We start from the raw sequence: 144179 nt of genomic DNA on the forward strand, positions 1-144179 counted from the left end.
TCTGTGCACGAGGCACTCCCCCAGAACTAAAATATAAACAGCAAACCACTGGCAATACAACGTTGTGGAAGCCTCTGCATCCCCAACAACTGCCTTCCGGGGGGTAGCAAGTGAGGCCTAACCTGGGAACACTTCCACTCTGAAAACTCGGCTTTGTGGGTTCCCATTCGGTACTGAATGCGCGAGGTAACTGTGAGCCTAAAACGCCCACATGCAGCTGTTCATATATCTGAGAAGGCCAAGGCCACCTGTGGTAGACTTTGTTTAAAGTGGGGGGCTGTATATCCTGCCCGGAGCACCCTGTTGCCAGGCACTGTAGCTCTATCAAGATATTGTATATGGGTAAGATTAGAGATGATGATTTACATTATGTTTACCTGCAATTCTCTTTAGGTTAAGTGCTGGTATATTAGACTATTTAAATCATTTTTTCCCCTAGATAACCATGGATACAATTATCCTGGATTTATCCAATCCATTAATAAAAACTGTTGTGGTGGGGTTAGAAATTCATACCAAGATGGCACACATTTTCTAGCATACCCCTTGCTCCACCTCAGGCAGGATCTTCTGCCTCCAAGAATAGGCCCAGCTACCTGACTTCTGACTTACAGTTTTTGAAGGTGGTGTTCAAACCATCCAATTATGTATTTATTTGTTCATCATTTACCACCCAGAGACAAATGGATTCAGTCTATATACAAACAGGTGATGAAATCTTCTCTCAAAAGCATCTGCAGTGCTTTTGAGAGAATCATTGCAATTCACCCCACCAGGTTATAAAATGCAACAGCCCACCCAGAACACTTCATACTCTATGGCAATTACAATTTCCACGAGTCCCCAACTTCACTGATACTCCTGAGTTCATCTGAATCTTAAAGAAGCAATGCAATACCTATAATCACCTCCAGGACTCCTTACCACAGGCGAAGGGTCAGGAACAGCACCAAGGCATAGGAGAATGCACAAGTGATCCCTGGCAGTGCCTGAAGGTACAACCTCTTCTCATGCACCTGTTCCCTTCAAAATAATGGAGACAACAAGACGTCACTTGCCTCCATTCCCTGTTTCTTCTTATCCCCTCAACCCCACCCACCAGGAGCTCCATCATGCATACAGAAACCCAGAAGGAGGAGTGTGATTGCCCAGCAGTCACTGTGTTAGTGAGGACTCCTGTGATTCTCAGGTTGATGGAAAGGAAATGGGTCAGAAGAAACTTCCAGCTCTAGGTCTCCAGTAGATTAATGCTCAAAAGAAAAACTGTTCATGTTCATCTCTTCGTCTGACCATTCTCCAGAGTTATGGGCCATCCCTAGTGGTTCTGAATTCCATCCCAGCTAGGGCTTATCAGTTGCCAGGAAGAAAGATCTGACAAAATACATTCCAGGTAAAGATATATCACAAGCTATCACCAATGTCAGATAATTAGGAAAACTGAAATTAGCTCATTCTTGTTTGCTTATTTACCTAAGAGTTCACATTAGCTCAAATGATTTAGATAATATCAATGTTTGTCTTAATTCATGAATTATTAAAACCTTAGATTGAGTCAGTAAATTTGTAGGAATATTTTAATCTGGTATTGTTTGCAATCAGAGCAGATACAATGGAAAGACATTTCATGATCATGCATTTTTAATAAAGGTGCTGTTTATCACAATAATATTGAAAATATCCCCCCCAAATAAAATGGGCTTTGTCATGTTAGCTAAATTAAAATACCTGTTTTTTTAACAGAAAATATTCTGACTCTGAATTCTTATTCCTGCATTAGAAGGCAACTCTAATAGAAATCATCTTGCTGAACAGATGGATCCCTGATGAAATGCATGCAAATATCACAGTCAATTCAATACTGAAAATGACATCTTAATAAGGGACTTTTGTTGTTAAATAAGAGTTGGCTGCTTTTCACATCAGTAAAAAAGAGAAAAACAACACAGGTTGCTAACCATAAGAGAAAGTAATAACTGATTTATCTTCCACTGATTGCATTATGCAAGGTAATTACTAATTGGTATCTTCATCACTTTGCTAATGCAAAAAAGATATTTATTATTTAAAAATTCTTGTAGTATCCTTTGCTGCACAGATGTGCACAATTCTGTTGGGTATATACCTTGGGTGGAATGGGGTCATTGGGTACGTGTACGTGCACCTTTAGTAGAAAGTAGCAAACAATTTTTCATAACAGTTACGTTAGTTTATACTTTGCCAGCAGTACATGAGAGTTCTAGTTGCACCACATCCTCATCTGTCTTTTTACCTGGTATTGTCTCTCATTTAGTCATTCCCTAATGACCATTAAGCCTGAGCCCTTTTTAAAGGTTTAATGGTCATTTTAATATAATTCTTAGTGAACGGCCTTTTTTGCTTCCTCTTGGATTGTCTGAATAGCCCCAGGACAACACACAAACTGGAACAAATGGTCATCCTACACATTCTGAGTTAACATAGGTTTTTAAATTCAAACCCAGTTCAAATTCATTAGGCTTAAAATAAATTTTAGTTTTTTTTTTTTTTTTAACTTTTTAATTAAAAATCTTAACTTGTTTTTCAGTAGAAGAACTTGCCTCACCAAACACCTAAAGTACATTGACAGTGTGTGGCTTTGGAGAATGACCGGCACGAGAACTGCGGCACGGCCAAATGTGGTGCCAGGTGGGCAGATTCGCCACGTTTAAACCTGTGGTGGGTTCCGAACCAGTACGAGAGGCCCAAACTTCCTAAAAATACAAGAGATAGGTATGGGAAAAATGATCTGATGAACTACTTGAGAAAAGAGATGATAATATCAAGGGTTGTTCTTGAATAAATACCGATTATCTCTAAACATCTCAACAAGGCAGAGGGTAACTACAGCACTTGTGTTTGATGGAGTTGAGCATGCACTTTGGGGACCAGAACTGAACTGATTGGGAGGCTGAGCTCTGCTGACACAGGATTCCTGGATCCTTCCATCCTTCTTTTTCTCTGATTATGCATGAGGCAAATATACCAAGATAATCAGTCAGAAGAGATACTAACTCCTTAACTTGCTCAGGAATATTCACATTCCCCTCTCTCCCATAGGCATTCTTTAATTTTAGATTCCTGCATGTACTTGACAATTGTATGTTTTGTATGTGTGTAGGATTTTTTTGTTTTTGCAAAAATACTACTACGCTATACATCGAAAAAGCTTTGACCAATTTGTACATGCCTTAACAGTATGCTGGTTAGCCTGTGTCCCTGAACTTTGATGCCGCTGCCATTTTAGTATCTTAGTTGCCAATCTGGTAGATAAACAAGAGTATTATTCTATTTTATTTTGAATTTCTTTTATTATGAGTGTCATAGAGCAACTTTCTAATATTTATTGGTCCACTTTCATTCTTTTCTGTGTTCTATGTACTTTTTCTATTTTTCTATTTTTATTTTTTATTGGAATCTCTATACTGGTTTATAAATTCCTTTTCAATCAAAGAAATTAGTATTCATGTAGGTAAAATGTTAGCTATATGTATTACATATTAGTTTCTGTTTATCATGTTTTTGATGCTATTTATACCTTATATTTCATGTAGTAAAATGCATATTTTTCATTTATGCCATCTGAACCCATATGTGTTTTTTTTTTTTTTTTATGGCTGTATTTTTCTTTTCTCTCCTTCCTTTGGGCAGGTTGAACCTCTCTGTAAGAGAATTAATCATTTCAGGATCTCAAGAACATCTTACTCTACTTTATCATCTTGTCAACTATCCATTTTTAGATTGCCACTCAATAAATATTAACTGAGATTCTACTCTATGCCTAGGCCTGGAAATCAGAAAGGTGAGAAGCCACTAGCTGAACCATAAATACACAGTCAAATGCAATTTCTGTCGCACCAGTAGCCCTACCCCTGCACGAATTCTGCGAAAAAGTCCTCCTTAGTGGAACATTTCCTTCCCACTAGGCTTAAGAAGTACACTATTAAGTTTGCCTCATAAGATATTTATAAATCTTTTTTTAAAATTATTTTGATGTCATATTTGTTGAGTCAGGAGTGGTGCTATATTTTTATTGGTGCACAGGTTAATCAGCCGTAGTGGGACAATAACTTTTAGGTGACTGTCATTTTAGGTAGATGGCAGAACTGAGTTAGAAGGCCACAGTCAGCCCCAAGTGAAGTTAAGAAATCTCATCTTAACCTGGGCAGACACATATTTGCTAAACTGCAGTGGGTTCTATGATAAAAAGAAATGAAGGGATTTTGGATATTAGGGGATTTTTAGCACCTTTTACCATGGTCCGTTCATGTGGTCTGGGTTTCTATTTCTTTCTCTCCACAGGAAAGACTCACTCACCTTTACCCAAGGGAAGCAAGTTAGAGAACAATCCAATAACTGTGTTCAGTTCAAAATTTAGAACTCGCAAGATGCAAAGTTCTTTCCCCGAGTCAACAAGTGGCCGAGTCAACAAGTGGCTTTTAAAAAAAAGTCATTTAGTGACCTATAAATTAGTAGATAATGTAACTGCCTCTCCTCTCCTGCTCCCAATGCACTGTGACATAATGGGGAAACAGATCCAGGATACCTGCAATAAAAATTCCTAGGGAGGATTGGGAAACATACAGGGTCACCTGTCTATAGCAATGCTGAAATCTTGCTGGGTAGAAATTGCACAGACTCTCTCCTCTTACAGGGGATTAAGTTTCCTAATGAAATCCTGGCTCTGCTCTTTGGGAAACTCTCTTGTTCATTGTCCTTTCTTTCTCCTTGCTTTGCCCTTGGGGAAATTCTGCCTCATCCATAATCCCCTGGGATACATCTAAAGGGCACGGGGAGCATACCCACTCTTCCAATTTAGCCGTGATTGTAGACAAGGAATGATAGATTTTGAGCTGAATGCAGCACAGGTTTTCCAACTCTCTGCCGATGCAGAGTTTGTGGTCTCAGAGTTGCTTTAGGACCAAATAATCACAAGCTTTTTGCAGACTAGGCTTGTGAGTTCTTTGGCAATATAACTTGCCCCAAAACATAGTTGGCTCCTGATCTATTGGCTTCCAGGCAGCTCTATGTGAAAAATATCACAGCCAAAAGCTTGATCTGAATATCATTCTTCCCCCACAACACTCCCCTTCAATTAATAGCAGCTACGCTGGGTGAGAAAACACCACCTTACATCTGATTTTGTATCTGAATTGGTTTACAGTTTTGGTTGAGAATACTTAAGGGAAGGCTCTTAAGCAAGAGGTGAGTGACAGCTTTGTCTACTGTTATTCTGTTTACAGAAACAGTTGCTTTTTCCAAATTACTAATCCCTCGATCCATTTAGATTGCAGGTACCTGCTGAGAAAAGGGAACGCTGAATTCCCTTTTATCTCTGCTTTAAACTAATTCTCATCTGACTTCATCTCTCTTCTTGTACACGGCGAAAAGGAGTGAGGAACAACCAACACACACGGCTGGATAGCCAATACACACTGTTGCACATGACTTTCTCAGTTACCACTGGTAACAATTTTGTTTAATGTTTTGCCATAAAAAAGGATTACTGCGTCCCATCTGCAGTATTTCTTTACTCCTTTTAGCCAGGCAGCCATTAAGGCAAGGCCACATATGTTAGAAATCTTTATGGTAAACCCCCTCCTTTATAAAAGTTGGGATACAGGTTAAATGGCTCAAAAGAGACCCCCAAATAAGACATAAAGTTCTCTCCTTTTATATATCAGTCTTAAAATGAGGGGATGAGTGCATTGCTCTGCCATCTGCCATCTGTGCTGCCATGTGGGGCCTGTGGTTAGTGCCCTCGAGCCCAAACTCCTCCTGCTCCATCATGTCCCAGCCCCTGGGAAAGGCCTGGAAAAGGGGCCACCCCTCAAGGACCTCTGTTGGCCTGACATTCACCGGAATGTAGTTAATGATCACAGCTGGAAGCCAGGAGGCCAGACAGGAGGGTCCGTTCCTGAAAGGGAAAAGGGGAGGATGGCTAATGAAAACCAATTAGCACATACATTTTGGTGTTCTTCTGTCTTGTGTTGATTTCACATCCTGGGGGGAATAGCAAGCATATTCAGAATTAAAATTTTTGGTTCCCAAGTTACAGTCTGTAATCACATTTTTCAATCCAAATTTCATATCTTTTGAGTGTTCAGGCTAGTTATCAGCAACAAGTCACTCTTGTATACAAACTATTTTTTATTTGCCATACATGCTGCTTTTTTTCTTTACCTCTTGTTACACTCAGTTTTTTTTTTCAGAGCAAAAGGGAATTTCTCTCTAAATTTCTACCTTTTTTTCTGAAATGTGCAATACAATCTAAATACATCTTACTGATGTATTTGATGGCAGGAAAATATTTACAGTAAATGGAAAAAAGTGCTGAGTCTCACTTCATGATTACAAGTGAATACATAAATGTTTAACTAATAATATTCCATAAGATGTGGGTTTTTAAAATTTTTCTCTTGCAGTTTTTCCTACATTCTGCATACGTATTTTTCATCACCTTCTTTTTTTTTTTTTTTTCACTCCTTCTTTTGTATCTATATGAAACCTCCTGGAGCACAAAGTACTTCCAACAAGCAATAATTTCTGGTATTCGGTTTTCTTTCTCAACATTATTTAAAAATTTGTACCAGTCAATTCTTGTGTTTTTCCCAACTTTTCTTTCCCAAGGTTTCTATGAGTACTTGAACATTTAAACTTATAACCCCTCCCTCAGCACAACCGCGGTTTGATATGCCTATCTGGGGTTTTGTTCAGGCGGTTTTGCCGTCTTCACCGTATCATGCACGTTCTGAGCCTATGCCAGCCTCTTACTTCCCTCTTCCTTCTGTTCTCAGTTGGCCCAACCTGGGGAAGCTGCTCAGTTTTGCTTCCCTGGCCTCCTGCAGCTGTGCTGCTGTCCCCGGCAGTCCCACTCACCCGTGAAGGCCATCTGACAGGTGAGCAGGCAGAGTGCAGGTTGAGCCACTAAGGACACTGCAATTAGAAAGCAGTGAAGTGACTTACCAAGGATACGCAGCCACCTAGCAATTCCTGCGGTGTGCCTCGTGCTGCGCCGGGGCTAAAACCGACCACACTGCTTCCAGACAGCGCAAACGCGGCCCGCGGCAGCAGCGCTCTGCCGGTTACACTGAGGGATGCCCAGGAGGCGTCTGAGTCTACAGGACTTACCTGAACAGTTTTCTCTCCCGGGGGAAAACCTGCCGAGACAATTGAATGAAATCACACCCTTTTCTTTTGCGTCTCCCGTTATCATCATCTTAAAAACCAAAACCAAGAAGTTCAAAAATGCATTTTTTTTTTTGTAAATCCACGAGCTACAATTTTTAGGGACATAAAATTTTAACACACTGCAGTGTACCTATCATCCTTCTCGGGAAGTAGGACATAATTTCTATACTTTCTTAACCAAAAATTGGGGAGTCATGGTTCTGTGACCATTTTTGTGAGCACCGTCTTCTGTGCTTGTGCATCTTGGTGCTAGAATATATAGTGATTTGCTCATATCATTATATCATTTACAAACTTCCTTGGGAAATATTTCCAGTGTGTGGTAGCCACCTCCTGCCCTAGGGAATGTCATCATGCGAATATAAAAAAGGGAGTTATTTGGATTCTACAGGGTTAGTTAGGCATTTTATATATATATATCTATTTCTCTGCTTTGAGTAACTGGTGACCTCCTGGGGCCCTGACAAAGGAAAGAATAAAATGCAGACACAGATGAGCAGATAATTCAAGGATTCTAAGAGATGTTCTCTTCGGTGCCCTCACAAAAGTTCACGTAAAATACTATTTGGCCTTACAGAAATATGACCTTTCTTTTTGAAGCATCTTTATATTGAGAAGTCAGAACCTCAAAATAATGATTCTTCTAGTTGAAACCTGGGTTGGGTATTATGTGCCATTAAAAGCATGTTGGCTAAGGTGCACTGGTAGTTCAGTGATAGACTGCTTGTCTTCCATGCGGGAGATACCGGTTTGATTCCTGGACCATGCACCTCCCCGCCCAAAAGAAAAAGGCACGCTGGCTAACCCTCACTGCTGACCTGCTGCAAATATTATTCTAGCAATGCTCCTACTGGATTTTCAAATACTTAAAATCCACAGATATCCTGTGACTGAGAATAGAAAAATGTCACTTTCAAAAACAAAACCCAAAGTTATCTTATTAGATTGTTTGAAATATTTTGTTTTTGGTTAAATTAACCTGAAATATACTACATACTCTCTTATCCCCCAGTTGTCTCACACATATATGTATTTTTATTTTTATTTTGAAATAATTTTAAACTTAGAGGACAGTTGCAAAAATAATACAAACCTCATACAAAGAACTCCAACATAACCCAATCCCCTAAATATCCAGATCCATCAATTTTAACATTTTGCTCCCTTTGCCTTTCTCTCTCTCTCTCAATCATCCATTTTATCAACACTTAAAAGCAGACTGCACATAATGTATTTCTTGAACTCATAATATCTCTATGTACATTGCCTAGGAATAAGGATAATCACCTGCACTTATGAACATCAAGAAATTTAACACAGATAGAAAGCTCACATTCTACATTGCATTTTTCTTATGTCCCAAGAATGTCCTTTTGAGCCTTTTCTCCTCCATTCTTAGACCCAATTCAGTATCATGTAATGCATTTAATTATCATTATCTCTTTATTTTCTCTTTCTTTTTTTAAATTGTGGAAACACATATAAACAAGTGTTCTCATCCCAACACCTTCCAAGCACACCATACAGTAGAAAGAATCGCATCCACAATGCCATGGTATCCTCACTATCATCCATTACTAGAACTTTCCCTTCATTCCAAACAGAAACCCTGTACTTATTTTTCATTAACTCCCCATTACCTCTGTCCCCAACCCTGTAACCTGAACTTTACTTTATCTCCTTGAGTTTGAACTTCCTCTGAAAAATTTTTTGTCATTACCACATAGCTTAAATTTAATATCCTAAATCCACAGCAATCTTTTTTGCTTCGATTCCTCAGTAGTGTATACATAGTATGTTCCTCCATCTCTTCCTCTAGGTAGTTCTTGTCACAAATGACATATTCATACATTATGAACCCAAAACTATTGATTTATCATTACATTTTATGAATTTGCCTTTTAAATCTTGTAGGAAGCAAAAAGTAGAATTACAATTCAACAATACAACAGCACTGGTATTTGTATTTCACCTCCGCCCCGACCCCCACATAATTTTGTCTTTCAAGGAGTGTCACTGTAGTTGTGTGCAGTGATCGCCTACGTGAGCCCAGCATGAGTGGTTCCTTTCCGCCAGGTTTATAAGATGTCAGGGTGCAACAAGAGCAGCAATTTTACACGATCAGGATCAGGAAGGAAATAAAATGTTGACTAGATTTTTTCCCCAGTCACAATTGCTTTTTATTTTCTATTATAAAAATGGAGGGTCTACTTTGAAGGTGGAGTTAAAGGAAGAATGGGAACATCTACCAGCTTCCAGGATATCAGATTTCACTCCTCGTGTGAACAGCTAGAGGCCTACCTGTACTGTGCACCTTTCACTTGGGTAGCAGGCGTGGAGCAACGGACCTCAGGGATGGTGTGTCCTGAGAACATGTCATGTAAAGGTCATGTCACCTCACATGCAAGAGGGACTTTACAGTTTGATTGACTATGGTCCTGTGATGGGGAGAGTGTCCTCAATGACCCAGGTGGATGCAGGTAATCAGGAGGGTTCACATAAGTGAAGGAGGAGGTGGAGGAGCCAGAGTCAGGAAAGGGGATGTGATGAGGGGAGCAGAAGCCAGACAGAGAGCGAAACATTTTTGAAGATGCTTTGAAGATAGATGAGGGATCAAGAGCCAAGAAATGCAAGTGGCAACTAGAAGTTCAAAAAGGCAAGGGAAGGGTTTCTTTACAGAGCATCCAGAAGCAATGATATCCTGCTGACCCATTTTAGACTTCTGAGCTCCAGAACAGTAAGATGATAAATTTGTGTTGTTGTAAGCCACTAAATGTGTGGCAATTTCTTACAGCAGCAATAGGAAACTAATACATCCAGAATCCAACAGCATTGATTTTAAGCACAGAATCTCAAAATTGTAGTGTTTAAAAAACATTTAAAAGTATTAATGTTTACACATATTTATATCCATATATTAGGTACAGGGTTTCAGGATGATAAGGGTATGACAAATGCAGCTAATTAATTAAGAGTCTTCTTTGGCCCTTTATGTGGGGTTGCTTACTGGATCCCTTTAAGAGGGAACCATTTTGGAAAAAGCTTTAGAGCCACCAGAACCAACAGAGCCCATGCACCCAGAGACCTTTGGCAATGAAGAAGGAAAAGCATTCAACAAAATCCAGCACCACTTCATGATAAAACATTCAGAAAAGGAAGAATAAAGGAAACTTTCTCAGTATGAAAAAGACCATTCATGAAAAACCCATAGATAACATACTCAACAGTGAAAGACTCAGTTTTCCCCCAAGATCAGGAACAAGACAAAGATATCCACTTTGTTTTTTTGGTGCATGGGCCTAAATCAAGCATGGGTCCCCCCATAGCATGCAAGAATTCTACCATGGTGCCCACATTGACCACTGCTATGGTATTTGAAGCTCTTACCAGAGCAATTAGTCAAGTAAAAGAACTAAAAGACATTCAAATTGGAAAGGAAGAAGTAAAACATGATCTTATATATAGAAAAGGCAAAGAAATCAACAACAACCAAAAAAAAAACTATTAGAGCTAATAAATTAATGCAGGAGAGTAGCAGGACACAGGGTGAACACACAAAAATTATGTTCCTATACATTATCAATAAACAATCCAAAGAGAAAATTAAGAAAACAATTCCATTTACATTAGTATCTAAAAAAATAATATATCTAGAATTAAGTTTAACTAAGGAAACATAAGATTTGTATACTGAAAACTCCAAAACACTGTTGAAAGAAATTAAAGGAGACCTTCATAAATGGCAAGACATCCCATGTTCATGGATTGGAAGAGTTAACATTATTAATATGTCAGTATTACCCAAAACAATTGAATTTTAAATTCAATCCTTATTAAATTTGATATGCAGTACAACCCAAAAGTGGAAAGCTGATGTCCCTGAAGGACGGTGGTGAGGGGAAATCCTCCCAGTGGGCAGAACTTCGAGCACTGCACCTGGTTGTCCATTTTGCTTGGAAGGAGAACTCGCCAGAAGTGCATTTGTATACTGACTCATGGGCTATTGCTAATGGTTTGGCTGCATGGTCAGGAACTTGGAAAGAGCATGATTGGAAAATTGGTGACAAAGAGGTCTGGTGAAGAGTTATGTGGATAGACCTTTCTGAGTGGGCTAAAAACATGAAGATCTTTGAGTCCCATGTGAATGTGCACCAGAGGGTGACTTCAGCAGAAGAAGGTTTTAATAATCAAGTGGATAAGATGAACTGTTCTGTGGATACCAATTAGCCTCTTTCCCCAGCAACTCCTATCATTGCCCAATGGGCTCATGAACAAAGTGGTCATGGTGGTAGGGATGGAGGTTATGCATGGGCTCAGCAACATGGACTTCCACTTACCAAGGCTGACCTGGCTACAGCCACTGCTGAGTGCCCAATCTGCCAGCAGCAGAGACCCACACTTAGCCCCTGATATGGCACCATTCCCCGAGGTGATCAGCTGGCTACCTGGTGGCAGGTTGATTATATTGGACCACTTCCATCATAGAAGGGGCAATGATTTGTTCTAACTGGCTTAGACACATACTCTGGATATGGGTTTGCTTTCTCTGCATACAATGCTTCTGCCAAAACTACCATCCGTGGACTTACAAAATGCCTTATCCATTATCATGGTAATCCACACAGTACTACTTCTGATTAAGGAGGACACTTGACGGCAAATGAAGTGAGGGAATGGGCACATGCTCATGGAATTCTCTGGTCTTACCATGTTCCTCATTATCCAGAAGCAGTTGGATTGATAGAATGGTGGAATGGCCTTTTGAAAACTCAATTATGGTGCCAATTGATGGCAACTCCTTGCAGGGCTGGGATGATGTTCTCTAGGAAGCTGTGTATGCTCTGCATGGTGCTGTTTCTCCCACAGCCAGAATCCATGGGTCCAGGAACCAAGGGGTGAAAATGGGAGTGGCACCACTCACTATTATCTCTAGCGATTCACTAGGAAAATTTTTGCTTCCTGTTCCCAAGACCTTGAGCTCTGCTGGTCTACAGGTCTTAGTTCCAGAAGGGGGAGTGCTTCTACCAGGAGAAACAATGATTCCATTGAACTGGAATCTAAGACTGCAACCTGGTTACTTTGGCTACTCATGTCCCTGAATCAACAAGCCAAGAAGGGGACTACATTACTGGCTGGGGTGATTGACCCTGACTATCAGAGGGAAATAGGACTGTAGCTACACAACAGAGATAAAGAAGAGTTTTCCTGGAACATAGGAGATCTCCCTAGGGCATCTTTTAGTACTACCATGCCCTGTGATTAAAATAAATGGAAAACTGCAACAACCCAATCCAGGCAGGACTACCAATGAGTCTGAAAATTCAGGAATTAAGGTTTGGGTCACCCCACCAGGCAAAGAACCATGGCCAGTTGAAGTGCTTGCTGACATAAAAGGAATGTGATAATGGGTAGTGGAAGAAGGTAGGGGTAAATATGAACTACAACCATATGATCAGTTACATAAACAAGGACTGTAATGCTGTTTTGCTCATGTTACAGTATTTAAGTTGTAAGATATCAAGTTTAAGAGTGATTATTACCCAAGGACTTGCACTCTATCCTGGGGTGATTAAATGCATTTCTGGTCGTACACAGGACAGTTGAGTATTGTTAGGTGAGAAAAAAATGTATCTGTTATTTTTTCCTATTTAGAGATTAAGTATGGTTTAAGATGATGCATATAGCTGCCCCTGGGGGAGCTTCCTGAAACAAGAAGCCAGAAGAGAGCTAGTATATGTCACCATGTGCCCTCCCAGCTGAGAGAGAAACCCAAAACTTCATCGGCCTTACTTGAGTGAAGAGACCTCTTGTTGGTGTCTTAATTTGGACATTTTCACAGCCTTGGAACTGTAAAATTGCAACTTAAATTCACCTTTTAAAAAAAGCCATTCAATTTCTGGTATATTGCATTCCAGCAGCTTTTGCAAACTAGAACAATGCATATGGTTTATAATAGTTACATGTTCTTGTTGAATTGACCCTTTATTGACATATAAGGTCCTTCTTTGTCTCTTGTAATAGTTTTTGACTTAAAGTCTTTTCGTTTCATATTAATATAACCACTCCCATGCCCTTTGATTGGTATTGGCATGACATTTTTCCACGCTTTCACTTTAAACCTTTGTGTCTATGTCTCCAAGACGGATCTCTTGTAAACAACATATAGTCGTGTCATGTTTATTTTTCCATTCTGCCAATCTCTACTTTGTGATTGGACAATTTAAATCATTTACATTTAAGGACATTTCTGGTAAGGCAAGATTTTCTTCTGCCATTTTACTAATTGTTCTGGGTCTTCCATTCCTCCATTACTACCTACTTTTTGTTTAGGTAACCTTTTATAATGAGGCATTTTGAATCACTTATCCTTTCCTTTTGTGTAGATTTTTTCTTTATAGTTACCATGGGGATTACACTTAGCATACTAAATCTAGCACAATTTAGTTTGCATTGATTCCAACTTGACATCAATAGCCTGCACATACATAGTATCTTTATTCCTCCATCCCTCTTCTATGTTGTTCCCATAAAAATTAGATCTCTATGCATTGTAAGCCCACTAACAAAGACTTATGCCTTAAAATTGTATGCCTTATAACAAGTAGAAGACAGAATTACAAATGAAAAATGAATAATACTGGCCTTTATTTTTACCCATGTTGTTATTTACACTGAAGATCTTTATCTCTTTACCCAGCATTGCAAATTTTCTAGTTTTCATTTCTTCCTCATTTTTGAAGAGCAACTTTGTCAGGTGTCTTATTCTCAAGTGACAGTTTTTTTTTTTTTTTTTTTCTTTCAGCACTTTAAATATGTCCTCCATTGCCTTCTGGCTTCCGTGGTTCCTATGGAGAAACTGAATGTGAATTTTATTTAGGATCCCTTATATGTGATATGTTGCTTTTCCTTGCTGTTTTTTTAAGATTCTGCCTTTGTCAATGGCATTGGACAATTTGATCACAATGTATTTCAGTGTAGATCTGTTTGGATTATTCCTACTTGGTGTTTGTTGAGTTTTTTTGATTTTTATACTCATATGTTTAATCAGATTTGGGAATTTTTCTGCCATTATTTCTTTAAATATTTTATCTGGGCCTTTATCTCTGTCTTCTACTTGGAACCCTATGATCTGTACTTGGTACACTTGGTGGCATCTCAGGTTCTTCAGAGCTCTATCAATTTTCTTCATTATTTTTTTATTTCCTCTACAACCTGTCTTCTCTTGAACCCCTTTCATGAGTTTTTCACTTCAGTTATTGTACTTTTGAGTTCCAGTATTTCCATATGATTTTGTTTATAATTTCTATCTCATTTTTGAAATTCTCATTTTGGTTATATATTATTTTCTGACTTCATTTAGCTCTTTGTCTATCTTTTCATTTAGTTTATTGATCCTATTTATGAGAGTTGTTCTGAGATCTATGATTACTAATTTCAGAGTCTTCACTTCCTCCAGAATATTTTCTGTCAAATTCTTTTTTCCCATGATGGGGCTATACTTGTCTGTCTCCTTGTGTGTTTAGTAATTTTTTTGTTGAGAACTGGACATTCTGAGTATTAGGTTGTGGTCACTGAAAATCTAATAGTCTCACTCTTTAGTTCATCAGACTAAGAACAAAAAGTAGAAAAGAAAAGAAGAAAAAGAAAGGGCAGAAAAATGAGAAAAACAAAAGACAGAAAGAAAGAGAGAGAGGGAAAAACACTAACAAACAAAACAGCCACAAGAGAAAACAAGGAAAATAACTGTGGCATGCACTGCATCTCCAAGCCTCTTGTTATGGGTTGGTGGGAAGCCAAAAGCTGCTGCTTTTAGGGCCAAAACCTAGATCAGCAGCTTCCCTACTGTTTCACCAGAGATCTGCCAACCCCAAAATATAAAACAAAGGGGGAAAAAAAAAACAAAAAATGAAAAAGAAAATAAGATGCATTAGCTCTTTCTATCTATCCTTGTATACATTAGTGTAAGACAAGATTATGCTTCTGAGGGAAACTGAGGCTGACGTCTGCTCTGAGCCCCCTGGAATCTGCCAGACTGAACCACACAAGGAAGAAAGGAGAAAGAAGAAAAAGTGTACTACATGTTTAAGTCCTAGAAGAGGCTGGTGTGAAACCAGGAGCCTTTGTGAAGAGAGCTGAAACCTAAGCCAGAGTCTGTTTTGTGCCTGCAGGGATCAGGAGGGAGGAAGAAAAAATATGAAAGCCAAAGAAGGTGCACTAGCTCTTTATCTCCAGGTGGACGTGGCTCCGGAGGGGAAACTGTGGTGGGGGCTGACCTTGACTCTCAGAGGTGGCTTTCCCTGCCAGCCCCGGACCCAGGCAGTTTCTCTAGGAATCTGTACCCTGTTCCAGGAGCTGCTTCTGCAGCTACTGCCCTGGGGCTGAGCAGTAGGAGTGTGTCATTGGTTCCTACAGAACTCCTGGCAGGTTCTTGCTTCCTCTGTCACTCCTGCATTGTTCTAAATATCTATTCTGGTTCCAGGGTTACCAACTTGTTAATTCCAGTCTCTTTTTCCAGCTCTTTCATTTTTTCTAGTGGAGGGAGCAGTTTGTAAAACTTCCTACTTTGCCATTTTGTGTCCACACTCTTCTACTACCTTTCTGACCTCATCTCCCACAATTTACCTTCTCAATCCTCCTCAGCCACATTGGCCTTGCAATTCCATGTAAAAAATCATGGACCTCCCACTTTTTCTCTCTCTGCCTGAATGCTCTGTTTTTCCCACCCAGAGATAAGCCAAGGGCTTCCTCACTCTTCCCTCAGCTCTGTTCCCAAAAGTCACCTTCTTGGAAAGGACTTCCCTGTCCACTCTAAAGTACAGTCCCTCATCTCACGATCCCTTTCCCCGTCACCTGCCTTATTTTTCTTCATAACACTAGTTGTTATTTGACATAACACATATTTGCATATTTGCTTACACTCCATCTGCACCTGGTAGTCCAGCTCTGCTGGGGCAGACCTTACCTACCCCGCGGTACCCCAGCACCAGCATAGCCCAGGGAGCATTTCTATAATCCATACTTGTTTGCATTTGATTGGACATCAGATTTAGAAAATGGTATAAAATGCTTCTAGACTATGAACACAGCCACATTTGACCTGTTAGAAGCTCTGCTACTGTCTTCCTATCTAAGATACAACAAAATGTGATGGTATTTCTCAGTGTTTTCAGGAACCAGCAGTCTTTCCTTGCTGACATAGTAAGTAGTGCCCTCTATTGTGCTATTGGGATGTAGACACTCTGCCGTTTTCTAAATTGACTTTTGTTTTAATCAGACAACACTGTTTTAATGAACTGGGAGAGGCATATAAATAGATAACTTGCAGCCTTAACTCTTTCAAATAAAGATCTATTCCCAGAGTAAATAGAAAGTTAATCTCCTGCTGCTTACTTTTGTAGATATTTAAAAACAAAATATCCACTGCCTCAAATTTAAGACAAGGTAGAAAATAGGACATTTAAGTCAAAGGGGTGTTATACCAGTTATTAAAAACTGTGCTTGAAAGAAAAAAAAGTTTTTGCTGAGCCTGCATGTGAAAGTAATATAAGAATGTACCCTGGCTAGTGAGGCTGGTCTAGACCTGCAGAGAGCAGTACTCAATTCTAAAAAGGCTCTAAAGGTCTCAAGCCTTGCTGCTTATTATAATCACCAGGGAGCTTTTAAAGACAGTGGCCACATCAGGACACCAAATTCAGAAGAAACTGGTCTGCAGATAGGACTCTGTTATGGGTGATTATGAAAAGTCTTGAGGTGATTCTAATGTACAGTACTGGAATCATCCAAACTAGGAACACTGGGGAACATGTGAAGGAACTGTCATTGTTAAGCTGCTCCCTCTATCAATCAGGATAACTAGGTCAAGCTATAGTAATGAACACCAACAAACTGTGGTGGCTTAAACAATGCCACACATCTCTGCCCATCAGTGGAGGGCTCTGTCCACATCATCCTCAACAGGTGGATAGAGGACCCAATTAAGAAATTCCAGGGTGGCTGGTCCTACAGCAGGGAGAAGAGAAAGTAGGAAGATCTTGCACCAGCAATATTCTGGTCTGGAAGTGACCTATCATTTCTTAACTCAACTCATTGGCTAGAACCAATCCCAGGACCCCTCCCATCCACATAGGATGAAGAAAATGTCCCCTTCCATGCATGCCAAAGGAGAGGAGCACTGGATACCATGAACGAAATGCAGCGTGCCCCTGCTTCCCCCTTGCCTTATCGCTAGCAGTAACAATACTACTTTAGGATTTTAATCATTAACAATCCTTTCCCTTAAGACCAAGCCCAAAAGCATTTCTTATGTTCTCTAATCTTATAACTCTCAAATTTCTACTGCCCAGTTTGTAATCCTCTATAATGTCTCATGGCAAAAGTGATTTAATAAGCAAGATTTTACAGGTGTGCTGCATGATAACATCAAACATCTGCAATGCTAATATTTAAAGTGAAAACTTGTTTAAAATAAACTCTAGAGTTTTGCCATTCTTTTTTTCTTTTTTTTAAGTAATATTGTATGTGAAGTCAGCCTGGAGACATGAGTGCTGAGCAAAGCAAATACTTGAAGAAGCTGGAGAACTTGCCCCATATGGTTTCTTGCACTCTGGCCTCTCACCGCCCACCACCCTAGAATATTGATGTAGGGGAAAGGGAGCTGCTTCATACTCAGGGGGAGCAGGGGTGGACTTGGTGACCTCCAAATTCATCTTCAAGGACAGCTCACATTCTAAGGCAGACTTCCGATGGATTTAGCATGTGGCTAAACATATTCGTATGCTATCTGGAAAAATAAAAGTCTAGGAGAAATCAGTATGATTAATGTATATCCCTTATCTAGAGGTAATTTGCATATATTTTTGATTAGGTCCTTAAGTTAAAAAGACAATTGAACAATAGGGAAAAACGTTCTCAGGACAAGTGGAAAAGGATATGACTTCAAAACCTGTAGCTATTTCTATTAATCCAGATTGGGGTAAGGTCCAAGGATGGAGTCTGCTTTTCTTTGGAATTTTTTTTGGAATTATCTTTGGAATATTTCAGTGCACTCTGCCCTAGTCTAGAAAAAGGAAGTTGAGATAAGTAAGGTATAAAAGATACTTGCTGTGGGCAGAGGATATGTTTGCTAAGTACACTATGGTAGGATTTTTCCCTTGATTTGGATTATGTCTTTGGATGTTGCACACCTCAGGGGGCTGTGCGTGTGATCGTGTGCTCGTACTGTGGGAAAGTACTGCTTGGGAAGGTTGTGGGCAGGGAAAAGGTGGCACTGGTGAATAAGAAGGGGGAGGTGTGGCTCTATTCCTCACACCCGCCCCCGACATCATGTGGAGCAGTGAAGGGCACTCTGCAGGCCCTGCTGTGTAAGGGAGGGAAACTCCCCAAAGGCTGCGGAGGTGAGCATAGGAGGGTGAGCAGCAAGGAGAGGCTGCTCGGAACAGGGAAACCCACCAAAAAAAACCTCTGTGCTTTCTATTTTTTCTTCATCCCTTGTACTGTGACATGGTTGTATTTAGCATCAGTTTATTCTAACCCTGCCAACACCTAAGCACCCACCCCCCACACTCTTAACATTGTAATCCTCTCAGTATCTCTGACCCTCAGTAAAGACACTGAGGATGGGCCAAGTGGACTCACGGCATAAAGGAGGGCAGCGGTGCCTTGAAAGGGGCATGAGGGCTAAGGGCTCCTGTGGCCACGGCCCACCCCCTACGGCGGGGCAGTGGCAGCTGTGGAGCAGATGGCCACACAGTGTGTTGGGGACACAGGCTTAGGCAAAGGGAAACCATCAGCAGATGACCGTTCACTGACAGAGGACAGGGGGCCCCATGGGCTGCCGCACGGGGAGTGGAGGTGAGAGGGAGGCCTGGTTGCTGGGGGTTTGATTGACCAGTAACGACAGGAGGGCCGCCCCGGAGAACTGCCCTGGTGAGCCCCTGGGCTGCCCGTTCCTTGTCTTGCTCTTTAGACTGACACCTGGCAGGGCTGCCCGCTGGCACAGGACGCGGCAGCGGGAGCCTGCGTGTGCGAATCCCCCGAAGCGCGTGGAAGGGCTGTGGCCGGAGGAGCGCCACGCAGACGAGGCCCCCGGCGGGGGCAGGGGTGGGGTACAGCCGTGCTCACCAGGGAGACTCCACCCCCACCCCCGCTGTCCTTCCTGACAACTGCTGTTTGGTTTTAGAGTCAGGCTACTTCAGTCCTCGGAAATGAATTGGGAAATGTTCTCTCATCTAATATTATCTGGAAAAGTTCGTACAGAGTTGGTTTTATTTCTCTCCTAGACGTACAGAAGATGTTTGGTTCAGACTTTTAACTGTCAGATTTTCAGCTAAAAATTCAATTTCTTAAAAAAAAAAAAAAACTAATGATCTTATAAAACAAATAAGCCGCAGGTAAGACTTACAACCTAATGGCTAAGTTACATGGGTTCCTTGTTCCTTGGTCTTTTGCTTATAGTCAATGCCCTCAAATCTGTTTCTGCATTTGCAATTCCTGAGATGTGCTACTTCTTACTAAAACATTTACTTCTGGTTAGTGGTATTTATCTTTCTGCATTTGGTTTCTTAGATTGCACTAAAATATAATTTGATTTCTGGTAGCAAATTCACCCAAGTGTGGTCTCTTATTTGGGTGAGGAAAGGTCCGTACAACACTAATTGCTGAGGACTAAGTACACTAATTGTTTTGGTTTTCTACATCAAAAATGTACTAAGAAAACCAAAGAGAAGAAAGAAATCTAATTTTCTGTGTTAAAAATTAATAAGCATTAGCTCCATTAAAGAAAAGCAGAAAAAGTAATTGTGAAACTTTTGTTTATTAATCAGGCAGTATGAAACTCCACTTCAAATACAAAAGACCAACTTCTATGAGGAATTACATATAACTTGAGCTTTTAAGACTTAGAACAATGGCCCTTTGTGCTGGTCTGAATCTGTGGCGGACCCCAGAAAAGCCATGCCCTTCGATCCTCATTCAATATTGCTGGGTGGGAGCATTTTGATTGTTTCCATGAATATGTGACCCACCCAATTGGGGGTGGTAATTTTTGATTAGATGATTTCCTTGGAGGTGTGTCTCCATCCACTGAAGGTGGAGTTGCTTGCAGGAATCCTTTAAAAAGAGGAAACATTTTGGAGTCCCTTTCTGGTAGAGCCACGAGAAAGCCGGCAGCCACTGCCATGTTCGCCATGTGCCCTTCCAGCTGAGAGAGAAACGTTGAACGTAGTTGGCCTTCTTGAACCAAGGTATCTTTCCCTGGATGGATGTCTTTGTTTGGACATTTCTATAGACTTGCTTTAATTGGGACATTTTCTTAGCCTTAAAACTGTAAACTAGCAACTTATTAAATTGCCCTTGTTAAAAGCCATTCTGTTTCTGGTATATTGCATTCCAGCAGCCAGCAAACTAGAACAACCTTCTTTATCCCCCAAACATTCATCACTTTAGAAGTAAACTTTTTTCGCTTCCTACGCATTTTATATGTGATGCAGATGTTTCAAGCCATATTAGCTTGGGTATGAGCTCACCCTCTAATTTCTACACATTGTCTTGGTCCCCTCTCCCCACCACTGGTTCACTAAGTTCCTGTGACCAGGCCCAGTGCTGACTGAGGCTGGGCATTGGAGCTCGTGGCAACTTCCTCCCGGTATCGCTTGTGTTGCTGACACTGTTGTCTCTTTTATCATCCTTGTCTCCGAGTTCCTGGGCTTGGGATTTGGAAAAGCAGGTTTTCACAGTTTAAAGCAGCAGCCCTGCTCAAGATGCAGTTTCTTCCGGGCCACTTGTGAAGTAGGAGAAAACCTTATTGAGTCTCCCTGCTTCTCCATTCTTCAGTACTTATATCAGATATCGTCCCGTTGCCAGGCCTGTGTTCCTGCTATTCCTTCTGCCCTGGTACAGCCACAGGCTCGCCTTTCACCTCTGTCTGTTTTCTGTTAACTATTACCTACGTGTCCTGGCCGTCCGTGTCCTGGCCGTCCGTGACCACCCTGCAAAACTGCATACTGTCTCACCCTCTCCTTTCCCTATATCTTTTTTATCCATAAAACGTATCTCCCGATATATTTTATAATATCTCTACTTACTGATTTTGCTTCTGTTGGCCTCCTCCCTGGAATGTGCCATGACAGCTGAGCGTTTGTCTGTTTTGTTTGTGTTGGACCCACAATGCCTAGAACAGTGCCTGCCACCAAGAGATAACTGTTGAACATTTATTCAATGAATGAACAGTCCTTGGACATGTAGCTTCTTACTCTCTTCTTCCACCCAAGCCCCAGGTCCTACACAAGGCCATTCAACCTTTTGTGCGTAATAGACCTGGACCCGTTTCCCTATACCAGGACCCAACCTGCAACCAGGGACACTGTTCACTTCCCTCGGAAGGAGGCTTCCTAAGTTCTCTGTTCTGCCTCTCCCTTCCGTGGAGAGTGGCTTCCCCTCCTTGACCACCCAACCTCCCTGAACCCGCCACCAAAGCTGGTGTCCACTTTACTGGAGCTCCAGATTCTCTCCCAACCCCTCTGTTTTGGGAGCTCATCTTCATATATACTAAATGATATTTAAAGCCTTTCAGATAATTATCTAACCATGAAAAGTCATTTAACCTTCAAATTAATACTGTTAACTAATTCATGTATCGTATTTCAATAAAATATCACAAGACAAAGCCTTTTCAAAGAGTGATGTATTTTAATGATGAGAGACAGCATCAGTGAAGGAGATTTTCTGTACATTTTTTTTTATATTAAGCATATGTGCTGCTGAATATATATAAGTGGGTAACAATAAAACATTTAAAAATGAGAACTGTGTTTTCAAAGGTTTTAAAAAGGACAGAAAGCATATAAAGTTTCTATAGAAAATAACCTTTAGATATAAATGATATCAAAGCTCACCTTGACTATAGGAAAACAACCACTTTTTAAAGCTGTCAACATAAACCAACTGCAAATGCAAAATTCGCTGAATGCAATACAAAGATAAGAGAGTAACTTCAAAGGCATTAAGGCTTTCTTCTCTGGCACATTAAAGAAATGAATTATACAATTTCCTACCTGACAAAATCTCCGAGATTGCATATAACTTTTCAATTTTAAGAGACCATATGAAAAGATGTAAATCAGTTTCCAGAAGAGCATTGATATTCAAGTTTTTTAAGGCTATTTAATGCATTAGTGCAAGAAAATCTCAGTTTCAACAGAATTTCAAACCAATATTAACCAATTAAAAATAGTCTTATGGCTGAGATTACTTTTCTAAAACCAAAGAAACAAGCAAACCACCCCCCTCCCCATTCAACTGTGAAGTGGCTCCCCCAGTTTCTTCCTGTGAAGTTCCACTTTACCACCTGCTGGAATCCCAGGCCAGGAACCAGCCTGTAAATGTGGGTGGCTCATGGCCCTGTTTTACGATGACAATTGGTGTCCTCTTGTCTCTTCCAGAAGGGTCTGTCTCAAGGTACATTTTGGCTAAAAAGAGTTGCAGAGACGTACTAAATTCAGTAAGGTTTGATATAAACTGATTATGGAATAAAAATTCTTCCAGTAATGTAATTTATCAAATTTTCATCACCACCAAGTAACCAGATACTATTCCACATGTGCAATTTCATATTGATTTCTCTCCACCCCCATGGAAAATGTGTGAGGATCTGTCATTATTGCTGAGAGAGTCCCAAGCTTTAAGAATATCTTTACAGCATAATTATCCGTGTCCTTCTTAACAACAAAATTGTGCAATTGTGCTAAAAAGAATATTACTTAAAAGGAAATGTAAAAGTCTAGATTAGTACAGTTATGGAGGCTTATTATTCCTATAATAAAACGAGGTTTGGGTGGATTTAGATCTTTCAGAATAAACTGATATAATTATATTCTAAATTAAGTAGCAAAGCCATTTTGGGGCTTTCTTTGATAAGTTTATTTTTCTTGTTAACATTCTGAAATTCTTCAGTTTTAAAAAAATTCCATTACTCTTTAGTTTTGAGGCTAAAAGCTAAGATGCCTCTCCCTTTTGACATGCACTTTTGGAGAAGGTAATGAGAAGGAGTGCTGCGGCACTCACAATAGCCTCCAGGGCTTCTGCTCACTTGTCCACCGGGTCGCACTTACCAGACTTTAGAGACTCTGTTCGCTCCACATCATTGGCATCTTTGCCAATCCAAATGAATATCTGAAAAACAAAATAATAATGGCATGCGCTGCCTTCAGCATGTGGATTCTGTGCTAGGCCCCATGCAAAGTGCTTCACACACCGCTTATTTAATCTTCACAACAGCCCCAGAAGTTAGAGGTGTCCAAAAGAAGGTGCAGAGAAATTCAATCATTTGCAAAGTTCACACTCAATTATGATTCAGGAGACATTTTAGACTTAAGGCCAGCCAGTTTAAACTCCAGATTTCAAGCCCCAATATTTTATGTTTCTATGGTATTTTATAGTTTTCACAAAAACAGCATGGTGGTTATTTGGGGAACCCTCTGGGGTGTGGAGAGACCATTGCCTCCATTTCCTAGTTGCAGATGTTGGGCTGGGAAGCACACACCTGGGCACGGTGCTTGTCCATGGCCACCCATCTCCCCAAGAGCCTGAGAAAGGCCGAAAGGTTATCCTTCTATAGTATTAGGCTTCTTTAACACTTTGATGATAGGGCTATGGGTGTTTAGTATTAAAATATCAAAGTGTCTTTTAAAACTGATAAAATTATATATTTGTTATGTGTCTTTTAATTGTCAAAAGTATGGGTTGAGCATATTACTGCTGAAAAATTCTCCCAGATTAGCTTATATTCATAGCACTTTAAAATCACTTGACAGCAGCACAATTTGGTTAAATTAAATTTTGACTGCTTTCTAACTCATACTGAAAGTGCTAAAATTTTTGCTTGCAGGGCAGAGAACAAACCATGACAGCATGGTAATGTATAATTTTTAAAAATGAAACACAGTACAGGAAATAGTATCTATGACTACTGAATTTCATAGATTTAACTTCAAATGAGAATAATTAAATCCTCCTGCAAATGGAAATACTGTAATTTTTATTCTATAATTCTTGAACAGACAAAGGTGTCTTATTGCCCTATATTAACCCTCATATCCAGAAGTACATGATCTATCCACTTGGCTATGTGATGACAGATTGAAAAGCTAAAGTGGAATAATATGAACGACTTAACAGAAACAGAGCTAAAGGTAACAATCTTGACTCTAAAACTGGGCCTATTTCAGGTAAGTGTCTCACAGTTGTTCTATATAATTATGTTCCTAACACATTTAAAATTTCCTTTCGGTGTTTTTAGTTTATGTAGAGGGTAAAAAACAAAACAAAACTATCAGATGTTGCATGCCAAATCACTGTTAATTTTCTACAAAAGAAGATAAATATAAGAGTAACATTTTAACGTGTAAGGATTAAAAATCATCCCATAGATTAAAAATCATCTTCTGTAGGGGAGGGTGTGCTGGTTTGAAATTATGTATGTACTCTAGAAAAGCCATGTTTTAATCCTAATCCCATTTTGTAAAGGCAGCTGTTTCTTCTAATCCCTATTCAATGCTGTATGTTTGAAACTGTAATTAGATCATCTCCCTGGAGATGTGATTTAATCAAGAGTGGTTGTTAAACTGGATTAGGTGATGACATGTCTCCACCCATTTGGGTGGGTCTATGATTAGTTTCTGAACTCCAATAAAAGAGGAAACATTTTGGAGAGCGAGAGATTCAGAGAGAGCAGAGAATGCTGCAACCCCATGAAGCAGAGTTCACAAGCCAGTGACCTGCGGAGATGAAGAAGGAAATGTCTCCCGGGGAAGCTTCATGAAACAGGAAGCCAGGAGAGAAAACTAGCAGATGACGCCATGTTCAGCATGTGCCCTTTTAGCTGAGAGAGAAGCCCTGACTGTGTTTGCCATGTGCCTTCTCACTTGAGAGAGAAACCCTGAACTTCATAGGCCTTCTTGAACCAAGGTATCTTTCCCTGGATGGATGCCTTCGATTGGACATTTCTATAGACTTGTTTTAATTGGGACATTTTCTCGGCCTTAGAACTGTAAACTAGCAACTTATTAAATTCCCCTTTTTAAAAGCCATTCCGTTTCCGGTATATTGCATTCTGGCAGCTAGCAAACTAGAACAGTGGGGTTTTCCCTATGATTTCCTGGCACATTTCAAGAGGAATCCTGAAGATTATAGTCTCTTCCATGGAATTGTACCCTTATGTCACGTAATGCATTTATTAGTTAAATGTATGAATGTAAAAGTAAATGAGGATTGTGAGGCATGCAACTAGGTGAAGGAAACTTGAGTACAGTATATTGAATGAAATGTCAGAAACAAAAAGACAAATACTGTCATGCCTCACCCATATGGACTAATTATAATACATAAACTCGGAGAATTTAAATTGAGAGCATGGTTTATCAGGTTGGGTATACTGTGACGGGTCCTAGATTGTAAGCTCTTACAGCAGTCACATGTATTCAGGAGTTGTAACTGTTATTTCTAAGTTCTGAGATAGTGAGCTATTTGTGTATAATCTGGTTGTTCCCTGAAATTTTGGGTATTTATGTGACACCTGAAACTCAGAGTTAGAGCTCTGAAGCTATGAAAGTCAACATTACCCCATACAGCAACTGTTAAAAAAACTGAAAAAGTGATCAGACTTCCATTAGAGATAGGAATGAAGCTGATCTGTATAGGACTAAGGTAGGGCAGGACACAGTGGCTTAGCAGGCAGAGTTCTTGCCTGCCATGCCGGAGACCCGGGTTCGATTCCCAGTGCCTGCCCGTGCAAAAAAAAAAAAAAAAAAGTATATATATGTATATAGGACTAAGGTAAATTGAAATACAGGGTAAAGGATGAAGTGATCCATATTTTTTAAAACTTCAACTTCTGTGTGATATGAAAGGTGCAAAATTTATATTTTGGGTAGCATATTGCCTAATTTAACTTGTATGGTTGGTTTATTCAAACACCATAATAACATGGAACCTTGAATAAGGCGTGAGATCTTGTTGGTTTGTTTACGTTAGTGTGATGTCCTGCTATATACCAGAGTAATTTGGGCAGAGAATAAAGAAGTGTTTATCCTCTGGAGGAAATATTAAACTTCCCCATCTGGGGAATTCTTCTCTGGAGGAAATATTAAACTTTCCATTTGGGGAATTCCTGATATTCTTGCAAATGGTGGGGACAACCAAATCAAGAGGCTGAAACTCGATTCTTAGGGTTTGCCCCTATGAAATTTATTCCTGCAGAGGGGAAGCTAAGCCTACTTATAATTATGCCTAGGAATCATCCCAAGAGAACCTCTTGTTGCTTAGATGTTGTCTTTCTAAGCCAACTTGGCAGGTGAACTCACTGACCTTCCTCCTATGTGGGACATGACTCCCAGAGGTATAAAACTCCCTGGCAATGTGGGATATGACTCCTGGGGATGAGACAGGACCAAGTATTATGGGATTGAGAAAGTCTTCTGGACCAAAAGGGAGAAGAGAGAAATGAGACAAAATAAAGTTTCAGTGCCTGAGAGATTTCAAACAGAGTCAAAAGATTATCCTGGAGGTTATTCTCATGCATAATATAGATACCCCTTTTTAGTTTATGGTGTATTGGAGTGGCTGGAGGGAAGTACCCAAAACCGTTGCACTGTGTTCCAGTAGCCTTGATTCTTGAAGATGATTGTATGGCTATGTAGTTTTACAATGTGACTGTGTGGATGTGAAAACCCTGTATCTGATGCTCCTTTTATCCAGGGTATGGACAAATGAGTTAAAAGTAGGGATAAAGAATAAATAAATAATGGGGGGGGGGATAAAGAGTGAAAATTCAGTAGACTGAAATACTGGTGGTCAATGAGAGAGAGGGGTAAAGGGTATGGGATGTTTGATTTCTTCTTTTTATTTCTTTTTCTGGAGTGATGCAAATATTCTAAAAATAATCATGGTGATGAATACACAACTATGTGGTGATATTGTGAGCCACTGATTGTATACTATGGATGGACTGTATGTGTGTAAAATATTGCAATAAAAATATTTTTCGAAAGAATAATTGAGGGTGGGCCATGGTGGCTCAGCAGGCAAGAATGCTTGCTTACCATGCCAGAGGACCCAGGTTCGATTCCCGGTGCCTGCCCATGTTAAAAAAAAAAAAAAAGAATAATTGAGGAATGGAACTTCTGGGGAAGATGGCGAGTAGGGAGCTCCAGGACTTTAGCAACTATTCGATAGGAACTGTCTGAAACAACTATTGTAACACCCCAGAAGTCAGAAGAACACTGTTTAATATCCAGGAAAGAGTGGGTGGAGGAGGCTGATAAGTTATGGTAAAGAACTATAAACCGCTCTCTGCGTGGTGGCTACCGGTGCCTCTCACCCACATCATGGCAGTCCACCACAGGGTCCAGTCCCTCTAGCTGCTGTTAACAGAAAGGACATAAAAATCCTCTTCTTCAAAAACAGGCATGCATGGCTGATCATTGATCATGACTCATGATTAGCGAATCTGGATCACTGGGTCCCAGCTCTGAGGCCTCACCATGGATTCAATTCACCATGGATTCAACTCACCATGGACAAAGGCTAGTTTCAACTCACCAAGCACAAAGACTCTGACACCCTGGGGTTGTGGCAACCCCACCTTGACAAAGGCAGCAGCAACCACAGTTTCAACCTTCTATGGACAGGGGCAGAGGCAGTGGAGATTTAAAGACACAGCACTTCCTCAGAGCTATGGGGGAAGTTTAGCTGAAGGGCTGCATTTGCTGGACAGACCAGGAACGCACAGTTTTGGGGAGTTGTCAGAAAATATTTTGGTCATCCTCTCCAGGGGCCTTCTGAGCTGGTCTGTGCTCCTTTCAAGGGTCTTTGGTTCTGTCTTGGGTAGGAAAGACGGGCTTAGGAAAGCTTTCTCCAGAGTAACTCTCTTCCAGAATTTGCCCTCCAGACAAAAGCAGAATGAGACAGTAAAAGGAATGCAAAAACCAATAGAGGCAGATAGTCTGGGACAAAGGCCTACAGGCTTCAAACACTTGGCAGAAGAAGGCCTATCTCCTGGGAAGTAGAAGGGACAACCAAACCCCTATAAACAGAGGAACTCCAAAGCAACTGACAAGCAGAAGTCCAGAACTTTACATCCAAAGCACAAGCAACAAAAGAAAAAATAGATAAATGGGACCTCATCAAAATGTGAAACTTTTGTTCCTTAAAGGATTTTATCATGAAAATAAAATGACAACCTATAAAATGGGAGAAAACATATGGAAACCACATATCTGACAAAGGATTAACATCCAGAATATATAAAGACATCCTTCAATTTAACAACAAAAAGACAAACAACCCAATGAAAAAAATGGGCAACAGACATCTCTCCAAAGAAGAAATACAAATAGGCAGAAAGCACAGGAAAAGATGCTCAATATCATTAGCCATCATGGAAATGCAAATTAAAACCACAATGAGATGCCAAGTTATACTCATTAGAATGGCTCCTATTACAAAAAAGGAAAGTAACACATATTGGAGAGGATAGGGAGAAAGAGGAACATTCATTCATTGCTGGTGTGAATGTAAAATGGGACAGCTCCTCTGAAAGACAGTTTGGCAGTTCCTCGGAAAACTAAATTCTTTTTGCCACTGGACCTGGCAATCCTACTACTAGGTACCAAAAGAATTGAAAGCAGGTTCTTGAACAGATATTTGTGTTCATAGCAGCATTATTCACAAACACCAACAGATGGAAGAGCCTAAGAGCCCATCAACTGATGCCAGATAAATACAATGTAGTATATGCACACAATGGAACATTCTTCAGCCATATAAAAGGAGTGAAGTCCTGATACATGTGACACCCTGGTTGAATCCTGAAGACTTTATGTTGAGTGAAATAAGCCAGATGCAAAAGGACAAATATTGCATGAGCTCACTGATTTGAAACAATTACTATAAGCAAACTCATAGGGTCAGAATCTAGAATATAGATTACCAGGGGATGGGGTGGGGTTAGGGAGTAAGCAATTAAGGCTTGATATATACAGGCTTCTTATATGGAAGGACAGAATGTTCTGGTAATGATGGTGGTGATGGTAGCACACTGTGTACACGGCTGACAGCATGATATATATATATGTGAGTCTGATTGGGGGGGAAATGTTGGGATGCATATGTGGTGACAAAATAAAAATTAAAAATAAAATCCATGAAGCTACACTGCACCATGAGCCCTAAGTTAAACCATGAGCTTTAATTAATGGTACAGGATTGGGAATGTGCTCTCAGCAATTCTGACAAATGCCCTACACCAATGCAGAGGGTTGGTGGTGTGGGGTACTATATATATTTTATGCATCATTATTATGTAAACCCAAACTTCTCTAATAAAAAAAGAATAAATAAGGAGCAAATTTTACAAATGAATGAAAAATAGATTTTTTTTTGTCCAAAATAATAGAGCCTAAGATAGTAACTGTGGAATTATTTCCACATTAAGAAATGGACTTGCCACACGTGTCAGTTTTATTTTCTGCTAAACTATGCTGGTGCTGCTCAATACAACCTAAGTCCCTAGACACATTTATTATTAGAGTGTACATCCTTTCAGAGCATGTTCATTCAGTTGCCAACCATAAGGATATCCTCTGGTTATGGACAAGACAGACTTTTACCTGTTCCCATGCATCTAGTAACATGACGTCATCTTCTGCTAAATCTTCCTGGGTAAATTCTCCTGGAACCTCCTCAATCTGAAAGGAATGAAAGTGTTTTATGATTAAACAACAAAGCAGTAATTTTTCCAATATTTTAGAAACAAATACTTTGTATTATTTGAGTAGCTAAGATAAAATTTGGTAGCCAGTTCTTCTTTTTGAAGTGATAGAGATTTAAATGATCATTTATCTGTTTAATCAAGTACCAAAAACTGATGGCTTGAAGGTTACTTTATTTGGCCAGCACAGTATTATTTATTTATTTAAAATAAATTCGGAATTCGAATGCCTTTGGGTGGGACACACACTGTCAATCTGACCATAATTCTCTTTACTACAAGTTCCTTATGATACATTACTTCACACATTTATGTGGCCTGCCTAGTCTCTAAAAACACTTGAGTTTATGGCTCGGGTTTTAAATTCTCATACATTTTCTAAGTTATTATTTTAATAAAATCAATAGGCCAAGAACATTTTCATAAATCAAGAATTTTCAGTAAAATGCCCCTATATTATATCTAACTATAAAATGGCAATATTTTCATTTTAAATAGGTTAAAATGTGTTCTATACAGTTAACAATAAAGGATAATGGGGAATGTTAACTTAATTCACTCAACACCTGTAGGCACTTGTTACCATAATCTCAAAATTTTTAGAGAATTCTGGATGGCACCCCCCTGATCCTCAGGAAAGTATGGTAGATGGGGCTGGGGTCCCCGTTCTCACTTGCGACCTGCAGTGTAGCTGAATGGGTAGAGGCTGACAGTGGCCTTGGCCTCGCAACTTGCTGTGACTGTGTCATATTAGTAAGTGTGACCAGCAGAGCCTCCTGAGCTCCTGAGCAACTCCACGGGAAAACCAGGTGAACCAACCTGTGGCCCGAGGCAGGCCCTCCTCGCAGCACCAGGCACAGCATCCCATGGCCTCTGAGTATGACCATGTATGTTTGCTGTTGCTATCTGATACGAATTTTTAAGATTACCATGCAGAAAAAAGATCTCACCATTTAAAGAAGGCAAAGAATTTGATTTTATCTTTTGAAACACCATCTACCAATAACTTAAGGACTTAAAAAACAAACAAATATACTTTACTCTGTGTCAGACACTGTTCTAATGCTTTATATCTAATAACTAATTTAATATTTACAACAACCTTATGAAGTAGGTACTATGGATATGCCCATTTTACAGATGAGAAAACTACAGCATAGATAGGATAAGTAACCAGCATAAGGTCACAAAGCCAGCAAGTAACACTGCCAGCATTAGAACATAAGAGATTGGTTCTAAACGCCATGTTTTTTTCATTTGTTTTTTAGGGAAAATCTAATCAAGAATTGCTTTATTATACAAAAAAATATATACAAACTATAAGGCACTAAGAAATGTAATATATCTAAGTCATAGCAATAGGTAGCAATTCAAATCCAGGGTCAAGAGAATGTTGGAAGATGACGGGAGAGTGTACCCCCACGTCAGAAAGGGCAGGGGTGCCTAGCTCCAACAGCTCCCTTTGAGGCAGGTGCAATTCGGTGCCGTTCAGGCAGGTCACAATTCTCAAAATCTAGGAGTGGAAGGAAAGAATTTTTCTATTTTTGGACAGATGTCATCTGAGGTAGGAGCAGAGCTTTTTGTTTTAACAATCTTCTTAGTCATGTTTTTGGCAGAGAAGGTTGGCTGTTTTCATTTGAGAAGTCCAGTAGTCTTTGTTGACTTTTCCGTGGCTCTGCTGGCAGCTCCAGAAGCCTTTCTGGCAGCTCCAGGTAAAGCTGGGGGAGCACCGGATGCTTTGCTAGCACCATCAACGCTTTGACCAAGGCCCGGCCTGCCCGGCCTTAGGAGCCACGGGCACCTGGTGCTCCAGTTCCCTTATCCACAACGACCAGAGAAGCATCTGGATTAGTCTCAGCCTCAACCGCCAAACTCACCCCTAAAAGCTGTGTTTTTAACCAACAGCTCTGCTGCCTGTAGGAATCTACATGTCAAACCCTACTTTCTGATAGTGATTATAAGATTATATTGATACTAATATTTCTTTGTTAGTATCAGCCTTTTTCTTTAAACTGTAAAGGGGAGCTACCAAAGGGGTTCTAAATATCAAAACAACAAAACAAGCAGTTATAGAGAGAAAGCGAATTCCTGTTAAGGCAATGAAATATGCATGACTAAAAAAGAAAAAGAAAAAAAAAAAGGAGAGGAAGAAGGCTAGGTTTTTTAAACCTGACTGGAAACAAAGCCTAGCTACTTAATTTTAAAAATATCTTCAGTGGAAACAAACATCAATTTACAACAATATTAGCAAGTAGCACTAATATATTATAGAAGCATATGCTGAGAAAGAACTTGTGTGGATTCAGTATCAAATTAACAGTCAAAACACTAAAGTAACAGATTTTTCTCTGATGATAAGTTTATAAAATAAAGCAAATATAAGGCTTCCTGAGAAGTAGGTGAGCAAATTTATCAAGGTGGTATTCAGCAGTCATTTGTCACAATCCACTCTTTAAAAAATCTTTTACATTTATGTCAAATCACTTATTAGTGTGACGTGTGGTTTGCATAAGAACAGCTTCTTCTTCAAAGCATTTTATTTCTAGTAATCAACGTAGTTTGCATATTACTTAAAGGAATTATGTAGAGCTTATATTCACGAGGAGGTATTGATGAAATCTGCAGATCAAAATTTATATATCTTGGATGCATGGATGGCTCAGTGGTAGAATGCTCGCCTTCCGTGAGGGAGACCCAGGTTCGGTTCCTGGACTATACACCGCCCACCCCCCCCCCCCCAAATAAGTAAATTGTATATAGAAAAGACAATTTTTCTTCAAATGAAAAAATATACACAAAGGAAGGCCTAGCATGTCAAACAGAGAATGCAGCCTTTTTCTGGTATAATTGGGTAAGGGGCTGTAGCTGAGGATGATATTTCAGAGCTCAGCATAAAATCAGCTTTGTACATAGTATTATTTCTGTCTGGAATTGAAAGGCTGTGAATGACTATAAAAAGACACATTCCTGCTGATTTCAATTAGTTTGCAGGTGTGTCTATTGCTTTCTACATTTTTGCCCAATGATCATAATATTTGTATATCATTTACTCAGTTAAAGAGAGAAAGGTTTTAGTTCCTTGTGAAACTGAAGTGTAAAATTTGCCTAGTTTGATTGGACACAAGCATTGCTGCCCATACAAAGTGTCAAATTATTAAATTAGCAGCTCCAACCACTGACATATTCATACAGTGTCTCCTATCTGCTGGCATAAGTGCAAAGTAGATCATGATTAGTAGCTATTTTTTTAAGAGCAGCTTGATTTATATAGCACTTTACAGTACTCTTAGTGCTGTCACATGCGTTAAGTCACTGACGGTTCCAGCTACATGTACAGAGCAAAGGCTACCACCAATGGTTTGCAGATAAATTAAAACTGAGAATCAAAGGAAGAACACAGCCGGAGAGTGACAGAGCCAACACTGGATATGCCTCTTCCAGGGTTGCTTAGATTCTACCCCACTGTCTCTCAAGATACTTACTACGAATCTTCCGGTTTTGTTAGAGCAGCCAAAAAGTCGAGGTGGGTGTTCTCCAGCCTGGATTTCTAGCAGTGGGGAGGTCTGGTAGTCCTTTTTCCCTCCAAGGGAGCTCCAAAACTCCTCTTTGGAAAACACACCAAGTTATCAAACACATTTGCAAGAGAATATGGTTGGCTTTGCTTTACACTGACATTAATACATTAATTTTTCTTGACATTAGTATTACTTAAGAAGTTACTGAAATATTACAGGTACCATCACCCACTTTTGCACTAAGGGGGGATTCTTACCCCCTGTAACATAAAATGATATTACTGTTGAATAAAATTAAGCACGTGATGAGCACACAATCAACTCCAGGTTCTGGGTAGCAACAGTACACACCTGGTTCCTTGCCTTCTTGAATCTTTGTGGTTTTGCACCTGAGGACACTTGCCACATACTCTGCTCCTTTCTGCTCCTCCTGGCTAGCACCTCTTCCTATCCAGATGTAGCCACTGTTTTGTCGCAGTGTCAGGACGAAAACATCATTAGAATTCAATGAATTTGCATCAGCATCAACCTAGAGTATAAAGAAAAATAACAGTGATTCATATCCACGGTGTCCTGCACCCCCAACAAGCCTGAGAAGCGGGGGCAGTGACAAACCATCAGAGCACTTTGACCTGATCCCAGGAAATTAATTTGGAACAGCATTGGCATACCATCATGGCATCTGAATCATCAGAGTAGTAATGCTTTGGTCTGTGTTACTTCAATGCTCAAATGCTCACAGATAAGGAAGAAGAAGATACATATGTAGATGCAGATAAGGTGGTGAGATTTGAGGGGAGAAGAGGTGATTATTTTGTGATTATGTTTTCCGTGAACTCTGAATCGGAGTTATGGGAAGTCAATGGGGGGTGTTGGAGATGTGGGGAGAGAAGAAGATGTGAGGGTGAGGGGGGTGAAGGATGAGGAGGGTTCATGCACTGGATGCGAGACTGGAAAACTGCTGGAATGTGCACACTGGAGTTAAAGAGCCAGATGACAGGAGGTGGTGTCAGAGATTAGATGTTTGGAATAGAGATTTCTGAGGTGCTATAGTTATTGCCAATAGCAAGATGGAGGATAGGATCATAGGAGTGTCCTGTATTCAAAGAAAACACTGTTGGAAGAGAGCAAGCCAAGGAACATGGAGGTCAGAGTCATGGAGACAGTGAGGTAGTGGTGAAGCCATCAAAGAATAGAGGAAACGGTCACTGAGCAGAAGACAGCAAACAGGGCTGGCAGGGGGGTGGGGGGAGGCTGCTGGAAGAGAAACGTCAGGCAAGGGTGAGCAAGGAAGATGGCCCACCTCTTCGTGGCTCTGGGAAGTGGCCTTAGGTAAAACACTGCCTCCACTTGAGGGGGCTGAGTGGGAATCTGTGATCTTAAGGGAAAGCCATAGATTAAGAAGACGAAGTGGGGCACTTAGAGGAGTTGAGATGGAGGGAAAATGATGCCTGACTGGGTTTTAAGGGCTCAGCTGAATGGCTTGTGCAGATGAGAAGGTTGAAAGATGGATCCAGGTTTGGAGCTAGGCAGGGAGGATGGGTGAGGGCTGACGTGGGAGACCTGGATTTCCTAGTGACTGAAGGGACTTGGCTGTGAGGTGACAGGACTATACTGGAGGCCAATGACTCAGTCCTTTAAAATTCTCCACGTCTGGTCTTATGGCACCATCACAGAGGACTTGATTGCCTTCACAGCTGCTGTCAGAGACAGACGTTTGGCCAGCAGGTTATGGTTCTGGTCCAGTGTGGAGAAGCTGACGCCCCACATTTGTTACACCTGAGCCTGCCAGGGCTTCCCTTCTCAGATGTCCCCAGTCTGATCTCCTGACCATCACCCACTACCCATTTTGCTCTAGGCCTTTCACAATAGACTTTAAGCTGTCTTGAGGCTTTCTTTGACAGCTTGATTTGTTACATTATTCTTAAAGTGCATTTGTTTTGCTACAATTGTAGTTGAAAAAATGTAAGCGGCATGATATGTGGAGTTTCAACTTACTACTGGACTGTCTGGGTTTCAGTATTTTTTATTGTGGACATTGGATTAATTTTAGAAATGAAAGGAGTTCACTTGTCAATTTTTTTTGTATGCTGTATGGTGGAGTCACATTTCGTTTTTTTCACGTGAGTATCCGTTATTACAGAACTGTTTCTTGAATTTTTGTTTGTTTTTTCTTTCTTTTATTTGCTTGCTTGTATTTTGGGGGGTAGTGCGTGGGCTGGGAATCGAACGGGGGTCTCCCAGGTGGCAGGCGAGAATTCTGCCACTGAACTACCCTCACACCCCCGCTTTCCAATATTTTAAAGACTGGTATTTGCTGACAGCCCAGCTCCAGGGAAGCCCATAACCAGGGTGTGTTTTATTGAACATGTGACATCACCTCCACAGTCCTGGTGATAGATGCCAGGTTTCTCCGGACTTGAAAGAGGCGTACAGGGGCCGCAGGGGCCTGCCCGCCTTTCTTTGATGTCCCATTCTTGTAAATGATGAGGGGCTTGTGTTTGAACAAACTCAGCAGGTGAGGAGGCTCTTTGCCCTGGGCGACTCGGACCTGTGGGTGGGGGTGGGGGAAGGGCAGGGACAAAAGAAATATAATAAAGGGTGCAATGAAAGAAGGCTATATTTCCAAATCTGCATTTATTTTGCTTTTTAGAAACAAAAAAAACAAAACAAAAATAAGTACAGAGCAGGAGAAATGTTGATTAACAGAAAATATAAGTTAATGATAATTAAACACAGATTTTCCTTTTGCCTTAAAGCTGGTGGATTTGCTATCCCAGTAGTTTCTTGTTAAGGAAAACATCACCATATTGAAAAACTTTCTGCATCCAGAAAGTATAAAAATATAAGTTTGTTTGTTCATCTACACCTCTGAAAGCAAAAAAGAACAATTCAAAAAATGCTTGCATACACTACCTTTTATGAAAAGTACTCTTTTTCGTTTGTTTTTAAAGTGTCAACATTTTACAGATTCGTTTAGATGTGTTTGACTCACTTATGTTTTGGATCTGGTTCAGAAGTTAAAGAGATGTGCATTCAAATGCTTCAAAACATAAGACAATACAAAATCATAAGTCATTATTTCTACATCTCCATATGAGATGAAAAAAATCAGAAATCCATCTGCAGATAGACAAAAAAATTCTATCTAAACATCAAAAAGCTGGCAAAAATAAGCTGAATGTAGTTTCTATATGCTAACTCACTTTTTAAGGTAGTATTAATTGATATGCTTATTATGAGTATCTTGTTTTTTAATACACACAAAAACCTTTTGGGATGAGGAAACTAAAGATAATAAATGGTAAATTACTTGTTTATTATCACTAATTAGCTTAACACCAGATAGTGGATTACAAATGAATTTCTTATTTCTTTCATAAATAATTGATTTCAAAAATTCTGTGTTGGTATAGGACATTTGTGTCCTAAACTCACAGTTTAGGTCAGTGGGACCTAATTTTAATCAAAGAAGTATATCATTTCTTCCCAAGAACCCTTCTTTGTATTAGGAAATGGCATTGTCACCCGTTTCATTACAAGTAAAATATTACAAAATATTTACAGGAAAATATTTAAAATAACTCAAACACAAAAGCCAAGGTGCGGTGAAATAAAACCGGTTTCTCAGAAATCTCTACTCACAAGAGAGGAGAGTGAAAACAAGGAACTAAGGTCCCCTGACCACATGTTCCTAAAGACCTGGAGAAAGGGCAGAGACGCGATGGGAGGGAAGCCTTGGAAGGGAACAACATCAGCAGTCCTGCTTCGAGCATCAATTTATTCTGAATGAAACAGCCCCTTCTTGTATGCAGTCGATTCTGACGAAGGCTGAACTTTAGGAAAATTTTAAATGAATAGTTGAAATTCCATGCCAGTCCCCTATTTTTTCATTTATCTGGCCCTAGGCTAAGTTGCCCTGGAATGTCCTGTGTCCTTTGACCTCTATTCTGTCTTTTATCAGAAGCCAGGTGAAAGGGATGCTAAAACGTGGGGCGCTGTAGGGAGACCTCAGGAGCCGGAAATAGTTGACTTCACAGATGTGCTTCAGTTATTATCCACTCAAGTAAATGAGCTGCAGATTATGAAAATTCTCCTCGAGTCATGGTTCCGGCTTGGGCTGGGCTTACTAATGCTGTCAGTCTAACACTGTACATCAAACTGAGAAAACTTAAGTGCCCGTATGAAAGAAAGACATTCATTAAGGCCCAGTCCCTACTGTGAGAGGAGAAAGAGTGAGAAAAGGTAACATGAACAACTTTCAATATACTAATAAACTCTACAAAGGAATTTTTAAAATAGCAATACAGGACTTGAATTGCTTATGCAGTTTTATGTGCTACTGCCACCTAGTGACTAAAATTTAAAAATACCATTTGATTGCCAATTTAGGATTCAACGAGCTAATAACAAAATTCATTAGATGAGATATCAAATATTCTACTATGAAATTTATGAGGCAAGATGCATATATTCAAAGATTTTGCAAAATATGGTAAGGGATACTTTAAATATTAACTGGCAAAAATAATGTCTTTTCCTAGCTAGAAAGATTTCATTCAAGAATTGAATATAATACTTCATGGGGGAATGGAGTTCAGTACATTTAAAGAATTCAATCACTTTCAAAAGTTAAGTTGTAAAATGTTAATCTGTACCTGTAAATTTGAATCTAACTTGTTTATTTATTTATTAACAGCTTACACACTAACCAGCTGGAAGACCAAATTCAACCTTCACATCTTAGATATGTTCTAAAGTATCTAACGTATCTTTATGTTTAACTATTATACTTGAAGCAATCGTATATTTATAAAGATTTGAAAACAATACAAAGCAAAAATCCTTTTAAGTCATGTAGAATCTAGCCTGCTTGGCATCAGGCACGTGGAAGTGCGACACGCATCCCTGCAAAAGCACTGGGGGCCGAAGCTGCTGTAAGAGCTTCACTGTGCTGGTCAAACAAGCACCTGCTTTCAGATTCGACCTCAGTTTGGAAGATGCTTTACCCGGCAGATCTCCTGATTCCACCTTCACCAGAAGCAGTCCGGGAGAAACCACAGGCCAGGAGAACACACCCAGGCTGAGTGAGAGGCTCCAGCAAAGAAGTGGGGGTGTGGGGTGTGTGTGGGGGATGGAGGGAATAGGGTGGGATTGGGGGATGGGCGGGGAGGACTCTGCAGCCACACTGGAGCAGGCTGCAGGGAAGCAAAGCTCCTTGAAGTCTGCATTTAAGTTATACAGTAAGAAATTAAATAACAAAACCAAGTATTTCTTGTGGTTACTAATAAAGTCCTGAAACAAGCAGCAGATACTTGACCATAAACATAAAAAGAGAAGCAGAGCAGGTGAGCTTGAGAAAAGAGGAATGAAGGCTGAACCAGGTCAGAAAAGTTTCCTTAGACACAAGGAGAGCTAAAGCTAGACATTGACATTGGAACCCCATTGACTGTCTGTCTGTCTGTCTGTCTCTCTCTCTCTATATATATATATATTCATTTATATTTATATGGAATTGTCATTTTGAATCTGGGCTGTCATTCTCAACAAATTATTTTATTTTCATAAATTTCCAAATAACTAATCCTTCTTGTCTTTCTCCTCTCTCATGCCATCCTGTCCCTTCCCCTTCTCTTCTCCTCCCTTGTCTTTCCTCCCCTACAATTCCCTTCCCGTCTCTCTCCCCTCCTCTTCCTCCTATCCTTTTTATTCTCCTCCCCTCCAATACCTTCCCTCTCTCACTCTCTCCTCTCTCCTCCCTTCCCTCTTTTCTCTTTCCCTCCCATCTTCTTCTCTCTTCCTACATTTCCCTTTCCTTTCCTTTTCCTAGCTTGTACCCCTCTCCTCAGTTTCCTCTTTCTTCTACCTTCATTTTTGGGGTTTTTACGTTTTTCAGTTGGGATTCTGGTACCTAGAAGAGAAAAGTAAGGATCCATGCTCACTTACCAAGGTTTATTTCACTTTGCTTATGCAAAGTGTAACACGTGCACTTTTATGATTTGAGAATATATAAAAAAAGTCTTCTAATTTTTCAGCATATTAATTGGAATTACTAAACTGTGCTTGTTCAATATTGTTTATCACTTTCTTATGGCTGCTGTAACATATTACCACAGCCTTAGTGGTTTAAAATCACACAAAGTCATTTTCTTATAGTTCTGTTGGTCAGAAGTCTGAACGTGTCTCACTGGGCTGACCTCAAAGTGCCTGCAGTGCTGAGTTCCTTTCTGGAGGAACTTCTCCAGCTCCTAGAACTGCCTCCAGACCTTGGCTCAGGGCCTTTCTGTCCCCAGAGCCAGCCAAGGTCACTGAGGCCTTCTCACGCCGCGTCCCCCCTGATTATACCAGGCCCACCCGGGTGGTCCAAGATGTGCTCTCAATTTTGGGTTCAGTTGATTTGCAGCCTTAATTCCATCTGCAAATTTCATTCCCCTTTGCCTTACATATTCTCATGTTCTGGAAATTAGGATGTGGCCATCTTAATATTAAATCAACTCCTTCCCTCTAGCTCTCTACTGCTCTGCCTTCCGCAACTATTTGACAACAGGTGGAAGTGAAAACTCAGGTAGAACTGTTTTAATGTCAAGTAACCACTGTTATTGACATTTGGTGTGATTTTATAGGAAAGATTCTTTTGAGCTTTTAAATTTGTTAATATTTTATTTTTGTTTTTTGCTGCTTTTTAATTTGCTTTCGCTCCTCTTTTCCAGAAGCTGAGAGTACTCCTATGGCATAAGAATGGCAAAATGAAAAATGAAAGAAAAATAAAAGAAATAAATTAACATCAAGTAAAGACTGAAACAGGCATTGCCCAAAGATCCCTATAGGATGACTGAAGCATTAAAGGAGAAGGAGGAGGCATAATAGAGAAAATGGAACTTAACAAACGAGTATGGCTGCTGAATCACTATATTAATATTCCTTCTACCCTCCAGCATTCTGGAGCAGTGAGAAGGGAAAGTCTGAGAGGATGGTATGGTAGCCCATGACAAACTCTGGGATCAGTTCTGTAACTACTTGTTGAAGAGTGCTTTGAAAACTATTGCTTTCTTTCCTTGTTTTGTACACATTTTTGCTTATATTTTGTTTATATTTTACAATAAAAAAGTTAAAAAAAAAAAAAAGAAAAGACTAATTTCTACCCCAGCTTGGGGGAGGACTCTAACTAGGTATTGGCTAGTAAAGCTTTAACGTGTGTGAGTTTGAGGAGGTGAAAATATCCCAACCTGCACAGCCTGCCCTCCAAGGGACCGATCCATCTGAACAGTCAGGAATGCAGATATTGTCAGCTCATCTCTCGTGGCATTTGCTCCTTGCCTAGGGGAACCAAGGTGAGATAAATTAACCCATACTTAAGTTAAAAAACCTTCAAATATAGGCATTTAAAGCAGAGACTTACATTATTATGAAAGATCAAGAAGAGAACAGCAGTTTTAACATGATACAAGCCAGAGAAGACAATAATTTTTTAAAAGCACTAACTTTGTGCCATGATTATTCCCTGTATTATCTAGAACTATATGTGGCTGGTATTTTTATCTTCATTTTATATGTAAAGAAACTGAACTTTTACTCATTACATAATATGGCTAAGTAATCAGGTCTGTTTGATTCCAAGTTTAAGAACTGCCTAATTTGGGAAACCATCTCTGTAGTGAAAATAAAAGAGGAGCATATGAACCAAATTTTCCTAGGCTGGATATGAGAGGCACTTCATCTTTCTATGAATATTGGTGAGCACAAAACCCAGAAAATTCAAGAAAATAATCATTAGCAGTACGAAAAGAGAGGCCCCATTTTGTCATTCTTGCAATTCTTTAAAGGATTTACTAGTAAATTTGTAAGAGTGGCTAAACCCTAGCAACCCAGATAAGGGTAAATACATCAATGTGTCCATTCATTCGCAAACATCTCTTTCTAGTTGTGGCTGGAACTGTATCAGTAGCTCACCGGTATATCAAATCTTTGAGAGATCTGCCTTATGGAGAACAAACAAGCATTCAGCATTTTTTCTTTTAGCTGATGCTCCCATCTCCATGTGATGATGAGGCCTTGGCAGAAGGAATACCAACCCTGGGATTGAATTTTGAAAGGTAACATGTTTTCTTCTGAAATCTTCAGAGTGATCTGCTCCATACTCCGAACAGATTCAATTTAAGGCATCACCCTGGGCAACACACACACACATCTACACAACCACAACATGCACACACACATCTATACATTCATAAAACGTGCACACACATCTACACATCCACAACACACACACATCCACAACATGCAGACACACATCTACACATCCACAACACACACATCTACACATCCACAACACACATCCACATCTACATATCCACAACACATGCACACATCCACACATCCACAACATGCACACATACATCTACACATCCACAACATGTACACACAACTACACATCCACAACATACACACATTCACACATCCACAACACACACACACATCTCATCCATAACATATGGACACACATCTACACCTGCACAACACCCAGCAGCAGGGGGCATATCTTATTTATCTCACAATTTTTCATTGCACCAGCATAAGCTAATGATTGTTGTAATAATGCCTTACAGAGTGAAAAATAGGAAGGACGGCCAGGTGGTACACACATGGTGCCTTCTTTGATAAAGTCATCTGTGTTGGTTTGAAATGATGTATGTGCCTTAGTATGGTAGTCAGATTCAGTTGTCAACTTGGCCAGGTGAAGGCACCTAGCTCTGTTGCTGAGGACATGAGTCAATGGTACGTGAACCTCATCTGTTGCTAATTACATCTGCAGTCAGCTAGGAGGCGTGCCTGCTGCAGTGAATGATGTTTGACTAAACTGGCTGGTGCTTAAATGAGAGAGCTCAATGTAGCACAGCCCAAGCAGCTCAGCATACCTCATCTCAGCACTCGCAACTCAGCCCTGGCCTTTGGAGATGCAGAAAGAAATCACCCCGGGGAAGGTTGTTGGAACCCAGGGCCTGGAGAGAAGATCAGCAGAGACCATCTTGTGCCTTCCCACACAAGAAAGAACCTCAGCTGAAATTTAGCTGCCTTTCCTCTGAAGAACTAACAAAATAAATCCCCTTTTATTAAAAGCCAATCCATCTCTGGTGTGTTGCATTCCTGCAGTTCGCAAACTAGAACACCTAGAAAAGCCATGTTTTAATCCTAATCCCATTTTGTAAAGGCAACTGTTTAAACAGTAATTAGATCATCTCTCTGGAGATGTGATTTAATCAAGATGGTTGTTAAGCTGGATTAGGTGGAGGCATGTCCCAGTTTACTGGAATCCTATAAAAGAGGAAACATTTTGGAGAAAAGGAGATTCTGAGAGAGAAGAATGACACAGCCATGAAAAGCAGAGAGCTCATCATCCAGTGACCTTTGGAAATGAAGAAGGAAAATGCCTCCTGGGGAGCTTCATGAAAGGAAGCCAGGAGAAAAAGCTAGCAGATGATGCCATGTTTGCCACAAGCTTTACCAGATGAGAGAGAAACCCTGACCCTGTTTGCCATGTGCCTTCTCATTTGAGAGAGAAACCCTGAACTTCATCAGCCTTCTTGAATCAAGGTATCTCTCCCTGGATGCCTTAGATTGGACATTTCTAAAGACTTGTTTTAATTGGGACATTTTCTCGGCCTTAGAACTGTAAACTTGCAACCTATTAAATTCCCTTTTTAAAAGCCATTCCATTCCTGGTATAGTGCATTCTGGCAACTAGAAAACTAGAACATAATCCATAAAAATACAGTCTTTTACTGTTGGTAGCCGAATTTTCATGATCCAACAATGCTAACAAACCTCTCAGAGCCAAGCCAGACATGGTGTCCTGGAGAGAAAGGAGCCAGCGGAGATGGCCACCCTTGATTTCACCTGCGGTCTCCCGGCCACTTCGCCATTTAGCTCATGTTGTAGAGGACAAACAATTTCAACCCACTAACATAGTTACCAAACTTTTGTCTCCATTTTCCCTTCTTCATTTTCTTTTTTTTGGAGGAAAATATTTCAAACAGGTAACCCGCACAGCATGACCACAGTTCTGCCTTTTGATGCTATCAATAAATACTTCACTGTCTCAAGCCTCTTCCCGCGAGGTTCCTGTTAGAGTGCCTGAACTCCTAACCACACAGATGCTGACTGATGCGCTTTCCGCACGGATGACCCAGGGACGGGGCATCCTGTCACAATCAAAACGCGAGTGATCCCTCTCTGCCTCTAATTTTGAAATCCCATGTTAAAAAAACGTAAGCTACTTTGTTTCACATGATTTCTTTATAAACCTGTGGTGCCTACTGTTCATTAAAAATGAATTCTGGGTGAGGGCGGTGCAATGGTGGCTCAGAAGGCAGAGTTCTCGCCTGCCATGCAGGAGACCTGGGTTCGATTCCCAGTGCCTGTATGAAAGCAAGTAAAGTAAGTAAGTAGGTAAATAAATAAATAAATTCTGGGTGGAAATGGAGTTTACTGCCTCTAGAGATTCATCATTGACACTGTTTAGTGTTCATGCGGTTTTAATTACTGACTATTCAGAGAAAAGATCACCACAGAAATAGTTTTTTTCCTATCATTTTAGAATGCAAGTGGTTTCCAGAGCAAAAAGAATTTTTGCATTCAGAAGCTGATTTAATTTTTAGCCTTTTATCTTTAATTCTGCCTTCTAATATTAACCTATTAACTTCCCTGCATTGAAATTATGACAAAAACTGAAGAGTTGTTCAATCTGAAACTAGTCTTTGGTAGAACTACTTATTTTCTAAATGCTTCTTCACTACCTCTGTGGAAGCTTTTAAAGTGCTGTAAACCACACAGTGTTTACAAATTTACATATTTAACATCTCTAATTCTAAACGGCAAGCTCTGATAAAGGACTCTTAAGAATCCAACCTATGCTCTTGAGATCTCAAAAACATCACACCCTTTAAACATGGAAATGTTGAACGTATCAATTGGAAAGAAGTAAATAAAATGAGCACCTCTGAATCCCACAACTAAAATAGTAACTGTAAACAATTTTGTGGAATTGCCATTATTTTCTTATCCCTGCTTATTTTTTTTAAGTTTGCGCTAACCCTGTTCCCTTCCCGAATACTTTATCTGGGTGAATGAGACGCTGCTCACTTGTGCCCAGACCAGGAGCAGGGGGTGTCTGTGGCCAGCTCATCTTCCCGTCCCCACGCGAGCTTTCAGGTCGCCTCGCCGCCCCATTTCCACCCCCCACCCCGCTGGGCTGCCCACAACTTCCAACCACCTCCTCCCGTCTCCCATCTGTCTCCTCTTCCAAAGGGGGCCAGGACACTGCAATTCCTTGTGCAAAACTCGAGGAGCCCCCAATGGCCTGGAAACCAAGTTCTACTTCCCCTCCCCAGCATGGTCGAAGGGGACATCTGTGATTTGGTTGCTCTAAGTTTTCTGGTTTTCTCCTTCCTTAACTAACTTCGCTCCAGTCATACTTTGTCACTAATAGATGACAGCACTTTTCCCCTGCCTTGCTTGGAACAACTTCCCCGCTGGCCTGCCCGTCTGCCTCCCGCTTCCTGGGAGCGGAGAGGTGCCCTCCTACAGTCCCCACACAACCCTCTGCTCGGCCTCTATCAAAATCCCTCAGCAGACTGATGTCAACGTTTCTCCTTGTGGCCTTTTATCCACTGGAGGCCCTTGAGGGAAAGCTGCAGCTCAGACTCCACGCGGACAGAGGTCTAGGCATGGATCCCCCTGCAGACGGTGGCACGGGGACCTGTTCCCAGAGAGCGGCCACCACCCAGCTACAGACACGGAGGAAACGTGTCCGGCCTCACAGAGCTGTCTCCTGTGCAGCAAGACTGGGAGGTTTGGGGGGCGAGGCAGGGTTTTCCTTTGCCCTGAAATATGTATTTAGAGAAATAACTTAGCTGCTTGTTAAGCATTATCATCTTTGACCATAAATCACAAAGTTGGCAACAACAATGCAAAATTAATCCACTTCTCCTTAAAGTACAAGCTTTTGAGGGCACAGTTATATCCTTTTTTTCCTACCACTGCATCTCCACCATCTAGCACAGAGCCTGGCACATGGAAAGTGCTCGATAAAGCTTCTTAAAGCATTTAAAGAACAGCTATTGCATATAAAATGTATAACCCGATTTAGTCTCTTTTAGTAATCGCCACATAATTATTTATGTGGATTGCAAACTGTTAATTCCTCAAGATGCTCTCTTGAATTGCTTGCGCAGTCTTCTTATCTAAGCGTCACAATCAATTATACTTTTACACACAAAAGATAGTTGAGAGGCAGCACATGAAACAACATAAGAGAAAAGCTGACTGGGAACAATTAATTTATCCCTACAAATGCCATGATTTGCACAAACATATTTTTGCATTAAAATTTTAGGAAGGGAGACTGCAGAAGGAGATATCTACAGGGTGAACTGTGCTTAGACTTCAGAGACAAACAGGCCGAGGTCTAGGGTTGAGACGCTGCTTCACCAACTGTGAGAGCTGTGACTTTAGGGTGAGTTACTTAACTTCTCTGGTTCCTCTTTTGGAAAGTAGGCTGGTTGGTTGTGTGTGTTAGAGATAATATATCGAGACGTTTAGCCCTTTTCTGGCATAAATCTGCTGTTCAAAAAATGGTGGAAATTAAGAGTGTGGAGAGAAATAGCTGAATACATTCATCTGAAGAAAGGTGTGGCGTGACTGTGGCATCAGTCATCTGGGAGTGGCGGTCCTTGTGGCTGCAGCGGGCACCACACTCTCAGGAGCTCCACCTCCATGAGGCTCTGATTTATTCGGTTTGGGGTGGGAGGGCAGGCATTTGCATTCGTGAAAAATCGTCTGGGTTATGCCACTGTAGGCCTAGTGTTTGGAAACACACTCAAGGCCTGTCAATCATCAGAGTGCAGCTCCCAGGTGGGCCAATGGTCCCAGACCAGCCTATGGGATAAGGATGAATTCCGCGTGCCCTGAACCTGGGCTAACGGCACTGAGCAGAGTACATGGTGGACTCTGTCATCTGGTGACACTCACTGAAGGGAAACATCGCCGTTACAGGGTCCTGAATCCACAGGCATGCAAAGCGCCTCACAGAGGTGGCCATCACCTGCAGGAAGAGGTAGGCCCTGCCGGCCCTTCTACCTTCCACTCACACTGCTCAGCTTTACCACCTTTTTGGATAATCCTTCTCTTTTTTTCTAGACTTATCTGCAATACTTTACCTGAATTCACTTAAGAAAAAGTTAGAGAACCCCATATGGCATGATTTGTTGCAGAATCTCCTTCCCTTTGAAATACCCCAGCAGTATTGGACACTTGGTCCTCCTTGAGTAAGGCCTTGGCCTCCTTGACTTAGACTAATAAATCCTCAATTTATACAAAATCACTGTGCAAATCAACAGGATGTCCTTTTCCCCCTGCTACTATTGCTATGCGTTTCATAGGGACAAAGAATGAGGATGTGCTAGTTTGTGGTTTCTGGGGCCTAAAGTGGAATCACAGATCAACCCACACGGTTAGCCTAGCGGACAGTTTGCAGCTCAGCCCAGGTAGTCCTGTAAGCTTTAACAATCAGAGGACATGGCCTCAACCCTGGCCAGCAGAGTGTCAGCCTGCACAGAAGATGCAATATTCAGATAGATGTACACTGAGAACACTCAAATTATGATATCTAAACCTTTCCCTAGACTTGGGAAAATAATTTTATCTAACCCTCTCCTACCTGTGGACAGCTGCTAGAAAACACGGTCAGAGTCACGTCGAAAGAAGTTACTATGTGCACATTATTCAAATCTCAGCGTGGTCTCTATAGGATTATTCCTTCTAACTGACATCACATAGAATTTAATACTTTGGTGACAAATCATGACCCTCTGGAACACAAAGTCCTGTGAAAGGGGCATACTCACCAGGTGTAGATAATCTGTCCTCTGGGGTAAGTGTAGAGTATAATGTAGCAGTCACCACCGTAGAATTCACCGTATGAGTTTTCGTCAATGGGGACCCTGCCACTGTTTTCTACACGCCAAATCTGGAAGAAATGGGGTGTACATACTAAAATGAAATGCTTTCTTGATCTAGTAATACTCCTCATCAGCTTTAAATGATTTTCAGTTAAGATCTCCCATTTAGCAACTTTTACATTATTTTTCTAACTACTTACAAATCAAGCAAAGAAAAGACATTTCATCAGTCTGGCAATCTGTCTACTGACTGTTTAAGTGCTTCTATGTCTTTTGTATTCTCCACGGTATTTAGCTCAATTCTGACCTCAATGACTGATAGGTACCTATTGGGTGATCGATTTGTAAAAATAACATCACACTCTTGTGGAACAGTGAACTTCAATAGTCAGCTCAGAGCTACATATCTCTCAATTTTACAATAAAAAGGTTCCATCAGATGTGAGATAATGAATTTATTTTACTCCCTTTTCCCTATGCTTTAAGGCATGAGACTACAATTTTCCCCAATGCTATGGAAACCAATCCTATGATTTCAATTATTAAAAGGCACCATCTAGTCATAAGACTGAAAAGATACGACAGGGGATAAAAGCAGCAGAATCAGTTTTTATTTTATCTCCCCACCATCATCACAGATTAAAAATACCCGGAGCTGGAGAGAGGAGAGCTACAGACGGCAGAGCTGTCATCTGTGAGTGAGGGGCTCCCCAAAACAGTGTCACGCAGGCCCTTTCCCTGCTGGGGTCCTGGGATGGAGCAGGTGGCTCTTTGCCTTGGAATGTGGAGACCAGCAGGTGGAGAGGAGCAGGGCAAAGCAGGCCTGGGGAGGCACGGGGGCCAGCAGGGATGCTGCGGCCTGAGAGGGGGCTGCAGCTGCTCACAGCCCGCACCGGGCCACGTCCACCCCAGGGCCATGTGGCAGCAATGCCCAGCTGGGCTACGGAGAAGCCGCAAGGTGTTTCTGTGACCTTCTCCCTCTGCATTTCTGCTCTCCCAACCCCTGTCCCAACTGAGATTCACTACTATTAGGGAAAATCATAGTCTCATGCCTTAAACACAGGGAACAGGGAATAAAATAAATTATCTCACAGTTGACATCTTTGAAAGGGGGACAGCTTATTTCCCAAATTGCTTTGGCTCAAGCATTGTGGCAACCCCCTGGAGTGTGCAGTTCCTGATGCCAAGGTGCGGACAAGAGGTCTTGAGGAGAACCTGTAAGTAAGGGAACAATTCTACAGCTCTTTGAGAACCATATCATTTATGGGTTGAGCACAGAGAAGGGCCACTTCAGTGCAGAGGGGCGGCTTCTCCAAAGAGGTGCCACTTGTGGCTACAGACTTACAAAGGAGAAGAGGGGGTGCTGGCCAGGAGCAGAGGGGAGGCACTCGGGCAGGGAAGACAGTACAGGTCAAATCATGGGGGCCCGGATGCTCACCTGAAGGAAGACTACGTGAGCCATTAAAACATGTTAGAAAGGAAGTGGCGCCATCCAGTTCCTACTGACTTAGATGACTCAAGTCTGGGTTGAGTGAGGGGTAATGATTAGGGGACTTTCGGCATTATTTTTTTTCTAAAATGGAATAATCATCAGACTCAATTAAAATGCTCTAAAAATATCTCTATTTTAGCACATCACACATGCCAAATTTGTTTTTGATAATGTTGGGACAGCTCTGGACCAGAAACAGGACAACCACTTTCTAAGACAATAATTAGGTAGCATGGCCCAAACCATCGATCCTTTTGAAATCCCAACATACACATTTTTCAAATGGAACAGGAAGTTCAGACACCTCTTCCAGCTTTAAATTATATAATTTAACCTACAGTAACAGAGCGCCTTTATTATTAAGTAAAATCCACATTTTATAAAGCTGTAGTTTCCTGATTTACATTGATCTACTTATCTAAACTACATATATAGCTTTATATATATATATTTCTACATTTACTGGCATAAACAGGTTTGATAAAAGCAAATAAACAAAAAATAGGTAAATACCTCCACTTTGCCAGAACCATCATCCACCATATTATGCTGAGCTGCCATCTGCGGAGAACTGTGCAGTTTTGAGGCATCAAATGGAATTTGTTTTATCTGAGCCACTTTCTCTGTAACGTAAACTTTCCCGAAACCATCACTCTGATCTTTATCTCTCCAGTCCTTAAAGAACTGTTTGAAGGTTGGTGTCTCACCTCCTTCTGGAAGAACTTGAATCTAAAATCAAAAAACAAAACAAACAGGAAAATAGGGACTGAGGGAACACCTTAAGCTAGCAATGGGGAAAGAACTGAAGAAATGGAAAGAATGTCTTGATTTCGGTGATTAAAGATGTTAACTTAGAAGCTAGGATCCTTAAAAAATAAATAAAAGGTAAATGGCTGTCAAACACGAAGCTAAAATAATCCAACCTTGCTTTCTCTCACAGCTAGAGCATTTCCCACTGAAACCAGATGTTTGAGATAAGAACTAAATTTTTTCACGTTATCACTGCAATCACATACGTTTGACTATCTTTCCACATTAGGCTTACAAGAAGTCTGTGAGCTGGAAGATATTATCTCATTGTGCTACTTCTGACAGAACATAAAAATGAAGACAGTAGATGAAGCTGAGAGTCAGGAAAGGGAAAAGAAACTAGCCACTGTCTAGGTTGATCTTGATGAAACCAAACGTTATCTGGGTTTTAGCCCATGTCTACACAACTTGCTCTGGGGAATAAATGATAAGTACACTTAGTTAATTCAACTATGGTTGATTATCTTCAAGTGAACGGTCTTTTGTTCTAATTGTGTAACCCTATAGAGGAATTGATTTCCAGCTTCTGCAAAATTCTGTCCCAACAGAGATAAAGTTTGAGGGATGCATGACACACGACCACACACATTCAAGTGGACAACGACTTCACACGCACAAGCTCCTTTCAACCAAGTTCTGTCCTAAGTTTTGTGGAGGTGTCATAACCTCCCATGTTTGTTTTTTTTTTCCTAGCCAGCTCAATTCCATACATACTTGGGTATTGGCGGAATAATTCATTTGCTGGAGGAATTCTTCGGCTGTCTTCATTGCAGCCTTTCTCTCCTGAGGATTAGCATCTTTACCTGTGATACAAAGTAAATTAAAGAGAAACAGAAATGCAGATACGGGAGATATTATAGGATTAAGAAATGCATACTAAAATACACATAATTATAATTTAAAATAAATGGAAAAATAGTTCTAGTGTGTTAGATATATTTAACACTATAGTAATGAATGAAAGATTATTTTCATATTGCCCAAATGCTTTCCTTAACCACATAATCCCTGTTAAATGATGCTCACAGGAAGAAAATGTGATTTTAGATGGATACATTTTGGAAGGGGGGGAGGAGTGTGCATAGTCCGGGAACTGAACCCAGTCTCCCGCCTGAAAGGCGAGCTACCACTGAACCACCCATGCAACCTGGATGGATGCACTTTATGTGACCTGTTTACAGATCCAGTCTCAGAAAGTCTAAGCATTTTTTTTTTTTTACTCAGAAAAGATGTTTTCTTTCCCCTTATAAGCAAATATCTATGAATCTGAGGTGCAGCAATGAGGTCAATGGCATCCTTTACCTTTCCACACAAAAATTTGTTTCGCAGCACCATGGTCCAAAATAAAGCATTCTTCAGAAAGCAGCATCGTCATTGAGAAGGGGTTTTCTTCTGCCACCAGGGTCACGCTCATGCGACCACTTGCATCTGAAACCTAAAATAAAAAGCATGAGCCCCAAGGTTTCTTTTAGGGATGATAAAAATGTTCAAAAATTAGATCATGGTGATGGCTGCACAACTTCGTTAATATACTAAAAAACACTGAATTGGACACTTGAAACAAGTGAATTTTATGGTGTGGAAATTATAGCACAGGAAAGCTGTTTGAAAGACCAAGCAAACGAATGAAACACCCTCAAGCCCAATTATGCTCCAAATGGTTTTTAAAATCCTTTGGAGTAAATGAACTCCAAGAATAAAGTTAAGTTTTTATACCATGCCTAAAACCTATGGAACATCAGAAAATAATAGTTTTAACAATAATGGCCAATGTTTATTGATATCTTTGTATGTACTAAGTATCATGCTATGAATTTTACATGATTCTTTTTATTTTTATAGCAATCCTTTCAAATAGGGAACAATGTTATAACTGCTGAATACACACAAGCGCTGAAGCTTAAGTATTCATTCGTTCCACATTTATGAGTTCTTATGATATGTCAGGCATTTTCCAAGGAAGGCATTGATTGATACATTACAGTTTTTGATTGCAGAATTTTTTTCAATATAGCACCTGTAATTTAATTATACTTTGTGTGAATTATCAAAATAAAATTTCTGTCTCTCAAAACTACCATTTACTAAAACTCCTGAAGTTTGGACATTACTACAGTACAAATTCTTAAAATTTGCAGCTGGTTTCGCAAAATTGAAAGGGACATTAACACACTGGTTGGTGTTCAATGGTTTACAAAAGCAGATCTGCGGGCTTCAATTTAATCATCTGGGCAAATTAAACGTGCAGATCCCAGAGTCCTCCCTAGATCAGAGGTGGAATTTGGATGCACCATGGTGGAGCCTGAATTCTGTACTTTTGAAAAGTACTCCAGGTGCTTCTGCTTCCCAGCCCTATTAGGTAATGCCAAATTAAAGCATTTTCACAGAACATACTTTAGATGGATGCAATATATTGTTTTTCCACTAGAGGGAGGAATGCTTTGGGATTAACAGTTTCTCACATTTAAAAATATTTCTTTAGTCCACAATGCTAAGACTGCAACAGTTTTGTTTGAGGATACAAAACTTAAAAGTATGTATTAAGCTGTTGAAAATAAGTTTATTAAAGAGTAATAAAAATAAACAGCTACAAAGTATTTAGATAACAATTTCTATGAAGTTTCTACTAAAGTAATCAGTATTTAGCAGAAGTAGTAACTATATTTTCCTTTGCCATGTAGGAAGAAAAAAACTCGCTTTCCTTTATAAAAATTAAGTTATGCTACAATAGTCAGTAACTAGATTTAAAACAAATGATTTTATTGAGATATATTCACATACCACACAATCTATAAAAAGTGTTTAATCAGTGGCTTTTAGGATAATCACAGAGCTGTGCCTTCATCACCACAATTAATTTTAGAACATTTTCATTGCTCCAAAAAGAAAAACCCCAACCCCCTTACTAGTCACCTCTCAATCCCTCTACCCTCCCGAGCCCTACATTAACCACCATAATATAATTCTGTCTCTATAAAATGATTTATAGTTAACTTTTATATGAATGGAATTACATAATATGTAGTACTTTGTGTCTGTTTTTTTTACTAAGCATAGTGTTTTTCGAAAACATATTGTCATTTTTTTAAGTTAGAGAAGTTACAGGTTTACATAAAAGTCATGTAAATAAACGCAATGTTCCAATAACCCCCCTATTGTTAACTTTGCACTGGTATAGTACTTTTCTCTCAATTGATGAAAGAATATTAAAATATTAGTGTTAACTATCGTCCATAGTTTGCATTAGGCATATTTTTCCCATATACCACTCCATTATTAATACCTTGCAATACTGAGGCACATTTGTTATGACCCATGTAAGAACATTCTTGCGTTTGCACGATTAACCAGTCTTTCCTCCACAACAGGGTTCACTGTGTTATTCAGTCCCATGTTTTAGTCTCAAACTTTCCTTCTAGTAACATACACTACCTAAGTTGTTCCCTTTCAATCATATTCACACGCATAATTCAGCACTGTTAATTACACTCACAATAATGTGCTACTATCACCACTATCCATTTCTAAACATTTACAATCTACTTAATTAGAAATTATGCAAAAATTAAGCATCAGCTCCCCATTGTCAACCCCCAATTTATCTCCTGGTAATCTATTTTCTAGTTTCTAACTCTATGAGTTTGCTTATTATAATTAGTTCATATCAGTGAAATCATACAATATTTGTCCTTTTGTGTCTGCCTTATTTCACTCAACATAAGGTTAATCTATGTTGTTGCAAGCATTAGGACTTCATTCCTTCTCAAAGCTAAATAATATCCCACCGTACACATATACCACATTTTGTTTACCCATTCATCAGCTGATGAACACTTGGATTGTTTTCATTTTTTGGTAACTGAATAATGCTGCAATGGACACTGGCATACAGATGTATGTTTCCTTCCTTGCTTTCAGTTCTTCTGGGTATATACCTAGTAGCAGGATTGCCAGATCATATGGCAATTTCATAGTTAACTTCCTGAGGACTGGCAAACTGCCTTCCACAGCGACTACATATTTTACATTTCCAATAGCAGTGAAGGAGGGTTTCCATTTCTCCACATCCTTTCTGACACTTGTAGTTTTCTGTTTTTTTTCTTTTTATAGTGGACATTCTGATAAGTGTGAAATGATATTTCACTGGTTTTTTTTTTTAACTTTTTTATTGTATAATAGATATGCAAAGCAAAGAATGAAAAAAGCAATGGTTTTCCATGCCCTCTTCAACAAGTAGTTACAGGACAGATCCCAGAGTTTGTCGTGGGTTACCATATGATCCTCTTAGATTTTTCCTTCTAGCTGCTCCAGAATATAGGCGGCTAGAAGGAATACATTTTTTTTTTATCATCACAATCAATCTTTTTCTTCTCCCTTGTGAAAAATAACATATATACAAAAAAGCAATAAATTTCCAAGTACAGCACCACAATTAGTTGCAGAACATATTCAAGTTTGGCATGGGTTACAATTTCAAAATTTTAGGTTTTCATCTTTAAGTGCTCTAAGATACTGGAGACTAAAAGATATATCAATTTAATGATTCAGCAATCATACTCATTTGTTACATACCAACTTCTCTGCGTAACTCCACCATCACCTTTGATCTTCCTATTCCTCTCTTTAGGGGTGTCTGGGCTGTGGACATTATAACTGTTTCACATTGGAAGTGTCTGTCACTAATATGGGGTAGGGAGATGGAACTATGTGATGTTCTGGAGAGGCTGGGCTCTCTATGTTTCAGGACTTATCTGGTCCAGGGACCCATCTGGAGGTTGTAGGTTTCTGGAAAGTTACCCTTGTGCATGGAGCTTTCGTAGAATCTTATATACTGCCCTAGGTGTTGTTTAGGATTGGCTGGAATGGTCCTGTTGAGGGTTTGGCAGGTTATGACAGCAATGTCTAACTGAAGCTTGTATAAGAGCAACATCCAGAGTAGCCCCTTGATTCTATTTGAACTTTCTTAGCTACTGAAACTTTATTAGTTACACTTCTTTTCCCCCTTTTGGTCAGAATAGCATTGTTGATCCCATGGTGTCAGGGCCAGACTCATCCCTGGGAGTCATCCCCCATGCCGCCAAGGAGACTTTCACCCCTGGATGTCATGTCCCATGAAGGGAAGAGAGCAATGATTTCACTTGCAGAGTTGGGCTCAGAGAGAGTAAGGACACATCTGAGCAACAAAAGAGGTCCTCCAGAAGTAACTCTCAGGCATACCTATAGGTAGGCTAAGCTTCTCCACTACCTATATAAGCTTCACAAGAGTAAGCCTCAAGATAAAGGGCTTGGTCTATTGATTTGGGTGTCCCTAAAGTTTGAGAACAGTATCAGGGGATTCCCTGATGGTAAAGTTTAATAGTTTCATATTTTTCCTTCCATTCTCAAGGGACTTTGCCAATACTTTTTGATTTTCTGCTTAATATACTCTAGGATGCAGCCAGGCATTACATTAAGCTATACAGGATTAAAGGACCTCTTTCTTATTCTGAGTTTGCTGTGTTTCAATTGTTCAAATGAGCTATACAGATAGGTTGAGTTAGATTATGTGCTACAGAAAATTTAGGTTCCAGACGAAGTAAACCTTTCTTCCTTTGGTCTCAAAGAGTATGTCTGGGTCTAAAATATAGACAATGTCTTCCTTACCCTTGTGTTCTGAGTTACTTTAACCCTGACATGATTGGTCTCTCAAATCCAGAAATAATAATTACCATACCAGACTAAATGTGTCTGCTGTAAGAGCTTACAATCTAGGTCCCTGTTTTATTATAAGCATTTTCTAAAGGAAACCATACCATAATTCTTGTTTTATTTTTGGCTTATTTTGCCTCACCAAATGTCCCATACGTTCATTCGCACAGTTGAATGCCTCATGACTTTGTTCTTTTTTGTAGCAGCACAATATTTGATCATATGTATACACCAACGTTCACCAATCTACTTCTCAGTCAGTGCATCCTTCAGCCACCTGCATTCATCAGGCATCATGTATCGTGCCCAAAGTCCACAGTCCGTGAACACTCTCAATTTTAGATAATTTCATTTTTCCCAAGAAAAAGATAACTAATAAACATCCCCTCACCAAATAGGAAATTTAAATCTCTTCTTAACTCTTGTCCCTCCCCCAATTATTTACCTCTGCTGCTGCTGTGGTACAGCTGATGTTTTCCTTTTAAACACAGTTCACAGCATGCAACAGCAGTTTTCCCCCTATACCATGGAATTAAACACTCTTTGTACAAGAATCATACCTTTGAAGTACTTCTTACAAGAACTAATTTATATTTTTAGTGTTAATCAGTAGGACACATAGATCTGTATAACCTGTTTCAATCTTGTTCATCTTCAATATGGTAATATTACTTATAGACCCATTAGAGAACCACCCTCACTTCTATCTATTCCCTTACATTAGAGTTCAACCTCACTAGCTAATTGTTCACTCATCCGTAGCTTCTATGTATCTCTAAGTTTCATATAGTCTGTATTATAAGCCTCTGATTTTACTTTTACCATAGTCATAAAAATGGAATCATACAGTATCTATCCTTTTGTGTCTGGCTAGTTTCACTCAGCATTATGGCTCATCCATCTTGTCATGTGCTTTAGGACATCATTTTGTCTTACTGCTGCATAATATTCCATTGTATGTATATACCACATTTTTTTGATCCATTCTTCTGTTGATGGGCATTTGGTTTGTTTCCATCTTTTGGCAATTGTGAATAATGCTGCTATGAATATAGGTGTGCAAATGTCTGTTTGTGTTGCTGCTTTCAGCTCTTCTGGGTATATACCAAGTAGTGCTATTGCTGGGTCATGGGGCAACTCTATATTCAGTTCCCTAAGGAACCGTCAAACTGTCCTCTATAGTGGCTGCACCGTTATAAATTTCCATCAGCAATGCATAAGTGTCCCAATTCCTCCACATCCTCTACAACATTTATAGTTTTCTGTTTGTTTAATAGCAGCCATTCTTATACGTGTGAGGTGGTATCTCACCGCAGTCTTGATCTGCATTTCCCTTATAGCCAATGAAAATGAACATCTTTTCATGTGTTTTTGGGCCACCTGTATTTGCTCTTCAGAAAAATGTCTATTCATATCTTTAGCCCATTTTATAATTGGCTTGTTTGTTCTTTAAGTTGCATGATTTCTTTATGTATACAGGATATCAAACCTTTGTCTGACATGTGATTTCCAAATATTTTCTCTGAGTTGGCTGCCTCTTCATCTTTTTGACAAAGAGTTTTGAGGTACAGAGCATTTGATTTTGAGGAGTTCCCTTTTATCTGTTTTTTCTTTTGTTGCTTGTGCTTTGGGTATAAAGTTTAGGAAATTACTCCTATTACTAGGTCTTGAAGATGTTTCCCTACATTTTCTTCTAGAAGCTTTGTGGTGCTAGTTCTTATAATTAGGTGTTTGATCCACTTTGAGTTAATTTTTGTATAGGGTGTAAGGTAGAGGTCCTCTTTCAGTCTTTTGGCTATCAATATCCAGTTCTCCCATGTCCACTTATTGAAAAGAATATTTTGTCCCAGTTCAGAGGATTTAGGGGCCTTGTCAAAAATCAGTTGACCACAGATTTGGTCATCTATTTCTGCACTCTTGATTCAATTCCACTGGTCAATACTTCTATCTTTGGGCCCAGTACCAGGCTGTTTTGACCACTGTGGCTTTATAATAGGTTTTAAAGTCAGGTAGTGCTAATCCTTCCACTTTGTTCTTCTTTTTTAGGATGCTTTTAGCTATTCAGGGTCTCTTTCTCTTCCAGATGAATTTGATAATAACTTTTCCAAGTCTTCAAAGTCGGTTGTTGGATTAGGATTAAACCATGGCTTTTCCATGGTACATAAATCCTTTCAAACTGGCACAGTTGTTTCACTTTATTCTAGCCTAGGTTTAACTTATTAGATTTTTTACCTCTTCATCTTATTTTTGTCCTAGGTATGCAGTACAATTTTAAAGACTGTACTATCTGTGCAATTGTTCCACCCCCAGGAGAAAGCTTCCTTTCCTCTGGGAATCTTGAAAGTTTCTGGTTTGCCTTTCTAATTTCTTTTAACTCTCTTTTCATCGCCTCTAGCTGCTTTTGTCTGGAAGGCAAATTCTCAGAGGAAGGTCATCCTGGAGAGGACTTTCCCAAATCAGTACTTCCCAGCCAAAGAAAAGCCAGGGGCCCATGAAGGGGACACAGACCAATTACAAACAATCCTGGGGAGAGGGTCAAGGAAAGATGCCAAGGAGCCTGTCTGAGGGTTCCTGAAAGCTGCACTTTCTGTGTCTGCCCAGTAGATGGACTCTTCAGGAAACTGTTCCTCATAGCTGTAGGGAGGCACTGCATCTTTAAACCTACATGAAACAATGGCCACAGCTGTCCCTGTCCAGGGCAGATGAAAAGAGCCAGTACCCAGTGATCTGAATTTGCCAATCAAAAGCTGTGATCGGTCCTTGGCTGAGAGCCCTCGTATGGGAGAAGAGGCTTCCACAGCTCTCTGTCTGCAGAAGACTGCCAGGGTGAGCCCTGAGGTGGCTCAGTTCACACCTGGGGACTAAATGCCGGCAGCTGTCGTGGAGCGAGTATTTAGCTCTGTAGTGCTGCTTCTCAGCCTCCTCACCTGTTCTTCTCTGGGTGGTTCTGGGAGTCTGGAGCCCCAGCACAGCTGTTCCAGTCAGTTTCTGCCTGTCCACTAGCTGTTTTTAAATAAGAGGAGTGAGTCCTGTACTCCCTTCTCAGTCATTTTCCCAAAAAGTTTCTTCAGTAACTAGATCATCATTTAAAATCAGAGCGTTTCTAAGCTAGAAGTTTCCTTGAAGAGCTGCAAATCCAATGCCTTCCTGTTGGCGATGAAAGGATGACACCCTTCTGCAGGGACGCAGCCGCTCCATGCCACACGCTTAGAGAGTCGCAAGGGGAGGGTATGTGAAGAGTCCTTATTAACAGTCTTTTTTTAACTGGTGGATCTAGTGGCTCTTGTTGCCTTTACCAACCATAAAATAAAAAATTATAGAGCTGGAAGGAGCCTAGAAATCATCTAATTTATATATATTTTTTCTTAGGTTAGGAAACTAAGTCTCAGAATGGTTATATTTTGCCCAAGGTCACAGAGCTGGTCATTAGCTGCAGAGCTGACATGGAACCAGGTCAAGCAATACCCAAAGCCGTTTTCACCCTTTTCCTTCCACATGTCAACTCACTAGCTTTGTCATCTTGTAACAAAAAAGGCTTCCTCCTGGCTGAACAGACAGTTTTAAATAAGGTGAAAATTTGTGTAATCTCAAGAATTGTAAGAAAATATTTGTAAAGCACTTTTAACTCTGTAAAGGAAACATTTTATTGGAAGCTGTATCTCAAAACATGTTATTCCAAATTAGCACAACAATGATGTACAAATTTTATGTTTCATAACAATAGCTTCACTTATTATTTATTCGTTTTTAATAAAGATAAAAAAGTATTAAAATGGGTGCTTCTAATAAACATACAAGAGCAAAGAACCTATTCAACCTACACTGTTCTGTTTGAGGGCCATAAGGAAATTGTCAACCATAGCAGAAGGCAACCTTCCTGGTACAGGGTTCCCCACCCAGGGCCAGCCCAGTAAAATGAAGACTGGATGACAGTGAACTCACCATGTAAAGTTTCGCCATCTTCCTATTAGTTATGTCAGCCACTGTGTCATCATCTTCTTCTCCATCCCGAAGCTCTGGCTTTTTCCCTAATACCTGAAAAAAAAATAAACAAAGAATAAAAGAAAATGACCTCTCCTTAAAGGATATGTGGAATTGTAAAAAACAGTAAAATATCTTGCTTTTATAAAGACACAGATTATAAAATATTTGCAACAGAATTACCACACTCAAACACATTCTCATCAACTCATATATAAGGTCTTTTTCTGTGGGTCAAATCAATCAATGACGTTAAGTAAACAAATCTGAGTTTGCTGGTGATATGAATTTCAAAGAAAGCAAAAATCCGAAACTTGAAAGCTAAGGTTCCTAAATTTTTGGAAATTAGCAGTATTTAACTAAAATATGAGTTCTAAGTTTAGTTATGCAACAGAATTTCCTCTGTGACCTCTGCTTCTAGAAATAATCTACAGGTTTTATTAGTTTATTATTACAAATACTTGGATCAAGTTTACTATTTGAGAGTACAATCATCATTATCAACATATTACAGCCTATCTATAGTACAAGTTCTTGATGACAATAATCCTGCTGTATCATAACCTAGGGCACAGTATATGTTCAATAGGTATCTGTTGAATGACTGACTAAATGTCTGACTAAATAAATCAATGTATGTATTTACCATTTGCATATATGATGCAATTCAGAAGTTCAAGTAAAGTATTTGGTAGAAAGTGGATATGAATCTGCCCTGAATTTCTGTGCATCAAAGTCCCAAAATAAATGTCTACGAAGCACTTTAAAATTTACTATATGTTATTTAAGCTATGTTATTCAAAAGCAGTTTGGTTTATTCATTTAGCATCAATAAAACAGTACTTTATATTTATATTTATATAAAATAAATAATATATTTTACTGCCAATTTTCTTACCATAGGGTTAAGTAATTGTCACAAATATCACAGAGTGTTAAAGATAGGAATAAAATATAAGCTTATTTTAAATAATGTGAGTTTTATAACATAATATAAATTCAAGTTCAGAAATGCAAAGACGATATTCATTGAGATTCAACAAATACTTAATATACAGTTAAATTCCTTGAATAATATATTTTATATTCAGTATTCCTCATACATTACATGAAAATAAATACTAAAGAACATAAGACAACAATAAAAATGTACATGATTTTAACCTTTGCAGGAACATGGGCACAACTTCGAATTTATAAATATATTAAAGAATTACCTCCTCTGGGATCATGCCCATCTTTTTGTTTACACAGTGATCAATAAAACTATAAAATTATTGTACATGCTAAATGATTGTAATATAGTTTTGCTTTTGCCATTCAAAGTAACATCAAATTAAAACACTTGCAACCAAAAGCTTTTTATTTTTAAAAATATTTTTACCTTTGTAGAGGTATATACGTCTTATAATAGCCATAACAGGTCTCCTCACGTTCCCTTTCATATTTCTACTCCAACCAAGCAGTAGAGTTTGAATTTGACAGTTGAGGTTAAGGGCTCATCTATCACAGGAAAGTCATCCAGCAGGACAGCTGAGCCTGGGACTTTGGGCAAACACTATTGCTTTTAATTTTCAGACAATTCCCATATTAACCAATGGTCTTAATTAGCCTCTCGAAGGACTGTAGCATATTAGGACTTAACTCAAATGATTCACGAGGAACAGAGTGAACAGATTGGGGATGCTATATATTATCAGTTATCCCTAAGGATCCTTTTACAATTAAGCATCTACCAAATACCTCAACAGGTATACAAATGAGTTTCTAATCACCTTGCTCAACCCTCAAAGACTTTGCATTCTGCCTCAAAGGAGGATATTAATTATGCTTACTTCATCAACTGTGTTGTACATTTTGAACTTTGAAATGAACTGTAAATATAGCTTTTCTTTTTTTCTAAGGGTAGGATCATGCCAATGTTGAAAACACTTTGATTTAGGTTGCTCAAGTCATTAGCATTTTGTTCATGTAAACCTTTGTATATGAAAAAACATACATTTTTGACTATTGAAAAAGGTAGGAAAACAGAGAGGCCTTAATTGAGGATGTTTCATAAAAACTTCACCTACTGTTTCACCACACTTTCACTCAAGCTTGAAGGTCCCTCCTTTCCCTTCAATTATTTTTTAAGTTTCCACTTAAAATAGGCACATCATCTATATGTGCCAAACTGAATTTTCCTTTCTGGGTGTTCTCAATTCTTCATTAGTGTCAGTGTATCTTTACTTCCTACTCACTTGGACTTAAAAACGTTTAAATCATGTGGTCATTTTTGAATACTTGCTCTCCTTCCCTTTGAATACCCAGCTACTTAGTATTCAATATCTTTTTATGATAATGTTAGAGTCATCAAGTCCTGTCTATTCCTCTTTTCCAAACCAAATGAAGGCCACCAGCATAGGTTATAGTTACCCCCATGAATTCCCTATTGCCTTCAGTCTCACCTCATCTTCCTCCCTAACAGTACCACATACACTTCTGAGAGGGTCCCTTACTTCACATCACCTCTATGTTTTTAGAACAAGACCCCATGTCAAGAATTATATTGCCTGCAGCTGCGGTTCTTCAACTTCACTGTGCTTAAGGAACATTTGGGTAACTTGATAAAAATATAGATTCTTTGGCCCAATTGTCAGCTATTAAGTCAACAGATCCAGGGTGAGGGACCAGGAATCTGCATTCTAGATGATTCTACTCATATGCTCCCATTCAGAGCCAAACTCCTCTCTCTGGATTCCAAGGATTCCAGAGCTGGATGTTATCAAGTCTGCGCTATTTCTCCATGTCCCTTCTCTAAGCAGGCTGGGGCTCCCCATGGGCCGTTCATATTCCTTCTCCATAGTCTTAGTATGTAACTTCTATCTAGGTTGTTTGGTGTGGCAGAAGCTGAGAGATTATTCTTTGGTTGATTAGCTAATTACACTTAGTACAGAGATAATTACTGCTGAGAGTCTACCCTGAGCCAAACATTGCATCGGGCACTTTAGATACATATTATTTCATCCTTACATGAGACCCACGAATTAGAATCATTCTCCTGGTTTTACAGAAAAGTTCCCTGATGTTCAGAGAGGTAAAGTGATCGTTTCATGGAGCTGAAGAAGGTTGACACTGGGATTCCAGCACAGGTTCCTTTAATGTCATTTCAGTGACTTAAAATCAGTTCTACCCTCCCTTAATCAGGAAAAATTGTGAACATCTTTGAAATTTTGCAAAATATTCTTTCCATAGGTGGTGTTGGGGACCCTTTTGACAATCTGATGCTACAGGGGTCTGTATTCCTCATTTTTCATGAGCTGCTTTACAATTCTGTAAGTTGTAGAAGACTGATAGTAGCAAACGATTCTTGTCCACAGATATGCTAAATGAATTTTTGTCTGGTGGACGTGAAATAAATGTATGTCCTATGGAAGAGGCCAGCTTGCCCCTATTAGCAAATTCACGTCAACATGCTTTACCCATGTATTTGTCTGTTCTTTGGATTCTGCTTTGAACTAGTTGTTATATCTTATTGGTTCCTTCATTAATAATTAGTTGAATAAAATCACTGATATTGGTCATTTTGTATTTGTATGACATTTATGATTTTACTTTTTAAAAAACTTCTTCTCTAATGTCTAGAATTTCCATTGTCTAAATCTGCCACATTTATATATTTGTTGCTTTTAATTAGGTAGACATATTCAGCTAACATTTTTCCAGTATCTTTATGTATCATCCCAGGTACTTAAACAAGTTCATTTAACAAACACTTACTTATCAGTATATACCAGACACTGTACCATGCACTCGATACTTATCAACTCATTTAATCTTCAGAACAACCCTATGAATTAGCACTATCATTCCATTTTACCACTGAGGAAACAAGCTAAGTAACTTGCTCAAAGTCACACAGTAAAAATCAATGGTAGGATTTGAACTCTGGCTCCAGTATTTAAGTTCTTAACTAATATTCTGGGTTGTCAACTGTAGGTACATCAGCGCATCTTCACTTAAATTGTTTAGTCCTTGTCTCTAGAGATAAAGTAGAAATTGTTTCTTGCAGCGATTGCACAGGGGCTGCTTTCAGCTCCCACATGCTGATCATAGATCACTACAAGCAGTTACATTGCACAGCATGCGTTCTTCGCCCAAAGGCTGCACTGCACTGTCTGCCTTTCCACAGCCCTATTTTCTTCTTTCTCTAAATCCTACCCCTTTCTTCTCCATTGTGTTCTCAGTTCTGCCTGTACTGTAAGCCCACAGGCATCCAAGGCCAAGAGGGGGAAATCCTTTTATTGTGTCAGAGTGTGATGTGAGTAGATATGCTTTAAAAATAGAAACAACAGTGTTCAACAAACATGGAAGAGTTACAAAAGAACATGAAATAAAACAATAACAGTTTTTTTTAAATCAGTAAAATTGTCCAAGGCTAAGAGAAAAATGATACTATCCACAGTGTTAGCAAAGGTTCAGTATTCCACCAGGCATGCTCATGTACCACCGACAGAGACGGAAAGTTCCTGAAAGTGAGTCAGCAGTAAGTATCAAAGACCTTAAAAACATGTGAACTAGACAACCCAACAGGTCTTCTCCTAAAAGTTTATCCTAAGGAAATAACTGAAATATATGCAAGGAATTAACCTGCATGTTCATCACAACATTTTATATTAGTAATATAATAGAACCCATGTAAATGCCCAACATCCAAAGGATTCATTAAACAAATAGTTCTATATCCATAAAATGGAAAACTACAAAGACACTAAAACAATATTATATTAAACTATTTTATGACAAGGAAAACAGTCATAATATTTTAAGTAACAACATAGATTGCAAAGCAGTACCTACAGTATGAATTCTGTCTCATAAAAGCACAGAGAAAAAATATGAAAATATTAGAGACTGGGAAGACTTTTTTTTCTTCTCTCAAAGGTGGGATCTGGGGCATATTTGTTTTAGACTATCTGCATTTAAAAATTTCAACAACAAACATTTATTTTAAATAAGTGAAACTCTAAACAATGTTATTAAACAAAAAATATTTCTCGTTTTTGTCTTTTTCTCCCAGTGGAATAAACACAGGGCTGATATTTGAGTCCCAATAGACATACCTGGCTCCTAATGAAGTAATATCCCTTCATTTTTTAAAATTTATTTTTAATTGTATAATGTAACATATATATAAAAGAAACAAAGAAAAAGCAATAGTTTCCAAAGCACCTTTCAACAGGACAGATCCCAGAGTGTGTCATGTGCTACCATACGATCCTCTCAGATTTTTCCTTCTAGCTGCTCCAGAACATCGGAGGCTAGAGGGAATACATATATATTTTTATCATCATTTTTTTCTTTTTTGTGAAAAATAACATATATACCAAAAAGCAATAAATTTCAAAGCACAGCACAACAATTACTTGTAGAACAGATTTCAGAGTTTGGTATGGGTTACAATTCCACAATTTCAGGTTTTTGCTTCTAGCTGTTCTAAGATACTGGAGACTAAAAGAGATATGATTCAGCAATCACATTCATTTATTAAACCCTAACTTTTTCATGTTGGAAGAGGCTCTCAATAATATGGGGTAGGGAGATGGAACTATCTGATGTTCTGGAGAGGCTGGGCTAGGTTTCAGGACTTACCTGGTCCAGGGATCCATCTGGAGGTTGCAGGTTTCTGGGAAGTTACTCTAGTGCATGGAACCTTTGTAGGATCGTATATATTACCCTAGGTTTTCCTTAGGATTATCACTTCATTTTAACTTACAATCTTCCTTAGGCTTCTTAGGCCACCCAATTCATCACGGGATAGAAACTAGGAATTCTCAAATGAGTCTAGGTATTTTGATCAGAGACACATTTGTGCGAACACCTACTAATTGGCCACCACAGTCCCAGAGGCCTTATGTCTTCAGCCGGGAAACAAGCTTCCGGAGATCACAGGTGTTATTTTTCAATAGGTGTGATACAAATAGAAAAGTGGAAACATCTATATTTTTTCCTCTGTTTTGTCAGTAACATAATGAAATGTTTAGAAACATAAACTGTTCCTCCAAGGGTACTAAAGGAGCTGGAAATTTGTGGAAATATTGTTTTCTCTGCAAAATAGGCTGCTTTTTTTCTGCTGCTCACTCTGTACTCAATGGGTGTGCAATTCAAAATATGCTGGAAGAAATGTATATTAAATCATTAGAGTAAATATACTATTTACCTTCTAATTCACCATCATCTAGCTTAGGAATTTACAAGAGATCGTGACCTGTATCAAAACCATTCTCGGCATTTCGTTGTTTCTTTTTTCCATATGACTTATGTGACTTTTTCTTTTTTTTTGCATGGGCAGGCAGCAGGAATTGAAGTAGGGTCACCAGCATGGCAGGCGAGAACTCTGCCTGCTGAGCCACCGTGGCCTGCCTTTTTCTTTTAAAACTTAAGGTCTAGGTGGACATTTGTGTAATTAGAAAGAAGGACCAGGCAGTTAAGAAGTATTTCACTACATCCTCATAATCCTTATTTAGTTTTCACATTACTGATATCTGTTCTTATTTATTATTTGTTTGCTTATTTATTTTTAACCTTTTTGCTAGCCCCACTTAATTTGAATACAAAATTCCAATACTTGCATCCTATCTCTCTTTTAAGATGTATATTCCCTGCTTCAAATTTATACAGAAAAGTCAAGATGTCTGGACACTTTTTAAATATCTGAAGTGGATAATAGGAAAAGGGGGACACTAGGTGCCTGTAGGAAGGACAGGAAACTGCAGACCCGATAATAATGATCTATGGTTTTATCAAGTCCTAAAAGCACTTAACCCAAAATCTTATGTGTTTCTCATGACAACTCTGAGAGATAGGTAGAATTGGTATTACATTATTTTGGCTTGATCAATTAGGAAAATAAGGCTGAGAAGAGGTAGGAGATTTTTTCTTAAAGCTAAGCCTCACAAATACTAAAGCAAAGATGTAATTCCCAGGCCTTCTAACACCTGCTTCAATGGTCTATACGAAGACTATAAGACATCACATTCTTCCTGCCTTAATTTTAGTTAAGAATGTCTCTGTTCCCAACTATTTTCACTAAAAACAGGGTCAGTTCTCAAAGTTCCAAAAGCTGACATTTTAATCACTCAGTAACTTGAGTTGTTAATTAGCAAGTTATTGATTATTTCCTTTCTCTAACTGGAAAAAAAAAAAAGAAAGTAGACTGTAAACATACGGACCATACAAATAAATTGTGAAAGTGAATTGAACCCTTGTTGTTATGATGTATTTACATACTGCAAGTCATTTTATGACTTTGTAAGACAAATATTTGTTAATAGGGAAGATACACAAAGATATAAAACCACAGCACTACCGGAAGGCTGAGACCTTATTTAGCCAGCTCTACCTAATCTGGAAAAATTCCAACATTTACTCTCCTGCACTCTCAATGATGTGTTGGCCTGACTCTAAATACCTTTACTTCTCTATTTCTACATCAGATAAAGGGTAATTTAATATATCAAATGGAGGGTAAAGGGATTTTAGAAGAGGTAAAGAATATCACACATTTTGAATGAAGGGACCAGGCGAGTCGGGTTGGACTTCTAGGGCTGTTAAACAGACTTTCTGAGTTGAGGGAAATATGTATATTTGCGCTGTCTGATACAGTAGCCTCTAGCCACATATACCCCTGTGCAGCTGAAACATGGCTAGTATAACTCAGAAACAATTTTAAATTTTATTCATTTTAATTAATTTAAATTTAAATACCCACAGGTGGTTAGAAGATCATACTGGGCAGTACAGCTCTAGAGGTCTCAGGAAATGCTGTGGCCTTGGAAAACTTAACCACGATGCAGGTCTGATTCCCTACTGCAGTAACATCAAAATATTTGAGATTAGACTAGGAGGTCAAACTCACAAAAAGCTAACTCACAAGTACTGTAATATGGAAAGCTAACTCAAAAGTAATTAAGGCATAAAATATTCTATATTTTATATTAGCCAGAATGAATTAAGCTAGAGCAATTGTTTTCAACAGCTGCATATTCAAACCATCTGAGGACTAACAGAAAAAGAATACCAATGCCTCAAACTGATCCCCAGAGACCCTTATTTATTTATTGTGATTGAAGCCCTGGTATTTCTTTCTTAAAGAACTCTAGGCATGGTTCAAGGATATGATCAAAGTGTTCAGTGGCATCAGCTTTGTCGGACTGGACTATCCTAGCTCTCAGGATAGGTCTGCTGAGCGCTTCTGATGTCCATATTGGCTCTCTGGACCTCTCTCCTCTGCACAAGTTATCAGGGTCTGGTGGTCTGCAAAGGGCAAGTCCCAGGCAAAGATTTTAGGCTGTCCACTTTTTTCTGAGATCAGTTAACATTTTTCCATAAGACCTCAAGTCCACTTTGGGCAGTTCTACCTGACCAGTGCATGATCAGTCCCTTCCAACACCTGCCTTTGTGCTTCCTAACTTCCATGCTTCACGATGAGCCACCCCCACCCCATTCTTTTGATGCTTTCCTTCATTTGGCGGGAGCAGACAGCCTGAGCTGGATGGACCTATCATAAAGTAGTTCCATGACCTTGCTTCCATACATAAAATGAGTATAAGTAATATTCCTCGTGACTATGATAAGTGAAATAAAGTATGTGAAGTGACAATTACTCTACCCAGCACATAACAGGAACTCAACAAAAGTTAGATCTCCTGTACCCTTTCTTTATCCTTATATATGTAGATCACATAGTGCCCTGGTGAAAGTCATTCTGTCTCTCTTCATGTCACTGTCATTCTTTGCATCATGATTTTATCAATGAACTTCTTGCCACAGACATGCCCATGGAGATACACTTTTTTATTATTTGTGCAAGTCTTGATCTAATGATTTCATTATGTAGTTTATACATATATATATATATATATATACATATAGATAGATAGATAGATAGATAGATAGATAGATAGATAGATAGTATACATGTACCAAAGCCTTATATTTTAAATTTAAAACTACAAATTGAAGACAGGCCCATACATCTCTCCTCAGACAAAACCTAGAATAGTCACCTCAGCACTCAGCAAGGGCATGGTTGATAATGCTGAGAAGAAAGAACAAGAAGACCTAGTAATCTCTTCCCTTCTTCGAATGCCTTCTACAATTAGGTGTGCATGATAGGGTTAGTCCTTGATTATAAAATAATCCTCTGATGTTTCATGTGTTTCAATGATACATTCCCAAGTAGTCTCATAGACATGACCTTATTTGAGCGAGACAGGGTATATCAGTTATGCATGGTTTATTTATGGAGAGTGTGTGACACATCAGCACATGGTCCCTGCCTCAGCAAGTGGACTTTTAGTGCAGGATGCTAAATGGGTTACACCTGTCCTTGTCAAAGTTCATTGTAGGCAGTGGCTGCTGGAGACGGTAGAGAAAGATTCTGAGGTAGCTTCCAAATTTAGTAAGAAAGTTTAACATAGTCTACTAATTGGGACTCATAAGCAGGTAGGAGAAGCTATAAGACACATTTAATTTATTTTTAATGCCAGTACATGAAAATAATTCTCAAATTTAGAGATATTTAGAGAGTATCTAGTCCATAGAGGAACTTTTGTCCTCTTTTCAAGCATAATTCTCCATCATAATCCATCTGGGCATCTTCTCTCAGTAACTAATTTCCATTTTCAATTAACTTCAGAGATTAGCAGAGGAAAAATTACTTTAAGTAGGACAAGGAGAGGGATGGAGAAGAATAAACTGCTTTTCTTCTCTACTTTCTTCCTTTGAGCAGAAGAGAAGGAAAAGAGCTACACAGAACTTCTCTACAATGGAACAAGAGCTTAAGCATCTTCGAATACCTTCCACTGCCCTTCATAACCACATACGCATACCAAAGTATCATAATAAAATTCATATTTTAGACTGGTAATAGCATATAAGCTAGGTTAATCTCCAAAAAATCTCTCAATATAGAAAACGTATTCTTGTTTTTAGGTCATATTTGACAACTTGAAAATAAAATAATGTTATTTGTTCATTCTCTTGGCAAATTGGATATTTATGATTTGCTGTTCTGGCTTCTAATAAATAAAATCTGGAGTTGAATACTGCAAATATTTCTTAAATTAAAATTTAAAGTTGTACTATTAAAAAGTGTCATTATTTCTTCAATGTAATTACCAATGAAACATATCAAAGCTATTCTCTTCTGCTCTAATATAACAGAACTTATCAAAGCTGTTCTATTATAAGCACTGCCTTTATAACTTTGTAACCTCAGAGCTCTAACTCAGAGTTCATGAATAATTGAATAATTAAGTCAATTAACTGTCAAATACATGGTACCTGAAACCCATATACTTGTTATCTTGTTTTCTAGAAGATAGCATTGATTAAAAACTGTCCCTGCCTTTTAGCTGATAGTGTTGATGAAGATATGAGCAAAGCCATACAATTAAAATAAATGTAAGGTCTGCTCTCTTTCTATAGAAGAAAGCAGTATTTAGATAAGGGTAATCCATACATTCTGCCAGTCTTCTATCTATATGCACATTTAGACAAATGTATTTTCCTTCTATCCCTTTTAGGGGGAGGAAAAACAAATTTATGTACATATTATGCTTAACTGGATTAAACCAAATTTTGCTGTCATGGCAAGTGAGTTTTGAAAAACTTTGGCTGTAACTACACAATTCAGAAAATTTCCAAATACAAAGATTTAAAGATTCAGAGCAAAGCTGAAATAACTACCATGTACTTTGAGATGCTTAAAGAATATTTTCAGACTTTATATGTTACTGTTAAAATAATGCATTTTCTCTCCAAGGAAATTATTTTCCGAAATTTCTTTCTACCTAAAGCCTCCATAGCAGAGATGAAAGGCTGAATGCTGACAGTAAGAGACAGCACAAAAGGTTAAGCCTACCCCTAAACACAAACATTGTGCTATTAATACTATTATTTATGACATGGAATACTTAAAATAGGTATGATTGTAAAAAAAAAACAAAACCAAAAAACTTTGTGGCAAAAGTTTTGAAGTCACAATATAACTTAACAGCAGACAAGATTTCCATTTCCTATATGCCTACGAAGGCCTGCTGCAGATGGGAGGCTGTGGGGTGAGTCACAGTTGTCCCCACCCCCCTATGAACGGCTGTGGGTGCTCTCCCCACATCACAGTCTTCCTGGACAGGCTCCTGCTCCTTCTCAGGCTGTGTGGAAAGTACTGTGCCCAGACAGGAGGCCGGTTGGAGGTGTGCGAAGTTAGCCTCCAGGGAGCAGCCCTCCACCAGTATAGAAGGGAGTTTTTTATTTTAGTTTGCTAAAGCTGCTGAAGTGCAATATACCAGGAATGAGCTGGCATTTAACAATGGGGCTTTATTAGCTTACAAGCTTACAGTTCTGGGGCCACGAAAATGATCAGATCAAGGCGACGTCAGATGATTCCAGGGCTCCTGTGTCAGATGGCACAGGGTGGCATCCGCTGGCCTCTCCTCTTCCAGGCTTTGCTGCTTCCAGCTTCTGGTTCAGTGAGCTCCTCTCTGTTTCTGTGGCATTCTCTCTTTCTCTCTCAGCTTCTGTTCTATTTTTCTGAATTTCGTCTTCTTATGAAGGACTCCACTGAGCAGATTAAGACACAGGTGTGGTATGCCTCAACGGAAACGAGCTAATCAAAAGGGCCCATCCACAGTAGGGCCACACCCCAGGAATGAATTAGCTTTAAGAATATGATCTTAGGGTCCATAAAGCCTTCCAACCATCAAGGGGGTTGTGGGTTGAAACCTCAGCCCCCGTGGCCTTTGTGAGCCTTTTCTAAAGTATGTTCCACAGCGTCTCAGAGTCCCCCGGGGACTGAGCGTCACTGACCCGTGACAGTGGGTCACTATTAACATACTCTGTTGTCTCACTTTTCCAATCACCTTCCAAATAACACCTGTACCCAAGTCCTTGTCGCCAGGTCTGCTTTAAATGCATCCACTTCAAAAGGCTAGTGTAAGAATTAAATTAGCTAATCCATGCAAAAGTCACAAAAGAGCTGGCCACATGGTAAGCACTCAGATGCAGTGGTGGTGACTGTTCTCTCATTTGCAGCGAATAAAATCTGATGATTTTTTTCTTAGATTATTTAACTTATATGTTAATGATAAGAAGCCCTGTATAATATAAAAAGAAACGCAATTACAAAGATTAAGGAACAGTGAACAGAAAATTCAGCCTAATGCTCAGCCATTTGCCTTGGCCCTTGGGGAACCCAACAAGACGAGAGGAATTCTGCTGTCACCGACCAGTGCTGCTCCATGACAGCAAACATCACAGTGACTGATCTAACTGTACTGCATTTGCTGCTTGCTTTGAAACAGTTATTTTTTTAAAGTTTTGTTTTTTGTGTGTCTAAAACATACATATATTTCTATATATTTCTATCCACACACAGAGAGGCAGATATGTGATATGTATATCATAGGGAATTTTGCTCACAACTTTTTGTTTTGTTGGGAGTGGTGCACGGGCCAGGAATTGAACCAGGGTCTCTGTGGTAGTTAGAGTCAGTTGTCAACTTGGCCAGGTGAAGGCACCTAGTCCTGTTGCTGTGGCCATGAGCCAATGGTATGTGAACCTCATCTGTTCCTGATTATATCTGCAGTCGGCTAGGAGGCGTGCTGCTGCAATGAATGATGTTTGACTTAATTAGCTGGTGCTTAATGAGAGAGTTCAACGTGTAGCACAGCTAAGCAGCTCAGCATACCTCATCTCAGCACTCGCAGCTCAGCCCAGGCCTTTGGAGGTACAAAAAGAAATCACCCCAGGGAAAGTTGTTGGAACCCAGAGGCCTGAAGAGAAGGCCAACAGAGACCACCCTGTGCCTTCCCACGTAAGAAAGAACCTCAGTTGCAAGTTAGCTGGCTTTCCTCTGAAGAACTAATGAAATAAATCCCCTTTTATTAAAAGCTAATCCGTCTTCTGGTGTGTTGTATTCTGGCAGCTAGCAAACTAGAACAGTCTCCCACACGGCAGGTGAGATGTCTACCCCTGAACCACGCATGCGCCCTTCCAAACGGTTTTTAATCAATATATTTGCCTTGTCTACAGGCTTTGTGTCTGACTTCATTAAAATTTATTTTCCAATTGTAGATTGCTTTTTAGTCCCCAGTTTTCACTGAAATAAAGCAAAGATTCATCCCTCTTCCCTTAATAAGCCCACGCGTCTTGAAATTGTATTATCCTATTTTCAGATCCCATCTCTATTCCCTCACTCCAGCAGAAAACTAAATGGAAAATTACCCCAATTAGAAATGATTGCCAAGTGCTATTAATTCAGACTGATTATATAAAAATAACACCTTATCACTAAGGTCACAAGTCTTTAGGCTGAACTTTGGTGTGACAAAGATTATTTGAAATATGATTTTATTGCAGCATATGGTTAACTATGCAGTAACTGTATGCATTTCTTATCTTTGTTCAGAATATTTCAATTTCCCTTACTGCATAACTGGTAAGGAACAAAATAGCTATATCTGAATTAAATATTAGCACTTCAGACAGCAGACAAATCAAATAAAATTGTCAACAACAGATGGCTGATGCCTTGAACACTGCCTAGTACACAGAAAGCCATCAAAAAATGGAAGATATAAATATCTTCAACCATTATAGTGTTAGGGTTGAATTGTGCTCCCAAAAATGATATACTGGAGTCCTAATCCCCAGTACCTTAGAATCTGACCTTATTTGGAAACAGGGTCTTTACAGATGGAAGTAGGCAAGTTAAAATGAGGTCTTACTATAGCAGGATGGAGTCTTAATCCAATATGGCTGGTTTCCTTATAAGAAGGGGAGAGGGACGGAGAGTGAAGAGTGGGATGAAAGGAGGGACGGGGGAAGGAGGCGGAGAGAGAGAGACATGTAATGACAGAGACAGAGAGTGAGCTATACCTCAGTCAAGGAATGTCAAAGATTGCAGGCTACTGCCAGAAGCTAGACGAGGCATGGATCAGATTCTTCTGTAGAGACATCAGAGACAGCATAGCTCTCCTGACATCTTGATTTTAGACTTCCAGCCTCCAGAAAGAGACAATAAAATTTGCAGTGCTATGTCATGGAAAGCCTAGCAAACCAAACCACACGGTGTTTAGAAAGCATCATAACCTCATAGCGCACATTACATGTCATACTAATTCTTTTAACCCAGATCTGTGCTGGGTGTATCACTACTGTAAAGCACTATGTGAGGAAACTATTTAGTTACAAATGTGACAGAAAGTTGAAAGGGAAAGTATCCTATTTGTTTGCATCTTAGATACTTTCTTTAATGTAATGTAAACTCAAGGCTGATGAAGAGAGTGGTAATATTTTGGCTCCCTCAACCAAACACCTCACAAGTTCTTTGAGTGGTAAATCAGTAAATGGACCTCCCCCTTCCACATGTGCCAGGCACCCATGCTACATGAATGGGGGATTCTGAAGTACTTAAGACACTGTTCCTTTGCCCAAGAATTTACAAAAGTCTCACCAAAGTAGAGGGAAAAAGAAGGAAGCTAACACAACTTGGAAAGCATACAAAGAACTGTGCTGCTCTAAACAGAAACTTTTTGTTTTTTTAGTTTTAAGGATTTATTGTGTCTACTGACTAAATTAATATCTCAGGACAAAATAACCTTAGGGTTTACGTATAAATGCATTAATAGTGCTGAGTACACACACACATGTTCCCTGATAAGAAAAATCAACACACTTTTAGTCTTACCTATATTGTTTTCCTATAAAGTTTTATTTCCTTTTAAAAATACTATATATACTTTTCCAAAATGGTTGTAATGGGGTTTCTCACAATGGTTCCTAATTTCTATTATGGACACTTCTTTGCTTCGTTTAATACTATTATTCAAAGATAAAAGGGGAACAATTTATTTTTCTGGGGCATGGTCTTTGTTTAAAGTAACCACCATTCTCTGTAGTATAATTTTCAAAGCCATTATGCTTGATTTAAAAATACAATTACATTGTACTTAAAAGGTAATTGGTCTCATATAAATCCAGTAAACTCAGGATTAAGCTATGAATTAAGCATTTCCACTGAGAACTTTAAGGAATGTTGACAAAATTCTAAATTCCATTTCTATTTCTTTCCACAATCTTTACATTGCTGAAATACATGGACGTTCAATTTTTAGGTTATTGAAAGTTCAAAATCACTCCAATTTCTGTAAATTTAAATTATATAATAAATTAGGAAACATTAGCAATGTGCAAAGCCTTCTCATGTAAAGTTTTGGGGAAGAATAAGATATATTGGGGATTTAACAAATAAGGTACTAGATTGTAATCCTTGGAGTCAATGGAACACATTCACTTTGTGTGCAGTTTTTGTGTCTGAAAAATATATTTATTAGATGTTCACTCTTTTTAAAAATTATCATTATAATATTAACTATGACCCTTGGTTTATATTAGGGTTTGTTATATGTGTTGCATAGTATTATGGCATTTTCTTTTATATTTCTATTCTGGTAACATACAAAATGCTAAAATTTTCCCCTTTACCCACATTCAAGTATAAAATTGAGTGGGGTTAGTTACACTCACAATGTGGTGCCACCAAATCACCATCCGTTACACGTTTCCATCACCCCAGACAGAAATTTGGGGCCAATTAGTCACTAACTACCCATTCCCTGCCATCATCCCAGCCCCTAGTAACCTATATCCTCATTTCTGACTCTAAGAATTTGCTTTTTCTAATGATTTCATATCAATGAGCTCATACAATATTTATCCTTTTCATGTCTGCCTTATTTCATGCAACATACGTTTTCAAGGTACATCAATTTTGTTGCATGTATCAGAATATCATCCCTTTTTACAGCTGAATGATATCACATTTTGTTTATCCATTCATCTGTTGATGGACATGTGGGTTCCTTCCATCTTTTGGCAAAGATGTTCATTCCTCTATGAACATCAGTGTGCAAATACTGATTCAAATCCCTGCCTTCAATTCTTCTGGATGTTCCTAGAAGTAGGATTGCCAAGTGATATGGTAATTTTATGTTTAACTTTCTAAGGAACCGCCAAACTGTTTTCCACAGCAACTAAACCATTTTACAACTTCAGCAACAATGAAAGAGTGTTTCTAATTCTCTACATTCCCTTCCACACTCATTTTTTGTACTTTTTTTTTTTTTTTTTTTTACCATTAGACATTCTAATAGGTGTGAAATGGCATCTCATTGTGGGTTTGATTGCATTTCACTAATAGTTAGTGATGATGAGCATCTTTTCATGTGAACTTTGGCCATTTGTATTTATTTTAGGGAGAAATATCCATCTCATTCTTTTGCTCATTTTTAAATTGGATTGCTCATCTTCAGGTTATTGAGTTGAAGGATTTATTTATAAATTCAGGTTATGAATATTATATAGATACAGGGTTTCCAAATATATTCCCCCATTCTGGAGGCTGTCTTTTTACTTTCATAATAAAGTCATTTGATGCACAGAAGCTTTGATTTTGTTGAAGTCCCATTTACCTATTTTTTACTTTTATAGCTTTTGCTTTTGGCAAACAGTTCAAGAAATTGTTGCCTACCACAAGGTCCTGAAGATGCTTCCTTGTGTCTTCTTCTAGAGTTTTATAGTTTGGATTCTTACATTTAGGTCCTTGATCCATTTTGAGTTAACTTTTTATATAGTGTGAAGTAGAGGTCTGTGGTCATTCTTTTGTGTAATGATATCCAGCTCTCCTTTCACCATTTTTTGAAAGGACTATTCTTTTCCAATTGAAACGACTTGGCAGCCTTGTAAAAACTAAATTGGTCATAGATAATGAGGATTTATTTCTGAACTCTCAATTTGATTCCATTTATCTTTATGTCTGTCCTTGTGCCAGCACCATGCTGTTTTGACTACTATGGTTTTTAACACATTCTAAAACATGGAAGAGTAAATCTTCAACTTCATTCTTCTTTTTCAAGATGGTTTTGGTTATTCAGGGCTCCTTAACCTTCCATATCAATTGTATGGCTGGTTTTCCTTTTCTGCAAAGAAGGCAATTGGTATTTTGATTGGTATTGCATTGAATCTGTAAATTGCTTAGAGTAGAATTTAGTCTTTGGTTCAATTTACTCCAAGATATATGATTCTTTTAGTTTGTAATTGAAATGTATTTTTTTCTTGATTTCTTCTTCAGATTGTTCATTAGAAGTGTATAAAAACACTACTGACTTTTTGCATGTTGATCTGTTCCCCAACACTTTGCTGAATTCATTTGTTAGATCTAATAGGTTTGTTTTGGATTTCTCAAGATTTTACATGCAGAGGACTAAGTCATCAGCAAATTAAGAAACTTCAACTTCTCCTTTCCAATGTGGATGCCTTTTATTTCTTCTTCTTGCCTAACTGTTTTGACTGTAACTTCCAGTAAAATGTTGAATGACAGTGGTGACACTGGACATCCTTTTCTTGTTTCTGATCTTCCACTATTGACCCTGAGGTTAGCTGTGTGTTATATATATATATGCCCTTTATCATGTGTTTTCATTAAGAAGGGGTGCAGGATTTTGTTTTTGCATCAGTTGAAATGATCACATGATTTTTGTCCTTTTTTTCTATTAATATGGTGTATTACATTAACTTTTTCTTATACTGAGGCACCTTTGTACACCTGAGATAAATTCCACTTCGTCATGTGTATAATTCATTTGATCTGCTGTGGGATTTGGTTTGCCAAAATTTTGTTGAGGATTTTTATTTTTATATTCATAAGGGAGATTGATATGTACTTTTCTTATGGTGTCTTTATCTGACTTTGGTATGAAAGTGTTGTTGGCTTCATAGAATGAGTTAGGAAGTGTTCTCTCCTCTTCAATGTTTTTGAAAGAGTTTTAGCAGGATTGGTGTTCATTCTTCTTGGAATATTTGGTAACATTCACAAGTGAAGCCATCTGTTCCTGGGATTTTCTTTGTTGGAAGGTTTTTGACTGCTAACCAATGTCTTTACTTGCTTTTGATCTATTGAGACCTTCTATTTCTTCCTGAGTCAGTGAAGGTAGTTACTGTGCTTCTAGGAATTTGCCCATTCATGTAGGTTATCTAATCTGTGGGCATACAGTGGTTCACAGTATCCTCTTATAATCCTTTTTCTAAGGGGTCAGTAATAATGTCGTTTCTGATTTTGGTAATTTGCATCCTCCTTCTTTTCCCCCCTTGTCAGTCTAGCTTAGAGTTTTCAATTTTATTGATCATTTGAAAGAACCAACTTTAGGTTTGTTGAGTCTCTCTAATGTTACTTATTCTGTATTTTATTTATTTCATATATTGGGTTTAGCTTGCTCTTCTTTTTATATATCCTCTAGTTGTGAAGTTAGGTCTCTGATTTGAGATCTTCCTTCTTTTGTAACATAAGCATTTGGAGCTATAAATTTCCCTGGGTGCTGACTCTGCTACAGCCTATAAGTTTGGTATATTGTGCTTTCATTTTCATTTGCCTCAAGATTTTCCTATTTTTCTGATTTCTCCTTTGACCCGTTGGTTGTTTAATAGTGTATTGTTTAATTTTCACATGTTTATTCATTTTCAATTTCTTCATCTGTTACTGATTTTAGCTTCATTCCACTGTGACTGGAAAACACATGGTATGAGTTCAATATTTTTGAACATTTGAAATTTGTTTTGTGACTGAACATTTGATCTGTCCTGCATACAGGCTGATTTACGTGTGCTAGAGGAGAATGTGTATTCTGTGGCTCTCGGGTGAAATGTTTATATACATGTGTTAGGTCTGGTTGGTTTAGAGCATCACTCACGTTCTGCTCCTTACTGGTCTTCTGTCTAGATGGTCTACCCATTACTAGTGTGCTGGAGTCTCCTACTCTTCATGTGGAGCTACGTATGTCTCCCTTCAAATCTCTCCATATTTTCTTCATATATTTTGGGGCTTCGTAATTAGACGCATGTATATTTATAATTGTTATGTCTTCCTGTTGAATTGACCCCTTCACCATTATATAGTGACCTTTTATGTCCTTCATAACAGTTTTTGACTTAAAGTCTATTTTTCCTGATAATGGTATAGCTACCCCAACTCTCTTTGAGTTACTATCGGCATGGTGTATTTTCTTCCATCCTTTTACTTTCAACCTACTGGTGTTGCTGAATTTATAGTGAGTCATTTGTAAATAGCTTACGATTGGGTCATGCTTTTTATCCATTCTGCCAATTTCTGCCTTTTGATTGGACAGTTTAATCTAGTTACATTTTAAGTAACTTCCGATAATGGATACTTTCTTCTGCCATTTTGCTATTTTTGTCTCTGTAGGACTTATACCTTTCTTGACCTTCATTTCTTCTGTTTATGCCTACTTTCACATTTCTTTGTTGTTGTCATCAAAAATGATCATTTTGAGTCCCTTCTCATTTCTTTCTGTATAAAGCTTTTGTATATATTTTTTATGTTACCATGCGGCTTAAATTTAAACTCCTAAATATATAACTATTACTTTACTATTATTTGATATCAATTTAACTTCAATAGCATACACATACACTGTTCCTATATTATTCTGTCCCTCCAACTTTTTGTTGTACTTGTTACAAATTACATCTTTATACATTGCATGTCCATTAAGTGTTCTAGTTTGCTAGCTGCCAGAATGCAATATACCAGAAACGGAATAGCTTTTAAAAAGGGAAATTACATGTTTTTAGTTTATAGTTGTAAGGCCAAGAAAATGTCCCAATTAAAACAAGTCTATAGAAATATCCAATCTAAGGCATCCAGAGAAAGATACCTTGGTTCAAGAAGGCCAATGAAGTTCAGGGTTTCTCTCTCAAGTAAGAAGGCACATGGCGAACACAGTCAGGGTTTCTCTCTCATCTGGAAAGGCACATGACAAACATGACATCATCTGCTAGCTTTCTCTCCTGGTTTCCTGTTTCTTTGAAGCTCCTGGGGAGGTGTTTTCCTTCTTTATCTCCAAAGGTTGCTGGCTGGTGGACTCTGTGCTTCTCATGGCTATGTCATTCTGTTTTACTCTCTCTGAATCTCCTGCATTCTCCAAAATGTTTCCTCTTTTATAAGATTCCAGTAAACTAATCATGGCCCACCGGAATGGGTGGAAACACGTCTCCACCTAATCCAGTTTACCAATCACTCTTGATTGAGTCATATCTCCAGGGAGATGATATAATTACAGTTTCAAACATGCAGTACTGAAGAAATGACTGCCTTTACAAAATGGGATTAGGACTAAAACATGGCTTTTCTAGGGTATATGCATCATTTCAAACCAGCACGATAAGTATAAACTTTCATTTACCTTTTATGCATTTGCAGTTCAGAATCTATAAAATGTAAAAAGTGGACTTACATACCCAAAATATAATACAATAGTACTGGCATTGTTTATTACTCATATGGTCACCTTTATCCAGGGTCTTTCTTTCTTTATGTCACTTTGACCCACTGTCTAGTGTCCTCTCCTTTCAGTCTGAAGAACTCCCTTGGGCACTCCTTGTAGGGCAGGTTTAGTGGTGATGAACTCACTCACCTTTACTTAGCTGGGAATATCTTAATCACTCCCTTATTTCTGAGACAGTCTTTCCAATTGGATGGCAATTGTTTTCTTCCAGCACTTTAAATATTTCATCCCAATGTCATCTTGCTGCCAGAGTTTCTGATGAGAAATTGAGACAGATTTGGGGACTATGTTGTACAAGATATTTTCTTTTCTCTTGCAGCTTTCAGAATTTTCTCCTCATCCTTGGCTTTTGACAAGTAGACTACAAGTAGATAAATTTGTCTCTGGTGTGGTTCTCTTCTAGTTTATACTGTTTGGGGTTCATTTGGTTTCTGAACATGTATATTCATATCTTTCTTTTTAATTTAGGAAGTTTTCTGCTATTATTTCTTTGAATATTCCTTCTGCCCCTTTCTCTCTTTCTTACCCTTCTGGAACTCCTATATTGTATATATTAATACACTTGATAATGACCCACTGATCTTTTAATCTCTGTTCATTTTTTTTCACTTTTTTTCTTTCCACTCTTCAGCCTAAATCATCTTAGTGATTTAATAAGTTTATTCATTTTTTCTTCTGCCCGCTCTAGTCTGCTGTTTAAACCCTCTAGGGAATTTTTCATTTCGTTATTGTAGCCTTCAACTCGTATATTTTTGTTTGGTTTCTTTTTAAAATTTCTGTAGCTTTATTGAGTTTCTCAGATTCTTCATTCATTGTTTTTGTCATATCCTTTAGTTCCTCTTCTGTGTTTTCCTTTATCTCCTTGAGAACATTGGGGATAATTTTTTAAGATTTTTGTCCAGTATGTCCAAGTCAGGGCCTCTTCATTGATGGTTCTAGATTTTATCTTGTTCCTTTGTATTGGACAACATGTCCTGTTTTTTTGTCTTGTACACATTTTGGCACATTGTAATTACATTTTAATATTTTAAGGTGTTAACACTGGGACCTAGTTCCCTGAGCTATCAGTCTCTTAAGTTTGTATCAGCTAGTCATATGATGGAGATTTGCTTGGGTGCTAGGAATTAACAGAAAAACTAGTATAAAAAACATCATCCACAGCCTTTGCAAATTGACCCTGCCTTGGCTGGTACACTTCCTGTCAGTGTTTAGGCCTCCTATCAAGAATATCAGCCCAAGGTGAAAGTGATGCAGGGTCCTCTCTTTTCTGAGACTGTGTCATGTCCTGGGCTTGTGCTTGCTCATGTAATTCCCCTGTTGACAGGAATTCAAATACCCCCTCAACTCCTGGTGCAACATATTTTATCCCTCTCTGACTGCTCTCTCCATGGCTTAAGGCAGGTAATCCTTTGTCCAAGGCTGCATTAACTGAATTGTTCTTAGTCTGCTTTAGCTATTTGAAAGTTGCTTCTGCCTGCAGGGCAAGTTCTGGGAGAGCAAGCTAGTGATAAGCTTCCTGGTTCAGTGTTTCAGGCTGTCACCTTAGGGACTGGCACTGACACACAGGTACCCTAGTATGCACACAGCATGTTTCTGCTCCCTCCAGAACAAGGCCAGGAACCCACAATGGAAGCAGAGCCTGGTTCTGCTGTGCCAGGGAGAGTGGGGGGGGGGGGAGTGGTCAGCAAGGGGGCCATGAGTTTGTCCTATAGTTATTTTTTGCATAGGCAGGCACCAGGAATTGAACCCAGGGCTCTGGCATGGAAGGTGAGAACTCTGCCTGCTGAGCCACTGTGGCCTACCCTGTCCTATAGTTTTTTAAAGTTTTGTTTTCTTGATTTGACACTTGCTCAATTATGGCAACTCTTAATTATTTTATGCAGTTCTGAGCATGATGGCTTTGCCAGTTTTTTGCTAGTTATCCAAGGATCTGTGGAGGAAAAGCACCCTGGAGCATCTCACACTATTATCTTGGTCAAGCTGAAGCTTGAGTACATTCACTTTTTTTTTTTTATCTGTATGCTGTACGGTGGGGTCACATTTCATTCTTTTTCCATGTGATTATCAAATTATTGAAGCATCAATTGTTGATTTTTTTTTGGAAGTCCATGGACCACGAATCGAACCTAGGTCTCCCACATGGCAGGTGAGAATTCTATCAATGAACCACCTTCACCCTCAGTGCATTCACTTTTAATCCAGAGTGCGGACCACAGTATTTCCAAGGAGGGGACTTTGGGACCATGGCATCTGGGTGGAGTCCAAAGGATTCAGTGTTGTGAGGCAGACAGTGAATGCGAAGATGATCTGACCTGGTAAGGAGTGTTCTACAGAGGAGGATATTCAACTATAACCCTAGGAACTAGCCTTTCTTCATGGCATGAGAAGATTTTAGACACTAGCTATATTTTTGGAACAGAGCTAGATGCTTTCACCTGGAGTAAAAACACACCTGCCTAATATATGGGAAGGCAATGTGGTAAATATAAATAAGCTCAAGACTTGGTCATTATTTTCTAAGAAGTTGTAACTGTTCACTTGAAGAAGGAAGACTAGCAAGATGTATGAATTATCCTTATCTAAATATTGCTTGCTCCAGTAGAAATGATGTTGGTTTTAAACTTGTTTTAATCAATAGTACTGTTTTCTTTATATTTCCATCAACACTGCCATCTAAAAGTAGGGACATTTAAAAATCAATAATATCTTCTAGAAAATTAGAAAAATATATGGATTTCTGGTATCACATATTTGACAGTTAATTGACAATTATTCAAATATTAATGAGCACTGAGTTAGAACTATGAGGGTTATGAAGATAAAAAGGCAGTGCCTGGCCTCAATGAATTTACAAGATGAGCATTAATAAGATGTAAGCTTATTTGGTAAATAGATTGGGAACTATGACTCAAGTCTTTACTACTTGTGAACATCAAATTCTTATTATAAATCTCTAAATGGTAATTTAAAAATACTTGCAGTATTAAACTATAGATTTTACTTACAAAATGTCCAGATCAGCACAACATAAATATCTACTCAATTTGCCAAGAGAATAAATTCTTTTATTTTCAGGTTGTAAATTAAAACTTTACAAAACAAAAGAAGAGGAACACAATTCCTGTATTGGGTGACTTTAAGAGGATAATCTAGCATATGTGCTATTTCCATACAGGTCTAAAACATGAATTTATCATCGTCCTACTCTGTCTGAGAAGGCTTCCAACTAACAGTGATCTCATTCAGACTATGCCACCTGGCTTTTGGGGAACCTCTCATTCTGTCTCCACTCTTTCTGATCTTGTGCATGTTTAGCTCCTCAATGAGATAATAAAATAAACAACGCCTTTTAACTTTACTGAGGATCAAATCAGTGCTCAATATACATTCACTGAAAGATATAATAATTTTCCTCCCAATTTTCTTCTTTTTGCCCAGAATCTGAAATAATGATTGCACATTTTAACTTTCCAAGTAGACTTGAAGCATTTTTTGTAAAAGCAGGAACCCTAAGAGTTCAGGACACAGCATCTGCTTACAATCTCCTGTAGGTAGTATTTTTGCTGCCATTATTCTGCTGCCAGTAATGACAGTTATTACAATGCTCACAGACTTGGAAATTTCACCAAAATATACTGAAAATATTTTTCTGGATTAGAGAAAAACAGTTGTTGTTTTTTTGGTTATTATTTCAAACAACCTTTCCCTTCTTCATTTTCCTTTTGATATGCACAAGATGATGTCTTTTTTTTTAAATGACTGTCTACACATTACATATATAAATTATTGATCTCAAGAGTTTTTTCCCACCATTTTTAGCTACCCTTTTAACAATTAGAGAATGAATAGAGCCAAAGAATAAACTTTGGGGACCTGAGGGTTAGTGAGATATTTAATTTTCCTTTACATTCATTGATTATTTATTGTAAATATGAAAAAAAGAAAGAACCATGACAAAAGCTCTTCATAATTTATGTGCAGCTTTTCATAGAAAATGTTCACAGTGAAGAGAAAACAAGGAAAGAATAAAATGTGAAGTTAGTTACAAGCTTTAGTTAATTCCAGTTACAGGTTTATTTTCATATTTAGACATAAGAGTTTTAAAAAAGTGCTAGAGATACAGACAAGTGGGCAAAAACACACTCTATTTTCCCAGATGGTCTTATATACCTGCTGTCTCTGTGCCCCTTAACTTTCTAAGGTTTAGAGAGCCATAAAAAATTGTGTGAAAATAACAGTATGATCAATAAATAGCTGAAATATCTTGAAAGATAAAATTTTCTGAAAACTTTCAGCAAACTTATTTTTCAATATTTTCAATGTTGAACACTTTAATATGTTAAAAAGAAATGTTCCATAAGTTCAGTGTCGAATATGGAGTAATGATAATGTATATCATTTAATTGATTGAGAAGTTATTGATTGAACCATTGTTCATCTCTTCATCTAGACTTTCAAAGTTTTTGAAGATAAATAATTTTGAGAGTTTCTCATAAAATTGACTTATTTAAAGGTTCAATATGAAAAGATATTTTGAAAGATTTTTAGATATTTAGGATCCTTTTGTAGCAAAATTAAGAGTTACCTTAGAGTCTCAAAAAGAAAAAAAAAACCCACAGCATTCCATCATCTTAAGTAAGGAAACATTTTGTATATGTATGCTATGGACCAGTGTGGGCCACATCTGAAGCCTATGAACCCCTTCTAAGAAAAATATTTTTTAAATGCATAAAAAAATCCTAAGTATTACAATGGAAACCATTTTCATTGGAATATAATTACCTAAATTAAAAATAAGCAAATATATGGTAAAATAATCTATAAGCTTCTTTATTAACTCATTAAATAACAGAATTAAATAGTAGGTCTAATAACAATCATAATTATTATAATTGTCAGGAAATGGTGAACAGAAAAGGTGTCTCAAGGTGTCTATATCATAATGTGATATGAAAGGTCACAGGAACTGCTCATGCTACTCTGCTTTGCTGACTACATACACAATTCGAGGAAATGCTATATTTCAGTTAAGAGGTTAGTGAAAACAGTGTTGTAATTTTTTCCCTTTCAGCTCCACAAATTTTTAAAACTCTATCCTTGGAGGTTTAGCGTTAGGAAAACCCAGTGGTAAAACTAGTTTAGCATAGGTGTGTAATTTATCTATTAAAAAATGATTTACTCTTGTAACCTGGCTACAAAACAGTATTTATGAAAACACAAAGCTGATTGAACACTTGCTTTCCTTATTTAATGAAGGCCATCACTGAAAAATACATTTCAATACATTGTGACTGCAAGCTGTCAAGTATAATGCAGTATGCATAACTGAATGTATAGAACAGAAATAAAGTAGATGTTCTCTAGGAGTTTTTAAAATCCAAAAAAATGAAATGCCCTAAGGCTTAAATACAGTTAAGATGTCAATTCTCCCTAAATTAATCTACAGATTCAGCACAGTAACAATCAAAATTCCAACAACCTACTTTGAAGATTTGGAAAAGCTAACTACCAAATTCATCTGGAAGGGAAAGAAATCTTGAATAGCTAAAAGCATCCTAAAAAAGAACAATAAAGTGGGAGGATTAACATCCTCTGACTTTAAAACCTACTTTAAAGCCACAGTGGTCAAAACAGCATGAACCAAATTGAGAGTGCAGAAATAGGCCACCAAATCTATGGACAACTGATTTTTGACAAGGTCCTCAAATTCTCTGAACTGGGAAAAAATAGTCTTTTCAATAATTGGGCATGGAAGAACTGGATATCAATAGTCAAGAGAATGAAAGAGGACATCTATCTTACAACCTGCACAAAAATTAACTCAAAGGGGATTAAACACCTAAATATAAAAAATAGCATAAAAAGCTTCTAGAAGAAAATGTAGTGAAACATCTTCAAGATCTAGTATTAGGAGTTAACTTTTTAAACTACACACAAAGCACAAGCAACAACAACCAAAAAAATAAGATAAATGGGAACTCCTCAAAATCAAATGCTTTTGCACCTCAAAAGACTTTGTCAAAAAGGTGAAGAGGCAGCCAATTCAATGGAGAAAATATTTGGAAATCACATATCAGACAAAGGTTTGATTTCCTATATATACAAAGAAATCATGCAATTCAACAAAAAGAACAAAGACAAACAACCCAATTACAAAATGGGCTAAAGATATGAATAGGCATTTTTCTGAAGAGCAGATACAGATGGCTCAAAACAAATGAAGAGATGCTCATTTTCACTGGCTATGAGGGAAATGCAGATCAAGTCTACAATGAGTTACCACCTCACATGTATAAGAATGGCTGCTATTAAACAGGAAACTATAAATGTTGGAGAGGATGTGGAGAATTGGGACACTTATGCACTGCTGGTGGGAATGGATAATGGTGCAGGCTCTATGGAAGACTATTTGGCAGTTCCTTAGGAAACTAAATATTGAGTTACCCTATAACCTAGCAACAGCGTGACTTGGTATATAACCAGAAGAGCTGAGAGCGACGACACAAACAGACATTTGCACACCTATGTTCACAGCAGCATTATTCACAATTGCCAAAAGATGGTAACAAACCAAATGCCCATCAACAGATGAGGGGATCAACAAAATGTGGTATATACATATGATGGAATATTATGCAGCACTAAGACAAAATGACATCCTGAAGCACATGACAAGATGGATGAGCTTTGAGGACATAACGTTGAGCGAAATTAGCCAGGCACAAAAGGACAGATACAGTATGATTCATTTTTATGACCAGCATAAAGGTATAATCAGAGGCTTACAATACAGAATTTAGGCAACTTAGAAATACATAGAAACTAGAGATGGGTGAATTGTTAGCTAATGAACTCCAATGTAAGGAAACAGATAGGAGTGAAGGTGATTCTCTAGTGGGTCTAGAAGTAATATTAACACATTGAAGATGAACAAGATAGAAAGGGTTGTATAGATCTATGTGTCCCACTGATTCAAACTAGAAATAGAATGAGTTCTTATAAGAATTACTTCAAAGATACAATTCTTATATAAAGAGTGTTTAAGTCCAGGGTATGGGGGAAAAGTACTGTTGCATGCTATGAGCTATGTTCAAAAAGAAATCATCAGCACTACCACAGCAACAGCAGAGGTAAATAATGGGGGTAGGGACAAGAGTTAAGAGGAGGTTTAGATTTCCTATTCGGCGAGGGTATGTTTATTGGTTTTCTGTCTTTTGGAAACAATGAAATAATCTAAACTTGAGAATGTCTATGGACTGTGAACGTGGGATCTTCTACATGATGCCCAATGAATGCACATGGCTGAGAGAGAAGTAGATTGGTGAACCATGGTGTATACTTGTGAACAAAGGTTGTTCTGCTATAAAAACGGAAAAAGTAGTGAGGCATGCAACGATGTGAATGAACTTGTGGGACATTTGGTGAGACAAAATATGCCAGAAAGAAAAAGAAAATGATGATATGGTCACCTTTAGAAAATGCGTATAAGAAAACAGGGGCCTAGATTGTAAACTTTTGGAGAAGATACAGTAAGTCCGGAGTGGTGATCATTATTTCTGGATTTTGAGAGGTTTTATATATATATATATATTTAGAGATAAGAACGAAACTGAACAGGTTGGGGTTAAAGTAATCCAGAATATAGGGGAAAGGAAGGCAGTGTCTATATTTTAGAACCACACATACTCTTTGAGACCAATGGAAGAAAGGTTTATTTGGTCTGGAACTGAAATTTTCTGTAATGCATAATCTAATTCAACCTATCTGTATAGCTCATTTGAATAATTGAAACACAGGCAGCACAGAATAAGAAAGAGGTCCTTTAATTCTGTATAGATTATTGTAATGCCTGGAAACATCCTAGAGTATATTAAGCACATAATCAAAAAGTATTGGCAAAGTCCCCTGAGGGAGGGGAGGAAGAATATGGAAGTATTAAATCTTACCATCAAGGAATCCCCTGATACTATGTTAAACTTTAAGGATATCCAAATCAATAGGCCATGCCCTCGATCATGAGGCTTACTCTTGTGAAGGTTATGTAGGTAGCAGAGAAGCTTAAACTACCTATGGGCATGCGTAAGAGTTACTTCTGGAGGACCTCAGATGTGGCTTCAGTCTCTTTAAGCCCAACTCTGCAAGTGAAATCACTGCCCTCCCCACTCGGTGGCACATGACATCCAGGCATGAAAGTCTCCCTGGCAACAAGGACTTGGACTTTCTACTTCTCTGTCAGCCATGTGCATTCATTGAGCATCATGTAGAAGACCCCAAGTTCACAGTCCATTGACATTCTCAATTTTAGATAATTTCATTGTTCCCAAGAGACAGAAAACCAATAAACACACCCTCGCCGAATAGGAAATCTAAACCTCCTCTTAACTTACCCCTCCCCCCATTATTTACCTCTACTGTTGCTGTGGTAGTGCTGATGGTTTCCTTTTGAACATAGCTCATAGCATGCAATAGTACTTTTCTCCCTGTATCCTGGACTTAAACACTGTTTACATAAGAATCACATTTTTGAAGTAACTCTTACAAAAACTCATGGGATCAACAATTCCATCCTGACTGTGGGATCAACAATTCCATCCTGACCAAAAGGGAGAAAAGAAGTGTAATTAATAAAGTATCAGTGGCAGAGAGAGTTAAAATAGAGTCGATAGGCTACTCCGTAGGAGGCTGCTCTTACAGAAGCTTCAGTTAGATATTGCTACCTACCATAACCTGCCAACCCCCAACCAGGAACATTCCAGCCAATCCTAAAGAACACCTAGGGCAATATATAATATTCCACAGGGGTTTCAGGCAAGAGTAACTTTCCAGAAACCTACAACCTCCAGATGGGTCCCTGGTCCAGGTAAGTTCTGAAACCTAGACCAGCCTCTCCAGAACATTGGATAGTTCCATCTCCCTATCCCATATTAGTGACAGACCCTTCCAATATGAAAAATTAAGAATTGCCATAACCCAAACAACCCTAAAGAGAGGTATGGAAAGATCAAAAGTGATGATGAAACTATATTAGAAGACAGGATTTAATAAATGACTATGAACGCGGAATCATTAAATTGATATCTCTTCTAGCTGCCAGTATTTTAGAGCAACTAGAAGTAAAAACCTAAGATCGTGAAATTGTAACCCATGCCAAAGTCTGAAATATGGTCTACAACTAACTGTGGTGCTGCACTTTGAAATTTATAGTTTTTTGGTATATATGTTATTTTTCCCCCAAAAAAGAAGGAAAAAAGTCGATTGCGACAATAAAAAGTATTTGAGTCTTCTAGCCTTCCATATTCTAGAGCAGGTAGAAGGAAAAATATGAGAGGACCTTATGATATATCCATGATAAACTCTGTTATCTGTCCGGTAACTACTTGTCGAAGAGTGCTTTGAAAACTATCACGTTTTTACTTCTTTGCTTTGTATATATGTTATATTATATAATAAAAAAAGGTTAAAAAAAAAAAAAGGAATGAAGTCCCAATACATGCGACACCATGGATGAAGACACCATGTTGAGTGAAATAAGTCAGATACAAAAGGACTAATACTGTGCGATCTCACTGTTTTAAAATAATTAGAATAAGCAAACCCAAAGAGTTAAAATCTAGAATATAGTTTACCAGGGACTGGGGTGGGGACAGTGAATAGAAAGTTAAGGCTTGAAATGTACAGGGCTCCTGTTTGGAATGATGGAAACGTTCTGGTAATGGGTGGTGGTGAAGGTAGCACAACATTATGAAAAAATTAACAGCACTGAAATATATATCTGAATATGATTAAAAGGAGAAATGTTAGGTTATATTAGGGATAACAGAAAAAAATTTTCTTTAAAAAAATCCATGGAACTACACTACACATTGAAACCTGTTATTCCATGGGCTCTAATTAATAATACACTTTTAAAAGTGTGCTACCATTAATAGTAACAAATGTTCCATATCCATGCAAGGTGGTGGTGAAGGAGTGACATATGGAATCCTGTATTGCATGCATGATTGTTCTGTAAACCCATAACTTGTCTAACAAAAAAAAGCAATGGGACCCAATGCAGAAGAGCTTACTACCAATCCAAAATAATAAACTAAAAAAAAAAAAAAGGTGAAAATGAAATGCCCTGAAAATGAGAACATGACTTTTTATATTAAGTTCCATATCCTTTATCCCTAACATTAATATTTTAAAATCAAAGTTAATATTTGAACAGGTTTTTCTTCAGGTTAGCATCTTCTTATTTTAACAATATGCATATCAATTGACTTAAACTTCTCTTTCTTGGAACTCTGAATCACATACAATAAGCACGGACTCCAAATACACACATGCGTTTCTGTGAGTGTGTGTGTGCATGTGTGTACATTCATGCAGCTAAATTCCTTAGTCTCAATGACTCTACTTCCTGGAACCAACTATACATGTCAAATAGTTGACAATTAAACATAGCTATTTCCTAAATGAGAAGACAGAATCACAGACCATTAAACTTAACTGGAGCACAGAGGGCAAGTTGTCCAATCTTCACTCAACAAATGCGGAACCAGATACAGAGATTCAGAGACTGCCTCTGGCAACAAAATGCCCCTGGCAAAGTATGGACAAGTCTGGCAGCGAATGCAACATTCCCTTCCCTCCACTAGGACAAGTCTCGTTCCTGGATCCACTTCTATCAAAGTATAGTTATCAAATCAAGGGGTAAAATTGATTAGAAATACCTCTTATTTATAGATTTTTACTTCATAAAATGTGTTAGAAAACTTAAGGGGTTTATCACAACTATAGAACAGAGGACTTGAGAGAATATTAAAAAATCAAGAATTTGCTCTGAATAATTTTCAAAGTCTAATTTATTAGCCATGTCATCTTGTTTATTGAAAAACCAGGTAATCCATTCCAAATATTATTTTATTTTTTAAATGATTTTTTTCCCTGATTGTAAAAGGAATTCATGACCGAGGATTGTGGGAATAAGGTATAGTAGGAAGCCCCAGGAATCAGCCACCAAAGCAGTTACTGAACTGGCAGGAACTGTCTGGATCAACTGTTTTGAGACTCCAGGGTCTAGTGGAGCACTGCAGCGTCCAAGGAGGAGCCTGAAGAGGCTGGAAATCACATGAATGCCAATGAGTTTTATCTCTCTGCCATGGCTACCACCCCTCTCCTCCCAACCTCAGGGCAGGCAGCACTGGGGACTGCAGCTCAAGCTCCTGGCCCAACCTGCTCAAGCACCAGGGTGGGCCATAAAGACCTAACCCTCCAAACTCAGAAGGTGGGGTCTGCTCCCAGATCTCTACCTTTGACCAGCTACCACAGATAGCTCCTTTCTGGTCTGAGATCTCTACCTTTGACCAGCTACTATAGACAGCTCAAACTCAGAAGACAGGGTCTGGTCCCAGATTTCCACCTTTGACCAGCTACCATAGATAGTTGGTGGCTGCTTTTAAGGGTGGCCATAGTTCCAACACCTCTTGGCACAAGGCTTCATTAACTGGGCAAGTGCTGAATCAAGAAAACACTGCTTCAAAAATATGGAAGAAGTTACTGGTGTCAATGACAGCTGTTCCCCCTAAACCTCCACAAATGCAGGGTGGAGCCAGCTTGTGCTCCCTTGTGGGTGCCTGGCTGTTCCAGAGATGCACAAAGGAGTGCATGTATGTCACAGCCAATCTATTAGAAGTCTGAGAACAGAACTGGGGACCAGGTTTCAGTCTCACCCTCCCAGAGTTCATCCTGAGGGCAGAGAAGTGCCTTGCAAACAGCTAGGACCCAGTGAGAACAATTAAGTTAAAGCAGCCTGGGGCAAAGACTACCTGAAGTCACTCGTGAGGGGAGGAGCTCTGTTTCAGATGGAGTTGAGGGAGGGCTCCCTTCGACTCCTGCTAACTGTAAATGGGGTATCCTTAACTCTGGTAGCAAGCACAAGCCCAGGAAAAGCAGTAGTCCTGCAGCTCTGGCTCCACTCTGGCTGATCTTCTCTGTAGGATGACCAAGCTCTGGAGACCACAAGCCACAACAAAGACAATTAACAAAGACTGTGACGGTTCAGTTCATGTGTCAACTTGGCCAGGGTTCGGTACCCAATTGTTTGGTCATGAAAGCACTGGCCTAATTGTTATTATTGTGAGGACATTTTGTGGACTCATATCATCAGCACACTGATGGTACCTATGGCTGATTCCATCTACAATCAACTGAGGAGAGTGTCTTAAGCAATGAGAGAAGTCTCCTCCAATCAGATGAAGGCTCCAAAGGCAAAGTGATCATTTTAGCAGTTAGAAGAGAGAATTTCCATCTCTGTTTAGCCAGCCAGCTTCTGCTGGGAATTCATCAAGAACCTTTACTGAAGTTCCAACTTGCAGCCTGCCTGATGGAATTTGAACTTGTGCATCCCCAAAGTTGAGTGAGACAATTCTTACAAAAATTTCATGATATTTACAGGTACCTCTTGTTGGTTCTGTTTCTCTAGAGAACTCTGGCTTTGGTATTGGGAGTGGTTCTTGAGAGACAAAATCTTAAGGCTGAGATTTCTGATTTGTTCTCGGGTTCTTGGACTTGGTTTGCTAAACTGATTAGATTCAAAGGCACTAATGATTCTATTTCCAATCATCAAGATGGCCCTGGTAGTCCATGGCATGAGCTGGCAATAGAGATATGCCACATATCCCCACAGGAGAAGGCTACTCAGATGTTTGTAAGAGGCGAGGCTCTGGGTAAAAAGGGTTTTTGATACCTTAACAGAGTTTTGTGGACTTAAAGGAATAATGACGTTAGCTGCTTGTTGCTAAACATGCTGGATGCAGTTATAAGAGAAAAGGATGAGCTCAAGACCCCACACTTCAACTTGAATGCCACAAGAAGGACATGGATGTTTCTGTGAATGTCTGCTACATCCCATTCATTTATCGTATTATTCAAATAATAAAGGAATACATGTCCATTACATTAAATTTTGAAAATATAAGAATAAGTAAAGTAGAAAATAATAAGCAGCCAAATTCCCAAGAGTCAAAGATAATTATTGTTAATATTTCTAGGTATATATGTATACCTGAGTGAAACGTTATATACATATAAAATTATATATTAAGATCATATTGTACATACAAATTTAAATCCTGTTTTTTTTCTGTCAGCATTATAACATGAGCATTTTCCCAGTGAATTAAAATAATACCCAAAACATCATTAACGTTATAGTCTGTGCTTTGATGTTATTGAAGTATTTAACTTGGAAGTCATTATAATCAGAATTATATCATGAGGTGATTAAAGTATTAACCTGAAAAGGCATTATAATCAGAATAATATCATTATTTAATTTTTGATCACTGGATTTTGTAGGCTATCAACTGGATCACAAAACTCTCAAGCTAAATTGCTTAAATTGCTATAAACCAAAAACATTTTAAATATATTTACAAGGTAGTCTGTAGAAAAATTTAAATACAAGTGGCTAAAATTATCAGGAGAAAATACATAATATGCAGGAAAATTAAAGAAAACTTAAAGACATACTGTTTGTCAGAGGAAGATTCAAAAAAGTACTACAATACTAAATCCTGGTACGGTTCTTCAAGGTCATGATGAACCACTGTTGGTAGAAGGAAGTACCAATTGTGCAAACATTTAGTGCCTAGCACAGTGTAGGTATTCAATAAGTATTTTTTTAATGGGCAAATTGGAAATAATTCACCAACGTGTATCAATATGCTAGAATATGACCAGCATGTTTGACTGATAACCACACTTAAAGGAATATATATACAAGAAATATTTTTGAATCAAACAAAGACGTACACACTAAAAACTTATTATAGTTTTCTTCAAATGTAAAAACATTCACAATTAAATGTCCATGACTAAAGTAAAGCCACAGAGAATTAATTTTTACATGAATTAAGAACCATACTAAAATCCTAAATGTTCTGCCTAAAATTCTTGGCTTAAGATGATTGAAATATTTAAAATAATGGCATATTTAATCCACTGGCATAAGATTTTATACCATTATTTTAATGAAATAGTTGTTAATTTTAAAGAAGGAAATCATTATATTTTCTGGGGGGAAAAAAAAAGGTGAGATGTTGAACCATGAACTATTACTTTCCCTCCAAAACATGTTATTACAGCCCCTCTCAGAAGTCTTACTCATCTGTTTGTCTTCATACATTACAGAAGGCAGTGGCTTCCAGTGTCACCCAGAGGGGAGGAGAGAAGACCGGCATGCACATGTCCTTTTCTCACCGCAGTGCCTTGGGAGCACCGAAGTGGACTCTTTCCTAACCATAGCATAAGCCCCGATCACAGAATCAGTCAAAACTGTCATACAGATGTGTGATTATGGCTAGGGCGGTAACCGTATAAAAAAATAGCACAGTTCACAATACCTCTATAAGCTCTGGAGGTTCGCTTCCTTCTTCCACGACAGTGAGCTGAGACCTCCCTTTCCTTTCAGTGTCTCGAATGCCAATGGCAACCTGACTTGCCTTCAGACGCTCATATTTGTTACTCAAGGACCCGCACCACTGGTAAATTTCCTAAAAGAAACACACACATCTTTCGGCATCAGGAATTACGTGGAGGACATGCAAGCTCTGTGTAAAACGCACTGATTAATTAGGATAAACAAAAAAGCACCAAAAAGAAAATTAAATCACCTGGTATGGAGGTATACATGATTTTAAATATTAAATTTATACTGTATTCTACATGCTGTTGCTTTCAGTTAGCATTATAAAGTGAGAATGTTTTAAACATGGAAAATAAAAACTCATATCTCACCATTATTCGTGTATAAAATCCACTAATTACAACTTATGAAAGTAAAATTATCGCATAATTAGAAAAAGTACTCTTCAATTAATATTTTTACCTAATCATTTTTGCCAAAATATCTGCTTTAATTATGAATTACTATTATTATATGGATTATAATTATTATTTAAAACAATAAATTTACTACATTTTAGAAAGGTAATCAAGAATTTTTCATAGTGATTCACTCTTGATGATCATAAAATCTGATATAACACTTTCAAAAAGCAATTAAATAGTATTTATCAGGGGCCATAAAAAGGGTTTAAAACCTTTGATCTAGTAATATCATTATCTGGAATTTATTTTAATAATTTTTTTACAAAAACTAGAAAAAACATATGGGCAAGGGTGTTCACTGCTGTGTGAATATTAAGGCATTAGAAGACATTAAATGTTAATAAAAGGATAATAGTGACACATAGACAAAATTGGACACAACTATAAAAATTGTATTTTTAATTAGAAATAGAAAAATAGGAACAGAAGATAATGTTTGATATATTGTTAAGTGAATAGATACATAAGCTGCCATTTATATTTAAATATTATATATTTTAGACTTGGGTACAGTGTTCAGAAGGTACACAGAAACAAATGTAAAATAAGAATGAAACATCATTTTATCATTAAATGTGGCTTAAGAAAAGAAAGCAAGAGAAGAGAGAGAGGGAAGTGTCATGGTATCTAGACCTGGTGGGGTGTGGGAATGGGCATTTTCACACTCTATTTGGGTGGAAGCATACACAATCTCCTTTCAAGGATGATTTAGATCATATCAAAAAATTAAATGTGATTTTATGATAGGGCAATTCCACTTCTAAGACTCTGTATTACAGAAATATTCAAACATATAATACAAAAACAAGAAATAAACAACCAAACAAAACCCAAACTCCATTAATAGGGAGACGGCTACATAAATGTGGCTTCATGTGTACGGTGGACTACTTTTCCACATTTAACAATCAAGGAAAAATTCTTTAAATATTCACTTAGAAAATTACTCAAGGATAAAATAAAGCCACAGAATAACATTGTTCCATTTAAACAGAACTGAAAGCATAAACTCTATCTGTTTGCAGAAAAAGATTTTTAAAGATGTACGTGCTTAACAGATTGAGGGGGAAGGGAGCATGTACGTGCAGAAGGAAGGTGTGTTGGTTTGAAACTGTTATGTTCCCCAGAAAAAAGCCATGTTTTTTTCCCTAATCCACTCTGCTGGGGACAGGCCTGTTGTTCAGGGTGGAGCTTTGGACTAGGTTGTTTTCATGGAGATGTGACTCACCCACTTAAAGTTTGTCTTCATCTGCCTACCGGAGTCCTTTAAGAGGGAACTCTTTTGGAAAAGGCTCAGAGCAGACACAGACAGAGTCATCTGGAGATGCACAAAGAAAATGCACCTGGGAAGCTATTTGAAACCAGGAGCCAAAGGACGAGCAGTTGCCAGCCGCAGGCCTTCACAGTTGACAAAGGTGTTTTGGATGCCATCGGCCTTTCTTGAGTTAAGGTGTCTTTCTGTGGATGCCTTAGTCTGGACATATTTTATGGCCTTACAGCTGTAAACTTGCAACTTAATAAATTCCCTTCATAAAAGCCAATCCTTTTCTGGTATATTCCATTCTGGCAGCATTAGCAAACTAAAACAGAAAGACTTCAGATTTTACCCAATATAAGTCTGTGCTTTCTCAATTTTTATTATGTGTATGAGCTAGCTTATTATGTGCTAGATGCTGGAGATATAGAGACGAATACAAGAAAACTAACAGAAAGAGACTGATATGTAGACAATTAATGCTAGTAATTGCACAACACTTGGTTCACAAAACATTTTCCACACACAGTCCATCCATCCACCTGTGAAGAGCTGGTCAGGCTGGGGAGTGGGGGCTCAGGCTCTTACTCACTGCCTATATAACCCAGTGTTTGTATTAAAAAAAAAAGGGCAAATAAATTAATAACAGCAAAATAAAAGAACACTCAGTATCCAGAGAGACTGGCTCTATTCTCTGACTACAAGACCTTTCCAGTCTAAAGTAATTTCTTCATTCAAAAATAGTTTATTGGGCAGGCCACAGTGGCTAGGCAGGAGGAGTTCTCACCTGCCATGCCGGCGACCTGGGTTTGATTCCTGGTGCCTGCCCATAAAAAATAATAGTTTACTGAGTGCCTACTACAGGCAGGCTCTCTTGAAGGCACGGGGCACACGTCTGAAGGAAAGCAGGCCTGCCACCGTCTCTCCAACCCCCGACCCCACCCCTTTCCTCACTGACCTATTCCATTTTCCTCCTTAAGAATAAACATATCTTTTAGGAATTTTAAGCTTTAAAAGGAAATGAAATTTAAAAAACACTATGTCTTACAACTCCTTTCACTCTAAAATGTGATTTAACTCCTGTACTGGTTTGGAAGGAAGTATGCTCCCTAAGAAAAGCCATGTTTTAATATAAATCCCATTTCATAAAGGTAGAATAATCTCTATTCAATACTGTATGTTTGAAACTGTAATGAGATCATCTCCCTGGTTGATGTGATTTAGTTAAGAATGGTTGTTAAACTGGATTAGGGGATGACATGTCTCCACCCATTTGAGTGGGTCTTGATTAGTTTCTGAAGTCCTATAAAAGAGGAAACATTTTGGAGATTCAGAGAGACTCAGAGAGAGCAGAGAATACTGCAGCACCACAAAGCAGAGAGTCCATGAGCCAGCAACCTTTGGAGATGAAGAAGGGAAACGCCTCCCGGGGAGCTTCATGAAACCAGAAGCCAGGAGAGTAAGCTAGCAGATGACGCCGTGTCTGCCATGTGCCCTTCCAGCCAAGAGAGAAACTGTGACTGTGTTCACCATGTGTCTTCTCACTTGAGAGAAACCCTGAACTTCATCGGCCTTCTTGAACCAAGGTATCTTTCCCTAGATGCCTTTGATTGGACATTTCTTTAGGCTTGTTTTAATTGGGACATTTTCTCGGCCTTAGAACTGTAAACTAGCAACTCATTAAATTCCCCTTTTTAAAAGCCATTCCGTTTCTGGTATATTGCATTCCAGCAGCTAGCAAACTAGAACAACTCCTCAGCATGAAAAAGATGATAAACGGTCTTTCTTTCTGATTCTTTCTGATTCTAAGAGAGCAGCACACTCATGTCCTCTGCAAGCTCTTCCCCGGGCACGTGAGTTATGAGGGTCACATCTGGAGGCAATTTAACCCATGCACAGGTTAGCAAAGAGGGAAAAAAATAGCTCCCAATAGCTAATCAGTTAATAATTGAACTTAAAAATTGGGGAGTGGAATAGGAAGGGGATTGTTTATCTCTGGAACTCAGGTCACTCTGGGCAGCGCTGTTTACTGAGTACTCCCCAGGAGACCCCAGGATGCAGCCCCAGCAGCCCCAGGCGTATCCAGGGCAGCCAGGCAGGTTCAGGGCTGAGCGTAGGGCGCTCTGCTCCGGTGCCTTTCACTATCCTATTTCATGATATTTTGCAAATGATCCCATTTTTGGCAGATCTGAGAAAGCAAACTTGTAGTAATTATATTTTACATTACAGTGAAATATAGGTAATGGATCAGAAATTAGATATCTATTTTTCTCTGACTCAGTCACTTTCATGACAGACTTGCTCGGTATTCATATAATCATCTAACAGATGATTATATTTATCTTAGAAGTACAAATACCTCATTTACTTCAAAGAGATTATATTAAATAACACTAAATTTTATAAGCATCTGTAAAGCATTACAGAAGCACAGTAACGTGTTTAAAATGAATTATAGATAATGATAATCCCATGAACATTAATTATTATCTAAGGTAAAATTTTACAATATTCTAAGGATCCCCAAATATTCTCTATGATATTGCTTTGGGCTGGGATTTTTATGCAAAGTGCCAATTCACAGGTAAATGCAGTTATAGCAAAGGTTCCTCACCATGAATTAAAGAACACAGTTTCTACCTTTAAAATGGTGAACACATATCTAGGAAATACTTATAAAAGTAGTAAAACTTTTGAAAATGAAGTTTTCTTTTAAAATAAATATGACTGAGTCATTAAAGAAACTGTTTACAGAAATCTTATGGAGCATGAAAATGGAAGGCTTCTGTTAAGTTGCTCTTTCCTTATTTCCACTTTATTTTGTTACAATTTATCTAAAGTCACATATTTTCTTATTTACTAGACTCATTTTGCAAAGTTAATTCAGAAAAACACAATAAAATATTGACTTTAATCATAAGTTGTTAAGAGCCAACATTGTTTAGAGTCATGTTAATTAAAAAAAACCCTTTTCATTCAACACTAATTTATTTTCTATGCCTTTACAACCCATCTGATGACAGTAGTAGCACATTAAAACTTGCTTTAAAAGTTTAAATAGAATTTTAGCAATTTATTATATTATGGCAATTTAAATTTCATCCTGTATGGATGATGTGTTCAGGGCAGACCAGCTTATGTTAACAGAGCTCTACTGTGCTGAAATAAATGTGTTGTGCTATCAATAAACTTCACTGACCAACATTTACTCTATTCATAAATTGTTGGTTAAGACTCTTTCACAACTCTATGCACAAGGTAACTTTGTATTCTGTTGGCACCATGCTGAAAAACTTTCTCCAATAAATCAACTTATCCCATTTTGTAGGAGTGGGTTGAAAAAATCCTGCACAGAGCCTAATAGAAAAGCATGGATTGATGTGATATTTATTATTACAATAAAAAGTTTTTACTGCAATTGAAATTGTTTTATTTATTATACTTGAATGGTATTTAACTTAAAAACTTTTCATAAACTTGATTTAAGCATACCAGTCCCTGAAAATTGTAAATCAAACATAGTTGCAGAAGCAACTATTTTATTCCTTTAGATCAATGTAATAACTCAACAATAAATGTTATATTTCTTTGGGAACAGGACATAACCACTTGCTCTAAATATGGAAATAACTAGTCAATTTGGAACCCAATCTACTTAAATTTTGACAGAAAGCTGTTCATGTGCATACTGCCTCAAAACACGCCCTAACAGAAGTTTGTGGAAATATAATTAATTCTTCATATACAAACTATAAACAGAAGACAGAATCACTCCACAGCATTGGAAAAGTAAGAAACAGGAAATAAAATCTATACTGGCAATTAGTTTGGTCAACCCATAGAGAGAAATACAAGTGAATGAATGGTATTCATAGAAACACACACACTACGGGAGAAGAACTATTATTGCTCTCGAAAACCAGAGGTTTCAAAATTTCCTTTAAACAAAGTGGTCCGAGTTCATGAGCTAAACATCAAAGTATAGCTCACCATTGGGTGACAGAAAATAAGCCGAAATATATAATGCTCAATGATGCTCTTGAAGGGAAGTGGGATTTCAGAGACCAAATGTAAAGGGACACCCCAAACAGCCTGCATGACAATGACTCAGAACATGGGCAAAGAATTCAGCCTAGACTTATCACTCTTTGATCTTGTCTAAGTCGTTTATGCTAAATCTGTCTAAAATTTTATAAAGGTAGATGAGATGCAGTTCTCTCCCTTTTCCTTTCTTCTATGGCTTTGGTTTTTCTGTGTTTAGTTTGTCCTTAGATCGAGTTAAACAAATGTAAAAGTTCATTAAGAAAACCCTCTAGCCTGGAGGTTCTCTAAGCATAGCTTATACATGATAATACATTTGTGTGATTCCTCCAGGAATCTGCCCATTTTTTTCATTATAACAGAGATTTTTATTATGTGTTTTTTCAGACATACAGAAAATGAACAGCCATGGATATTTTACTTAGATACGGTAATTAACATTTTGCCATATATGCTTCATGGACACACTTTTTTTTTTAATTTTAAAGATTTTAATTACAACTTCTTTGGTTTTTAGGTTAACAAAAGTTTAATAATATCCTATTTTTTTTGTTTCCTCAACATCAAGCCACCTTGACAATAAAAGTCCCTCTGCATGAAGGATGGAGGATGAATGGAGTGGGTGTGCAGGGCCACTGGAGGTGGGTGACCAGAAAGGAAGTGCGTGCAGAGATCTAGATGACAGAAGATAAATATCTGAACAGAGGCAGCACAGTGGTGACGGAGAGAAGGAGGCTACTCAAGGGATGTTTAGAAGGTTAAAGCCAGCAGGACTGATCTACAATGTCCTGTGACGTGCAGCAGAGGGGCAGGGACGGGAGAAAAGGACTTGAACAATTCCAGCCGGGCTGCTGGTGTGAAGCCACCCACAGGCGCAGGGCGAGCAGCTCTGGGAGGGCTCCTCTCGTACAGTGAGAGCAAATGAATGTCCTCTGTCCTAGTCAGAGTGTTTGGTAAAACAAAGTAGTTTACAATCACAATTTATCAACAATAACCTTTGCCAGTCACATAAACTGGAGACTTAACTACTTTTAACTGACAGATTGGTTCTTTAGGCATCTAATTTCCCTGCATCTGTAGACACTTCGTATACTGAAGTGCTTCTCAGTGTTCGCTGTACATTAAATCCTGAGTGGTTTAAATATAACTACTCCAAGGTTCCATCCTAAAACTTTGATATCAAAATCTCTAGGAGTAAATCGAAGGCACTCATATTTTTAATCCTCTTCTAGATGACTCTGATCTGCAACCATGACTGAGAATTAAAGTATAAATCCTACAACCTTGAGAGTTGTCTTTCCTTGTGCTCCTATCCATTCCGCAGTTGCAATGTATTTGTACCTCTTCTCTAGCACCTCTCACATTCTCCCTGCCCCACTCTTCTTTGCCTGTGGTCTCTGTGCCTTCCAAATCTGACAGTACCTAAGAGGTCAAAGATATCTGGCACTCACCCTGTCCTCCATGCACCTAGCACATATGAAGCACAAAATACATGCCATTCATCTCATTTTTACTGCAGGGTAAGGATTACTAGAGATTTGAAATTACATTTATTTTTCCCTATATTTTTTCTCATTACTCAAAGCTCTCTTATACAGCTAGTGGTATGCACTGCTTTGGGGCAAGGACAAATTTATCCAAAACAAAGAAGTTTCTATTCAGTTTTCAGTTCAAAATAAGCATTTTTAAGACAGAAAAGACAACAGTCTGAAAGCCAACATAGTTTTAATTTACAAAGACCTCAGTGAAGGTTGGGGGTTAAAGTTACAGCTAAAAAAAAAAAAGGAAATTACAACTCTATGCTCATGAGTGTATGAGACTGCATGATTTATGCTGGATATATGCTTGTTGAAAAATTTGTTGGGTTTGAGTCCCTGGCATTGTATCAGGAACAAAGATTCCTGGTGAGCGAGGCTAAGAAGTGGAGAAGTTATTAAAAATGTTGAGACACAAGTTTCTCTATGGTGATAGGAAAGATGAGGTCATAACTAACTCTACAGGGGTGGGATGTGAAATAGGGCAAGAAGAGAGAGTAGTCAGGGAGCAAGTAATACTGAAGATAATGTCTGAACGTCTAAGGATGAGATATTGAATGTTTGCTGGAGAAAGTAGGTGACAGAAACGAGGGTCTTCTAGGTAGGAAGCAACGTGTGCAGAAGCATGAAATTGTCACTTTTACTCAGGATCAGTAGGGATGGAGGCAGGAGGAGGATTCGGCAGGGTGCTTGAATGTGTATCACTGGGGAGAAATCATCAGGGTAGCTCCCAAATTTGGGATTTGAGGGCCTGAGTGAGATAAAGATAGTAAGCAGAAAAACCTCTTCAAAATGAGAAGGAAACAGATACAGTTGATGAGTTCAGTTTTTAGATTTATTGAGTTTGAGGTTCTCATGATATATATAAGCAGCAATATCTGCAGCTGACCAAAATATCGATGTAGGGCTCAGGTGTGTGGTCGCAGTGGACTGTATCCAGGGGGTACCAGTGGGGATGAGGTCACTCAGGAAGAAGAGGCAATGATCACACATGGAGCCCTTAAACACACACGTGTATGCACACACACACACAAACCTGAGGGTGGGCAGACCACGCAAAGTTGAATGGCAGAGTTGTCTGAAAGGGAGGAAAATCTGGGAGCAAGGAGAGAAATGAGGCTGAAGAAGAAGCAATAACAGAGTCAAAGTAGTGCAAGGATCATGTGGTAATGGCCGAGATGTCCGCTGGGTTGAGCAGAGGTCATTGATGCCTGTGGAGAGAACAGTTTCAAAGGAATGGTGGGAGTGAAAGTCAGACAATGTGGGCTGAACACTGGCTGAGAAATGAGGAAGTGCAGGTTGATTTTTCAGAGGGGGATGAGAGGCTATAAATAGTGAGGAGAGTAGGAACCTGCATAACTGACCAAACAAGTTAACAAGGAAACAGAGCATGCAGAAACGGGTTAGTAATCACCACAGAGCCTCCCACTCCTGTGAAATCCAGTGCTCCCCTGGAGGCTAGGTCTGACTTGTATTTCTAAAAGATGGATTCCCACATGCCAAACTTTGATGATATGGACTTTCTTCATTATCATTGTATCAAGATGCACACTCTGTACTTACTGGTGCCTTGTTGCAATATATTTATTTGTGATTTTATTAATTTCTGCAAATATCTCATAAGTATGTCATTAAAAACAGTAGGAAATTAATAATTAAGAAATTCACCAACATTAAAATGTGTAAATCCAAAACTCTTCCAAAAGTTCTATAACTTCCAAATTGCTAAGATCTGGTCATGCTCCATATTATTTTCTGAAAAATACACTAAATATGAGATAATTTATCTAAATCGTCCTTTAAAATGATTTTCTGAGGTATCAAGTAGATTAACTGATTCAAAGTCTCTCAGGTTGAGAAGGTTCAACTATTATGTCCAGAAAATATTTACTATGGTCTAAAATCCTATAAGAGGGGAAATGTTTCTAAGATATACGTTATATCATAGCAATAATACTGATTTTTATTAAAGAAACTGTTATCACTAGAACACAATGAAGAAATGGGATTTACGTTTTATCCATCACCTTAGTTTTGGATAGATGGCTTTGGCTGAGGGACAGTCTAATCTAACTTTTCGCATCTAGTTGATAAAACAAACTTGAAGAAAATGTGCTGGCCTCATCCTGTGCCCTCTAATATGGAAGGCAGTCATTAAAATAATTAGCTGAATGACTGGTACTAAAATATGACTGTACAGAAAACTTTAAAGGACTTCTTTATTTGCTGTGACACACCCCCAAAATAAAGTTCCCAGGATAACTTCCATATCTTATCACCACTGAGAAACTTTTGGCAACATGCCAACAGGTTAAAGGTCAGTAACAGGAACATATCATGTGGCTATTGTTCCAATGCAGGTAGGAACCCAGGGCTTGATTCTTACTGGAGTGTCCTCTTGGGATAGGAAATATCCACCATGTAGAGATAACTAAACTTATGCACCTCTGCACCAAAACAGTTTCAAACATTTCTTACTTGTCCAGAGACTTAAAAGCCATTAAAAATCATTAACTACATGTAATCAAGATATTTAACTAGTAAACTAATGAGTGTTCCTGGCCCTCACTGTTCCCGTTAGATGGATCTGTAGGCCATGTTCCCATGGACAGTCATTCCCTGTGGGGAGGAGCCTGTGCCACTAGAACTCCAGCCTGTCCATCACTGTCTCCCAGTACCTGACTCTCTAGCCCATTAGGAAACTCGCTATTTGCTAGTAAAATAATGAATGATTTCATGAATAATACTACTTTCAGTAGCTTCTCAATGAGATAAAATAGTAGACATCATCAATTCCGTGACAAAGATATTCTAAAACCACTGCAAATCACTCTGTTATAGGGTCAGAGAGGGTCATAATTGCTGCCATGTTAGCTTAGTGTAGTGAAAAGGAGGTGAGCCATGAATACAAAACCTGACCCTATTCTGGGTCACTACTCAACTTGTAAGGAGATTGACTTGCTCACACTTTCTACAGCCTTTTTTCCCCTTTGTGAAACTGGGATAACTGCTGTTTTCCAGATATGACTATAGGTCAAATGAGACTGAATCATAGCCAGCTAAGGCTAGAAATAGCATCAGAAATCAGAGTCAAGATGCAAAAAATAAATGAGGAAGCTCAGACTCAGAGAGGTTTATGATCTGCACAAGATCAAGTTGGAAAGCTGAACTGGAAGCTATCTATCTTAAATAGATAATTGCATTTGTGGAATAACTACATTAGAGATAAAAATGTTTTTAGAATAGAAATATATGCAAGTCATAGCAATGATGAATGATATTAGCAGTGAGAAGTGCCCCTCTTGTCTACGAGCCCCAACATTCACCTAATGAAATACCCTACTTTTACATAAGAGAACATGAGATTACAGTAAATTTGAACTAAAATTGAGGTCTTCATTTTCTATTAAAAATGTTATATGTAAAACACTATAAACTTTGAAGGGCTGTAAATATAATGTAATAACATTTAGACAATAAGCACATAGATTTGGAGAGACTCTAAAAGTAATTGGTTTGGGAACTTGGTTATTCTAGTTTACTAGCTGCCAGAATGCAATATACCAGAAACAGAATGGCTTTTAAAAAGGGGAATTTAATAAGGTCTTAGTTTAGAGTTCTAAGGCCAAGAAAATGTCCCAATTAGAAATGCCCAATCTAAGGCATCCAGGGAAAGATACCTTGGTTCAAGAAGGTCGATGAAGTTCAGGGCTTCTCTCTCAACTGGAAAGGCACATGGTGAACATGGTCAGGGTTCCTCTCTCATTTGGAAGGGCACGTGGCAAACATGGAATCATCTGCTAGCTTCTTCTGCTGGCTTCCTGTTTCATGAAGCTCTCCGGGAAGTGTTTTCTTTCTTCATCTCCAAAGTGCTGGCTGATGGACTCTTTCTTCATGGTGCTGCAGCATTCTCTGCTCTCTCTGAATCTCCTTCATTCTTCAAAATGTTTCCTCTTTTATAGGACTCCAGAAACTTTTCAAGACCCACCCAAATGGTGGAGACATGTCATCTAATCCAGCTTAACAACACACTTGATTAAATCACATCATCCAGGGATGATCTGATTACAGTTGTAAACATACAGTATTGAACAAGGGATTATTCTACCTTTATGAAATGGGATTTTGATTAAAACATGGCTTTTCTAGGGGACATACATCTTTTCAGAGCAGCACATTGGTGACCTGATGATACATGTGTGCCCCTTTTTGCATAAGTTATGATTTTTGGTACCAGAGGAATATAGAGGAATGATATCAAGTTTTCATCTAAATCTGAGGGCCCTGTCTTATACCTGGGCAGAGGATTGGGTCAGCATTTGAAGTTTAAAGGGACTTCTATATGAAATTAGGTGTAAGGTCAGTGCAAGAGTACTGTCATTTTGGGTGCAGATGCCTGGTGTGACACAGAGGTGGAGAAAGGAATTGAACTTTGGGCACTGATATTGTGATTCAACTGTGCACACAAGCTAGTAGAATTCAGTACAGTCGGATTATACATTAGCAGTAATAAAGCTATAGATGCACCCTAACTTAGAGAAACTAATCTAATTTATAGCTTGGGGTCATTTTCTGCACCACTCACACATTTAATCTCTCACTGTTGGCAAACTAATATTCCTGAAACTGAACTTTGACTGTTGAGCCCCACTTCAGAACTCTCATGTCCATCCTATTTAAGTGGGATGAGCTCCTTTGGCTTCTATTAGCCTCAAACCCTTTTCCAGCTGTTCCCAAAATAACACCCAATGAAAGGCAGCGAAAGGACAGGCTTAACTGGGAGTCAGACATGCCTAGATTCTAATCCTGGTTTTACCATATCCTGGCTATGCAACCTTGAGCAAGTTCTGTACCTAGTGCAAACCTCATTCTACCTGAGGTAATACAGTTCAAGGCCTGGATAATGCTTGGGATGATGACTGCAATGCAATCGTGTGCGAGGAGGAGGAGGAGAAGGAACGGGAGGGGAGGGGAGGAGGGGGAGGAAGAGATCATAAATGTGCTCTGTGCTTCCGGCCTTCTTTGCACAGGGTCTCTCAGTGCAAGGAAACACCCTTCATTTCTAACTTTTAAAACCTTTACAAAGTTTCCAAGACACACTTAAATCCTGCTCACTAGGGTCTAGGACAAGGCCTTGCAATAATATTTATCTGTCAGGATAATAATGATCGTAAGTATACCTGACATTACAGGAGTCCCTTTGCCTGGAACAAAATATAATTCAGACATTAACACCACTGCACCCTCCATTAACATGACACTTGAATGTTTTATTTGTTCCCTTTCCTTCTAATAACTCTAAAATAATTGAAATGTGAAAAATGGTGTAGTATATATTGTTACACTATATATACAATATCGTTCAAAATAAAATTATAAAATATTCTCACAACTCCTTAGGTAGGTTTTCAAATTTATCCCATGTATCCATTTTAAATTCTAGAACCTATGACACTTAGAGTAAAAGATTCCAATAAAATCTCTGATGTCCCTTTCAATTTATATTTTCCCACACACAAAAATAATTAGAGGAGGCTCTGTTCAGAGAAAAGAGATATATTTAAAATTATTCAATTCTGTTCTATGACAGGAAGAACTAAATCACTACTCTATTCTAAACCTATCAAAGAAAAGAAAAACTTTGAAACTGTAATTTATGTATCGTCTAAATATTCGCCAATTATTCACTTGATATGACTGCAGCTCAGGTAAACACCAGCTTTTTCAGTGCGCAAAAAACGGGATTTTTTTCGATGGCACATACATCTGATTTGGTCTGAAAACAGCTTGTTTTCCTTTAGAAGTCTGAGTGTGCGCATAGAACTCACAGTCCCGAGGTCGACGATGAAGCAGTCTCCCCTGTTGAAGCTGTCCCAGCGAAGGGGAACTTCTGCTGCCCTCACCACTCTCCGGCCCTTCACATGTAGGAGCCTCTTGGCCGTCAAATCATTTGTGAGCACATGGTTTAGCCCGGATGCCACACCTCCAGCCTGCCCAGTGCGGGGGGGAAAACAAGACAGGCCAAAGAGAAAACCAGTGAGGGTTCCAAGTAGACAGCAAAACATAAAATCATAGTGCTTGTACAAAAAGTGTGCCTGTCAGTCCAAGCTAAAACAGCTGTGCATAGTTAAATAAGACAGAGAGAAAACTCCTTGGTAAATCAACAGGGTGTTTTTTTGTCATTGTTCCTGTTTCTTTGTCTTTCTTGCTTTAAAATTCAGTCTAACATATATATCTGTAATATTTTTGTTGAGATATCTTCATGCACCATATAGTCCATCCAAAGCATACAAGAGGTGGCTCACGATATCATCACACAGTTATATATTCATACTGTGATCATTTTTAGAGCATTTGTATCACCCCAGAAAAAGAAATAAAAAGAATAAAGGAAAAATTCATACATCCCATACCTTCGTTGACTACCTGTATTGCAATGTATACATCAGTGTGATATTGCATGTATTTACTAAGTAACTTCAGGGAGTAAAGCTCCATTGCATAAGCAAAAAGAGCTCTATGAACCTGGGTCTTTGACACGGTAGGCGAGAACTCTGCCTGCTGAGCCTCTGTGGCCCGCCCTATCTCTAGCCCTTTTAACTAATGATTTAGTGAGAAGACAGACTAGGATTTCAGAGAAGAAAGCAAGAGGTAGTTGAAGAATCAGAGGGAAAAAGTACAGATGACGATGGTCAGAGAGCTGGACAGTGCAAGGTCCCCACTCTAATAACACTGCTAGTCCTGGCCATGCCTGGCCTGCTTCCATTGATGGGCCCTGTTTTTGCAAGAAAAATCAACTGCCTTTATTTTCTGGCAAACAGAGTTTACTAATCAGACCTGACTATTTACACCCTAAATTACAGAGACACAGCATCTTAGTTGCTTAACCAACATAAAATGAATCAATTCATTTTGCAAAAAGTGAAAATACTGAATATATCAACTACCTCTTCTTGAATTATTTATAATGATCTTTTATCTTTCTATCTTTCCTAATTAAATGTTAGGAACCATACTCCTTTTTTATTTCTATAATTAATTGTGAGGTAATGTGCATAGTTGAGATTCTTGGTAAACAGAACTCTGTTGATTATAAATAAAAGGCCTCTTATGACAATACGGTAAGAAAAACGATCTGGGTATGAAATCTATAAAATAATCAAACTTCCAAGTTTACTATGTAAACATATACAGTGAATTCAAAATAAGTTAAGTGGCATAAGTAATCATTATCACATTCGTTAAATTTCCATCAACTTTACATTTCCATTTTGACTTTAAATTTTAAATATAAGTTGAATATCGATTTTGACAATTAAAATCCTAAATTAAAAAAAATATATGAAACATACGCCCAGTCCATAATTTTAAAAATATTGCCACATTTCTTGACTGAACAAAATGAGTATTAAACAACAAAATAAATCTAAGTTTTCATCTATATATTATGTTCTTGACCATTTCAAAATATTTTACATAAGTAGAAATATACTGTGATCTCATTAGAAAATAGTACAAGAACACTATGCTTTCAAAAATGACAGACTTAGACGGAGGATACAAATACAACATTCCCATTAACTTCAAACAGTGAACCATTAGAGTAATATCGTTTGTGAAAATTTATCAGTACTTTAAGAATTTATGTGTCTTTTCTATTTGGTGCCACAAATGTACAAAAGAAAAATTACATGCTACTTATACGTCTGTATCAGATAGTAAGTTGATTTTCAGTGAATACTGTTTGAATCAACCCAAGAATATCCCAGCCTCTTTCCACCTTCACGAGGTAAAATGAGAGCATGTGGCACCATAAACACACCACAAATACAGGTTTGCAGAGACAGGCATCTGTCAGCTGCTAGCTCCAACTGTGGCTGAGGGCAGGGCCTTGTCTGAGCCTGGGAAAGGAATGACTAGCTAGGGACTTAACAACAGGATTCAACAGAAAGTCACAGCCCTCCATAATCTCTCCCTGTACAAACCTCCCTAACCCAACACTGAAAACAAAGAAAACCTTAGCGATAAAGGACACATGTCATTTATAGGAAGATGGTCTTGATGCTTCCTGGGGGACCCTTTACATTACTGGGGCAACTACCCAGGGTTTCGCTGACTTGATAACGGCAGACTGTCAAGTCTGCAGCACTGAACAGACATGATATCCTGTGTCATACAATCTTGAATTAAAAATTTGACCCAACATTTGAACCATTTATTTATATTGAGAGCATCACAGCACAATGATTACCAGCTCCAGTAGTGGTGTCAGATGGCCATCTGGCCACTCGCTATGAGGCCTTTTCAAGTTATGAAGCCTCTATAAGCCTCACTTTACTTTATATAGTACAGAGATAATGATAGAAACTGCGTCTTAGCATGCTGTTTGGATGTAATCAGACAATATACATGAAGTGCTTGATATGTCCCTGTAAGTCTGAGACTAATGGTGGGATGAAATTAAGTATTATAGTTTTGCTATTTTTATTGGCAAATTATCTCTGCTCCCACATTTCCTCTTTAGTAGGGTTGCAACTGCACACACTATCATATGTTCACTATCTCTTATAAGATAAATAGTGCTGAAAAATTTGACCTCTACTTGCAAACATCCTCTTTCTAAAAAAAAAAATGCTGATTTTTGGTGACTTTAATGTTGATAAATAGGAGATAATTATCCAATAGCTGTGAAATTACTTTCATTATGTCCACTTTCAAATATGTATCTCAGAGTTTGTTTGTAGAAGTCCTATTTGCAGCCAAGTCCCTATTGGTTTTATATGCACTGTGAATGTTTTCTTTTAATTTTTAATCCCTACAATACCCATTAAGGAAGACGTTGTTATAACCATTGTACGTCTGAAGAAATTGATCACAAAGAGCTTAAGAAATTGCCAAAAGGTGAGCAAGACAAATGTGCCAGAAACAGGTTCACAACTGGGTTGATGTCAAAGCACATGCTTTTAGTAACAAGAAGAAGATTATTTAAAATGCTGGACTCATTTAAATATAGAGAAGTTTTAGGACCACTGAACCTAAAATGTAGGCACTCATGTGAATTAAATGGAATGTAAGCTATTAGTTTCATACTTAGGACAAAGTGAAAAGTACTATACTAGAGTGAAAAGATAACTTTGAGAGAGATACGAGACCTTAAGTGTGTTTTGTCCTGATCTCAACAGTATCCCAAAACACTCAGCCAGGACACTGATCATATGCAGGCAGAAATAAACTACATCTCCTTAACAGGTGTATTTAGTTTATATGCAGAATTCTTGGTTAGCTATGTTCGTTTTGGCAAATACTGACTTCGGGAATGTTGATCTGGGGAAGCTGTTCTTCACATTTTAACTGTACACACAGGAAGTAAGGAAGGATGGCAATCTGTAAGGATCACTGGGAGAATTCCAGACAAAAACCCATGCTCTAGTGAAGGTTGCCATAAAAGGAGAGAACTATTTGTTCTTGTCCGTTTGTTTTCAAAAGCAAAGTCAAGTGATGATAGTGTCTCAGGAAAATGTGTGTGTATTTTTTTGGGGGGGGTGCATGGTCTGGGAATCGAACCGAGGTCCCCACATGGAAGGCAAGCATTCTACCATGGAACCACCCGTGTACCCTAGGTGTGTATTTTTAACTAACATTTGAGTCTGCAAGGCTGAACCACTCATTTTTTCAGCTCAGTGGTTTAATTTGCATCATCGTTAAGACCAAAGCACATTAACTGAGAAGTGTGTGTAGAGTTCTTTGCATTAACTGAAACTACAATTGTTTTAAATACCATATTAAGCTATTCCATAAAAATCAAAATTTCTAACTTTTGGGTTATTTTTTATTTCTAAATAGCAAAACCTAAATTGCTAATACCCCTGTTACCAATGTATAACTGTTGAAATAAGTTTGTAAAATACTAAAGGGCTTTCTTGTGAACACCTAACTAAAAATATTTACCTAATAAACGGGACCAGATCAGAATATTTCACATATCAGACCATATATTCCACAAACATTTATTCAACACCTACTACATATTAGGCACCAAATGGGGATATAACAGTGAAGAAAACAGATTAAAATCAAACCAAAGCAAAACAAAAAATCCTGTCCTCAATATACTTTCATTCTATGAAGACATGAGGCATCAATGGACAGGAGGAGAAAGTGGGTCTCCACAGGCTGTCGAGGAGCTACTCACCTTGTATTTCAGACCGCCTTTGAAATAACTAACAAAATCAGTGGACTCGTAGCCTTGAAGTTCTCTATTCTGCACTGGCTTGCCCCCCAAGTAGTCATCCATCTGAACGGTGTAGATGGCAGCTGCTGTACTTTCATCCTGGCTGCACTCCTTTCCTGAAATAGCAAATAATAGCAGAATTACGGATATGAGAGAAATCAGAAATTTTCTTTGAATTAGCGATACAACAAATGGTCTTTCTACAGAAAGCTTTTTTTTAGTAGAAACAATGCATATCAACACTATATTATTTTTCCAATAACTAATTGTTTTCATTCCTGTTTTTTCCAATACCGTTTAAAAAATTTTAATGAAATACTATATTGTCTGAATACGATAGGGAAGATATAATGAAATATTCTAGTAGGAATAAGATAAACACTCACTGGGGACAGCCAATAAGATTAGGCTATGAAAGCGTTTTGCATTTGTTTTATTCTTTGTTAGCATTAATCTTTAATCTCCCAATATGTCAATATACTAAGATTTGTGAGGCATGATTTCAGAATGGCATAACGTGTACAACTTAATCTTACCCTTATTTTTGAGTCCCAGTGACCCCAATTCACTATCTTACAGGTCTTGTTTTAGGCTGAATGAAATAATATTCTGTGACAGAAAAGGGAGAAAAAAGAACCAGTATGCTAACATTTATTAAATGCTAATGTACTTGGCGTTTCCCAGGAATTAAAAAATCAACAAATGTTTAATGTTTACAAATATCAGATTTCTTAAAAAACACTTTTAAACCCGTACTATAGCCAAGCTGCAGGAAAATCACAAATGGTGTTAGAAACAACAGCTAACAGTCATGGCACCTTTACTATGGGCGAGACACTGTGCTATGTTTTGCATGGGTGACCTCACTAACCTCCAGGCCACCCCGTGAAGGAGAAATTGCACCCCAGCACCCAGCATGCAGTGGAGGAGACGGCGACGGCATGGCAGGGCCGAGTAGCTTCCCTGAGGTCACGGGCGGCCCTCCCCAGCTCAGGACCACACACGGGTTTGTGTGACCATGAGGCTTAGGTTCTTAGAAACTACAACAAACCACTAGAGAACACTTTTTATTCAGGCTCTCGTTATATAACAACATAAGAGTTCACCTGAACAACCCCAATTGACAGTATTTGCCAAATTTGAAGGAGGAAAATCAGTCACGGACATTGGAGAATCAGATTTCTTTACATTCCCCTCCTCACTCTCAAAAGGGACCTGTGTAGCAAGTGTCTCCTCAGGGAGAAGTTCAGTAGCTACTAGAATATCTGACATGATATGAATTTTGTGAGCTTGCTATGGCCGCAGGTAAGTATTTAACACACATAAAAAACACACATGGAATTTGGGAATGTGAAATGATTCTGGGGCTATTCTTCTGCCCATTTCCCCAAATTTAATGAAAGTACTAAGAAGACAGATGCAGATCTCGTACAGAGGTGCCCTAAAAGGGAAATGTAGCATAAACAGTGTTAGGGTGACGCATTTGACATACACATTCTTGACTACATTGAAATCTGAATTTCTTTAGGTAGATGTAAATGGACAGGCAGCCAATTAAATTATGCCATCATTTGCTGATGCTTCTTTACTGTGCTAGGCCAAGGAATATCAAGATGCATAAACCAGATCCTTACCCTAAATAAACTGAAATGCAATGAAGCCAATGTCAGACTCTGAATGTGAAAGTTAGAATCCGGACTTAGTTGGATCATGATGGAGTTCTAATAAGTGTTCAGAAACCTATGTATGACCTTTGTGTATGAAATCTGCCTATGACTTCATCTACTTTTTTCCTATGCTTATTTTACCAATGTCTTTGTTATGCTATATTATATTAATTTATGTTACCTGATACTATGTTACATTATGTTATACTGTAATATATTCTGTAAAGTTCCTAAAATCGTTTTGGGAATGTGAAGAATTGGATATATAAAACATAGTTTAAAAGAGAGGCTTAAAAATTAGCTTAATCCGGGCGGGCCGCGGTGGCTCAGCGGGCAAGAGTGCTTGCCTGCCATGTCGGAGGACCTCGGTTCGATTCCCGGCCCCAGCCCATGTAAAAAAAAACAAACAAACAAACAAAATATAATAAAACAAGAAAATGTTTAAAGATGTTTCCCTTTCTTCCTCCCTTCCTTCCTTCCATCTTTCTTTCCTTCTCTCTGTCTTTCCTTCCCTTCCTCCCTCTCTCTTTAAAAAAAAAAAAAAAAAAAAAAAAAAATTAGCTTAATCCAAAATCCATCATGATAAAAACTCTCACCAAATTAGGAATAGAGGAGAATATTCTCAACTTGATAAATTATATATATAAAAACACATACAGCAAAATCATACTTAATGTTGAAAGCCTGAATTCTATCCCTCTAAGATCGAGAAAAAGGCAAGGATGTCATTTCTCTTCACTCTTATTCAAAATAGCATGGGAAGTTCTAGCCACTGCAATAAACTAAGAAAAAGAAATAAAAGGTATATAGATTGGACAGGAAGAAAGAAAAACGTCTTTAGAGATAATAGGATTGTCTATATAAAAAATCCCAAGGAACCTATAAAAAGAAAGCTAAGTGCATTTAGCAAAGCTGCAAGATACCACACCAACAAAAACCAATAAATTTTCTATATAGTTAACAGTAAAAATGCAGAAACTGAAATTATAGGCACTATATCATTCACAATCCGCTAAAGAAAATGAAATGCATAGATATACATTTAATAAAACATATACAGGAGTGTATGCTGAAAACTTAAAAGTGCCAATGAAAGAATTCAAAGATGTAAATACAATAGGAGAGACATACAGTGTTCATGGATTGGAATACTCAACATAATAAAGATGTCAATTCTCCCCAAACTGACTTACAGGCTGAATGCAGTTCCTCTCAAAATCACAGCAAAAACATTTTTGTAAAAAAAAAAAAAAAAAATTGTAGATATAGAGAAACTTATTCTAAAAATTGCATGGAAAAGGAATAGGACCCAGAATAGCCAAAATATAAAAACCTAGGCTCACTCTCCCCCATATTTAAGAGTTACTATAGTTAGAATAATTAAGACAGTGTGGTATCAGTAGAAGGAGAGATGCATAGATCAATAAAACAGAATAGAAAATCCAGAAACAGACTCCAAGAAAGATGTTCAACAGACTTGTGACAAAGATGTAAAACCAATTCAATGGGGGAAGAATAGTATTTCAATAAATGGTGCAGGAACAATTGGATATCCATAGGTAAAATTTAACTTTGACCTACACATCACATTTCAAAACAAAAAATCAATGTAAAATGGATAATGAACAGAAATGTAAAATGCAAAACTATACAATTTTTAGGAAAAAATAAGAGAAAATCTTCGGATATAAGGCAAGGAAAAATATTCTTAGACTTTATACTAAAAGCATAATTTGCAAAAAAAACCCTGATAAAATGGAACTTAGCAAAATTAAGAACTTTGGCTCTGCAAAATCCTTCTTAAGCAGATAAAAAGCAAGCTAAAGATGGAAAAAAAAATGTTTGTAAACCACATAGGAAAATGATATGGACAGAAATTTCACTATAGAAGATATGCTGGTGGCAAATAAGCACATGAAAACATCATTAGTCATTAGGGAAATGTGAATTAAAACCACAATGAGGTATCACTCTACACCTAACACACTGGCTAAAATAGGAAAATAGTGGTAATACCAAAGGCTGGCAGGAATACTGAGAAACTGGATATTCATACATTTCAGGTGAGAATGAAAAATAGTACAAACAATTTAGAAAAACGTTTGAAGGTTTTCTATATAACTAAACATGCAAATACCACATGACCCAGCAACGGTATTCCTAGAAACTTATCCCAGAAAAATAAAAACCTAACTTCACATAAAAATCTGTACATGAATGTTCACAGCACCTTTATTTGTAATACCAAACACTTGAATCAGCCCAGATGTCCTTCAAGAGCTGAATGTTAAAGTATGGTGCCTACATAGCATGGAATACTATACAGCATTAAAAAGGAAGGAGCAACTTGTGGGATGAATACCAAGGAAATTATGCCAAGCGAAAACAGCCAAGGTCAAAAGGTTCCATACTCTATGATTCCATTTATATAACATTTTTGAATGACAAAATTTTTATTTGTATTTGCCAGGGTTAGGGGAAAGTAGAGAGGGAAGGGAAAGGGGGTTGCTTATGTGGCAGGTAGATGTGGCTATAAAAGGTGAGCACAAAGGAGTCTTTGGTGATATAGCTGTTTAGTATCTTGCCTGTGTTGGTAGATACATGACTCTACACATGTGATACAATTGTATAGAACTAAACACACACAAATTAGTATAAGTAAAACTAGAGAACTCTGGATAAAATAGGCGGATTTTATTGTTGTCAACACCTTGTTTGTGATATTGGACTATAGTTTTACAAAAGGTTACCACTGGGACAAACTGGGTAAAATTTATGTGGGATCTTTCTGCATTATTTCTTACAACTTCATGTGAATCTATAATAACTCAAACTTTCAATAACAAAAATTAAGTTAGTGACCAGAAGAAAGAACTTATTATATTTACATTAAAAGTATTTGCATTGGTCTTTGCTAAAACACACACAAACATCTCAGCTACATACCTAGCAGTTTAAATGCGCCTACCTTATACTTGTAGTTACTTAATAGCATCGTGTATATAAACTGGACTAGGTGATAAAGCTTCTCTGTCACATTCCTGACCTATGCTTCAAACCCCTGCCCTTACCCTTTCACCTGCCAACTCTAAACTTTACATAAATACATTTTTAAAACAATAAACACATATGGTATAACTTTTCTTGTGCCAGGCCCTGTGAAAGGGAGTGAGAAACAAAGATTGAAACATTCTTTTCTGAAGGAATTTACAAAGCAGATACAAGCAGATAAGAATGTGGTATATAATATAATCTGTAATATGCAAGGGTATTGTGGAAACACTGGGGGAAACCCGGAAAGATAACTCCCTCCCATTCTCTCTCATTTTAGTTTTACCTCTTCCTGTTTCCCGTCTTCATCATACTTGGTCTGTGTTTTCATTTCCGTGCTATGCACTTTTTCATCCCAGCCTGACTTGACTTTACTTCCTACTCTTTTTGTCTTCCTTCCACTGATTTCCTTTCATCAAACTTTTTCTTTTCCTGAACTTTCAGCTCTCTCTCGGAATTTTCTCTAAAATTGTCTCTTGGACTAATTCTCACAAATTTCTCTTAACTTAGATCTTACAGCAGAATATTTTGGATGAAATTTAGCAGCTGAACAATTTGATTGGAAGAGCCTGTGGATTATTTTGCTGTAGGCTTTTGTATGCTCCCCACGATTTTCTCTTGAAGGAGTTCTCCCAATTACTATCATTTTCTTTTTTTTCTTAAAGGCTTTTCTGCTTCTCCATAACAGAGCTTCATGTCTCGTTTGGAGTATCACATTCTATTTATGCCATATAATTTTTGTTCGTCTTATTAAACATCGCAGATTATGAACTGTCACGCAAGTTTCATAACTATTTATATTCAAAAATGCTTTACCCAGTGCTGGGAACACTGACTAGTTACCAAATGAATTAACTTGCTATCAACATACTATTCACTTCAGTTTTAGCATATCTTCAAGATCATAAAATATTTCTATACAAAGTATTCCCTATTTAATTTTTTTAAAGTCAATGGGTAGCAAATGAATAATTAAATAAAAGTTAAGGTGGAAATATGTGAACCCTACATATGTGCTTAGGCACCTGCCGCAGAAGAAAAAAATTACAAAATTAAAGGATCTGTTCCAAGCTCTCTTGCAATCTTCTGACAAAAGTCAAATTTATTGCTGTCTACAGCAAGATATGTAGTGCTTTCACATTTTCATTCATCCAAATGACAAAGTGGACTTTCAGATGCTTTTATTCATTCAAGACCCAAGTTCTGGATGGGAAGACTGCAGTGAGGAAATCACTATACTTACTATCAGGCACTGTCCACTCAAGATTATAGATTCTACACTAAGTTTTCTGCTACAAAATATAAATAGAGATTATATATATATTATTAAATAAAATAGATAAACAAATATAAATAGATCACCATCTGCTATGACGTCATAATAGGAATAGTGAAAAACAAAATATATTTGAACTCAGTTCAGCCTCCTCAAAAAAGTACAAAATTTTAATACCGGATGCTGCAATTAACACAGCTCTATGCCCTCCTGTCTTAGTTGTGGTGCCTACTCAGGTGTTTGCTAATTTGACAAAGTCAACTATTCAATATTTTCTACTATTTTGCTTCTTAACATTTCTCAAATGGTAGATACAAAATTGTTGAGTTTCATATGTATGTGCTGTCCCTTTAAGCTCAAGAATATAACTAAAATTAAACAAATACAAAGCACAGGGAAGCAAGCTAGATTGAAAAGAAAGCAAAATGATTGAGATAATCGTCAAGCTGTTAGACTGGGTGCGGTGGCACAGGAGCTCACAGGGCAAGCCTGGGCATTCGGGATGTTTACGAGTGAAAGTAGAAGGTGGAAAAAGTAGAACACACAGTCCCTGTGTCCCCAGAGCTGGCGCGAGAGCTGCCCAAAATAATCACTCCTGTTGAAAGGGCCGTTTTGTCCTACCCCGGGTTGGTGTTAAAATAAATCAATAATAAATAAATGAATAGATACTAAAGCAGCCAAAACAAGCCTCCTAGAGCTATTTATTTCTATGGAGAATATCTACATTTTTCTGCCTCCACCCAAGGTCTCCAGCATCCTAATAAAAGGCGTTTGTGTTGGTGAAACCTGCGGGCGGCGTGGAGCAGGCAGGGTCCGGTCCTCAGGCGCAGAGCAATTACAGAGCAATAGAAGCCGTGCCCGGGGGCACAGAACCGGTGGCGGTGGGCGGTGGGTTTCTGCCGGTTGCTGCGGATGCCACAAAGGTGTTTGTCTTCATCTCCACCCAGGCAAGGAGGCCAGGACTGAACTTGTGGGAAGGGAGGAGGTCTCGGAGTGAGCGCCCCTGGGCGGGAGACGGGTTTGGAGTCGGCGGGGTGGTGGGAAGGAAGGGAGGACGGCAGGAGAAGAGGAGGGGAGGGAGAAGAGGAGGGGAGGAGGACAGAAGAAAAGGAGGGCAGTAGGGGAGGAGGCCAGGAGGCCAGGAGGCCAGGAGGGCAGGAGGGGTGAAGGGGAGGAGGACGGGAGAAGAGGAGAAGAGGAGAAGAGGAGAGGAGGGGAGGAGGGCAGAAAAAGAAGGGTGGAGGGGAGGAGGGGAGGAGTGCAGGAAGGGAGGAAGGGAGGAGGACACAGAGGGAGGAGGCCGGAGGAAGCCGCCGCAAAGCCTAGAGTTGAGCGTGCAACGGTCGAAGGCAGGGCCAGGTCCACTTCGCACTTGACCTGAGCCCCGTGTGTGCTGCCACGAGAAGCCGGATCCCACTAGCGAGCCCCAAGGCCGCGGCCGGCGTGACCACCCCGGGTCCACCCTTCGCGCCCCGCCTTCCAGCAAATCTCAGCCCCGCTGCCCTCACCTAGCCAGAAGTGCAGGCGGTAGGCGAAGCCGCGGCCGGTCTGGAGCGTGCACAGCACCAGGTAGGCGTCCCCGACGTAGAAATCGCCGTGGGCGCTCGCGGGCACCGGCACCAGCTCTAGCCGCTCAACCCTCCAGACCTGCAGCCCAGCCTTCTCGCCCGCCCCGGCGAACTCCGCGGGGCGCAGCTCCCCGGCCATGGCACCCACGCGCGACTGCCCAGGGCACCCACGCGGCTCGGGACCGGCGAATCCCGGGTCGGAATAAACCGTGAAGGACGGGAGGGGACCAGGTGGCCGCGGCTTTATGGGGTTCGCCCTCCGCGGAGGCGGGGCTCAGATACGGGAGGGGCCAGTATCGCTGCCAAGGCGGCCAACGCCTTCCAGCCGGAGCCAGCTCCCGCTGCCCGCGGTCGGGAGGGACCCTTGGCGTGGCAGAATCTCCTTGACATCGGGAGGAAACTCACAGAACGTCCTGGAAATGCCTTCTCCCCTTTCCTCCAGCGCCCGATGGGGGAGATAAACGATTAAAACTCTGCCTGTCGCGCCCCGTGCACACCCACCTCCATCTTTCTGCGGTCCTGTCCCTTTCTCCTGCTCTCGCGCTATCTGCATCTCAGCGGGCTTGCCAGAGGCTTGGGGAGAAAAAGGGCGGAGGAGCAGGAGCTGTGCGCCTGGACGTCTAGGAGAGTTCTTTCTTACAACGGGGCTTTCTCTGCTGACAGCAGCATTTGGGAGCCCAGCGATTGTGTTCCATTGGCTATACCAGGAGATTTTAATTCTTCATTTATATATATATATATATATATATATATATATATATAGTGCAGGTAATCAGCATCTTCATCATCAACTCCAAAACTTCCTCGACCGGTCTTTTCCTGATGGTCGAAGTCTCTGTCTCAAATTTGCTAATTTGAAAATGCAGTGCAAAACTGCTTGTCACAATTTTTGGAAATGCTGAAAACCGGGAAGGCTGCTGTCCCTACCTAAGGCGCGGAGCTCTGAAGCATGTGGTTCAGCTCTTTCACCAACTGCCTCCTTCGGCTAAGAAAGTTACTGGAAAAAAACAGCAGCTCCCTCCTGGGGTGTTTCAGGCCGGGCTTGATGGCTCCAGGTTTATCCCAGGCCTGTTTTCAGACCTATTAGGAGGCTTCAAGATGCTAATTTTCTCATTGTTTTCCCTAGGTTTTGTTTTTCTAACTTGGGCAGAGCCCTGTAAAATACGGGAATTCACTCTTTAGTTTGCATTCATTTAATCTAGCCTGGTGTAGTGAAAGATTATACTCTGTTATTTAGAAAGAAAATTGCCTAGGAGGTAAAGGTAAGAAAGCTGGCTTTTATGCACATACATTTTCTTTCATTATGATTCACGGATTACGTGAGTCACTTGGAGACCACTAATCATGTATAGTTATATATATTTTAAATTAATTTGGTTTTTTATTTGTTTGTTTGGGCATGGGCAGACTCTGGGAATTGAACCTGGGTCTCCTGCATGGTAGGCAGGACACTGAGCCACCATTGCACTCCCCCTAATTTGTTTTTAAATAGGTATTACATGACCTTGGTAAAAAAAATGCAAAAGTACAGAAGGTGTGCAGTATTACATTATCTCTATTTCCTCCTGTCCCATGACCATCTAGTTGCTTTTCCACAGGCAACTAAGTTAACAGTTTCTTATGTACTTTTTCCAAAGGTACTCACTCATCCACAAGAATATAGGTATTTTAATTTTTTATCAGAAATGATAGCATGCACATTCTGAATCAAGACATAGATGCATCTTGACATTGAAGGGACCTTATAGAACTTACTGGAAATGCTTTCCTCAAGGAGGGACACTTCCTCTGGCAATAGATGGAAGAATATATGTATTATTGGTGTTTAAAATGGTCCCCAAATGTACAGTTGAAGTATTGTCTCATATTCCTAAATCCTTAGGGAGAAAATGTGTGTTAAATAAGCGTCATCGAAGCTTGAGTTACAGTGCTACTGGCTATGAATCCAATGTTAATCAACAATATGTATTTTTAAAAGATGTCCTTAAACTGAATCACACCTTAAATAAGGTTATACATTGATCAGTTGATAAAATATAACCAAAGGCTTGCAGGAACCTAATCATATTTTACCCCAAGGAACAATGTATTTCCTCATTCAGTGTTCATGGTGACTTAAGAGAACGTAACAATTGTGAATAATGAGAATTGACTGCATTATATATACACATACATACATATGTATATATAAATACACAGTACAACATATACAGCTGCCTCTTTTTACTGGCCACATGGTTTTCCATTTTATGAACATACTATAATTTATTTAGCCTAAGTTGATGGGTATTTAATTTTTTTTTGTATTTTGCTAATAAAACATTTTAAAGAACATTTAAAAAATACTTTTTTATGCACATGCCTTATTAACTGTGAGATAAATTCCTAGGAATAGAACAGCTAGAGCAAAAGGTTGGAATTAAATGCTTTTGATGAGGGTGCCATTTATTGATCTTTTGCAAAGATGAGTTCTAGAGCAGACTGAATTCACTTCCTGACTCCATCTTAGTTCTATGATTTTGGGCATTAACTTACCTACAGCAGGCCTCAATTTCCTTATTTATGAAATGGGAAAATAATAGTATTCCACTCAACACTACTTTATTGTGCCCATAAAATTGTTACTTGGCTTGAATGAGATAATGCAAGTAAAGCATTTGCATCTGTTACTAGAAAATGCTCGGAAATCGTCGCCTAAACTGATGTGGAGGAGGCTTTCCTTCGGCCCCTCAGATCTCCTCTCCACTCTGCGTGTCCTTATCCACTCTGCACCCCCTTATCCGCTCTGCGCCCCACTCTCTACTATGTGACCCACCTCTCCACTCTGCACCCCCTTATCCACCCTGAGCCCCCTTATCCACCCTGTGCCCCCTTATCCACCCTGTGCCCCCTTATCCACTCTGTACCCCTTCTCCACTCTGTGCCCTTTCTCCACTCTGTGCCCCCTTATCCACTCTGCACCCCCTCTCCACTCTGTGCCCCTTGTCCACTCTGCGCCTCCTGTCTACTCTGCGCCCCCTTGTCCACTTTGTGTTCCCATCTCCACTCTGTGCCCTGCTGTCTCTCCCAGGGCCGACCTTCAGCAGGCTTCCATTCTCTCTGGCTTAGGGTTGAGTGGACACCAGAAGGAGAGAGGAGAGACATTCCCAGTTCCTTTCAAGGGAAACAACTACATGACTTTCTCTTATTTGGATGCCAGCCACTGTCTCCTTAGATGAACCCCACGTGGTTCCTCCATACCCCTAATTTAGATACAGCTTCTTTGTGAAAAATAAAAGTCTCCTGGAATTTTTCTATTTTTTTGTGTTGTTACTGGTTGCGATCCTGACTATTATCATACATTTTCCTTTGACTCCTAACCACAACAATGAAAGGTAGGCATGATAATCCTCACATCACAGATAAGGAAACTAAGGCTTTGGAATTTGTCAAATTTCACCCAGTTGGTGAGTGGCCAAAGGGGATTTCAAGCCCATTCAAATTAACACGCACATGATCCTTACAGAATTTATACTTTCGGTGCAAATTATTTTTCCAAGATTTATTGACACGAGTATATTTTATATTTTCATATTTACTCTTCCAATTCTAGAAAGGCCTCTGAAAGGGCACATGCAGCACCAAGATGTTTAGTGCTAACTTTGCCACTGAGTCATTACATGCTTGGTTTGCTCATCTTTAAGTTGGAAATCATTTGTTCTCTTCCTTCCTCTGGGGATAACATTTTGAGAACTGGTACTTTGGGCTTCAGATAAATAAATTCAGAAATGAAAAGAGTGAAATTGCTACCAACCACACCGAAATAAATAAATTCAGAAATGAAAAGAGTGAAATTGCTACCAACCACACCGAAATAAAAGGGCTATAAAAGCATAGTATGTTTTTATTTAGTTAATATATAAATAACCAAATACCAACAAATTAGATAACCTAGATGAAATGGAAAAATTCCTAGAAACACACAAATTACCTTATCTGACTCTGCAAGAAATAGAAGAGCTGAAGAGGCCAATAACTAGAAAAAGAGACTGACTCAGTAATCAAAAACCTTCGCCAAAAGAAAATCTAGGACCATCTGGGGAATTTTACCAAACACACAAATCCTGCTCAAACTCTTCCAAAAAACTAAACAGGCAGGAACGGGACACTCTCTAATTCATTCCATGAGGCCAATATCACTCATATCAAAGCTAAATAAAGATGTCACAAGTAGGGAAACTATAGATCAATATCCCTTATGAATACCTGTAGAAGTTAGGTTCAGATGTCATCTGGTCCAGATGATGGTGTCCAGTGGTTCTGTTGCTACTAACTTAGATCATTTGCACATGAAATTCATCAATGGCTGATTACATCTACAGTCAGCTAAGGGGAGTGCCTTCAGCAAAAAGTGATGTTCAAAAGGAGAGGTCAGAAGAAAGAGAAACAGCTCAGTAGTTCTGAGGAGCTCAGTCCAGCACAGCACAATGCAGCTCAGAACTCAGATCCATCTCAGACCTAGACTTCTGGAGATGCAAAAAGGACACAGCTTGGGGAGAGCCATTTGAACCCAGAAGTCAGAAGAGAAGCCCAGCAGATGTCACTGTGTGCTTTCCCAAATTAATAAATGTGTAACCAAATAAATCCCCTTTATAAAAGCCAATCCATCTGAGGTATACTGCATTCCAGGAGCCTTAGTAAACTAAAACAATGCCATTGCAAAATTTTCAACAAAGTACTTGCAAACCAAATCCATCAGCATATTAAAATAACTATACAACATGATCAAGCATAATATCCCATGTTTGCAAGATTGGTTCCACAGAAGAAATATAAGAAAATAAATGAATGTAATACACCACACTAACAGAATAAGGATAAAAAGCACGTGGTCATCTCAATTGATGCATAAAAGGCATTTGAAGCAATCAGCACACTTTCTTGATAAAAACACTTAGAAAACTAAAAATAGAAGGAAACTTCCTCAAAATGATAGAGGGCACCTATAGAAAGTCCACAGTTAACATCCTACTCGATTGTGAAAAACTAAAAGCTTTTTCTCTAAGATCAGCAACATGACAAGGATGCCACCTCTCACAAATGTTACTTAACATTGGAATGGAAGTTCTAGCCACCTCAATTAGGCAAGAAAAATAAATAAAAGTGATCAAAATTAGAAAGGAAGAAGCAAAACTTTCTCTATTTTCAGATGGCATGATCTGATGTGTAAGGGAAGTGACAGGCATGTGTTTAGTAGCCACAACCCGGACCTCACCTTCCAAACCTCCTTCTCTGGGGAAGTCACAAACATACACTAAGTGACCATCTTCCAGCCTTCTGCTAACCCCACTTCTTATCTATTGTGTGCCATTTCACAGACTGGGGAGATGTTAAGTCTAACGAAAAGGTCTTGCTACATTTTAATCCTGGAAACCTGGAACAAGCAGCCCCAGATGTTTATCAGAACAGGAATTCTCAGTGGCAGGCCTCCTGCCACCCAAGGAGGATAATAACCACACACAGCATATCTTGGTCTCTCTTTTCTGCCATGAAGTGGGGCATGTGGAGCAATTTCATCAACTCATCCAGAGCAATTCTGAGCCACCCTGGGAGAAGGGCTGTGATGGGAATTCTTGTCCTGCTCTTTTGGACCCTATGTTATGTAAATGAGGAGATGTGCCATTTCTAGACTTCTCATACTATATAATAAAGGAACAATTTGCCAAAAGTTTCTGTTGTGCTCTAACCTGTGTTCCCATGATGCATCACTGTGGCAACTCACTCCACACTATACAAAAAATCTTGAAGCATCAACAACAAAGTTAAATAAATTCATCAAAGCAGCAGTGTACAAGAGCAACATGCAAAAAGTGGTAGTGCTTCTGGACACTACTAATGAACAGTCAGAAGAAGAACTCAAGAAAAAAATTCCATTTCTAATAGCAATGAAAGGAATGAAATATCCAGGAATATATCACACCAAGCACTTAATGGACCTGTAAATAGAAAACTAAAAATACTGCTAAAAGAAATCAAAGAAGACCTAAATAAATGGAAGGATGATACATGTTCATGGATTGGAAGACTAAAGATTGTTAAGATGTCAATTATATCTAAAGTGACTGATAGAGTCAACACAATCCCAATAAAATTCCAACAGCCTCCTTTGCAGAAATGGAAAAACCAATCATCAAATGTGTATGGAAGGGTAAGGGACCCCGAATAGCCAAAGCCATCTTGAAAAAGAAGAGTGAAGTTGGAGGACTCATATATCCCAATTTAAAACTTATTACAAACCTAAGTAATCAAACAGTAGGGTACTGGCATAAGGACAGACATGTAGACCAAAGGAATCAAATTGAGAGTTCAAAAGTAAAATCTCATGTTTATGGCCAACTGATTTTTGACAAGGGTACCAAGTCCAATCAACTGGGAAAGAATAGTCTTTTCAGCAATCATGCTAGGAGAACTGGATGTCCATATTCAAAAGAATGAAGGTGGGACTTCGGGGAAAATGGCCAAATAGAGTAGCTTGAGATTAGCCCTCCTCCATGGAAAAGTTAGAGAAGGCACAGGAGGGTGACTGAGGTGGCGATTTGGGAGTATGGCTGACCTGGGAGAGCCTTCTGCACCACATGGGGCAGCCTTGGTTGCAGAGGTTGAGGAACTAAGAGGCAGAAGGCTGGAGCCTGTCACAGAGGCGCAGAGCCACAGAGCCCACAGGAGTGCATGGATGGGAGCTGGGGACTGGGAAGTAAGCCAGGCTGCATTTCTTGGGTAAACTATCCTCACCAGCACAGCCCCATGACCAGTGACTCACCTCACACCCCACACACCTGAACCCTGTCACTCACTTCTATTCCCTGCTTTCTAGGTGTCCCCACTCTACCAGTCCCCAGTGCACATACCTGCCCCACACCCCCACCCCAAGTGCAGCCCAACCCACCTTTCCTGCATCCCTACTGAGCACTGCCTCCCTGCCTCTATTCCCTGCAGGCTGTTGTCAGCGCATAAAGGCTGTAGGCACTGACCTCCATACCGAGGCTACCCCTGCCCCCCTGCTCATAGTTTTACACAGCCTCACTCTGCCCCCCTGAGCTCAGTGCATCCATTTACAGTACTCCCAGGCCCACACATGTGCACAGGCCCTCAGCCACACTTCCCAGCTCTGACAAAGTGCTGACCTGTGTAGCCAGGCCACATCTGCCCCCGGTCCATGAAAGCATAATGCCGACCTGCTGCCACAGCTCTATGCATGTACTCAAAGGGTCCTGTTCCTTAGACCATGTGCACCAGGGTTATACCCTCTAGACTTTTGCACCTGCACAGCTACATCCTCCCTGGCCACTGGGCACCCACGTTCACAAGCATCAGTGTAAGATCCCCAATCTGCGCCTATACCTGCTGTTCTAGTTTGCTAGCTGCCAGAATGCAACATATCAGAAACAGAATGGCTTTTAAAAAGGGGAGTTTAATAAGTTGCTAGTTTACAGTTTTAAGGCCAAGAAAATGTCCCAATTAAAACAAGTCTATAGAAATGTCCAATCTAAGGCATCCAGAGAAAGATACCTTGGTTCAAGAAGGCCGATGAAGTTCAGCGTTTCTCTCTCAAGTGGAAGGGCACATGGTGAACACAGTCAGGGTTCCTCTCTCATCTGGAAGGGCACATGGTGAACATGGTGTCATCTGCTAGCTTCTTCTCCTGGCTTCCTGTTGCATGAAGCTTCCTGGGAGGCATTTTCCTTCCTCATCTCCCAAGGCTGCTTGCTGGTAGACTCTGCTTCTACCAGCTCTGCTCTCTCTGAATCTCTCTTTCTCCAAACTGTTTCCTCTTTTATAGGATTCCAGTAAGCAAATCAAGACGCACCCAAATGGGTGGAGACACACCTCCACCTAATCCAGCAGGACAACCACTACTGATTAAATCACACCTCCAGGGAGATGATCTAATTACAGTTTCAAACATACAATACTGAATAGGGATTAGAAGAAATGACAGCCTTTACAAAATGGGATTAGCATTAAAACATGGCTTTTCTAGGGTACATACATCATTTCAAACCAGCACACCTGCCTTGTAACATATCACATGCTGAGTGTCCCACCCTGCTCCCTGCTGTACAACCATCCCGCAAACACAAGCCCTTAGACAACTGAAGGAAATCAACTCTCAAAGTAAATCAGTCAAGATATTTAGACGCCATGAAGAAAGCAGAAGTTCACTAAGCATATCATAATGCAGACAGATATAGCCCTGCTTAATGATCAAATTAAAACACCAGAGGAGACACAGACATTGGAACTGAATAAGGATGTTCATACAACTCTACTTAATAAAATAAGTGGGATAGCAAATGACATAAAGGAGATCAAGAAGACAGTAGAAGAGCATAATGAGGAATTTGAAAGAATAAATAGAAAAATAGTGGGTATCACAGAGATTAAAGATTCTGTTGACCAAGTCAAAAACATACTAGAGGCACACAACACCAAATCTGAAGAGACAAAAGAAAGAATAAGTGATATAGAGGACAGGATAATTGACTTCAAAGACTCAAAACAGCAAATGGCTAAAAAAGATGTAAAAAATTGAATTGGAACTCAGGGAAATGATAGACAAAACAAAGCACCCAAATATAAGAATAATTGGTGTCACAGAAGGAGAAGAGAGGAGTAACAGGCTAGTAAAAGTAGTTGAGGATATAATGGGAGAAAACTTCCCAGCCTTCATGAAGGACATAAATATACAAGCCAAAGAAGCCCAACGAACTCCAAACAGAATAAATCCAAATAGGCCCTCGCCAAGACCATACTAATCAGTCAGCCAAATGTTGAAGAGAAGCAGAAAATCCTGAAAGCAGCAAGAGAGAAACAATCTACTACATACAAGGGAAACCAAATAAGACTGATTCAGACTTCTCAACTAGCACCTTGGAGGCAAGAAGGCAGTGGTATGATATTTTCAAGATCCTGAAAGAGAAAGACTTCCAGCTAAGAATTCTGTAGCCAGAAAAACTGTCCTACAGAATTGAGGAAGAGATTAAAGTTTTCACAGACAAAGAAGTCCTGAAAGAGTTTGTTAACAAGAAACCAGCCCTCGGGCGGGCCACAGTGGCTCAGCAGGCAAGAACGCTTGCCTGCCATGCCAGAGGACCCAGGTTCGATTCCCGGTGCCTGTCCATTTAAAAAAAAAAAAAAGAAAGAAACCAGCCCTAGAAGAAATGCTAAAAGGAGATCTGTCAGCTGAAAAAAAGACAAGAGAGGGAGGTCTGGAGGAGGGCACAGAATGAAGAGTTCCACTAAGAGTAATTTAAAGAATACAAAGAGAAAGGGAGAAAAGAATATATAGATCTGACAAATAAAAAAGATAAGATAGTAGATTCAAGAGATGTCTTTTCAGTAATAACTTTGAATATTAATGGACTAAACTTACCAATTAAAAGATACATATTGGCAGAATGGATTAAGAAACATAATCCAGCTATATGCAGCTTACAAGAAACTCATCTTAGACACAAGAACACATATAGATTGAAAATGAAAGGAAGGAAAATGATTTTCCACACAAGTTGTAACCAAAAGAAAACAGGAGTAGCTATTACTAATATTGGACAAAATAGACTTATATGTGAAGACATCATAAGAGACAAAGAAGGACACTATATACTAATTAAAGGGTCAATTCACCAAGAAGAGATAAGAATCATAAATGTTTATGCTCACAATCAAGGAGCTCCAAAGTACACGAGAAAGACATTGGTGAAACTGAAGGGAGTGAAATATGTTTCAACAATAATAGAGGGAGACGTCAATACACCACTCTCCTATATAGATAGGACAACCAGACAGAAGATCAACAAGGAAATAGAGAAGTTAAAAAACGTGATAAATGAGTTAGACCTAACAGACATATATAGGTCATTGCATCCCAAAGCTCAAGGGTATACATTCTTCTCTAGTGCACATGGAACATTCTCCAGGATAGATTATATGCTGGGGCACAAAACAAGTCTTTATAAATTTAAAAACATTGAAATTATTCAAAGCACTTTCTCTGATCACAATGGGATGAAACTGGATCTCAATAACCACCAAAGAATGAGAACATTCACAGATATATGGAGAATAATTAATAGCTCTTAAACAACCAGTGGGTCAAAGAAGAAATTGGTAGAGAAATCAGTAGCTATCTGGAGATAAATGAAAATGAGAATACAACTTATCAGAACTTATGGGATGCAGCAAAAGTTGTACTAGGCGAAATTCATTGCCCTAAATGCCTATATTAAAAAACAAGAAAGAGCAAAAATTGAGGACTTAATAGCACACCTGGAGAACTTGAGAAAGAATAGCAAACTAACCCCAAAGCAAATAGAAAAAGAGAAATAACAAAGATTAAAGCAGAGATAAATGAATGGGAGAACAAAAGAACAATAGAAAGAATCAATAAAACAAAAGTTGGTTCTTTGAGAAAATCAATAAAATTGATGGATCACTAGCAATAAAAAGGAAAAAAGAGAGAGGATGCAAGTAAACAAAATCAAATATGAGAAGGGGTGCATTACCACAGACCCTGAAAAAATAGATCATATGAGGATCCTATGAAGTACTATATACCAACAAACTAGACAACTTAGATGAAATGGACAAATTCCTGGAGATACACAAACAAGCTACCCTAACTCAGGAAGAAATAGAAGATCTCCACAAACCAATCACAAGTAAAGAAATTCAATCATTCATCAAAAATCTTCCTACAAAGCAAAGTCCAGGGCCAGATGGCTTCACAGGGGAATTTTATGAAACATTCTATAAGGAACTAATGCCAATCCTGCTCAAACTTTTCCAACAAATTAAGGAAAGAGGAACTCTACCTAACTCATTTTATGAAGCTAGTATCATTTTAATACTAAAACCCAGTAAAAATGCTATAAGAAAGGAAAACTACAGGCCAATCTCCCTAATGAGCATAGATGCCAAAATTCTCAATAAAATATTAGCAAATTGACTCCAACAGCACATTAAAAGAATTATACACTATGACCAAGTGGGGTTTATACCAGGAATGAAAGGATGGTTCAACACAAGAAAATCAATTAATGTAGTACAGCACGTTAACAAATCAAAAAGGAAAAATCACATAATCATCTAGATTGATGCTGAAAAAGCATTCAGCAAAATCCAACATCATTTTCTTATAAAACACTCCAAAATGCAGGAATCAAAGTTAACTACCTCAATATGATGAAGGGAATATATGAAAAACCAATAGCCAGCATCATACTCAATAGAGACAGACTGAAAACCTTCCCCCTAAGATCAAGTATAAGACACAGATGCCCACTGTCACCACTATTATTCACCACCGTGCTAGAGGTTCTAACTAGAGCAATCAGGCAGTACAAAGAAATAAAAGGCACTGGAGCCAGTTTGAAAGGATGTGTGCACCTTAGAAAATTCATGTTTTAATCTTAATTCCATTTTGTAAAGGCAGCCATTTCTTCTAATCCCTATTTAGCACTGTATGTTTGAAACTGTAGTTAGATCGTCTACCTGGAGATGTGACTCGATCAAGAGTGGTTGTTAAGCTGGATTAGGTAGAGACGTGTCTCCACCCTTTCAGGTGGGTCTTCTTTAGTTTACTGGAATCCTATAAAAAAGAAACATTTTGGAGAAAGCTAGAGATTCAGCAGAGAAGAATGACAGAGCCAAACAATATAAGCCACAACAGAGAATGCTGCAGAACCACAATGCAGAGAGTCCACCAGCCAGTGAGTTTTGGAGATGAAAAAAGAAAATGCCTCCCAGGAAGCTGGCAAGAAAGCTAGCAGATGATGCTGTGCCATGCACCCTTCCAGCTGAGAGAGGAACCCTGACCATGTTCGCCATGTGCTCTTCTACTTAAGAGAGAAACCCTACACTTCACTGGACTTCTTGAATCAAGGTATCTTTCCCTGGATGCCTTAGCTTGAACATTTCTATAGACTTGCTTTAATTGGGACATTTCCACAGCTTGAAAACTGTTTTTTGCAACTTATTAAATTTCCCTTTTTAAAAGCCGTTCCATTTCGGTATATTGCATTCTGGCAGCTAGCAAACTAGAACAGCATTCAAATTGGAAAGGAAGATGTAAAACTCTCATTATTTGCAGAGGTTATGACACTATACTTGGAAGATCCTGAGAAATCTACAACAAAGTTACTTGAGTAATAGATTCAGCAAGGTGGTGGGATATAAAATTAATGTGCAAAAACCCTTAACATTTCTATACATAAGCAATGACCTAGCTGAGGAGTCAGTTAAGGAAAAGACTCCATTCAAAATAGCAACTAAAGGAATCAAGTACTTAGGAATGAACTTAACTAGGGACATAAAGGACTTGTACACAGAAAACTACATAACATTGCTAAAGGAGATCTATATAGGTGGAAAGACATTCACTGTTCATGCACAGGAAGGCTAAACATAGTTAAGATGATATTTCTACTCATATTGATTCAACATGGTTTCAATAAAAATTCCAACAACGTATTTTGAAGATTTGGAAAAGCTAACTACCAAATTCATCTGGAAGGGAAAGAGACTCTGAATAGTTAAAAGCATCCAAAAAAGAAGTATGAAGTAGGAGGATTAACATTCCTTGACTTTAAAATCTATTATAAAGCCACAGTGGTCAAAACAGCATGGCACTGGCACAAAGATAGAAGTACTGACCAACGGAATTGAATCAAGAGTGCAGAAATGGACCACCAAATGGTCAACTGGTTTTTGACAAGGCTCCAAAATCATCTGACCTGGGACAAAACAGTCTTTTCAATAATTTGGCATGGAAGAACTGGATATCAATAGACAAAAGATTGAAAGAGGACACCTATCTTGCACCCTGCCCCAAAATTAACTCAAAGTGGATCAAACACCTATTTATAAGAACTAGCACCATAAAGCTTCTAGAAGAAAATGTAGGGACACATCTTCAAGACCTAGTAATAGGAGGTAGCTTCCTAAACTTTACACCCAAAGCACAAGCAACAAAAGAAAAATTAGATAAATGGGAACTGCTCAAAATCAAATGCTTCTGCACCTCAAAAGACTGTCAAGAAGGTGAAGAAGCAGCCAACTCAATGAGAGAAAATATTTGGAAATCACATGTCAGACAAAGGTTTGATTTCCTACATATACAAAGACATTATACAACTCAACAACAAAAAAAATGTAAAATGGGCTAAAGATATAAATAGGCATTTTTCTGAAGAACAAATACAGATGGCCCAAAAGCACAGGAAGAGCTGCCCATTTTTACTGGCTATAAGAGAAATGCAGATCAAGACTACAATGAGATACCACCTTACACCTATAAGAATGACTGCTATTAAACAAACAAGAAACTATAAATGTGGAAGAGGATGTGGAGGAACTGGGACACTTATGCACTGCTGGTGGGAATGTATAATGGTGCAGCCACTATGGAAGACTTCTTGGCGGTTCCTTAGGAAACTAAATATCGAGTTGCCCTATGACCCAGAAATAGCAGTACTTGGTATATACCCAGAAGAGCTGAAAGCAATGACACACACAGACATTTGCACACTAATGTTCATAGCAGCATTATTCACAATTGCCAAAAGATGGAAACAAAACAAATGCCCATCAACAGATAAGTGGATCAACAAAATGTGGTATATACATACGATGGAATGTCATGCAGCAGTAAGACAAATGACGTTCTAAAGCATATGACAAAATAGATAGGCCTTGAGGACATAACGCTGAGTGAAATAAGCCAGACACAGAAGGATAGATACTGTATGATTTCACTTTTATGACCAGCATAAAGGTATAATCAGTGGCTTATAATAAAGAATTTAGGCGACTTCGAAATACATAGAAACTAGAAATGGGTGAACCATTAGCTAATGAGGTTGAACTCCAATGTAAGGGAATAGACAGGAGTGAAGGTGATTTTCTAGTGGGTCTGGAAGTAATATTGCCATACCAAAGATGAACAAGATTGAAAGGGGTTGTATAGACCTATGTGTCCCATTGATTGACACTAGAAATATGAATGAGTTCTTGTAAAAATTACTTCAAAGATATGATTCTTATACAAAGAATGTTTAAGTCCAGGGTACAGGGAGAAAAGTATTATTGCATTCTATGAGCTATGTTCAAAAGGAAACCATCAGCGCTACCACAGCAACAGCAGAGGTAAATAATGGGAGTAGGGACAAGAGTTAAGAGGAGGTTTAGATTTCTTATTCAGTGAGGGTGTGTTTATTGGTTTTCTGTCTCTTGGGAACAATGAAAATAATCTAAAATTGAGAATGTCAATGGACTGTGAATGTGGGGTCTTCTACATGATGCCCAATGAATGCACATGGCTGACAGAGAAGTAGATTGGTGAACCATGGTGTATACTTGTGAACAAAGGTTGTACTGCTACAGAAATGAAAAAAGTCGTGAGGCATACAATGATGCGAATGAACTTGTGGGACATTTGGTGAGACAAAATAAGCCAGAAACAAACAAAAAACAATGTATTGCCACCTTTAGAAAATGCTTATAAGAAAACAGGGGCCTAGATTGTAAACTTGTAGAGCATACACATTAAGTCTGGAGTGGTGATTATTATTTCTGGATCTTGAGAGGCTTTCTATATATATAACCTGATATTTATAGATGAGAACAAAGCCAAACAGGTTGAGGTTAAACTAATTCAGAACATAAGGATAAGGAAGACAGTGTCTATACTTTAGAACCACACATACTCTTTGAGACCAATGGAAGAAAGGTTTATTTGGTCTGGAACTGAAATTTTCTGTACTGCATAACCTAATTCAACCTATCTATATAGCTTATTTGAACAACTGAAACACAGGAAGCACAAAATAAGAAAGAGATCCTTTAATTCTGTATAGATTTTTGCAATGCCTGGAAACATCTTAGAGTATATTAAGCAGATAATAAAAAAGTATTGGCAAAATCCCCTGAGGGAGGGGAGAAAGAGTATGAAAGTATTAAACCTTACCATCAAGGAATCCCCTGATACTGTGTCAAACTTTAAGGATACTGAAATCAATAGGCCATGCCCTTGATCATGAGGCTTACTCTTGTGAAGCTTATGTAGGTAGCAGAGAAGCTTAGACTACCTATAGGCATGCCTAAGAGTTACTTCTGGAGGACCTCTGTTGCTCAAATGTTGCTCAGTCTCTCTAAGTTCAACTCTGCAAATGAAATCATTGCCCTCCCCGCTATGTGGGACATGACATCCAGGGGTGAAAGTCTCCCTGGTAACGTGGGAGATGACTCCCACGTATGAATCCAGACCTGGCACCGTGGCATCAACAATTACATCCAGACCAAAAGGGAGAAAAGAAGTGTGATTAATAAAGTATCAGTGGCAGAGAGAGTTCAAATAGTGTCGAGAGGCTACTCTGGAGATTGCTCTTATGCAAGCTTCAGATAAACCTTGCTACCTATTATAACCTGCCAACCCCCAACCAGGAATATTCCAGTCAATCCTAAAGAACACCTAGGGCAATATATAAGATTCCCCAAGGCTTCCAGGTGCTGGAGTAACTTTCCAGAAACCCATACCCTCCAGATAGGTCTCTGGTCCAGATAAGCCCTGAAACCTATACCAACCTCTCCAGAACATCAGATAGTTTCATCTTCCTACCCCATATTAGTGGCAGACCCTTTCAAAATAAAAAATTTAGAATTGTCATAGCCTAAACAACCCCAAAGAGAGGTATGGGAAGATCAAAGGTGATGGTGGAATTATACATAGAAGATAGGACTTAATAAATGAATATGAATGCTGAATCATTAAATTGATATCTCTTTTAGTCTCTGGTATTTTAGAGCAGCTAGAAGTAAAAACCTAAATTTGTGAAATTGCAATCTATGTCAATTTCTGTTCTAGTTTGCTAGCTGCCAGAATGCAACACACCAGAGATGGATTGGCTTTTAATAAAAGGGGATTTATTTTGTTGGTTCTTCAGAGGAAAGGCAGCTAACTTTCCACTGAGGTTCTTTCTTACGTAGAAGGCACGGGATGGTCTCTGCTGGTCTTCTCTCCAGGCCCCTGGGTTCCGACAACTTTCCCTGGGGTAACTTCTTTCTGCATCTCCAAAGGCCTGGGCTGAGCTGCAAGTGCTGAGATGAGGAATGCCAAGCTGCTTAGCTGTGCTACCTTACGATCTCTCATTTAAGCACCAGCCAATTAAGTCAAACATCACTCATTGCAGCAGACACGCCTCCTAGCTGACTGCAGATGTAATTAGCAACAGATGAGGTTCACGTACCATTGGCTTATGTCTGCAGCAACAAGACTAGGTATGCTCACCTGGCCAAGTTGACAACTGACTCTAACACAATGTCTGAAATATATACTACAAGTAATAGTGGTGTTGTGCTTTAAGATTTATAGCTTTTTGTGTATATATGTTATTTTTCACAAAAAAAGAAGGGAAAAAAATTCAATTGTGATGATAGAAAAATATTTAAACCCTGTAGCCTCCTATATTCTTGAACAGCTAGAAGTAAAAATATAAGAGGATCCTATGGCAGCCCATGACAAGCTCTGGGATCTCTCCTGTAACTACTTGTTGAAGAGTGCTTTGAAAACTATTGCTTTTTTATTTCTTTGCTTTGTATGTATGTTATACAAATATACAGCTGACTATAAATGGAATCAGCTGTGGATGCAGCTGACGTGATCATGGTCTAATTCTATGAAATGTCCTCATTGCAACAGACGGGCCAGCAATTGCCCAACCGGACAAACAGGTACCACCACTTGGCCCAAGTTGACACATGAACCTGACCATGACACTATACAATAAAAAATGTTAAAAAAAAGAAATGAATGTAGTCTTGTACCTCACACCATATACAAAAATCAATCAAGATGGATCAAAGACCTAGAAAGAAACATAGGAAAGAGCTTTGGGACCTTGTTTTAGGCAATGATTTTTAGATTTTACACCGAAAGCACAAGCAACAACAACAAAAAAGAAATAGATAACTGGGATCTCATCAAAATTAAAAATCTGTGTACCTCAAATTACTTTATCATGAAAGTAAAATGACAACATATAAAATGGGAGAAAATATTTAGACATTCTAGGTCTGATAAGGGTTCAATATCTAGAATACATAAGCAATTCCTACAATGCAACCAAAAAAACAAAGACAAACAAGCCAATTAAAAATGGACAAAAGACTTGAGCAGACATCCAAATATGATATACAATTTACCAAAAAGCACATGAAATGATGCCCAACAGCATTAGCCATTAGGGAAATGCAAATCAAAATCACAATGAGATACTCTATCACATTTACTAGAATGACTACTATTGAGAAAATGGAAAATTACAAGTGTTAGGGAGCATGTGGAGATACAGGAATGATCATTCACTATTAGGGGGAAGGTAAACTGGTACAGCCCCTATAGAAGACAGTGTGGCAAATGACCATATGACATGGCAATCCCACTTCTCAGCATATACCCGAAACAACTGAAATCCAGGGCTTGAACGAATATTTACACACTGATGTTCAGAGCAGCATTATTCACAATGGCAAAACATGGAAGCAACCCAAATGTCCACCAACAAATGCACGGATAAATAGAATGTTATACACACACACACATGCAGTGGAATAAAACTCAGCTGCAGAAAGGAATGAAGTTCTGATACATGTGACAACATGCATGAAACTTGAAGATATTATGTTAAGGAAAATAAGCCAGAACCAGAGGAAAATGATTATATGATCTCAATTTTATGAAATTATTAGAATAAGCAAATTCATGGGGTCAGATTCTAGAATATAGGTCGCTGGGAAAGTGGTGGGGGTAGAGAATTAAGAGCTAATCTTAAGTTGTACAGTTTTTTGGAATGATGGAAAAGTTTTGGTAATGGAAGGTGGAGTTGGTAGTACAGCACTGTGAATGCAATTAACAGCACTAAATTATATATCTGAATGTGGTTTAAAGAGGAAATTTTAGGCTGTATATAAAAATTATCAATAATGGTTGTATATAAAAATTTTTTAAAAATGGGACTGTACAACACAAACACTGAATCTGAATGTAAATGCTAGACTATAGTTAATAGTAAAATTATAAAAATGTTATTTCATAAATTATAACAAATGTACCACACTAATGCAAATTAGTAATAATAGGGTGGTCTATGGGAATGCTCCCTTTTATGTATTATTTTTCTATAAACCTACAACTTCTCTCGTATAATAATAAAGGAATATACATCCATTATACTAAATTTTGAAAATATAAGAACAAATGAAGTAGAAAATAACATGTAGCCATATTCCCAAGAGTCAATATTGATAATATTTCAGTTTATTTTTTCTAGGTATATAAGTATATCTGAATAAAAAGCTATATACATATAAAATTATATATTAAGATCATATTGTATATAAAAATTTACATCCTATTTTGTTTTCTGTTAGCATTATACCATCAGCAATTTTCCCAGTGAATTAAAGTAATTCTCAAAGCATTGCTAATGTAATAGTCTGTGCTTTGAGGTTATTAAAGTATTAAACGTAAAAGGCATTATAATCAGAATTATATCATTATTTAGTTTTTGATCACTGGATTATGTAGGCTATCAACTGGATCATAAACTCTCAGGCTTACATTGCTATAAACAAAAAATATTTAAAATACTTTCATAAGGTAGTCTTTAGAAAAATTTAAAAACAAATGGCTAAAATCAATAGCGGAAAATGCATAATATCCAGGGAAATTAGAGAAAAGAAAACTTAAAGAAATACTATTTGCTACAGGAAAATTCAAAAGAGTACTACAATGCTAAATCTTGTCAGGGTTCTTCAAGGTCATGATGAAACATTGTTTGTAGAACAAAGTACCAATTGTTCAAACATTTAGAACTTAGCACAGTATAGGCATTCAATAAATATTTTTTAAAGGACAAATTGGAAATAATTCACCAACATGTATCAAGATGCTCTAATATGATCTTACCCTTTGACTGATAACCACACTTAAGGGAATATATATATACAAGAAATATTTTTGAATCATACACTAAAAGATGTATACACTAAAGTACTCGTTGCAGTTTTCTTCAAATGGAAAAATACTCACAATTAAACGTCCATGACTGGAGTAAAGCCACGGAGAATTAACTTTTACATTAGTTAAGAACCATGCTAAAATCATATGTGTTTTGCTTACAATTCCTGATTTAAGATGATTGAAATATTTAAAATAATGGCATATTTAATTTTTTGGCATAAGATTTTATGCCATTATTTTAATGAAATAGTTGTTAATTTTAAAATAGAAGGAAATCACTATATTGTCTAGGGAAAAAAAAGTAAGAAGTTGAACAATGAACTATTATTTTTCCTTCAAAACATATTATTACAGCCACTCTCAAAAGTGTTACTCATCTGTTTGTCTTCATATACCACACAAGACAGGGGTGGGGCTTCCCCTAGTTGTGCCAATGGGGAGAGAAAACGGTCATGTCTATTTTCTCATTGCAGTGATTTAGAGAGCACTGAGGTAGACTCTTTCCTAATCTTAGTGTAAGTCCAGATCAGAATTTGTTAAAACCATCATGCATATTCTCACAAGCAGTGTGGACAATCAAAGCTATAGGCTGAGCCCCCAATCTTGGGGTTTGTTCATATGAAACTTAACCCCACAAAGGATAGGTCAAGCCTACTTAAAATTAAGCCTAAGAGTCACCCCCAAGAGACCCTCTTTTGTTGCTCAGATGTGGCCTCTTTCTCCAGCCAACACAACAAGCAAACTCACTGCCCTCCCTCTGTCTACGTGGGATATGACTCCCAGGGGTGTGGACCTTACTGGAAACATGGGACAGAAGTCCTGGAACGAGCAGAGACTCAGCATCAAGGGATTGAGAAAAACCTTCTCGAACAATGGGGGAAGAGCAAAATGAGACAAAATAAAGTGTCAATGGCTGAGAGATTCCAGAGTCGAGAGGTTATCCTGGAGGTTATTCTTATGCATTAAATAGATATCACCTTGTTAGTCAAAATGTAATGGAGAGCTGGAGGAAAATGCCTGAAAATGTAGAGCTGTGTTCCAGTAGCCATGTTTCTTGATGATGATTGTATAATGATGCAGCTTTCACAATGTGACTGTGTGATTGTGAAAACCTTGTGTCTGATGCTCCTTTTATCTACCTTATCAATAGACGAGCAAAACATATGGAATAAAAATAAATAATAGGGGGAGCAAATGTTAAAATAAATTTAGATTGAAATGCTAGTGATCAATGAAAGGGAGGAGTAAGGGGTACAGTATGTATGAATTTTTTTCTGTTGTCTTTTTATTTCTTTTTCTGAATTGATGCAAAATGTTCTAAGAAATGATCATGATGATGAATATGCAACTATCTGATGATATTGTGAATTACTGATTATATATGTAGAACGGAATGATCATAAGTTAAGAATGTTTGCATTTGTTTGTTGTTACATTTTTTAAAAAACTTTAAAAATTAATTTAAAAAACTATCGTACAAATGTGTATATATATGGCTAGGAGTGGTAACCGTTTAAAAAAAAACAACACAGTTGACAATACCTTTATAAGCTCTGGATGTGCACTTCCTTCTTCCACAAAAATGAGTTGAGATATCCCTCTGTCTCAAATGCCACTGGCAACATGATTTACCTTCAGACGTTCACTTTTCTTACATGAGGACCTGCACCACTGGTAAATTTCCTAAAAGAAACAGACAGATCTTTTTGCACCAGGAATTATGTGGAGGACATTCAAGCTCAATGTAAAACTCACTGTGAGTAAGAAGGATAAAACAAAAAAGCACTAAAAAGAAGATTAAATCACCTAGTGTGAAGATATATATGATTTAAAATTTTAAATGTATACTGTATTCTGCATCCTGTTGCTTTCAGTTAGCATTATAAAGTGAGAATTTTGCTTAACATGAAAATAAAAATACATTATCTTACCTTTATTAATGTATATTTCAACTAATTACAACGTATGAAAGTAAGCATTATTTATTACATAATTAGAAAAAGTATTTTTAATAAATGTTTTCTACCTGATTTTTCTTGCCAAAATATCTGCTTTGATTATGGATTACTTAAATCTAAAGCAATAAATTTACTGCATTTCAGAATGTAATCAAGAATCTTTTGTAGTAATATACTCTTGATCATAAAATGTGATACAACACTTTCAAAAAGCAACTTAATAATATTTTCAAGAGCCTTAAAAAGGGTTTAAAACCTTTGATCCAGTAATATCATTATCTGGAATTTATTTTAATAAATTGTTTACAAAAACTAGAAAAACATATCCACAAGGGTGTTCACTGCTGTATGACTATTAAGGCATTAGAAGACATTAAATGTCCAATAATAGGAAAATAGCTATATAGATTGTAACAGATAAAATTGGATGCAACTATAAAAATTATATTTGTAATTAGAAGGAGAAAATAGAAAAAGAAGACAATATTTGATATATTGTTAGGTTAATCGATTACATTAGCTGCCATTTGTATTAAAATGTTATATATTTTAGACTTGAGTACAGTGTTCAGAAGGTACACAGAAACAAATATAAAATAAGAATAAACTATCATTTTGTCCATTAAAAGTGGCTTAAAAAAAGAAAGCAAGAGAAGGGAGAGAGAGAAGTGTCACGGTATCTAGACCTGGTAGGGTGTGGGAATGGGCACTTTCACACACTATTCGGGTGGTATAAACATACACAGTTTCTTTTCAAGGTTGATTTGGTATCATTTCAAAAAATTAAATGTGGTTTTATGATCAGGCAATTCCACTTCTAAGACTCAATATTATAGAAAAATTCAAACACGTAATACAAAAACAAGAAATGACCAAACAAAACCCAAATTCCATTATTAGGGAGATGGTTTTTTAATTGTGGCTTCATGTGTACTGTGGACTACTTTTCCACACTTAAAAATCAAGGAAAAAATATTTAAATATTCACTTAGAAAATTACTGAAGGTATATCATCAAAGATAAAAAAGCCACAGAATAATAGTGCTCCATTTAAATAGAAATAAAAGCATGAACTCTTTAACTGTGTTTGCAGAAAAAGATTTTTAAAGCTATACATGTTTAACAGATTGAGGAGGAGAGGAACATGCATGTGCAGAAGGAAAGTGTGTTCGTTTGAAACCGTTATGTACCCCAGAAAAAAAGCCATGTTTTCCCCTAATCTAGTCTTGTGGGAACAGACTTATTGCTCAGGGTGGGAGATTTTGATTAGGCTGTCTGCATGGAGATGGGACCCCTCATTCAAGGTAGGTCTTAATCTGCCTACTGGAGTCCTTTAAGTATGAACCACTTTTTTAAAAGCTCAGAACCGACACACAGTTATTTAGAGACACAGAAAGAAAATGCACCTGGGGAAGCTATTTGAAACCAGACGCCAAAGGACCAGCAGTTGTCAGCCACATGCCTTCCCAGCTGACACAGGTGTTCTGGATGCCATCGGCCTTTCTTGAGTCAAGGTGTCTTTCTATGGATGCTTTAGTCTGGACATATTTTATGGCCTTAGAGCTGTAAACTTGCAACTTAATAAATTCCATTTATAAAAGCCAACCCTTTTCTGTTATATTCCATTCTGGCAGCATTAGCAAACTAAAACAGAAAGTTTTCAGATTTTACCCAATATAAGCTTGTGCTTTCTTGGGTAAAATACACATTAATAAATAAATAAGTAAACAAGCAAATAATAAATAAATAAATAAATACACATTTATTATGTGTGTGATCTAGCTTATTATGTGCTAGATGCTGGAGATACAGAGATTAATACAAGAAAAATAACAGAGAGAGACTGATATATAGACAACTAATGCTAATAATTGCACAACACTTGGTTTACAAAACATTTTCCCATGCATAGTTCATCCAGCCACCCGTGAAGAGCTGGTTAGGGTGGGGAGGAGGGGAACCTAGGGTCTTACCTACCAGCTATATGATCTTGTGTTTGTATTTTTTCAAAGAGCAAATAAATTAATAATAGCAAAATAAAAGCACACAAGTATAAAGAGAGACTGGCTTTATTCTCTGACTGCAAGACCTTCCCAGTCTAAACTAATTTCTTCATTCAAAAATAGTTCACTGAGTGCCTAATAGGGGACGGCTCTCTCGTAGACACTGGGGGCACATGCTTGAAGGAAAGCAGACCTGCCACCGTCTCTCCGACCCCCACCCCACGCTGTTCCTCACTGACCTATTCCATTGTCCTTAAGAATAAAATATATGTTTTAGGAATTCAAATCTTTAAAGAAATGAAATTTAAAAAGCGATATGTTTTACAACTCCTTTCACTCTAAAATCGGATTTAATTCTTCAGTATGATAAACGGCCTTTTCTCTGCTTCTAAGAGAGCAGTACACTCATGTCCTCTCTAACCTCTTGCCTGGGCATGTGAACATGAGACTCACACTTGGACACAATTTGCATACCATGCACAGATTAGCAAAGAGTGAAAAAAAATTGCTCCCAATGATCAATCAGTTATTAATAAATGAACATTAAAATTGGGGAGAATAGGGAAAAGATTGTTTAAAATACAGATATCTTTGCCCCACCTCTGAAAGTCAGGTCATTCAACGCAGCACTGTTTATTCAATGCTCCCTAGGGGATTCCAGTGTGCAGCTCGAGCACCCACACCTGGCATGCACTGCAGGGAATCAGAGCATCTAATATCCAGGGCAGCCAGGCAGGCTCAGGGGCTGAGCGTGGCCTGGGAGCTGGGCTCCGGTGCCTTTCACTATCCTATTCCATGATACTTTGCAAAGAATCCTGTTTTTAGTATGTCTGAGAAAGCAAACTTGTAATAATTTTATTTTACATTACAGTGAAATATAGGTAATGGATCAGAAATTAGATCTCTATTTTTCTCAGACCCACTTTCATAACTGACTTGCTCTGTATTCATATAATTATCCAACAGATGATTATGTTTACTTAGTAATATAAATACCTCATTTACTTCAAAGAGATTATATTAAATAACACTAAATTTTACAAGCATCTGTAAAGCATTACAGAAGCAACAGTAACGTGTTTAAAATGAATTATAGGTAATGATAATCTCACGAACATTAATTATTATTTAAGGTAGAATTTTATAATATTCTAAGGATCCCCAAATATTCTCTATGATATTGCTTTGGGCTGGGAGTTTTATGCGAAGTGCCAATTCACAGGTAAATTTAGTTATAGCAAAGGTTCCTCACCATGGATTAGAGAACACAGTTTCTACCTTTAAAATGGTAAATACATATCTAGGAAATACTTATAAAAGTAGTAAAACTTTTGAAAATGAAGTTTTCTTTCAAAATCAAATATGACTGAGTTATTAAAGAAACTGTTCACAGAAATCTTACGGAGCCTGAAAATGGAAGGTTTCTGTTGAGATTGCTCTTTCTTTATTTGCACTTTATTTTGTTACAATTTATCTAAAGGGACATATTTTCCTATTTATTAGACTTATTTTGCAATTTAATTCAGACAAGAAACACAGTATATATTGACTTTAATCATAAATTGCTAAGAGCTAACATAGTTTAGAGTCATGTTAATTAAAAAAACTCTTTTCATACAACACTAATTACTTTTCTATGCCTCTAAAATCCATTAAAATACCATTTAATGGTAGCAGCACATTAAAACTTGCTTTAAAAGTTTAAACAGAATTTTAGCAATTTATTAAATTATGGCAATTTAAATTTCATCCTGTATGGATGATGTGTTCAAGGTAGACTGGCTTATTTTAACAGAGCTCTACTGTGCTGAAATAAATGTGTTCTACTATCAATAAACTTCACTGACCAACA

At 38.5% G+C, this 144179-nt stretch overlaps 1 protein-coding gene across 2 annotated transcripts; it reads right to left on the reverse strand.

The window, feature by feature from the left end:
* Positions 1-21871: 21871 nt before the first annotated feature.
* On the reverse strand, positions 21872-119800 carry SCIN (scinderin). Of its 2 annotated transcripts, none has more exons than XM_077122675.1 (16): positions 119715-119800; positions 111709-111863; positions 107345-107506; positions 94199-94348; positions 59371-59463; positions 51043-51175; positions 50455-50543; positions 49444-49659; positions 47385-47506; positions 40710-40800; positions 35864-36034; positions 33835-34012; positions 33451-33572; positions 29868-29945; positions 23313-23373; positions 21872-22670 (listed from the first exon to the last, which is right to left on the reverse strand). In XM_077122675.1, exons 2-16 carry the CDS (start codon positions 111808-111810, stop codon positions 22543-22545), a joined length of 1896 nt encoding a protein of 631 aa, XP_076978790.1. In that variant the 5' UTR covers positions 111811-111863; positions 119715-119800; the 3' UTR covers positions 21872-22542. The 2 variants fall into 2 exon arrangements, with proteins under 2 accessions (XP_076978790.1, XP_076978784.1); XM_077122669.1 differs by lacking the exon at positions 119715-119800 and adding an exon at positions 119250-119537.
* Between the last annotated feature and the right edge of the window lie 24379 nt (positions 119801-144179).

The sequence above is a fragment of the Tamandua tetradactyla genome, chromosome 1, assembly GCF_023851605.1.
Source record: "Tamandua tetradactyla isolate mTamTet1 chromosome 1, mTamTet1.pri, whole genome shotgun sequence".
Lineage (NCBI taxonomy): Eukaryota > Metazoa > Chordata > Mammalia > Pilosa > Myrmecophagidae > Tamandua > Tamandua tetradactyla.

Bases quoted from the DNA above. Each gene is read 5' to 3' on its own strand.
- SCIN (XM_077122669.1), bottom strand. From the start codon at position 119,448: ATGGCCGGGGAGCTGCGCCCCGCGGAGTTCGCCGGGGCGGGCGAGAAG. The intron at 111,864-119,249 runs GTGAGGGCAGCG...TTGCTATTTCAG, and splicing joins CCGCCTGCACTTCTGGCTAG to GAAAGGAGTGCAGCCAGGAT. The intron at 94,349-107,344 runs GTGAGTTCTATG...TGTTTCTTTTAG, and splicing joins TCATCGTCGACCTCGGGACT to GAAATTTACCAGTGGTGCGG.